Raw genomic sequence first — 123222 nt, forward strand, 5'->3', positions numbered from 1 at the left:
TTTCAGTCCTAATTTTTTTTCTTTTAGGTTTGGGTATTCCAACCTTTGCTAGGCAACCCCAAACTTTTAGGTAGTTTAGACTAGATTTGCTGTTATGCCAAAGTTCAAAGGGAATCTATCATTTTTTCTTAGGTGATATTCTATTATATAAGTGACAAGTCGTTAGGATTGCTTACCCCCACAAATTCAAAGGTGCACCTAAACTAATTAGCATTCTATTCATCATTTTTTTAGTGTTCTGATAAGTTTTTCTACAACTCCATTAGATTCAGGTTGATAGGGAGTTGTGGTTTTATGTATGATTCCATTTTTTTCAAAGAATTTTCTAATGGTTTGTCTATCATAATCAGTTCCTCTATCTATTCTAAATCTTTTTATTTTTCTGTCCTAACTGATTTTCTACGTCAATTTTGTAGTTTATGAAAGCTTAATCAATCTCATCTTTTGATCTAAGTAGAACTATTCTTGCATATCTAGATAAGTCATCTGTAAAAGTTATATAATATCTTTTTCCTCCTCTATCTTCATGACATTTAAGGTCTCGTAGATCATTGTGTATAAGTTGTAATAGTTTAGTTTCTCTTTGTACACTTTTATGAGGTTTCTTAGTAAATTTTACTTCTACACATATTTGGCATTTTTCATTTGTAAAAGTAATAGGAACATTCAAAACTCTTAAAAAAGCACTACAATGTCCAAATATCAAAAGATTAAACAATATAAGCAGAAGAAGAAGCAGTTTTATTCATAACAATATCATAAATATTTAGTACAAGCAATCCTCCTACATTGTATCATTTTCCAATAAATACATTATTCTTAGTTAACATAGCATTGTTTACTTCAAATATGAGTTTCAGTCCCACTCGAGTTGTACTTCTCCACCAGAGAAAGGAGTCCTGAAGAGGCAGCAACCAACAATAGCCACCGCCCAGATCGAGCAGAGGGCTCCGATGAACAAGAGAACATCACCCCGATAGCAGCAGTCGTACCCAAATACAGTCGTCTAGAGTTCCCCTCATACAGTGGCAATGGTGACCCACTGGGATGGCTGTACCGCTGTGAGCAATTCTTCCGTAATCAGCGCACAGAGGAGAAGGACAAGGTCAGCCTGGCCGCATTCCACCTGACTGATGAAGCGCAGCTCTGATTCTACCGAGTGGAGCAGGAAGAACCAGGCCTTAGTTGGGACCAGTTCAAGTCATACTGCTTCCTCCGGTTCAGACCCCCATTAACAAGCAACCCCTTGGGGGAGCTCATTAACCTCAAACAGACCGGGACTGTAGCAGAGTATCAGTGGCAGTTTCAGACCCTTCTCGCTAGAGCCACTTCAGTTCGCCTAGACCAGCAGGTAGATATGTTCACAGCCGGCCTATCTGAACCTCTAAGAGTTGATGTAGAGATGCAGAGCCCCCCTAACCTGGTCACAATGATGAATCTAGCCCGAGCCTTTGAGCGCAAGCTGCAGATTAGCCGAGGGCCATCCAACATGGAGCGCCCAACAACGACTTGGACAAAACCAAGGTCTACGGCAGGAGGGCCTTCGATGGCTGCCAACAGAGAACAACAACCTTACCCCAGTAACACTGCCCGATTTGCAACCAGCATGGGAAGCAGCACGACAACACCTCCCATCAGACGCCTATCCAGAGCCGAGATGGCAGAACGCCGAGCCAAGGGCCAATGATTCAACTGTGATGAATTGTACTCAGTTGGCCACCGTTGCAAGCGGTTATTCTACCTCCTGGTAGACGAGCTGGAGGAAGAAGAAGAGGAACAAGCAGCACTAGAACCCGAGATCTCCCTCCATGCCATCATTGGGATACAAAACTCCCAAACCATGCAGCTGCAGGCCTAGGTGGCAGGGAAACAGGTACGGATTTTGGTTGACTCAGGGAGCACCCATAACTTCATCACCAAGCAAGCGGCGCTCCAACTGAAACTACCAATGGAAGACAAATCACGGCTTTAGGTAGCTGTAGCAAATGGGGAGAGGGTTCACAGCCCAGGGATATGCCGAAACATCCAAACCCAGGTGGATTTTGAACCATTCCTCGTCGATCTATTTGTATTGCCCCTAGATGAATTCAACATAGTGTTGGGAATTAAGTGGCTCATCACCCTCGGCCCTATCCTATGGGATTTCAGTGCCTTGACCATGACGTTTGACCTACATGGGAAACATGTCACCTGGAAAGGGACCAAGATGAAAGCAAAAAAACCACAAGTGCATACTCTCCATGGCGACGCCTTGCACACTGCAGAGATGGAGAGGCTTCTTGCCAATTTTCCAGACGTGTTCACAGAGCCCAGGGGGTTTTCACGTACCCGGTCGTGTGACCATCGGATCCCCTTAGTGCCAGGGTCCAGATCCGTTGTCGCGCGGTCATACCGCTACCCACACCTACAGAAGGACGAGATAGAGAGACAGTGTACAGAGATGCTGAAACAGGGAATTATACGGCCCAGCCGCTCCCCATTCTCTTCACCAGTCCTGTTGGTGCCAAAACAAGATAGCACATGGAGGTTCTGTGTGAACTACAGGGAACTCAACAATGGTACCGTCAAGGACAAGTTACCAATTCCGGTGGTCGACGAACTGCTAGATGAGCTCCATGGGTCTCAGTATTTTTCTAAGCTGGATCTCAGGTCAGACTACTTCTAGGTCCGAATGGCCCCCAAGGATATAGAGAAAACAACCTTCCGAACGCATCACGACCACTTTGAATTCCTGGTCATGCCTTTCGGTCTCACCAACGCCCCATCTACATTTCATGCCTTGATGAATGAGGTATTTCGGTCCCACCTCCGCAAGTTCGTCCTAGTATTTTTTGACGACATTTTAATTTACAATAGTTCATGGGTGGAGCACGCTTGTCACCTATGGACGGTTCTGGAGCTGCTACGACAGCACAAGCTCTTCCTAAAACGAACCAAATGTTCTTTCAGAGAGCCTCAAGTCCTTTACCTAAGACATACAGTCAGTAGGGAAGGAGTCTCGGTAGATGATTCCAAGATTCAAGCCATTCGAGAATGGCCCAAGCCTCAGACATAAGGGCTCTCCGCGGGTTCTTGGGGTTCACGGGATACTACCGCAAGTTTGTAAGGGACTATGGACACTTGGCTGCCCTATTAACCAAGATGCTGAAGAAGAATGCGTTTCAGTGGGATGAAGCAGCTAACACCGCCTTCACAAACCTAAGGGACGCACTCTCCTCGACCCCCCGTGCTGCAGTTACTGAACTTTAACCAAGAATTTACGGTGGAGTGCGATGCTTCTAGTGTAGGCATCGGCGTAGTACTACAACAGCAAGAGCACCCCATAGCCTTCTTCAGCCGCAAGCTAGCAGATTGGCACCTAAAGCTACCAGCCTACGAGTGTGAATTGATCGGACTTGCCAAGGCCGTCCAGCACTGGAGACCGTATTTGTGGGGTAGGCCCTTCGTTGTCAAGACAGATCATTACAGCCTCAAGTACCTTCTAGAGCAGGGGCTTACTACTCCACCCCAACAACACTGGGCAAGCAAACTGCTAGGGTTTGACTTCCGCGTATACCACAAGGCAAGGGCTGCTAACCGGGCCGCTGATGCACTATCCAGGCGTGATGAAGACACGACACACCTTTGCACGATCTCCCAGCCTTGCGTGGCTCTACTAGAGGACCTCAGGAGCATATTGCACCAATCACCAACATGGAAGGACCTGGTGCAAGACTTACAGTCAGGCATGACCAAACCAAACTGGTCCATCCATGAGGGACTTGTGCTGTACAAAGGAAGGGTATATCTCCCAACAGATTGTCCATTGATTCCAGCCATCATCGCCAGCATCCATAACGCCACCCATGAAGGGGTTCAGAAGATGTTACACCGCATCCGTGTCAATTTTTATTGGCACGACATGCGAGGCTCGGTTAGGGATTTCATCCAGAACTGCTCCATATGTCAGCAACAGAAGTGGGAGAATTTACACTCGGCAGGCCTCCTGCAACCTTTTTCACTCCCAATAGAGATCTGGGCCAATATCTCTTTGGACTTTGTTGAAGGCTTGCCTAAAGGAGTTCTGAAGAGGCAGCCACCAACAACAGCCGCCACCCAGATCGGGCAGAGGGCTCCGGTGAACGAGAGAACATCTACCGAGTGGAGCAGGAAGAACCAGGCCTTAGTTGGGACCAGTTCAAGTCATACTGCCTCCTCCGAGTGGAGCAGGAAGAACCCAACGGCTGTGAAAATTCTAAACTAACATGAGTCTCATAAGTGTCCAGTTTAAGGGTATTACATAGAAACAGACCACAGAAACATGAATCAAATAAGTACTTTATTCATATACAATAAATTCATAATGTACATCATTCTGATTGGAGCTAAGGGCATACAATTGTCTAACAAAAACAGCCCACAAACCACTAATAGGCGTGCACTTGCTTATTAGACCTCCGCGAACAACAGAAGATTGATGCTCTGATTTCTCAGAGAAAACAAGAATGTCAAAAAGGGTGTTTGTAGACTGGGACGACCAACACTCTATTTACAGAGTGCTCTCAGACCTGAATGGACACGGATGTGTCCTTTCAGATAGGAGACTCTTCAGAACAGCGCACCTGTTCGAAGAGACACAAGGAGGAAGACGAGACACAAAAAGAAAACAGTTTAATTTGAAATTAAATTCAAAACTGAAAAAGACTTAATTTAAAAAGAAAAGGTATAATTCGGTTAAAACAAAATGATCTAATGCATCGCGCGTACACGCAGCCACACCCTTGCCCACACCCTGACCCGGCTCGGCTCAGCAAACACATGTGAAAGGCATCCCCACCCCCTTCACATGAATGGAATTTCTATAGTGCTATCCTCCCATGGGTCTCTACCCATAGAGAGAGCAAAGCTACAAATATACTCAACTTCACTCCTTTACGAAACAATGTGGGACAAGAACTCTTCCTATGCACTCAAGGGTGTGAAGAGGAAAAGACAAAAAACAAGAGAGGCAGGAGAGAGATTCTTGTAAATTTGAATCTCCCTCCAACCATTGGGAACATACGAAGGAGACTGAGAAGAAAGATACATGATTGAATACTGAAGAGTTGTGCAATTTTAGCTAGCCCTTACATGAAACATAAGCAAAAAGGTGGGCCATTTGGTTATATTGGATATAGCTTGTGTTTCATACTAATATTTATTTGGGAGTGGGAAGAGAAATTTTGTTTGTAAGAAAATACTAAAATGGAAACTCAATATCTTTATTTTTCCTCAGCATTTGGTCCTTGGGGAAGTTTCCTCCTTTATCACGATAGTATAATTTGCTGTGATGATATGGCAAGTTAAGAATCAGATGATGTTATAAAATGGGAGGCATAAATAGGAGGAAGGGAAAAAGGGAGAGAGAGTCAACGAAAGAACTACGATGAAGACCTTATCAGTTGAGCCAGATGGCACCTCCACGTATCTGAATTTGGATTTGAATTTGGCAATACTTAATAAATTATTGTCACGATAATATTTATGGGATGAGCGTTGATGTAATTTTCCCACATGTAAACCAACTTCAATATAAATTATAAAGGTTTGATATTTTGGTATGTCTAGGACCCATGAAAAGAGATACAAGACAACTGTAAAGCACGTTGTTTGTAAGAGGAAGAATCGAAGAGTTTCATAGTTGATCATGACTCTAATAATGTTGTATTTTGATGCCTTAAGGGCATCATATTAAGGGTATTTTAGACTTTAGACTAACTAATTTGTACCATTTTTTTGGTTAAATTCAATGTTGTGACCTCTGAGGGTCCCTATGCAAATTATAGGTAAAAATTGGGAAATTTACAGAGTTTTCTACAGATTTTGGGAAGTTGATGAGAATTCTAGTTGAGAGAGGGGGCGTTTATGGGACAAACTAAGCACAGGAGGGCGCCTCCTATCTACTAAACCTAGAAAGGTGCCCCTCCTACTATATTAGCATACTCCCCTCTCCTTAACAAAACTTAGGGCACCATCTCTTTAGCATTCTAACCCTAGGACGCCACCTAACTCATAATCCCCACCATTCAGTCTTTAGCCACAAGATCTCAGCCCCCTATTTCACTCTCTATCTCAGCCAATCACCCTAGGGCGCCACCCACTCCTTTTTATCTCCACCTTTCAGCCTTATGCACCTAAATCTCAACCATTCAATCCTAAGAGCTTAAATCACAACCCTCCAATACTTATAGGTGCCCTTTCCTTTTCACTCTACCCATAGGATCCCTCTAGTTTAATCCTAAGCCTCCATTCCTAAACCCTAAGGGCGCCCATTTTCTGCATAAACCCACTAGTCGCTCCTCTCTTTCTCTCTAATCCCAATTTTGTCCACCTTCTCTTTACAAAGGACCCCAAGGGCCCTGGAGAAGGGATTGGTTAGCCCAGTTCATAAGGCCAAGGCTTCTTGAGGGGTTCAAGGGTTAAAGGAAGGAGGACGCCCAGTTCTTGTCAAGAGGGGTTCCTTTAAGCAGTTCGTCCAACCTGCAACTACCACCATTGGAGTTGATCCACCATTTTTATTTTGTTTTATTTTATTTCTTGTTATTATTCAGTTTTTCTGTAATTTTTTGTAATTTTTTATTTTGATTTTATTTAATTTATGTTTTTCTTTGTCTTTTGCAGATTTGGATTCGCCCAATTCAAAGCTATGGTGTCTCGAGGGGTTAGAGGGCTGAACGGAGGAGTAACAACTTGCAGTTTGTCTTCCTGGAAAACTACCACCACTAGATCCGAAATTTAGCATATTTTTATTTATTTTCTTGTTAATTTTAGTTTTATTTAATTTCTAAATTTAACTTCTTGTCTTTTTCAATTCTAAATATTTAATTTCAGCTTTAATAAATTTTATTTTCATATTCTCCGCAAATCCCAATTTTGTTTTCTTTTTCTTATTTGTCCAAAATAAAATAATAATTTTTAACCTTGCTTCCCTGAGGATTCGACCCCTTCTTCACCACTAAACTACGTTCTTTATTTAGCTTTGAGGATTGAAAAAATATAAATTATTAAACTGGTGTCCTAGGTGTTTAACGGCGCATCCTGGGCACACCAGACTCCCTGAGTCTTCTTCCTAGAACCAAAGTTTGGATTCATTAACATTGATTCATTTCATGGACCCAATTGGAATCTTTACATGAACTTGTATTTTTTATCCTTGGGCTACAATTGGGTTGGTTTGATTGTGCTTGACCTAAAATTAAATCCGGGTTGGGTCTTAAGCTTGGCTATCTGGATTCACATTAAATCCGACCAACCCAAGTTGTAGCCCTATTTAAGATTAAAAGTGTGTTTTCAGACTTGCTTGCCAACACCAAGCATGTAGTCCAAGCTCCCTCATGAGGCTCTAATCAAATGCTCATTTGGGAGATCAGCTGTCTGTTTGGCATCAATGCCATTGCTCCAAAAAAATGGTGATACATCAGCGCTACATTGGAAAAAATAATTTTCCAAGAAATATCAATATGTTGGAACCATTTTTTCATAAAAACGGTTCTCCAAGCCATGTCTTGGAAATCGAGAAGAAGGCGTGTTTTGGAGCAAGGTCGAATTCAACATTTTTTCATATTGGCACTTATTGTTGCCAATAAGGATATGATGTGGTAGTGACGTGGACTTCCTATAATGGGTACCAATGCTGAAAAAAGATATGGGGCACTATCAGCAAACGTTGCTGCATCGATGCCAAAAATATACCAAATTAACTGAATGCAATAGTTATGCCAGCTATAAATGCTAAGCAAGAGGTTGAATGGTTGTATACCCAATGAATTCATGACAAGCAATTTTTTACTTTTTAAAGGTGAGCCCCACAAAGACTGCGCTATGTTTGGTGAAATTAAAAAAACAATCCACAGAGCCCAAATTTGCTATCAACCAGTGATTTACCTTTTTTTTTTTTTAATAGCTCATCCCCGAGCGCTCCAAAACAGACTGTAAGTGATGTATCGTGGATACTTCCTACTTCAGGTCAACTGGAAAGTCAATAGCGACCATAAAAGCTGCAAGTAATCTTCCCTTTTTTTATATATTTTTTTGGTGTTATATATCTTTAAGCCATTCGTTTGATTTGTAATGAATGTTATTCTTCGACGCTCTCTGAGTCTGATCCAGATGAATACTGAGACTCAGAGAAATCTATCACAGCGCCTCTCCGCTCGGCTTTCCCACCGCATACGGCGGCAGCCCCACCAAACAAGCCGCCCTCCGGCAAAGCAGAGGAAGAATTAATGGCGTTTCTGTTGAGGTGATTCTTACATGCCTGCGGCCAGACGATGATGGTTCCTAGTTTTTCTGCCATGGGAAAGTGAGAAATTCAACAATCGAAAGTAGACTGCAGCATATACACTTGAGATAGAGTAAGGTGAGATTTGTCTCTTTTCCCTAAAGAAATTCAGAACTTCAGAATTTCCTCCCACAAAGAAACAATACCAACTAGTAGACTTTTTGTCATCAACTAATCCGGCCCAGTCAACATCAGTATACACCTCAACCTTCAAGTGACCATTCTTCTGGAAAAGTAAACCAACCCCTGGGAACTTCTTTAGGTACTTGAGGATTCTATCGACTACCTCTAAATGTGTAGTCTTAGGAACATGCATGAATTGGTTAAGAACACCCACAACCCCTGGGAACTTCAGAACTTCAGTCATTTTTTCATTGACTAACTTTCTCCTTCTAATTTATCCCCACTTCATGGCCTTGGAAATTAAACCAGAAACCCTGAAACTGAAGGTTTCCTAATTTTGCAATTCTAAATACTGGGACAATTTTGGAAGGGGCCGTCTGTCTTTTAGACTGTTTGGTACTATTGCAGTTGATCACAAAATTGCTTCTAAATCAGTGCCAAATAAGCATTTACTGCCATGGTGTCTCAATTTTTGTTTGATTGAACTGTTTATCAAAGAAATATTTGTCTTAGATTATGTGAAAAACGTTTATTATGAAACATTAAAATGATATTTCTTTGTAATGATAAAATGTTCTCTCACTTTCTTTTTGACGTATATAGAGCCTAATGGCACCTAGCTGTTATAAAGTGAGAAAAAAGAGTTGTTTCGTTTTTCAAGGCGAATTATCTATAAAAAGTTTTCTCAAGGCAATGAAACCAAACGGGCCCTAAGTGAATAAGATTTAAGGATGACCACAAATTATGTTTGATAGATTACTTTATCTTGAATATTTTATTTATTTAATTATTTTATCCATTAAAAAGCAAAGTAGTAATACCCAAAATTGCAAAAATTGTAAATAAATGCAAAAAATAGTAGAAATTTGCTGAAAATGTAAAAAATTACACAAAAATTGTACAAAAAGTAAAAAAATATTAAAAATACAAAAAATTAAGAACTTTCGTAGAAAAATAGAAAATATGGAAAAAATACTAGAAAATTATAGAGAATGTAGAAAAATACCAAAAATTGCAAAAAAAATAAAGAAAATATCAAAAACAATTACAGAAAATGAAAAAAATGCATAACTTTTATAAATGTGTTTTCGCAAAAGTAATTTTATGACAATACTTCTGTAAAAGTTCTTTCATAAAACTACTTTCGTAAAAGCACTAAAAGTGCTTTTATGCTTCCGTAAAAGTATTGTTATATAAGTGCTTTTGTGTAGAAGTACTTTTGTAAAAGTACTTTCGTAAAAGTGATTTTATGATTTCATAAGTGTTTTTATAAAAGTTCTTTCATAAAAGTACTTTTATAAAAGTGCTTTTGTAAAAATGCTTTTGTATAAAATTGCATGTAAACCCAACACACCCTGACCCTAATGGGTTACTCGACCCATATTAAGCCACCAATAGATTAGGTGGATATGGGTGGGTTCCAAAGTGGGTGGGTTGGGTGGGTCAAAATTGCTAGCCCTACTTGTATGTATTTAAACCATATATATTTACATACAAAAATTAAGAATAACAAAATTATTAATTATTATACATATAAAAAATGTTTTTATTTTACATCAAAAAATAAAAATTATAAAAATTATAAAAATTATTTATTATATATATTTATATATTTATTTTTATATGTATATGTATATGTATGTATGTATCTATTATACTAGACTCACGAGCCGATCTTCACTGGCTCGAGCTCGACTCAATTAACAAACAAACCTATATATATCAGGGTCGAGCTCAATTTAAACTGAGTCAAGCTGAGCCGAGCTTTTGACAAGCCAATCGGCTCATGGCCACCCCTAGGGGCCGATTAAATTGCCATCTCTAGGTCACATTTGTCAGACCAGAGTAGGAGTGAAGTAATGCTTATCAAATTTGAGAAGATGGATAACCTAAAAGCCTTGTTTAGATTGTATAAATGTTCCCATAGTTCCCTCATCATTATTATTACAATATTAGGTAATGACCACCCTCTACTATGTACAAGGCGAATAGGGTGATCATTTTCAACATGGCCCAAGAAAGCAATGTAGCCTCGATTGAAAATTCTGGGCTGGAATTAGGTTTTTTGTTTAGGTCCACATTCGTTTGTTATTTTATGTTATATTTTATATGTATGCATACTACTATTAAGTGGGAATAAGAGTGTCAAAGTTTTGTTTAACTAAAATACCTCAATTTTTGAATTTGGTCACTCTCTAAGTGTGAAGTAACAAAATTTAATTTGAATTACTACATTTCTCTTCATTCAATTCATTTTCATTAAGTTTTATATATAGGGTATTAACTACCATTACTTCATTTAATTAAAAGAAAAATAAGTGTGACGATAAATAATTATTTTAGTTGATGATAGAAATAAAATACAGATTGAAAACTAACCCAAAAATGTAATTATTTTCCTGTATGGTGGCAAGTCAATAATTCAATCTTTTATTAAATTGTAGTAGTAGTAGTAATAATAATAATAATAATAATAATAATAATAATAATTTAAAAATATTAAAATGCAGAAAATTATAAAAATATAAAAAATCATAGAAAATATTAGGCACGTCTCTAATATTGTATATTCATCATATTAAAAAAAAATAAGTGTGACAAATAAGACTAATTTTTAAATATAGAAATATAAAAAATTATAAAAATCCTCAGAAACATATTATTTACTATCATAAATAATTGCCACATAACACGTGCACACTTACTAAATTTATATATAAATGTTATAATTTGACACATATAGTACAAATTCAGCCATGACACCAGGAAAAAAAAAAAAAACTTATAACATATAAACAGGCTTTGTACAAGTGATGACCGATCTGGTAGGACCTATCAAAATTCCGGGGGGTATGATTTCTTTCTGGCGGCCTAGTTTTTTCCTATTTTATATTATATGTTGTATAAAATAAATTTTTATGCACATATTATAAAACATATAATATCATATATATCATGTTTTATATAATTAATATATTTTATAAATAAGTCATAAGGCGGTAGGTCTGGAACTCAGGCTGGACTGGACCCGGGCCCAGGCTATAACCTTTTGTCGCAGGTGATAATTCTGGTCCAGGCCTAACCAGGGCCACCCCTACAACCATGCCTATTATTTTGTTTGAGATTAATCTGATTTTAGATATATATTAACATTTTCTTTCCTTCCATGGGGCATATCCTCTTAGAACCGAAGTGGAAATTTTTAGCCCACAATAAACCTACAAGCATTTTTTGGTCAACAGATGAACTGATTAATTATTATTCTCATAGTTCATTAAGGTTTCTCTGATTTTTCTGCATTCATCATCTCCTTCTTCTGATGAAGAATGCCTTGTAATGAGTACACAACACTAGCAGAAGGTAGTTCAATTGCATATAAGGCCTTGGTTTAATTTTTATATCATTGAAAAGGAAAATCGCAAATTATATCCTTCTTTAAAATGTTTTCATGTTTGCAGGATGAATATGATTAAGAAAATATTTGTCGAAAGTAGGCAAGGAAGTCATCAACGATGAAGCTGATTTCGCTAAAGGGCAACTTTCTCCGGTTAAAATTGGAGAAGATGGAGAGAGAGTAGAGCATGAACCTGATAGCAAAGGTCAAACCATTGAAGACTACTGTACTGATTCTTCTGAGAATGTACGAAGTAGAAGAGCTTCACCGATAGCTAGAAAGGATTGGACAGGTAATAAATATAGAAATGGAAATGGAGAAGCGAACTCTGAAAATGAATGAAAGATGCCATTGGCTTCTTACAGAGGGGAGAGCAGCCTTGGGTCTCTAAGTAATGTTCGAGATGTTGAGAGTAGTGTGATTGTAGAAAATGGACTAAGTGAACAGACTTCCACTGAAATTGAAGAAGAGGGATCTAGCAGACGAAAGCGTTCGGCTAGAATGGATGGCAGTACTAATTTTGAAGTTGCAGACAATGTTTTGCTAGCTGCTATCAAGAACAAGGTCAAGCTCAGCTCTGCAAGGTTCACTGACTGTTGTATATACAGGGTTCCTGAGACACTTCGCAAAACCAATGAGAAGGCCTACGTGCCTGAGATAATCTCCATTGGCCCATTTCATCGATGCAAGGAAAACCTGGGAGCCATGGAAGAGCATAAACAGTGGTATCTGAAAGCACTTCTCTCCCGTACAACAGAACCGGATAAAATCTTGGACGACTGCATCAAAGCCATGAGAGCATTAGAAGCAAATGCTCGGAAGTACTACTCTGAACCCATTGACTACCTCAGCAGTGATGAATTTGTGGAAATGATGTTGGTAGACGGTTGTTTCATGATCGAGCTGTTTTCCAGATATTCAGAGCAGCATTTGGAAGAGCAGGAGTACTTGATGAAAAAGACTGAAGAAAAATTGGACGAGAAGGACCAAATATTCAGTTCTGAAAGGATGCTCCCTACAATACTCAGAGACATGTTATTACTTAAAAATCAACTTCCCTTCTTTGTTCTTGAGCGGTTATACGACATAATCAATGCTCTTGTTAAACAAAAATCAGTCTCATCCCTTGACAAACTTGTATTCAATTTCTTTGATAATATGCTGCCAATGGGCGGAATGACGTCCAAAGATAGGACCCATCTAAAAGTTGAGCATCTGCTCCACTTATTACGCAGAGGTATTCTGGCCTCAATAGTGTTGAGAAAGCCAAGGGACATTCAGGAACCAGAGATAACTCATTGTGTAACAGAACTCAGAGAAGCTGGAGTCAAGTTCAAGAAGAAGGACAAGGCTGATAGCTTCATGGACATAACCTTTAGTAATGGAGTAGTAGAAATTCCTAATTTGAACGTTCAGGACTACACAAATTGCCTTTTCAGAAACTTGATTGCATTCGAGCAGTGTTACCATAGCTGCACCAGTCGGATCACTTCTTATGCGTATCTCATGGATAGCCTCATAGACACTCCTGAGGATGTTCAGTATCTAAAACGAAGAAGAATCATCACGCATCTCATGGGCAACCATGAAGAAGTATCCTTTCTCTTCAACAATCTCTCCAATGGCGTTTACCTCAACCACTTCTACTATGTAGATCTCTGTGAACAAGTTAATGCCCATTTCAGAAGCCGATGGCATACATCCCTGATGCGTGACTACTTTAAAAATCCTTGGGCGGTTCTTTCATTCACTGCTGCAATTCTGCTGCTTTCTCTTACTTTTATAGCTGCTTTGTTCTCTACCCTTTCTTTCTATCTCCATCACTCATGATGTGTAATGTCATTGGTTTCTGATGATGGAAGATTTGGCCCGACCTCGCAAATCACGCCACGTGGCAAAAAAAAGTAGCTCGGCACTTAAAACAGCGTACCGAGGATACAAACACCAAAGGGAGGAGACCAGCGGTCCGAACTCCCTATTTGGAGTTCAAACTCCCTACAAGGTGCCCGAACTCCCCACTTAGAGCTCGAACTCCCTACGAGGAGCCCGAACTCCCTACAAGGTGCCCGAACTCCCTACTTAGAGTTCAAACTCCCTACAAGGAGCCCGAACTCTCCCTTTGGCCCCAAGTCACACAAAGCAGAGACCCGAACTGGCCCATCTTATGACAGTTCGGGACCCCCCCCCTTTTTATCCGAACTCAAGACCGCCTCACGCACCGCTCCAGGCACTTCGCTTCCAGATCATTGAACTAAACGAACCACACCGTACCTGACACCGAAGGAGTCCGTATCCAGGGGCGCCGCACCTGACTGACTTGGGATCTGACGCTTGACGGTCGCGCTTCTAACGGCCACCTGCCACCGTCACCTGTCACCACTACCTCCAGTTATAGAGACGGCTCCGACAAAAGGAGCAATGACGGTTCTACCTCAGCAGAGGCGATGACGCCCGAACTGGCAGAAGCACGGAAATACTCATTCCAGACCTGACAGGAGTCTAGGAGTGAGTGCGCGAGGTGGTTATAAAAGGCTCTCCACTCCCCCAAAGAGGAGGTATGCAAACTTTGCACTATCTGGTTTATCTTGCCTTTGAAGGATTCTAACTTAAGTTTCGGAGCCTTTACACCGGGTTCTCCTCGGAGCTTCCTCATCTCCTCTGTTTCAGGTTCCCCGCTACTCAGTTCAGAGGCACGGTCGTTGACAGCTAGGACCGGCCGGATTGCGCATCATCAATTGGCGTCGTCTGTGGGAAACGCTTCAAAAAGCCTCCCTTTAAACTCTCATAACCCCCCTTCCTTCTTCAAAAAAAAAACCAACACTCATGGCCTCTTCCAGCAACGCCGAATGTGGTACGGAGACAAACACCACCGGGGAACAACTTCAAGTTCCCGTGGTGTGCGTTGAACAGTTCACCATCCCCCTTTCGGTGGATGGAATCCCCAGCTTGAATGCGCCCCAAGCAGTGGCGCCCGTAAACCTTCCAGCCACAAGCATCCCCTTTCCTCCCCCTATTGATACAACATTTACTGAACTGACTGCCGCCCCCGTGGCAGCCAGCCAAAACCGGTTGGACGACCTGATGCAGTGCATGCGGGCAATGCAAGCCCAAATGCAACAGTTCCAGCAACACCGGCTTCACCAGCACCAAGTGCTGCACAACATCTCCCAGTATCACTATCAACAGCAGTTCCCCCAACTGCCACTGAACCAACCACTACTTCCACCTTGCCACCCTGCTCCGATGCCGGTCAAGGCCTCCCTGCAGGATGGGCGCCCCCACCAAGCAAAGGCCTCCAGGCCCCAGAACCCCCTAACAGCTAGGCCTCGTCCCCAGGCCGAAGAGAGAAAAAAAATCATCCCCGCCTCGCAGCTCGTAGGCGGGTCGGGAACCTCACCCGCGAGATCGGCACCTCGGCGCTCCAAGCCCGAGTTCCCACTCACGGAAAACCAATTCGACGCCCTGGCAGCAGCAAACTACCAGCATTTCGGGCCCATCGAACTCAGCAACACGGAGGCCAGCAGTGCCAGTAACGCCCACTCAATAGTGAAGTCGTCGAACCACCACCCGTGTCCTGTCAGAGCTCAGGGCAAAGAAGAGACGAGCTCGGACGAGGTAGAAGCTGCCCCGATTCTCTCAGTTCCTTCCCCCCTCGCATCAGGACTCCTGGCGGTCCCCTTGCCCAGGGATTTCAAGCTCCCACCTCTGGACAAGTATGACGGGTCCTTCGACCCCAACGACCACGTTGACGCTTTCCAGTACCAAATGCACCTCGCCAGGGCCAGCGAATCGTGCATGTGCGTGGCCTTCACCACCACCTTCAGGGGGTAGCCCGCACTTGGTACAGGAACCTGGCCCTCGGGTCAATAAAGTGTTGGGCTCAGTTCGTGCAGGTCTTCACCGCACACTTTGTCACCAGCAAACAGTGCCCCAGAACAGAGGAAAGCATCTTCGGAGTAGTCCAAAGGGAAGGAGAATCCATACGTGGCTACATCAAGCGATTCAATGAAGCATGATTGCAGATACTGCGGTTGGACCCCACGGTGCAGCTCGCGGCGGCCAAAAGAGGGGTAACGCACAAAGAATTCAAATGGCACATGGTAGCTAACCAGCCCGCAACCGTAGCCGAATTCCTCAAGCTCGCGGACAAGTTCATGAGGACAGAGGAAGAAATCAACCAACGAACCGAAGGCGGGAACGAGAAAAGAAAGAGGGAAGGCGAGCCCTCCAACCCAGTCAACAGGAAAAACCCGGCCCGGGAGCCGAAGCCGAACCAGTCGTTCCAAGCTCCCCTAGCAGTTCGGACGGATTACACGCCGTAAACACAAGGCGGACCGAGATCTTAATGACGATCAAGGATGCCCCATACATGAAGTGGCCACCTCGCCTAAAGGGAAATCCAAACGAAAGAAATAAGAATTTGTATTTGTAGTTTCCATAGAGACCATGGTCATAGTACCGAGCAGTGTAATAATCTCCGGGATGAGATAGAGGGGCTCATCCGTTGCAGATACTTGAGAAACTTTGTACAGCACAACAATAATAACAATAAGGCAGGTCGGCAAGGGGAGCATGAAAAGGATGCCCCCGAATCTAGCAGCAAACCTGCCGAACCGTTGCAGCGACAGCCTCCAGAAGAGAGGCCAATTCGTGGAACCATCCATGTAATTGTGGGAGGTTCGGTGGTAGTAGGGTGTACCTCGGCAACAGCCCGGATTTCAGTTCGCGAAGCGGCCCTCGAGGAATGGAACCCCCCAAAGAGACCAAAGACCGAAGAACCAATCCTCTTCATGGAGGACAACGCGCGAGGGGTCCACTACCTCCACAATGACGCACTTGTCATTAAACTAAGGATCAGCGACTTCGAGGTTAGACGCGTACTCGTAGATTCAGGCAGCTCGGCGGACATCCTCTTTAAATCAGAATTTGACCAGCTACAATTACAGAGGAGCGAACTGAAGCCCGCGAACACTCCCCTGGTGGGTTTCAGCAGAGAGGAAGTCAGGCCCCTCGAAAAAATAACAGTACCTGTGGAAGTCGGCACATGGCCTTGTGCGGTCAGACTCAACCATGATTTCTGAGTGGTCGCGACCCCCTCCCCATACAATGCCATAATAGGGCGGCCGGTCACACATATCCTACGGGCGGTGGTCTCCACCTACTATTTGGCCATGAAGTTCCCTACGGACTTCAGTGAGGGGGTAGCATGGGGCGACCAGCTCGAGTTCCGCAAGTGTTATGTTGCCGCCCTGAAGGGAAAAACCAAGGTAGCCGACGACCTCGAACTGGAGCGGCCTGCGGAGCAAGGCGATGAACGAACTTCGCCCACAGAGGAAACAGTCGCAATCCCGACTTCGGCTATGGACCCAGCTCACACACTCCAGATCGGTGCTTCTGTCGAGGAACCGAACTGGTGAGTTTTTTACTTCAAAATTTAGATATTTTTGCATGGTCCGCGGCCGATATGCTCGGTATTGACCCTGGCCTTATAACTCACAAACTTAACACTGACTCTGTAGTCAGACCCGTTAGACAGAAGAAACGCAACTTAGCCCCAAAACGCTGGAGGGCGGTCGACGAGGAGGTCGAGAAGCTCCTCGCAGCAGACTTCATAAGGGAAGTCCATTACTCGAGCTGGGTGGCCAACCTTGGGCTGGTAAAAAAGGCGAATGGCAAGTGGCGCATGTGCGTCGACTACACCGACCTGAACCGAGCTTGCCCGAAAGATTGCTTCCCCCTCCCCAGAATTGACCACCTAGTGGACGCGACCTCGGGACATGAGTTGCTAAGCTTCCTGGACGCCTACTCAGGCTACAACCAAATCTGGATGGACCAGTCCAATGAGGAAAAAAACAGCTTCATAACCGAGTTCAGCCTGTACTGTTACAAGGTCATGCCCTTCGGATTAAAAAATGACGGGGCGACCTTCCAAAGACTTGTAAATAGGCTGTTTCGGCCCCTGATTGGCACGAAGATAGAGTGTTATGTAGACGACATGGTCGTCAAGACGTAGTTTTCACAAGAACTAATACAAGACTTAGATTCTGTCTTCCAAATCCTGCGTTAGTTTAGCATGAAATTGAACCCCAACAAATGTGTCTTTGGCGTCACCTCGGGCAAATTCCTAGGCTACATTGTCAATCGGCACGGTATTGAGGCCAACTCGGACAAAGATAAAAGCCATCCTAGATATGAGACCACCTCGGAAAGTAAAAGAAGTTCAGAGGCTAAACGGCCGCATAGCCGCTCTAAGCCGCTTCATGTCCAAATCAGCAGATCGCTGCCTACCTTTCTTTAAAGCAATCAACGGCAAAGGGTTCAAGTGGACCCAAGACTGTCAGCTCGCGTTTGACGAGCTAAAAGGTTACCTCGCTAGTGTGCCAACCTTAGCCCGGCCCGAGGAGGGCGAGGTCTTAGAACTGTACCTCTTAGCAAGCGACGAGGTGGTCAGTTCGGTACTAATAAAAGAAACAGACCGGGTCCAGCGACCCATATATTATGTTAGTAAAATTTTGCAGGGAGCAGAGACAAGGTACCCGCAGATAGAAAAGATAGCATACGCACTGGTGATAGCAGCTCGGAAACTCCGCCCGTACTTCTAGGCTCACACCATCATCATCCTGACCGACAAACCTCTGAGACAAGTTTTACTCAAACCCGAGGTTTCCGGTCGACTAACGAAATGGGCCATCGAACTCAACGAGTACGACCTCCAATACAAGCCAAGAACTGCTATTAAGGCCCAAGCCTTGGCAGATTTTATCGCCGAATGCATGTTTAGCCTCGAAGCCCCTGAGTTGGTTGAGCCCGAGATCCCCAGTTCGGGCGAGCTCCAAGCTCCCAAGCCAATTGAGTCTGAACCCCGTGAAGTAGCAACCAGTGTAGCATCTCTCCTGGTTAGACCAAGCGCAAACTAGGATGAGGAGCCCTGGATCCTTCACGTAGATGGCTCATCGAACCAGCAGGGCAGCGGGGCTGGAACAGTGCTACGTGGCCCGAGCGGAACAAAGTTGGAATACGCACTACACTTTGAGTTCGCGGCATCCAACAACGAGGTGGAGTACGAGGCACTGATAGCCGGGATGAACCTAGCGCACAAGGTCGGAGCAAAGCACGTAGTTATTTGCAGTGATTCCCAGCTCGTGGTCAACCAAGTTACAGGCGAATACGAAGCACACAAGCTCGCTATGATTGCATACTTGGCAAAAATAAAGGAGGCTCTGCTCAACTTCCAATCACACTTCATCAAGCAAATCCCGAGGTTAGAGAACACTGAGGTCGACGCCCTGTCCCGACTAGCCAGCACGAGTCACAACGCCATGAGAACCGTCTACATAGAGGACTTACCTCAGCCCAGTATTCTCGATGGAGCAGAAGAGGTCGCTCCCGTCTCTGAAGCAGAGCCGAGCTGGATCGACCCACTTGCGAGCTTCCTGCTAGACGGAACCCTCTCTGTGGACCGCAATGCAGCCAAGAGGGTGTAGTGCCAGGCAGCCAAATACGTCATAATAGACGAACGGTTGTACCGACGATCCTACACGCTCCCCTACCTGCGATGCTTGCGATCGGCTGAAGCCGAGCTCGTACTCCACGACACTCATGAATGCTTGTGCGGCGGACACCTAGGGGGCAGAGCTCTCGCTCAAAAAGGCACTTCGACAAGGATACTACTGGCCAACGATGAAGACAGAGGCCGTCGAGCTCGTCAGAAAATGCGACAAGTGTCAAAAGCATGCCAATATCCACCATCAGCCTGCTGCCATCCTCAAGTACCTCACCAGTCCATGGCCCTTTGCGCAATGGGGCATTGACCTTCTGGGGCCATTCCCACCAACGACAAGTGGGAGAAAATTCCTAGTGGTGGCAGTATATTACTTCACAAAGTGGATAGAAGCTGAACCTCTGGCAACGGTAACAGCCCGAAACATACAGAACTTCTTTTGGAAGAACATAGTATGTCGCTTCGGGCTACCTCGGGTACTGATCTCCGACAACGGCAAACAGTTTGAGGATATCAAGTTCCAAGAATGGTGCCAAAGCATGGGAATTAGTCAAAACTTCACGTCGGTCGCACACTCGCAGGCAAAAGGCCAAACAGAAGTAATGAACAGAGCCATCCTCCGTGGACTGAAAGCACGACTAGACCGAGCTAAAGGGTTGTGAGCGGACGAGCTACCAAGTGTTCTATAGGCTCACCGAACCACGGAAAAAACCGCCACAGTGGAGACCCCCTTTAACCTCACCTACGGCACCGAAGCGGTAATCCCGGCGGAAATCGAAGTACCTACGTTGCGACTAGAAGCATAGGACGAGCAAACAAACGAAGACGAGTTACACACCAACCTCGACCCACTAGACGAGGTGAGAGACCTCGCACACATCCGAACTGCGGCCTACCAACAAAAGGTAGCTCGGTACTATAACACCAGAGTAAAGAAGAGGAACTTTCGCGTCGGCGACCTGGTTCTCCATAAGGTCATGGTACCCGAACCCGGCATAGGAAAAAACAGACCAAATTGGGAAGGACCCTATAGAATAAAGAAAGCACTCGGGGGGGCATACGAGCTCGAAACCCTAGATGGAAAACAAGTACCCCGAGCATGGAACATTGTCAACCTAAAGCGATACTACCTATAGACCGCCAAGCAAAATGGATAAAATCACCACCAAAGCCTACGGGCTAGGATGTCGAACTAACGAAGGAACCTCGGCACAGGCAAGCAAAGAAAAGAGCCAAAGGCGAAATGGAGACAACGAACTAATGGGGACATCGGCATCTCAAAGAAACAGGTCGCGCGAGTGCGGTAACACGGGTAGAAAACAGACCAGACGTATAGTCAGTTCGGCAAATACGTTTAGTTCGGCAAATATGCTCAGTTCGGGAGAAAGAATAACCAGCACTTAAACAAAAGTCATTCCATTTCAAAAGTAAGGTAGTATATAAAAAAAAAAATTTACAAGCCCGGAACTATTTCTTCATCACCAGAAGGCACTTCAACAAAACTTGAAGGCCCCGCCTCGCCCTCGGAGTCTGGCTCAGCGTCAGCAGCATTAGCCATCTCCTGAGTTATGCGTGAAGTGGATATGGCGCTAACATCGAGCTTGGGGTACGTATTCCAAATCATCCACCGGCTTAGTTTAAAACCCCTCCTATATGAATTCACCATCAGATCATCAAAGCCCGGCGAAGCAATGTACTCATCGACGGCCTTCTTCTTGGCATCTTCGATACCTTGAGAAAAGATTCCTAATATCCTCCTGAAGATACTCGACCTGCTGCTGAAGATCCAGCCTCAAGTCCGCCATGTGCTTCACCACCACTCCCATGGCCTCGGCATCTCTCTGAGACCTCGCCTACCTGATCCGTGAAAAACGAGCAGTCTCTTCGGTAGCACGAGCAGCCTCCTCAGCAGCACGAGCAGCCTCCTCGGCAGCGCGACGAGCCTCTTTGGCAGCTCGCGCCTGCCTCGAGCTCCTCTCCACCTGAGCCGCCAAGGCGTGAATAGAAGAATTCACCTACCGAAAGAGACCGAATGATCAAAAGAACCAACAAAACAAAAGCCAAAGAGCTCTAAAAAAGGAGAACATTTACCACCATGGCATGGGTAATGGCACGGCAGGCCACTTGATGCAGAGGGAGATCAGTCCACGCCGCGACCTCCTCGGGGAAGATAGCCTCTTTACTCTTTTGAAGAGCATGGGTCGGCGTCAACACACTCCTGAAATCCCCCGGGACCCCCGAGCCCGAGGGCCCAGCTCGCGTATGAGCAGACCCGGAGTAAGCAGGAGCACCGGAGTATGTAGGAGCCCCTGTGTATGTAGTCTCAGCATAAGGGCCCCCTGTCGGCTCCTGCATCAGAGGGACCATCTCGGGCTCCCTAGGCGGATCTTCTGGCTGATAGCCCGGCACCTCGGGCTCCGCATCTTGGGCATCTCGGCGCGAGTTTGCTTGGCAACCCGCTTTCTCCTCTTCATACCTTGAAACAAGTGCCCACCCCAGGTCCCTCGCGAATCCATCACACCTGTGAAAAGAAGTTCGCCATCAGTAAAAAGCTAGAAAGACGGCAAGATAAGAGTCTCTAAGTGAAGAACCAACCCGAGCTCAGGCCGGCCGCAATGAGCTTGGCCTCCGTCAGATACTGTTGACACTTCAGCCCAAGTCGCGCCCATTGCCAGAGGCCCTTCGCCGTCTCCTTGTCAAGCGTGACCCCGGAGTCAGGAGCAGCCATCCCCCACCCAGTCTGAAAAGGCCACCCCAGCACACTTCACACCCCGAAATAATCCCGCTTCCATGCTGGGACCTTGTTGGGGAGCTCGTGTAAAAGATTAAAGCCCGGGCGAGGAGACAGGTAGTAAGCCCGCCTACGCCCGAGGAGGGGACCCGCTTCCTTCTTAAGCATCAAGACTGAAGAAAAAATCTCCAAGTCCAACGGAAAGCTCTCGTCGCAGAATAAGGAGATTGTCCCCACCAAGTTTCGAATGGAATTCGGGTGAAGCTGGCCGACCGTCATGCCGAAGTGGTTCAAGACTTCGACAAAGAGGAATTGGAAAGGCAATCGCAGCCCCGCGGCGAGCTGCTCCCGGAATATCACGATCTCATCAGGACCGTGTTCCCAAGGAAAGCTACCCGAATGTATGAAATAAGCATACTCCCCGGGCAAGTTATAGTAAGTAATGAGGGATTGGAGCCCCTCGGGCGTCATGGTTGAAGGGTCGAACTTGTCTAACATCCGACCCCGACGAGAGGTGGACACCAAACTACCCGAAGCGCCACGGCCTACAAGCTCGAACTCTTCCTCGAGCTCTACCTCTGGCTCGCTAGGGCTATCGAGGGATGCAACTTGGTTCGTAGAACCTACATCAGACCCGTTGAAAGGACTATCTGAGCCATCCGAGCTAGACATCGGGAGTGATGAGATCCAGGAAAGTACTCACCCGGACAAAAGCTGTAGAACACAAGAGCTCGGACGAGCGGAAGACCTTGAGCGCTAACTGAAAAAACCTGGATGCGAACTGGATGCGAGCTGAAACTCAGACGCAAGCTCGAGAGAAATACAGAAGTGACAACAACTGGGGTTCCCCCCCCCCCACTATTTATGCTCACAGTGACCAAAAGGCAACGGCTTAGATCAAAGCCAATCTGACGGCCTACAGCCGCACTGAGTGCACGTCCCCCGAGACCGAGACGTGATTGGCGCACATCCTTTCGAAACTGACTGAGCGCCGGCGCACGTCTCCTCAGAAAAAAGGCAGTGGCACGTCTTTTTCAAATCTAAAAAGACGCCCACTATTGCGCCCCCCAAGTGGCACGCTTTTTTTGAAATTTTGAAATAACGCGCGCGCCACCACATCTATCAGCGTTTAGACAGGCCGGCGCGCTTCCCGCCTAAATGGATGCTCGAAGAGGCCCAAGAAACCCTGACAACGCACCTCACGCCAGCAGAACCAAGATTCAAAGTGCAGAACAAATCTACCTGACACCTTGCGAACTCCCCGCGCCAGGGCAAGACCCTTAGCACGAGGAGTGGGGGGCAATTGATGAAGGAAGATTTGGCCCGACCTCGCAAATCACGCCACGTGGCAAAAAACAAGTAGCTCGGCACTTAAAACAGCGTACCGAGGATACAAACACCAAAGGGAGGAGACCAGTGGTCCAAACTCCCTACAAGGTGCCCAAACTCCCTACTTGGAGTTCGAACTCCCTACAAGGTGCCCGAACTCCCCACTTGGAGCTCGAACTCCCACGAGGAGCCCAAACTCCCTACAAGGTGCCCGAATTCCCTACTTAGAGTTCAAACTCCCTACGAGGAGCCCAAACTCTCCCTTTGGCCACAAGTCACACAAAGCAGAGACCCGAACTGGCTCATCTTATGACAGTTCGGGACCCCCCCTTTTTTATCCGAACTCAAGACCGTCTCACGCACCGCTCCAGGCACTTCACTTCCAGAGCATTGAACTGAATGAACCACACCGTACCTGACACTGAATGAGTCCGTATCCAGGGGCGGCGCACCTGACTGACTTGGGATCTGACGCTTGATGGTCGCGCTTCTAATGGCCACCTGCCACCGTCACCTGTCACCGCTACCTCCAGTTACAGAGACGGCTCCGACAAAAGGAGCAGTGACGGTTCTGCCCCAGCAGAGGCGATGACGCCCGAACTGGCAGAAGCACGGAAATACTCATTCCCGACCTGACAGGAGTCTAGGAGTGAGTGCGCGAGGTGGTTATAAAAGGCTCTCCACTCCCCCAAAGAGGAGGTATGCAAACTTTGCGTTATCTGGTTTATCTTGCCTTTGAAGGATTCTAACTTAAGCTTCGGAGCCTTTACACCGGGTTCTCCCCGGAGCTTCCTCATCTCCTCCGTTTCAGGTTCCCCGCTACTCAGTTCAGAGGCAATGTCGTTGACAGATAGGACCGGCCGGATTGCGCATCATCAGTTTCCTTAATTTCCTCTCCTTTATTTTTATTTATTTATTTTTTTTTTTTGCTCTTCCTTTGATTTTTATTTTATTTGGGGAGAGGGGATGATCGATGTATCACATTCATTTATATATCATGGTTAGCTCTTTCTTAAAATGTTAAATGTTATGTTAGAGTTCCATAACCAGTAGCAAATACTAGTGAAGGCACCATACTTGGACTCTAAATTTTATGTCATAAGGGAATGGAAACATGAGTAACATGGTTGTGATCTTTGATCGCCTCGATGCAGCCTAGGCTTACCGGATGGGTGACCAAAGTGAGTCACACAACAAGGTTTTGCAAGAAAAGAATAGATAATCCAACAAGGATAGACAAAGGTAAGGAGGGAATGCTTCTTTTCATAATGGATACTAGAAAAAAATAAATAAATGATAAGAATTCAAACAAAAAATAAAGGTGTGGCTCTTTTATCCGAGAAGGAGCGTTTTTTTATAGCAAATTTTTATCATATTTATATATTCCTTTGGTTATTCTTAATCTCTATTTTTATATTCATACGAACGTTTCAGGATTAAAGTATAAAAACCTATTCAGGGACTTCACCTAACAGTTTGAGCTTTTAAATTGAACAAGTTTCTTTACAATATTGTACCGAAATTTATTTGACCAAGTGGCTTAGTGTTGGATCCTCCTCGCCTCCATAATTATCTGAAATTATAATACATAATTTTCAATATCTTTAACTGAAATTTTCAAAATTACTAATAATAATTTATCGATAAATATTAAAATGAATTTGTTAATAAATTAGTAATCTATAGTTATAGTGAATATTTTTCTAATTTTCAATAATCATTAATGATTAGTAATGATAAATAATAAATTTATTAATAGTGACAATGATTTAATAACAATAATTACTTGATTTTTAGTAATTAAGAGATAATAAATGATTAACAATGATTTACTAATCTATTATCAGTATTTAAAAGTTAATAAATATATAGTAAATATCATATATTATTAATCTAGTTCTACTGGACCGGTTCTAAAAATGAACCAGAGCGGTGTGATAATAATTATAGTAATAATTGATGAATGGATAGTGACAATTAATTAACAATAAATAACAAAATTAATGTAATTAATCAATTTTCCATAATTATCAATTTACTGAAATAAAAGATAATGAATAAAAATTAATTTTAACAAAAATTATTGAATAACGAAAGTGATTTTAATAATTACTATCATTATTCTTTAATTATAAATTATTTAAATTATCAATAATTTCTATGGGACAACAATAATTGTAATTATTACGTAACAATTGCAGCAGTATGGGATAGGAAAGTAAGTTTTAGAAGCGGGGATTTTTTGTTTGGTTTCCTATTATATCACCACTCAGAAGTCAGAATTCGTTAATGATTAAGACTTTGGTTGCCTTATTGAAGTGCTAGAATTGGTCGGTCGGGGTAATGGAGCAAGGACGTGACCTGCCTTATTTTAGTATATAGTATATATATATAGACCATGCAAGAACAAGAAAGAGATCGCAATACTGAGAGCCACACGTTTAAATTAGTAATAATAACTATACCAATCACAGATTAATCCTCAGAAGTCGGATTTCTTTCTGGGTTTTCTTCTTTCGTTCCTCTGCTGTTATTCTTGTTCTAATTCCAAGTTGCAATCTGTAAAGAGAAGGTAGAACGGTTCAACTATGGAGTCTCTTCCAGACGATTTGGTGGTGGAGATTCTTGGCCACGTTGCATCGTCATCGCTAAGTGATCTGTTCAATGCAAAATTATCGTAAGAACGTCTCTTTATTGAATTCTACTTCAAATGGGTCTAATAATGAATTTGCACAGAATTGCAGAGGATCTTGATTGCCCAAGTATTTTTCTTTGTTGTGCGCTTTAGGTGTTCATCATTTAAAGAACTCGCAGAAGAGAAGTTGATTCTGAGGAGTGTTTCACTTGACACAAAAGCTAGTTGGAAGAACCCCAAGAAGTATGCTAGCTACTTTAGCGATTGTCTCATGGCTGAAAATCCCCATGCTTGCTATCTCCAAGGCTTGGTCTCTCTCTCTCTCTCTCCCTCCCTCCCTCCCTCCCTCCAACAAATTTGCTAACCATATATATCTTTTTGATTGATGAATTCTTAGGGTGACTACTTCAGTGAGAATCGGATTGATTCGGGTCTTGAGCTATTACAGAAGGCTGTGAGTTTGGGACATCAAGAGGCGACATATTTGTTAGGACTTATATGGTTCAGTTGTGAAGCAACAGAGCTCCAAGGAATACAACTTCTCAACAGATTAGATAATGCAAAGTTCAAGGATGCAAATTTTGAAGAATGTCAACGAAGATTGAAGAAGAATCTGAGGGAAGTGTTTCTGAACAAGAGGTTATGTCGTAGAGTGATTCCATGCACAAAACTTAACTGTAGGAACAATGGAACAAGTGGAGTCTTGAGAAGGGGAGAGTGGACATGGGAAGACAGAAGGGACAACAATAATAGCTTCTGCTGTCAAAGCTGTAAATGGGTTATTGAATTAAATAGGTTCTGTGATGAATTTTTTTAATTACTTATATATATTTGAAGTATACTATGTATTTCAATTACTAGACATTTGCATCTATTTGTTTGTAATTGTGGTAGCGTTTGTTTGCAATGCAAAGGCAAATATATACACTACCTATTTACCTATTTTTCAGTTCATGAATGTAAATACTGTTCACATTTTAAATCATTTTTGCATTCATCTTATTTGTTTGAAATTGGTGCAAAGGTGTGAGTCCATCATTAAATGCTCCAAATATCATATGCTTTAATGTGGTCAAAAAGTTAATTATCAAGAGAACATAAAATTCTTTTCAAAAAATAGGTACAATAATGTTTTCTTTTCAGAGTATAAAAGTATCAAAAAATGCATTTTTACTCTAATAATTATTATTTTTGTATGCATCAAATAAACGCTCGTAAACATGAACTAGAGTACATAAATACCCCAATTTAGTTTTTGTATCGCAAACAAATGGAGCCTATGATTTACACTCTTACTTAATACAAAATTTATGTATTTTACTTTATTTGCATCATTACTGGTAGTGCAAATTTTGCATATCCAAAAAATTAATGCAAATTTGCACCACCTTTCTTCTTAACTCTCTCATATAAAGTGGGGATAAAATCATTCACCGTGTCTAGTGCAGCTGTGCATTGGGAACATCTCCCTTGTCATTCAAGTGAAGATGTTCCCAATGTGTGACATCTACGGTGGCTAATTGGGACATGTTGGGAGCAGATCCGATGATCATGGAGACTCATTGCTGAAGAAGCTTTGGGTGTAGTTTGTATATATATAATTAAGATTATATTTGGTACCCATATTAGATTTATAAAAGCTTATAGATCCGGTATAGACTTGATTGAATCCATCTTGAACCAAATGAAATCATTCCGGTACAATCCGGGTCATAAGTTAATAAACTGAGCCAAACCTTGATTAAACAAGTGGTAAGCAGTTAGCCAGTGATAAATAAAGGAAGGAATCTGCTACCAATAAAATGTTTTCAACTCTGTCTCAACAAATCATCGCAATTTAGGAATGGCAATGGGGCAGTGTGGGGCCAGGTTTTGCCTGCCCCATCTTCGACTCGGAACTCAAATGCTAGTCAATGCGGGTTTGAGGTGGGATGGACAAATGCCATATTTACCCATCCCCAGTCATCGCTAGAGTTTTGGATTTTTCCAAACCCCAATCAGGGGTCAAAAGACCTGCCCCCACCAGGGTGGGCCTCATGCCAATGGGTCAAATTGTCATATCTATTGCTGTATTGTAGTTGTATTTTGGAAACATCTCTCTTGTTATTCATGAAAAGTATTTAAGGGATATATATAGAAAGGGTTACCCATTTCCAAATAAGGGAACGTAAGACTTAAATCATCTTTCTCTCTTTCACCCCACACTCCAGCTGAACTATTACCATTTTCCTTAGACCTTCACGAGTTCAAATCAGCCCCCCACGAGATTGTCCCTTACAATGACCCACAGCACATCCCCGCTGTGTATTGAGAATATCTTCTGATGATAATATCATTATTTCTGGGATTATCATCGGAAGATATTTCTAATACACGACGAAAATGTATTGTGGGGGGTAATCTTGTGGGGGGGCTGATTTGGTCTCAACCTTCACGGTCTGACCGCTGCCTTTGTGGAGTAAACCTTCTAACAATAAGGTTGTTTATTATTGAGACAGCCATGCATACCTTAAAAAATGCATGGGTGGAGAGGGTGTTTGTAGAAACATCAAATTGATATTTCTTGTTTCAGGGGGCTGAAGCCTAATCATTCTACTTGAAGTGACTCTCAAATTTGATGTTACAACACACATCTCTTATCACTCTGTATTGATGGATCAACCCAAAACGTTTAGCTATGGTAGCAAACACAACCTAAGGTGTGACGATCTTGCCGTTTTGAGATTTAAAAGGCCCACGTCTACGAAAGCCAGGACCCAAGCCCAGCTGGGTCAAGTTCGTTTGAAGTTTCAGGTTGCAAGTATATATCTTTTGTCATCTAACTCCTCCTAGAAAGGCCCAAACTCATGCACATTCTTTTTTTCTGTTGGATTGAGAAATAAATAGATGAGAGCTACATAAAACAGCAACGTTTTTCAAAACGACTCAAAAACGAAATCATTCTGGTCACTGGTTTTTGGATCAATGGTCCGACTATCTGCTTCGACTGAACCATTCTTTTCTGACAGCAAAATTAAAAATAAAAAAATGGCCAAAACCGTTGAATGGATCGACAAGTCGACAGTTCGATCGTCCAAGTCAACGGTTTATTGATTTTTTCATTAGTTTTTAACTAGATTCCAAATTTAGAATAAAACAGAATCGATTGCCTGAACGATTCCCGAACCGAATGGTCCGACCGTCCGAATCAACGACAGTTCGAAAACATTGCAAAACAGTATACACCAAACTCAACTCATGACCTTAGATTTATAGCGCCAAACACTCTTTAGGTCCCAATGTATTTCTTAACTTCATTGTAGCCAGCGTTAGCACTGCCTAAAAATCTGATAAGCCCGATATCTTTAGTAATTATATTCGCAATATAACATGTACACGTGTCTTGCCCATGTTGCCAAACATAGAATGGACATAAAACTGTTTTAGTCATTCGACCATAGGTTGAATAGTCCAATTGTCCGGTTCAGGTGCTCAATTCATCTATATCTATACTAGTACTAGTATAAAAAGTGTAAATAGCTCCCCATAGTTATTAGAATTTTTCTGATTAAAATACCCCTCTTGTTGAATTCGGCCTTTCTATATGTGAGGGTAGAAATTGTAGTTTGAATATTGCTTTGTAGTACATTTTATTCTCTCATTAAGTCCCATATTTAAGGCATTAACTCCCATTATATCTCATTAAATCTTATATTTAAAATATTTTTGTTTATCATTATTAAATTCTGCTAATCAAAAGGAAACTGGTTTTTCTAGGTGGTAAATAAGTAGTTATAATGTTTAGGTCAAACAGATGAATCATGATACTATAATTAAATACTAAAAATTTAAAAATAGGCAAAAATACATAATAAAAATTAGATTATTTTATGCACATCTTCAATAGTATACATTTGTCATCTTAAACAAAAACATAAGACGTAAAATGAGACCATTTTCCTCTTTGAGTGGTGGGTCAATGGTTAAACCATCCAGATCAATGGATCAACCTACAATGTCATAGTAAAATAATATATCTTTTCTAAAAATAGAAAAAATACAAAAAGTTATAAAAATACACACAAACAAAAAAATTTAGACATATCTCTAACATTGTATATTAATTCATATTAAAAAAGATAAGTGTGATATGGGTCAATTGTCCAAGTCAAATGGGTCAATCCATAATGTTACAATTGAATAATTATAAATTTTAAAAAAATATATAAACACAAAAAAAAAAATTGTAGAAATTTTGGCCATCTCAAATATTATATAGCCATCATATTAATGAAAATAAGTGTGATAAATAAGAATTATTTTTTATTGATGGTGAAATGGAATACAGAAAGTAAAATTGTCTTGAAAGGAAAATGTTTTCCATTCAAAGAATGGTTTAGGGATTCAGTAGTCTAGGTTAACCCATAATCTCATAATTAAATAATAAAAAATTAAAAAACAATAAAAATACTAAAAGCAATAAAAACAGAAAAGGTTTATAGAAAAATTAAGAGGCATCTTTAATATTATACATTCAACACATTATATAAAAAAGAATTGTTTTATTGATGATGAAAACGGAAAAAAATAAAAAATTAGATAAAAATATAAAAGATTAAAGAATAAATTAAGAAAATATAGACATCTCTTTGATACTATTGTTATTATTACAATTATTATTATCTAAAATTTCCACAGACAACGCACGTGCACATATGTGTGTGTATAAGTATATATAGGTATAAACACATATTTTATCAATAATTTATGTATAATTATATTCTACATGTAATATATGCATTATTTTGTATTTAATTTATATTTTTTAATTTGGTTTTTAACTTTTTTTTGTTTGTAAAAAATGCTAAAAATTGAAATATGGGGACAAAAAAAATGGATTTTCTACCCAAAGTAAAAAAAAAAATTCACCACCATCAAACATCTAAGTTTAAAGTTATGGCCTCCTGAAGTTTGCACATGCATTGAGTGTGCAACTCGTGACCTAGTGACTAGGTCAAACAAGCCAATGGTTAAACTGAACCTAGAATCGTGGTGGAGTGATGGTTCAAACAATTCAATCATTTGGGTCAATGACAAGGTGAGAATACAAGGTAAAAGGATTTCCAAAGAGAGTGGAAATATAGAGGTGGATTAGTTTTCAAACACAGTATTGAAGTTTTTATCTCTAAGTTATTTTAACAAAAAAATATTTTCACAAAATATATTCATTCAGTTGGTTGCATGTTTGGTCTATATAGTTGGTTGGACTTGAAGGGAAAATCCCTTTGAGCCTAAAGTTACTAGATTCATAATGGTTTTTGTAGGTGTTAATATTAAAATTACACTCTTGTCCACATAAAGATATTAAGTGGCATACCTGCCTTCCAATTGAATTGTTTTGATCTTTCAAAAAAATCTTCATTCTTCTATCAAATAAAATGCAAATACATTCCTTCTATTAAGTTATTTCATAAGAAATGCTTACCTAATGATTTTAAACTTTTTACAATCCCAATTTCACCAATGAGAAGTTTTATTGATGAAAATTTGCCGATTTACACCAAAAAAGATCATGCATTTAAGATTGTACCTTACTGATTCTTTATTAATGAATTTGATATTGAAACACGCTTTGCTTCTCATCCCCACTTTCATCTTCCCTAGCAAAACCCTAAATCTCAACACCTCTTTTATAGTTACATCCACCACAGAGCTATATCTATCTATCCTACTACTAAAAGTGTGAATGAGAATGTGAAAATTTTATTTGACTAAAATATCCCAATTTTTGAATTTGGTCCCTCTCTAATTGTAAAGACAAAAATCTAATTTAAATAATCATTTTTTGCTTCATTAAAATCCCTCTCATTAAGCCTTATGTTTAAGGTATCAAAATCCATTAACAATCATTAAGTCCTCTTCTTGACTAGATGTTTACATACATTTCTCTTTATCAATTCCCTTGGTCTTTTAGTAAATCCTATACTAATTAACCATTTAAAAAAAAAATAAGTGGCACAAAGAAAATTGCTTCTATTGACGATATATATAAAATACAAATTCAAAACCAACCCAAAAGAGATACTTTACTATTTCATGGCAAATCAACAATTCGACCAACCTTTTGGTTAAATGTGTTAAGCCTTGATGTCATAATCAAATAATAATAATAATTAAAAAAGATAAAATACACAAAAGTATAAAATATATAAAAAAAAATTGTAAAAAACATTTTGGTCACATCTTTAATATCGTATATTCAACAAAAATAAGTGTGACAAATAAGAATAATTTTTATAGAGATAGAAATATAAAAAAAAAAATTGTAGAAACTTTTGGAAACACATTATCTACTATCATAATCATCATCCTCATCATCAAAAATTGCCATGTATAAGGCACATGCACACTTACTAATTCAAATAAAAAATATAAAAGAACCCAAAAATTAAAAAAATTAGTAAATGGTTTTCATAGAACAATTACATTTTACATCTAAATAAAGTAAATAATAAATATTACAAATTATAACACCTATTACACAAATATATTCACTTTATGATAACTTTGACTTATCGACATTTGTGAAAACATCACTTCCAAGTTTTATATCTATATTTTGTTTGATATATTTATCTAAAATCAATTCATATGTCATAAGAACCAATTGCCAAAAAGCATTCATATTTCACACGAATGAGGAAGCATTCAAGTAACTTTTACAGGTAAGGCTTTTATGTCCCCCTCCCCCTTATGATGTTCTCCCTCAATAAAATTTCTTGGTGGAATAATATTTAGGGTAATTAAAATATCTTAACATACACTGAGTTTTTAAAATACTTATAATATATACCCTGAAGTTTTAAAATAAATTTAAATATACCTTGTAAGTTTATCCAACTAGACTTAAACACACCCTTCCTTGGTGAACCATTACATGCTAATTCATAAAAAGAAATTAAAATCCTATTTTGCACTCCTATGCTATTTAATAGATGAGACTTTGTTTTAAAAATCTAAAATGGTAGTTGCCTACAATTGAAAAGTCACACTCAATAGGCCATTTACCCTCACTTAGTCTGAAAAATGATTGTTTTGTTACCTAATACAACTACCGTTTAGATTGAAATAGTCAATGTAATGTTACCTAATTCTTAATAGTCACACCTATTTGAGAATGGATTTTGGGTACTATCACTATGGAATCTATTGGGGAAGATATATTGTAGTAGTAGTAGTAGTAGATACCAACAAAACACAACCCCATGACAACAAAAAAAAAATCTTTCTTCAAACGTTGTGGATGAAATTGGGTTCAACTAATAACAACAGTAATAGTTAAATAATTTAGCTAAGCAACAAGAAATTAAATAGCAAGCACCACAAAGCAACATGCCATATTTTTTTACATTAACCCCAAAATTTGGGAAAAAAATCACAACACCTATGGTCCCACTAATGTCTTCCACTAATTTAGAAATTAATAGGTTACAATAAACTTCTCTAGTTGAAGCTATAAGTTTTACATACATTTAAGGAAATAATTCTTATCTCACAACTACAACATCAGCATTGCAATAAAAAGATGAGTTTCAACAAAACAACAAAGTAAATTCAAATCCCCCCCCCCGCTACCTTGGCTTCCTAGACACAAATCTCTTTGGTGGCATAAAAAGTGGGGCAGGCCACTCATATGGATTGGACCAACACCTAATAAAATCCAGTTCTATGGGGAAACCTAGCAAAACCACCTACATACATCACCAAAGCTATTAGGATTTGGATTTTTGGTATTGGTTGGGTATATCCTTATCATTTAACCATATCCATATCTTAAAGTTCTTTGTGACACCAAGAATTTAAACCTTTGTTGAAATTGAATTGTTTTGCATGTGAAGGCATAAAAGAGTTTTTGACATCTGTTTTGTTGAAATTAAATTGTTTTTGTTGTGCATTGATGAGAGTTGTCAAAATTGTAAAGCTTGTATACACATATAGAACTTACACACAAGGGTTGGACACCACCTTTAACTCAAAAGGCTAAGCCATTACATTGTGGGCCAATCTTTAATTTGTATATAAGACTATTGTACCTCCATTTTTTTCTAATGTGGGACTTTATATTCCATACACTCACATTTGCATTCCAACAATCTTCCCCTCGTATGTGATTCTCTTCTAGATTGGGTATTCCATACTCCCCCTCTAACAGAAGTTGTTATCATATTGTTGATCTTGACGAATACCACACTATTTGAACATGAGGAAGCCAGTAAAGCCAAGGAAGTCACCATATGCATCTACCAATAATGCTTATTCCCCAAAGCTTGACTATATTATTGTGCATTAAGGAGAGTCACTAAAACCAGGGAGATCGTATATACATGTAGACTTACACACAAGAGTTGGACGCCACCTTTAACTCAAAAGCTTAAGTCATTAAGCTGTAGGCCAATCTTGTATATAAGTCCATTGGACTTCTTATTTATTTCAAATGTGGAACTCTATAGTCCATACAATCATACGTACATCCCAAAAGTTTTTCATGTTTTGAATTGTTTTGACTTTGCCCTTGAACTTTCTTTCTTGTATTATAATTTAAATTGTCAAACATTTAAATATACATCTTATCTTTCCATTGAATTCTGATATTAGAGATGGACCAAAGTTGGATGATAATTTTCCAAAGACTAGTAGGGTGGGTGGTTGGACTAGGGCCTAGGGTAGTGAGTAGAGTTGTTCTTTACTTTGTTGTTCCCTAATTCACTGACGTAAAGGGCACTTTCATGCTTAGATCATTCTTAGGGGGGTGCCCTTTTTTTGGTTTTTGAGAGGGGGAAAGTTGGTCAATAGGATTTTGGTTCCCATTGACCAAGAATCCCATGTTATATTTTCATATTTATGTGGGGACCATGGAAAGTTTATTTTCCTAGGTAACACTTTTAAGTGATACCCATCTCCTAGGTGGGTAAAAAACTTTCTCACTAGGGGGAAAAGTTTCCAACACTTGAATGGAACAAAAATGCCCCTTTTAATCATGGATTTTTATGGTTAAAATGGTCATTTCCTTTTTTACTTGAGAAATAAAAGAACATGGGTAAATACACTTACCTGGGTAAGTGTTTCCCAGGAAAAACTTACCTAGGTAATTGCATTTACCCAGGTAAATAACTTGCCAAAAAGCGAACATGGCCTTAAATTAATGATTTAAGGGTAAAAGGTATGCAAAAAGAATGCACTATTTGTCTCTTATGTAGTTCAAATCATATAACTTACTTGATTTATGGCTCTCTGTAACCACCTCTGCAAGGTTGTTGCCATAAAGAGGAAGATATAACACAAGTAAGGAATGCATTAAGATTCATAACAATAAAAAAAAAAAAAAAAAACTATTATCATGAATTTGTCATCTCTTTGGTTCTTTTTGAAAATTTTGAAAGAAAATGAAGGAGAATATGTTTAAGTTCATTATGAAACCAAAAGGTATCTTAAAGTCAATTTTTGGAATCACATGGTATATTTAAGTCTTTTCCCTAGGTTGTGGTTACTAGACCTGTTCATGGGTCAGGCTCGGGCCGGGCTTTCACTCTGTATTAACAGATTTTCCTAAGGCCCAAGCCCGAGCCTGGCCCCCATAAAAAGCCCAAAGCCCGGGCCTGGGCCCGAGCATGAAATTTAACCCATGTTGTTACTACTACTGAAGTGACTGAATAGAGAGAGAGAGAGAGAGAAATTAATGTGTTAGGTCAGAGGTCAGGCCCGCGGGCCTAATTACATGACGAAGCCCGACAGGGGTGTAGGCCAGGCTGGGCCATCGGGCTACCCGGCCCATGAACAGGTCTAGTGGTTACTAAAGAACTTGTACCTTCCACTCGCTATACTAGACCCCCTTTGGAAATAGTAAAATTTAATTTTTGGTGGTGTCATACTGTTCATACTATCATGTCATCAAAAAAGTGGGGGGTTTGCCTTGTGATTCAGAATGAACAAGCATCCTTTGTATATGCCTATGCTATTGCTATTGAACCTTAACCAACATTGATTGTTGTTTTTTTTTATGTATATTGATGAGGGGTGATTTGGCACAACCTAGTAAGGGTCATGTGGACGCGACTTGCCCGAAGGATGACAACTCAGTAAAAGGAGCCCAGTCAGCAATTTTCAGATCTCGGGAGTTCGGTCACCTCGGCATAAAGGCACCTTGGTACCTAACCCAGTTTGGGCCCATGAACCGAAGTGACACGTAATCAACTCCAGAAGCTTTCCAATGGACTCCGAACCTTTTGGGATCACATCGTGTAACAGCAGGCCTTATCCTCTCCACGCCCGGATCGGGTGGGGACGATAGAATTCATTAACTGATACGCTACTCCCTGACTAAAGCGGAAATGGATCTCATCCACTCAGGCCAAAGATCCCGGAACCATTTCGTAAGACCCACAATAGCTCAACTATATAAGGACATCAACCCCTCCAGGGCCCAGGTACGTGTGATTATTTGCTCACTAGAACACTTATCATTCAACTTTCAGTTCATAATACTAACTTAAGCATCGGAGCGACCTCGTCGGTTTAACCACCCTAGGTTCTTTGAGCTTCACTGTTTTGCAGACCGAACTAGCTCACCGCGTAGCCAAGTTTCAGATCATCCACCAGCTAGGAGCATCCAGATCGTGTTCCATCATTTGGTACCGTCTTTGGGAAATGATCAAAAGGTCATTCCAACCTCTATCTTACTCTCAATTGGCTCCTCCAGCAACACCGAGAAAGGTATCGACATGAACGTCACCGAGGGGCAAGATCAGTAATCAATTCTCCCTCAAAGTCCCACAGTGTGTATCGGTCAGTTCACCATTCCCCTCATAGCTTCAGGGGTCCCATCACTATCTGTACCACAAATCACCCCACAAGTGAGTGTTCTGCTCCCCGAGGTGGGCACCGCCTTCTTAGAGCCATATGCGATTTCCCCCGGGGTCGAGTACTCTCAGTTTGATGACTTGGTTCAATGTGTTCGGACGATGCAGATCCAGATGCAACAAGTCCAGTAGTTCCAGCAATACTTCCTCTACCAACAGCAATTTCCACCCTTGCACCAAAGCCTGCATAGATCTACGCAGGATGTCCATCGATCCCCCCATCAAGGTGAGGGGACATCGCAGGTACCAGTACTTCCCAAGAACCAGACTCCATCACGAGGCAGGATGGACAAGCAACAACACCAATGTCGAGTCGACAGAGAAGCAATAGCGAAAGTGTAACAAGACTCATCGCTCTTCAGCCAGAAACAATCATCCAGCAAAGCCCAGCCAGCCAATGGAGCAGACCAAAGAAATAGCAGAGGTGAGCCCGGTAGCCACGAAGACTTCTCCTACTCTGCTGAGCCAGCCATCCCCCCTGTCACCCGAGCTCCTAGCAGCCCCGATGCCAAAGGACTTCAAGGTCCCCCTCTCTAGATAAGAATGGTGGGTCGTTCAACCCTAGTGATCACGTAGATGCCTTCTAGTCTCAAATGCATCTCGTTGGGGCTGACGAAGCCTGCATGTGTGTGGCCTTCTCTACCACATTCAGAGGAGTAGTTCAGACCTGGAATAGAAACCTCACACCAAGCTCCATCAAGAGCTGGGCTCAGTTTTCTGACCTATTCACAGCACACTTCATCACTAGTAAGAAGTGCTCGAAATCACAGGAGAGCCTTCTGAATGTGGTGCAGAAGGAAGGAGAGTCTATTAGAAGCTACATCAAGCGCTTCAATGAGACGTGTCTGCAGATACCAAACCTTGATCCGGCGGTGCACCTCACTACAGCAAAAAAGGGAATCACCCATAGAGAGTTCAAGTGGCACATGGTAGCAAAAAAACCAAAGAACATCACCGAGTTCCTCAAGCTAGCTGATCAGTACATCGGCACCGAAGAGGAAATCAACTAGAAGATTGGCAATCCGTCGAGTGAAAAGAGGAAGAGAAAAGACGAAGGGACAAGCAACATTAAGCAAAAAAGAAAGAAAAGTAAGTCCCCAAGTAGGGAAAGAAGCAAATCTACACGCTCAAGAAGTCCCCATCGTGCGGCTATAAGTCAGGTCGGCATTCCAGGACCCTCCAGTAGAGTGAACTAATTACACCCCCCTAACACAAAGAGAGGAGAGATGCTCATGGCTATCACAGACTCCTCCATCGTCAAATGGCCACCTAGGCTAAGGGGAGATCCAACAACAAGGAACCCGAACATCTACTGCCACTTCCACAGGGATCACAATCATAGCACAGAGAACTGTAGGAATCTTTGCAACGCGATCGAGGAGCTCATCCATCATGGGTGCCTGAAGAATTATAGCCTGCAGGAAGAAAGAGGACAGATGTGGTCTCCTCAGGCATGCGGGGTGGAGTGGCCTTGCTTGGGTCCTCCTCAACCAAGTTGATCACGGGAGGATGTTCGGCGATGGGTGGGTGTTCGGGGGCAAAGGCGGTGACGTCAGATGTGGTGGTCTCAGTGTGGAGACGAGCCTTCTTGGAGGCCCTCTTCTTCTTCTTTCCCTTTTGCATGCTCCCAAAGAGCGACCTCCTCGGCAAACACCGCATCCTTGCTCTTTAGTAGGCCAAAGATTGGAGTCAAAATGCTCTGGACTAAGGTATCTCTACTCGAAGAAGTGGCAGTCGTTGGCACAGGCTGAGGATTTGAAGACGTGGTCTCCTCAGGTAGGCAGGGTGGAATGGCCTAGCTTGGGTCCTCCTCAACCAAGTTGATCACGGGAGGATGTTCGGCAATGGGTGCGTGTTCAAGGGCAAAGGTGGTGACGTCAGAGGTTGTGGTCTCGGTGTGGAGGCGAGCCTTCTTGGAGGCCCTCTTCTTCTTCTTTCCCTTCTGCATTCTCCCAAAGAGCTCGTCGGCAGAGATGTCATCCATGGAAACTGCAACAAGTGATGAACTAAGTTAGGTACGACACCGAAGTAAAACAAACAGGAAAAAGGTACAACAGTTAGTGACCTACCAGGAGGGCATAGACCCGCTTGCACGAGCTTCTCCTTAGTCATGAAGTTTTCGAACTTCAGGCCGAGCTTCGCCCAAGATCGGACCTCCTCCCTTGTCTCGGGTCCAATCTGATGTCGGGGTCTTGGATGGATTCCCTCCAATGAGTTGGGAAATGTCACCCCTCAGTGTTACGGACCACAAAGTAGCATCTCTTCCAGGTCGGGACCTTGTTAGGGAGCTCGTGCAACAGCTTGTACCCGGGGTGAGGAGACATATAGTAACTTCGCCTATGCTCAGGTAGAACACAGGACGAGTTCTTTTTTATGGAGAGGATAGAAGAGAAGATGTCAAGGTCTAGAGGTCGGTTGTAATCCTGGAAAAGGGCAATGGTACCTACGATGTTACGGATGGAGTTTGAATGTAGCTAGTCTATGTCGATGTCAAAAAACTCAATGACTTCGGTTATGAAAGGATGGAGTGGAAGGCGCAACCCGACAACAAGTTGCTCTTCGATGTCCACGATCTCGTCATGACTGTGATCCTAGGAAAGTTGCCTAAGGGAATACTATATACAAGATCATTGGGAAGTCTATACTGAGTTACTACGGATAGGAGCCTGTCCGTTGTCATTATAGACAGAACGAAGCTATTCGGCAGGCGACCTCGATGTGAGGTGGAGGCCGACTTGCCAGAAGCTTCTTACTCTCGCCAAGGTGAGTCCACCTCGAATTGATCGGAGTCCACATCCTATGCCGAAGTGCCCACCTCGACAGGATGAGGCTCCGTGGTATGTGCCAAGGTCCCCACCTCGGCCCCAGTGGACTCACCACTCGCATCTAGAAGGCTATCTAAGCTAAGACTAGACATTCTAATGGAAAGGACAATGGAATCAAAAGCAAAAGAAAACGAACTCACCAAAAGAAGACCAAAGAGAGAAAGACGACCTCGGACCTAGGAATAGTTGACACCGAGCTGGGATACTTGAATGCAACCTCAAGGACTTTGGATTCACGGTTTTGTGGCAAAGAAAATGGGCCCTTTGGCCCCTGTTTATAACCAGTATATCCGGAAATCAACAGTAGAGATTTACACGATCCAATGGCTCCTAAGAAAGCTGGTTGCATGCTTCCCAAGGTTGAAATCAGTTGAGCACACGTTTTGACATCAGTGGAGACTATAATCAGCTTCACGTCCGTGCATACCTGATACACGATCTGGGTTAGTTCCTGGTTGAGCGAAACGGTCGAACAGGTCCAACCAATGGTCTGCCCTCCATGTCACCTAGACTTCGTGCCAAATCTACCTAGGCTCATCATGAACTCCCCGCACCGGGTCAGGACCCTTAGCATGAGGAGTGGGGGGCAATTAATGAGGGGTGATTTGGCATTACCTAGTAAGTAAAGGTCACGTGGACACGATCTGCCCGAAGGATGACAACTCAACAAAAGGAACTTAGTCAGCAATTTTCAGAGCTCAGGAGTTCGGTCACCTTGGCACAAAGCCACCTTGGCATAAAGTCACCTCGGCGTAAAGGCACCTCGATACCTAACCAGTTCGGGCCCAAGAACCGAAGTGACACGTAGTCAACTCCAGAATCTTCCCAGTGGACTCCAAACCTTTTGAGATCATGTTGTGTGACGGTAGGCCTTATCCTCTCCACGCCCAGATCAGGTGGGGACAATAGACTTCATTAACTGATATGTTACTCCCCGACTAAAGCGGAAACGGATCTCATCTACTCCGGTCAAAGTTCCCGGAACCATTTTGTGAGACCCACGACAGCTCAACTATATAAGGACATCAACCCCTCCAGGGCCCAGGTACGCGCAATTATTTGCTCACTAGAACACTTATCATTCAACTTTCAATTCATAATACTAACTTAAGCATTGGAGCGACCTCGCTGAATTAGCCAACCCGGATTCTCTAAACTTCACTATTTTGCAGACGGAACTAGCTCGCAACACAACCAAGATCCAAATCATCCACCAGTTAGGAGCATCAGATCGTGCTCCATCATATATGATTCAAAAGTTTTGTGGGTGTATTTTTGTCTTTTACTTTTCACGTGCTTATAAATTCTAACACGCGTTTAATTTATTTAAAATTCTTTTAAATAATTTTTAATTTTAATTGACATTTCATCACTAAGTGACTTTCTAAATGACTATTCAATTCAAAGTGCCAATTTCTTTAATTATGTCTTTTGATTTAAATTAGTGACCTTTCATTGAATTGCCTCTTCATTTAAAAGTGTCTTTTAAACACGTGTTTTATTAGTGACCTAACATTTGTTCCCCGTCATTGTAATGGTTGCTCACAAATTAGTTAGGTTTGCTAGTTCTTTCATGTTAAGTCCTTGTCTGGTCCGTCCACAATCCCTGATTTTCTTCTTCCTTAATTGGAGCTAATGTAACTGAGAAATTGTGATGAATGGATTTGCATTAGGGCGTTTCAGATAAATAAATCAATTGGTTCTCATGATCATACAATTTAACGGTCCAACAAATTTCTCTCATCTATAGATTGGCGGCATACTATTCATTAATGGAATAGAAGCGTAATTTTCATGAATGATGGATAGATTTTCTTTTTCAGTTTACCATTTGATGGAATATCTCATTAGGGCTCTCTAGCAGTGTCATAAAATTGGGGGAACCTGTATAGAGGGGAGGTTTTAATTTAGATAATTTTCCAAGAGAGAATTTTCGGAAAGAAAAAATAAAGAAATTCTAAGTGAAAAAGAAATAGTAGGAATTTCAGGAATTAGGGTATGTTTGGTTTGTAATCGGAATCGGAATGGTATCCCCTACTTGTTTGGTTTAGACAGGAATCGGAATCGGATTCCGACTGATGTTGTTTAGTTCATTAAGAGGCTGGAATCGGTTTGTGTGTCAAATACAATGCATACATGTTAGATGGTGATACAGGTGTAAAGCGGGTTGTGTCGGGTCGGCACAACATGGCCTATGGGCGGCCCACGCAAAGTGCGGGCCATGCCACCCTCTCCGATGAAAAAATTGGGGTCGGCACGATACGACCCAGGCCCGCATGGGCCCACGCTGTGCCGCGGGCCAGGCTGACCCATGGGCTGAGCCTTGGGCCAAGTCAGGCCATGCATTAGGCCAAAGCTATTTATTTAAAAATAAAATTGAAAAAAAAAACTTAAATTTTTAATTTTATATGAATTTTGTGTATACAATGTTTTATATATACAATAATTAAATAAATTAGTATAATAAAGTTCTAAAAAGTATTTATTTTATTAATATTATTATATACTATATATTAAAATATAATTATAATTATATAATATTATATAAATATATATAATATATAAATAATATATGGCTTGTGCCAAGCCGTGCTGCCCGCGGGCCCGCTCGATTGTGTCATGTTATGATGGCCTGCAGGCCGTGCTAGGCCTAGCACGACCCATGGACCATTGTGCTGAGTTGCGAGCAGCACGGCCCGATTTATACCTCTAGGTGGTGAGCAAGCACATTAAAAAAAAAACAAAACCGCATTGACATAAGCAACAATTTTGGCGTTGATGGCATTGATGACATAAGCAACAGAACCACATTCCCAAAAATAACGTTGATGGTGTCCATAGCTAGAGAATGTGAATCCCATTCCGGGGGAGGGGGTCGGGAATGGCCATTCCCCCATTCCACCTTCTCATTCCCATTCTAGTCCACCAAGCATCTAGAAACGGAATGATTCATTCTGATTCCGATTCTAGGGTTCTATTCTCTCTAACCAAACAGACCCTTAGATGTAAATGGTAGGAACTTCAGGAATGTATTGGTTCCACGTTTCTGGAATGAGAATCTAGACTGTAAGATTGAAAACCGGATTCAATCAATGCAAAGCCCATTCGAACACCCATTATAACCCATTATAGCAGTGTCATAAAATTGGGGGAACCTGTATAAAGGGGAAGTTTTAATTTAGATAATTTCCGAAGAAAGAATTTTCGGAAAGAAAAAATAAAGAAATTCTAAGTGAAAATGAAATAGGAAGAATTTCAGGAATTAGGGTCTGGTTGGTTTGTAATCGGAATCGGAATGGTCTATTCCCCCTATTTGTTTGGTTCAGACAAGAATCAAAATCGGATTACGATTGATGTTGTTAGAGGCTGGAATTGGTTTGTGTGTCAAATACAATGCATACACGTTAGATGGTGATGCAGGTGTAAAGCGGGTCATGTCGGACCGGCACGGCACGGCACGGCCCATGGGCGGGCCATGCCACCCTCTCTGGTGAAAATTTTGTGGTCAGCATAGCACGGCCCATGGCCTAGGCCCGCACGGGCCCATGATGTACTGTGGGCCAAGTCGGGCCATGCAACAAGCCAAAGCTATTTATTTAAAAAATTTGAAAAAAAAAAACTTAAAATTTTAATTTTATATGAATTTTGTGTATACAATTGCTTATATATACAATAATTAAATAAATTAGTATAATAAAATTTAAAAATTTATTTATTTTATTAATATATTATATACTATATATTATTATATAATTATAATTTATATAATATTATATAAATATATAATATATATGGGTTGTGTCGAGCCGTGCCGCTCGTGGGCCGGCTCAATTGTGTCATGCTGTGACAGCCCGCAGGCCATGCTGGGCCTAGCATGGCCCATGGGCCATCGTGCCAAGCTGCGGGCTGCACGGCCCTATTTACACCTCTAGGTGGTGAGCAAGCACATTAAAAAAAACCAAAACCACATTGACATAAGCAACAATTTTGGCATTGATGGCATTGATGACATAAGCAACAGAACCACATTCTCAAAAATAGCATTGATGGCGTCCATAACTATAGAATGTGAATCCCATTCCGAGGGAGGGGGTCGGGAATGGCCATTCCTCCATTCCGCCTTCTCATTCCCATTCTGGTCCACCAAACATCCGGAAATGGAATGACTCATTTCGATTCCGATTCTAGGGTTCTATTCAGACCCTTAGATGTAAACACTAGGAACTTCAGAAATGTATTGATTCCACATTTCTGAAATGAGAGTCTAGACTGTAAGATTGAAAACCGGATTCAGTCAATGCAAAGCCCATTCAAACACCCATTATAACCTTGCATTAGGATTATCTCCTCATAAAATAAAGCACAGAAGTGTGGAGATATTCCCCACCGATGCAAAGCTGTAAAGGCTGTTTTGAAGATTGGTTGCTAGTTTGGTTCTGGTCTAATATGCAGTTCCAAGGGCAGTTTTGAGTTTTACCCATGTAAAAAAATACAATAATATATGTTGCTATCAAAACTTTGACCTTGGATAATAAGCTATTGTAAACATTTAATGTTTCAAATCCATATAGTCATTCCATCTCAAAAAAATAAAACATAATCCATATTTCCCTTCCTTTCCCTATTTATTTTCAAGCCAAATACATATGCAATTAATACATAATTCATCATTCAAACCCATATGGTAATCGGGCTCATTCCACCAAGGCCAATTCTTCGGTTCGATTCAGATAGGTTAAATCCCAAGACCTTTCGAGGTCGGTTCCAAGAATTTGAAACTGAACCCTATCTAAGAACTGATGGGAGGTTCGAGGTTGATTTCAACCAGTCATGGATAGAATCGATTCATTTGTCACCCCCTAACTTTCAACTCAAACCGGAAAACTCACCGGCTCATGGTTTTAGCAGAGCAGTTAATCATTCAGTTTGGTCATTCAGCTCATGAAGAACCATAATTTTTTAATCGTTATTAACTCGGACGGTTGGACCATTCAGCCTGGAAACCATCCAAGTAATCGATTTCGTTTTACCCCAAACCTATTTCTTAGCAAAAAAATTGTTGAATTAATCAATAATCCGTTGATCCATTTGATACGTTCAATTATCTTTTGCTATTTTCTATTTTAGTTTTTTTTTTTAATTTTTAAACTTTTTTACCAGAATAGGCCATCCATTCAAACCAAACGATCAGACCATCAACCCAGAAACCGGTGGCCAAAACGATTCCGGTTCCGGGTCGTTTTTTTAAACATTGTGAAGAACATCTCATAACCACGATCCAGAAAGATCACTAGGACATCAGTGACCGGTTCAATCATCTGGTCCGGTCTGAATCTGACAACACCGATTCCAAATGTTCCAAGTGCAACCAAACCAATTGGCCCCACTTGAATCCCCTATAGGCGTCATCACTGTCGTTCTCTACTGCAGTGTCACTCATACCACATTATGAATGCTGTCAAGATACACGTGTACACCTGCAACCAATGGAACTTTTACAGACCTGATTCTGATTCACTCGTGTTGTAATTAATCAACAAAAGAGGACTTTTTTTTGAAGCTACATTGGTGGGATCCCTTGCCCATGAGTGGACAAAATGATATCCATGGGCCTCCATGATGAAAAAGGAAAAGTTATCTGAAAACCCTAATTTCTTTCCCTGTGATTCTTTGACCACTGTATCTGCTAGCTTTCTCCTTGCCACGTATGCATTGGTTATAATTTCAATTCCTCTCTAGTCTCTCCTCTTATTGTATGAATTGGGCTTGGGTTTTTGGCCCTTATATCGGTCTAGGCCCAAAATTTGAGCTTTTTGTTTTTAGGCTGGGCCTTGAGCCTAAACGATTAGCCCTTAGGTAACCTGAGCTCAGCCTGACCTTAGCCCAATCCAAGCCTGGTCTGATTATACACGTATATATGTACATATGTACATAGTAAGTACGTTCATGCAACATTTTAATAAATTGGGCCTAATAGGCCTTGCTAAGCCCAATTGACCAAACCACTCGTAGATCAGGCCTGGACCCAGCCCGAACAAGTTCCATTTCAAGTTGGACAGATCGGGCTTAACCTCAGGCTTGATCTAGGCTCAGGTCTCGAGCTCAATTCTTAAGGTTGGGCCTGAGTTGGGTTTAAACCTTGCCCAGCCCACACAACTTGCACCCCTTACTTGAAGTGAATTCCTCATGTTCAAGATAATGAACATGGTTTCATGTTGTATCGAGCATGTCGAGTTGGTTTGGATCTGCGTTGGGCCACTCAAATCATTATCTTAAGCCCATGGATCTTACACGTAACATGTTTTGGCCCAGAAGCCCTGGGTATGTGCTGAAAGAAGACCTTGAAGTCTTTCCCTTTTTTTTTTTTTTTTGTCCTTTTCTTTTTTCAATCAAAACTTAGAATTTAATTGTCTTTACTTGGAAAAAGTCCAAGCAGTAGCTGCTTGTGTGGGTTCTCACATGGATACATACAAAGGTATCAAAAGCCACATTTATGAGTCCTCTAGGCCCAAACCCGACGAGTGAATCCACATTGGCTCCCCACCGCATACACACCACATGCCCCACAGAAAATCCCAACCGTGCATTAGGAATATCTCCCCATGACAAGTACGGAAGATGTTCCCAATGCACGATTAGATGTGCTGTGGGGAGAGAATCTTTGCTCCCAACTACTTCCCTGCTTTGGAAGTGTTTCTTTCAAACAAATCTTCAAAAAGAGAAATGGACAAAGACTCCACCGACCTGGTGTTTGGTCAGACCCACTTCACCAGTTGAGATTGAGATATCATCTTTTCACATCTGGTTTCATTATTTTGGATTCAGACGACCATCATCATCTAAGCCTTGTCCCAACTAAATGGGGCCAAGCTACATGTTTTATTAGGGGGTTCGGGACTGGTGGTCTAAGATAAACTCATACTAAGATTTATTTCAGATTTAAATGATTCATTTACATAATTGGATCAGATTCAGATTTTATAATTAAGATTTGATTTTCGGTTATATTTCATAATATTTACAATAATGAATTTTAATATTTTTTTATTTATATAATTTTATTATACATGCATATATAAGCTAGAGAGTAGTTGATCCTTTTAATTTTTATTAACAAATATAAAATAAACTCGAATCAGATCCGATGCCTAAATCTGATTGGGTTCGGGCTTCGGTGTTCAATAATCAGATCGGGTTTGGACGGGTAGAAATGGACCAGACTATTATGCAGTGTATGAAATATTGGGCTGGTTCAATTCCTTCAGCCTGCGGGCCAGAAGTAAAGGCCCACTCCAGCCCTAAATCTGGTCACAGCCCTGCAGACTCTGGGCCGTGATCATATGTTGTTCACAAAGTATTGTGCATGTTAATTATATGACTATTGAATGTGTCGGACTGTACTGGGGCCTTGACATGCCTTATCCAGCCTGGCTAGGCATTTGGTGGGGCATGGCATAAATAAAACCCTGGCCCCAGGTCCCAGGCCCACGGCCCACCCTTTCCTGGCCCCAGATGCTAGTCTAGTACTGATATTAGCCTCAAATCCAGATGAAAAAGAGGAGGACATTATGACCTCCACATGAAGTAAAATAAGATTTGAAGCAGAATAAAGTAAAACCTAAAACAAAATTGAACCAAAATTTGCATTCTTTTTATTTGTACTTCCATATATTTGCACTAGTATAAATAAAAGTGCATTGCAACCAAACACAGCCTAAGGTTTTGACATTATGACCTCCACATAAAGTAAAATAAGGTTTTTTTAATCATTTGCTGTTTCTACCTGCATTGTTTTGAGTTTATTAATATAAGGTAAGGTTCAAAATATTGATACGCACAATACCAAAAAATTGGGGAGTGCGTACCTATCGGTCAATATTCTTTTTTTTTATGTATTTTTTTTTCCAGTTTATTATTTAAAAATGATACAATATTTTGTGTTTCAATGAGCTTTGACAGTGATACGATACATAATACAATGAGATACGTAATGATACTTTAAATCTTTATCGATAAGCATCAATTGTCAATTATTACTCTATATGCATTGTAACTGTCATATGCAATGTGACAAAACACAGATTTCAAACTAATTTGTGTTGATTAGTCCAGAATATATCAGGTGGAAACAGCAATGATAATAAATGCAACCTTAATGCTTATCTTCTGATTTTTATTTTGTTTAAACACAAGAAAAATGCATTTTCTTTCGCAAATTTTATTTTATTTTATTTTTCTAAATACTAGAACCCTCAACCTGCATGGAGGGCTTCATAATCCTTAATTATATTTTTGAAAGTTTAAACACGACATTATAGTTATGGATAATGAAAAATAGGTGGGTACCCGAATTGAGAATCTATATGTGGAATATTATAAATAAGAGTATTAAGGGTAGAATACAAAAACCTCCCCTAAAGTTTCTGACAATCATAAAAACCTCTCATATAGTTTCATTTTAACAAATACTTCCCCTGAACTTTTGAGAAACTCAACAAAAACCTTCCTTCTGTAATCATCCCAGACGGAAAACGTTAGACTGATGCGTCGGTTTTTTCCAAATACCCATTCTACCCTTTTATAAATTGTTTTACATACAGAATTATTGTAATAATCCCATTTTAACTCAACAAAAGCCTCATTTAACAATCATCTCATTAATTTTACATACAAAATTACTGAAACATGTATTTCTGTTGTGTTAAAATGGGATTATTTCAGTAATTTTGTATATAAAATAATTTATAGAATGGTAGAATGGATATTTGGAAAAAAAACTGGTGCATCAGTCTAACGTTTTCCGTCTGGGACGGTGATAAAATGGAGGTTTTTGTCAAGTTTCTGAAAAGTTCAAGGGAGGTATTTATTAAAATGAAACTATATGGGAGGTTTTTATGATTGTCAGAAACTTCAGGGGAGGCTTTTGTATTTTACCCTAGTATTAAATATATGATATTGACTTTACGCTTCCCTTGTTTGCAAAGCAATTTCATTTGCTCTAATACAAATAGATGGAGTGTGAATTAGAAGAGTTTAAATTCTGGTTAACTTTTGCCTCAAGTTCTATTTGACCTCATTTACACTACAAACAAACAAAACTTGATTTTTATTATTTGCACTTCCATACTTTTGCACCAGTACAAAGGAAATTGCTCCAAATTAAGGGTAAGACTATAATAAAAAAAAACTTTTGAAAAAGAATTAATTATCATACAGATAAATAAGGTAATATTCAATGTATTATTTTCTTAAGGTTGAGTTTGAGAAGAGTACAAAAACAAATATGTACAAAGCATGCAAAACCTTGTATTTTAATTTGTATTATTTTGTATTGTTAAACCTTGTATTTGTACCATATATATTTGTATTTGTATTCTTTCCAAACCAAAGTTAAGGCTAAATTTGAAAAGAGTACAACTACAAATATGTACTGTACAAATACATAAAAAATAATACAATTTGCACTTGTACTCCTTCCAAACTGTTAATCTGCCTCTTATTTCTTTCTGTAGATGATAATTAGATATAGATTGTGTTTGGCACTATATGAGAGCCCCTTAAGCGCCTAGAATGGTTAGGCTTCAACCCCTTAGAGCAAGAAAAATCAATGAGGTTTCAACTAAAAACTTCAGTGATCATTCCCACACATGCATTTTTAAGGTACATTTGTTTAATTATAAATTGCCTCAAATAATATTTGTATGCCAATTTATATTCATCAATCAAAACACTTTAGAAACAGCAACTGTACCAAACAAAACCTTACTCCACATAAGGGGCTGTTCTATTTTCATAATTTTTCTTTTCAAATTGCAAGAAATCATTTATTTTTCAAATTGTCAAATGTAACTCTCTGTACAAACAAAAAAGATGATATCCATTATTTTAGCCCAAATACAAAACAAGAATCAGGTCATACCAACAAGCTATTTTTCAAGTTTCTTGTGACAGACCCTTAGGCTATGTTTGATTTGGAGGAAAAGGTAGGGAAAGGAAGGGAAAGTCAGAGAAACCTTAACAGCCCTAGTATAGATTTTTCTACTTTTCCCTTCCTTTCTACTTTTTCTATCAAACCAAACACAGCCTTAGGGTTCTAATTCTCATTAATTTATGCAGTCCTCTAACCCCCCCCCCATCTCTAACCATCATGGCTTTTTATACTTCCACCTGCTTTTGAGCTTGTTGACATTACACCACCCACGGAGGAACCATGATGCCATCCATACACAAATATGTACATACAAGCATAAATATACTCACAACATGCTTTTCACCATCTTTTATATCCCCCCCCCCCGGTAAAATAAAGAGATTTTGACTTAATTGGTAAATGACATTGACACATCATTATCCCCTTTGAAGTAATATCTTTGAAGAATTTCTCTCTCTGAAACTATTATAAGTTCACAATATTGCTTTATTGACAATCAATTGATGACTGCTGCTTTCTGGGCCATAAATAATGAACCAAAGAAGAAAAAGTAATTTAAATGATGCCTTGGTTTGTGTGTTAAATAGGGTTTGATAGAAACAAAAGCAGATCAATTCAAAAGGGCTTCTCCACTACACACACCATTGGATTACTCCACCTAACAGGACTTGAGCTTGTTATATATATATAACAAAGTTGCATGAGTTGAATATATATATATATATAGCAAAATTGCATCAGTTGAAACCCTTACTGAATCATGACTTGAAACAAAATTGCATCAGTTGCAAAAGACAGATCATGATCCGAGGTCTCAAGTAGGTAAATTCTAGAAAGATATATAGACTAAATAATGTCTGAGGATTAGTAACTGTAACTTTCAAACAAGGGTGTAACAACTCTTTTTAATCTTCTTTTGTAGTTTACCTATGCTTTGGCTTACAGAAGTTGTTACAAGGATAAGCTGAAGTTGATGATCCAGTCCTTCATTCCATGTTCATGCTCATAAAGGTTCATGATTACAAGACAGTAGAATGTTTATTATATTAAGAAGTAGTGTATTCTTTATCAACAAAAAAAATAAATAATAAAAGTCTATTGAATGAGGGTACTTTTGTAACAGCACAAAAAGCAACAGTTTTGCTTTTTCATTCAAATTCAATTTTCAATGTGGACTCTCTCTCTCTCTCTCTCTCTCTCTCTGCATCCTGCCTGCCAAAGCAAAAGGAAGCCGTATTAAAGAAAAGGAAAAAGAAAAGAAGCACCTTCATCTCATCAAATCTTACACAAATTCAAGCAAAAGAATCGTCCCTCTCTCTACAGATGAACTTCCTCCCTCCCATTTTCCAGCTTTCACATACTTCCATTTTTCTGCTTGTTCATGCCAGATTCAAAGAACTCAAACACAAGGTATGAGAAGTCTCTCTCTCTCTCTCTCTCTCTCTCTCTCTCTCTCTCTTTTCTCTCTCTCTCTCTCTCATTTCATTTTTAATTGGGTAAGCACATAAAATGTCAAAGAATAAAACCCACTGTTATGCATGACTGATATATAATGCATCAATATGAACTGATCAACCAGTATGAACAATTTCACTTTCTTGTTGAGTCAGTCTTTCTTTTACCAACTTATACATTGTGCCTTCTATATTAGATTTATGTAACTTTGACCTTCCACATTATTTATCATAATTTGCAGACACACAGAATATTTTCAGGCATATAGCTCATGATCCTTGGCTTGGATAAGATCGTATATAATTAAGCCGAGTTATTCATACTCATGCTTGACATTCTTTCTTGTGCTATAGGAAGCCCTGGTATCAGAGAGCAATGGAGGCAGTGAACTTATGGAAATCCATAGAGAAACCCACTCAGATTTCTTCTACCAATTCAAACAGATCAAAGCTAAGGAAGAGTTCTTCTCTAAAGCTCGCAATTTCGTTCACTCGGGTGTGTCTCTGCGCACCGATGTCATCTTACACAGAGGTTTTTCGAGCCGATCTTCCACCAAGAAGGAGCAACAGTTATCCAAGATCAAAACCATTGGTCATGGCACCTCCGGAAACATTTACTAGTCATAGAATTAGTACAGAAGGCAGGAGGATTTTCCGGGGGAAATCATTAACTGATGATGTTCTAATGAGAAGATTTGTTGTGGAAGAGGAAGCAATGATGCAAATTAGGAGAAGGAATGAAATGGAAGTTATAAGGAGGAGGAGTTCCATGAGAAGGAAGAAGTTGGGTCCTAGTCCACTTAGGAGAATGGTTATGGCCGGGGATGATAATTAAATTTAATTGAACATAGATCAATAACTTTTTTTTCTATTATTTTTTTTCTTGTCTAAATGGTTTTTTCAGGGTGGAATATCTTTTGGGGTTTTGATCTCTTGTTCATTTTATCAATGGAATGTTTCATACATTAATTCTATGACTGCAGTAATATTATTTCAGCCTTTTTTTTCATTATAAGTAGTATTTGGGTGTTTTCTAATAAAGATAATAGTTACAAAGACATTAAGATCGGGTGGATTTTTATTACCATTCAAGACTCTTATATGCTTTCATTTCTTTAGGGATGGCAAAGGTCTATCATTATGTGATAGGATTTCATGAAAGAAAAAAAATAAAAATGGTATAAACACCCTAAGAGCACAAATGAACATAATGCAACATGCAAGTGCTGTTAGGTTGTTAATACACTTTTTGCTGACAGCACAACCAGTCGAAATATACTAGAAACTCTAAGGCTGTGTTTGGTTTGAAGGGAAAAGTAGGAAAATGAAAGGTATGGAAACTTTTACAAACCTTGTATGGGTTTCGCTACCTTTCCCTTCCTTTCCCTACCTTTTCCTTCAAACCAAACATAGCCTAAATGTTACAATATGAACTCTATATTGTTGCTCTGTTTACAAAATTAGTTTTGTAATGTTGCATCCTTTGACAGGGTGCAACATTAAGGCTCAGTTTGGAAAGAGTACAAATACAAAAATGTAGAGTGTAAGCCCTTGTATTTTGTATGTATTTGCACGGGACATATTTGTATTTGTAGTTTTGTACTCATTCCAAACTGAGCCTAAATTGCTAATGATGCAATATTTGCAGCTGAAGGTGCATTTTGTGTACTGAAAATGTGTTTAGAACTGATCATCTTAGAGAAATTAAGATGAGAAATTCATCAGACAGAAGAAAGCTTCGGGTTGGATTGCCAATGGTTAGACCGTAACTCTAAATACTCAAATTAGGGTGGACCCATGGGTCAAATAGATCAACAGTTCAACCATCCAGATCAATGTCGATTTGAAAAGAGGCAACACAGCAGTGATCTGTGACCTGACCTGAAAAGATTACGTGTCAGGTTGCCTTCTGGTTCAGGTTATTAGATAGGGGACCCTAACCCGTTTTTTGGGTCAGGTTCGGTTGGCAGGTTGGATTGATTTTTTGCCAGGTCTAAATGTTAAGCCTATGGGTTTAGGGGTGCAACTTGGGCCGGTTTGGGTTCAATAAATGAAGGGGTTTGGCCTGGATTTGCACCTTCATATGGGTTGATAATAAACGCCCCACTGAATGCAACTCGAAATGCTAAAAGAGGATCATATACAATGCATAGATATAAACAATGCACAAGTACTTAAAGCATAATTCATCTACCCATGGAGTTTTTGTAAGGAAGGTCTTGAACCGGGTTCTTGTGTGCTACAAGCCTGCAATCCTGCAACAGAAAGCCAACTAACCCGGTTCAAACCTGCTCCAATGTTGGTGGGCCAAGGTAGGTTACTGGCTTAATGCATCCCATTTCTCTCCATATCTGTTCTCTCAGTTTTCTGAATTAATTATTCCAACCATGGAGAAAATAACTTTAAACGACAAGACTTAATCCAAGGCAAGCATCCATTTAGTATAAATACGTTAATTTTGTAAGTTTATACGTAGGGAAAATTTATGATAACGTAAACATATGGTATCCGAAGAGCTTTAACCAATCAAAACACCCCGTGAATTTTGATTAATACCACCTAATTGGTCATCTCTCTTATTCACTGTGAATTTTTTAGATATCATGTCTTTCTGGTATCATAGTCAAACCCTTAGGCTATGTTTGGTTTGAAGAAAAAGGTAAGGAAACTTACACAAGATTTGTAAAGGTTTCCTTACCTTTTCCTACTTTTTCCTTCAAACCAAACATAGCCTTATATATTACTTGAGCGGGATTGTATAGGGGTAGATTCTTCTTCTTCTTCCTTCGGTGGGAGACACTAAACAACTCAAAAGGAGAGCAACCCTAAGCTTCCTCAATAATTCAGGGCTTATGAACTGTTGTCTAAAAGTGGTCTCTTCAAAGTGTGGCCCATATTGATTTAAAGGTTATCTGCCTTATTGCCTTCTCTGCAAATACGCACAAACTTAAATTCTTTGTTATCTATCTTCATAGAAGCTTTGTCCAATGTCAATAGTCATACTTTCAACTAGGGCTGTCAATGGATTGGATGCTGCTCCAATTAGAGGTACAACTTGGGCAGGCCCAATCTGAGCCCAAACCAACCCAGTCCATGATTTGGATTTTCAGTCCTTAAGCTAATCCTGGGCTTAGAACGCCAGGCTTTTTTTTATTTTTCTAGTTGGGCCCAGGCCAACACAGTGGTAGCATGAGCCTGGCCCACCCAAGCTTGAACCGACTACACACATACATCATGCATCATATAAACCAAAACACTCAAGATTCCTACTTAATGGTTAAAATTATTGATGCTAAAAAATAGGTTTAGTGTAACTTTTCAATACATTAGGACTAATATAGGTGGTCCACTTAGATCCTGATTGACAAACCCTAGCCCATCCTAGGCCTGAACCCAATTTGATTATGTCAACTTTCAGTTCGATCTTGACCTCAAATTTGGTTCAGACTTTAGCTTTGGGCCCAATTTATAGGATTGTGTTTGGATGGACCATAAACCCAGCCCAATCTGCCCAAATTGCATCCCTAAGCTAATTGGATCGGATTCCAACGGATCAATTTGGATTAATCCAATAACAGTCCATTATTACCTTTTATTATTGCAATGTGGAGTATATTTCCTGATGAAAAAAAAAAAACTGTATGGAGAGAGAGAGAGAGACCAACCAATCAATAAATGATGACTGGATCATGGCCACTTGAATTAATTCCCAGCTTGCATTGGATTGGATTTGAACATGTTGGATTGGATCGCTATAGGATTCAGATTGGATTGAACCAAATCCGGTCCATTAACATGCTTGTTTTCAACAATCAACAGGCGGCCCAATATTCAAAAACATTTATTGAGCAACTCCATTTACAACTATCTGTAGGGATTCAAACGGTATCCAATTGTCCGAATTCAACTTTGAATATGACCCCATTAAGGGAGATCTGAATTCCATCTATACATAACTGGACCGAAAATGGATCCATCCAATCTGATCCTATATAATATGATTCATATGTACGTAAAATCTATATTGTATATATTAGTAAAATTGATTTGATGTTGTGTTTTTACTAAATTTCATAGCTTTATTTTGATATAACTAATTTTCAATTAATTTTCTTCATAAAATAAAAGAATAAAATCATTTTTAATTTATTTTATATTAATAATATATAACATTTTGATCATTTTTAGTTTAATTTATTTATTACTATCAATATCCAACTACATTCCGAATTTGATACAAATCCAACATAAATCCAATGGATAAAATCTGATTTAAATTTAAATATAAATAAATCAAATTTGGATCTACCAATATCTGGTCCAATCCATTCGCAACCATTGAATGACTAGTAATTAAGCACATACATTGTATGTGAGAATTTTTTTTCATATTAATTATTTGAATTTTAGATATATCATAATTGACTCCAGAATCTTACCCACATCTACCCACAACACACTACCCCTATGCATTAGGAACATTTCATGCATAATACTATATAGGAGTATGAGATGTTCTCCATGTGTGGTTGCGATGTTATGTGTGTAAACATGGATAGAGTTCTTGTGGGTACGAGATCCGGACTCATCATAGTTAATATAGAAAACGAAAATTAACAAAAGTAACAATATGATTAAAAATAAACTTAAATGCTTGTAGTAAATGTGCATGTGCATTGCATGTGAAAATTTTAAATTACGATAACAATTATTATTATTATTATTATTATTATTATTATTATTATTATTATTATTATTATTATTATTATTATTATTATTATTATTATTATAGAATGGGGGTTTTTGACATTTTGAATGTTTATAGGTCAGTAGTGGAATTCAGAAATCTGCATTGGGTCTGTCCATACTTTTCCGAATATTTTATCTATATAAAGTATATAAATATATAAATTATTTATATAATTTAATTTTATATATATATATATATATATAAATTAAATAAAACATTTAAATATTATATATATTATATAAATTAACTAATCGATCAAATTCAGATATTTATCAAATCGAATCAGGTCATATCCAAATTTAATCATTAGATATTTGAATTATCCGAATTTGATTCGATTATGTCAAATCTCAAATTCGAAATTGGATTTTCTAATACCGTTGACACCCCTAAGAGCATACACTTACTCTCAAAGGTTCATTTGTCTCAATGTAAAATTGATGAAATATTTGAGCAATGTTTTCACCTTTTCTACAATTAAAAAAAAAAAACTTTGTTTTCCTTGTCATTAACATCAAAACAGCTAAAATGGAAGAAAACAAACTTTTTCTATAAAAGGGGGAGAAATAGTAGCTGAAATATTTGTCTGAAAATTAGTACATCTATTCTATGGAGAAACAATTAGAAAATTGACAAAACACTAAATAACTAATCTCACATCATTGTTGGAGCTGTCAATGGAATTAGGTCTACCCAACAGACCAAACCAACTGGATAAATTATGTTGTTCTGGTTCTGTTTTGTGTTAGCATTAATAATTGGGTCGGTACCAGTTCTTGCTGTTATAAATTAATTACATAGTAAATAACATAAAAGTCTTCTGATTTCTTGTAATTTTTGACATATTTTATATTTAAAAAGTAAATTCTATAAACTGTATATAATATAATTATGGTTAAAAGCACTTGTGTTTATTAACATATAAACAACTTAAATGAAGTTTTAGGGCCTAATCGGGTCATACCCGATTGTCCGAATTAATAATGGGCTTGGATCACCTTAATCTATTTTATAGCACCAAGATTCAATTATGATACTTGAAATATATCATATCCGATAAACTTGTGACTAATCAACCGATATCATAAGCAGATTAATCAATCAGATTGTATTTATCAAAATTCATGGATGGACTTTAATTGGCCAAAGCTCTTTTATTACCATGTCTTTCCAGTATCATAGATTTTCTCTTAAGAAAATGGATCGAGACTGGTCCACCCTATCATTGAACCAGACCCAATTCATTGACAGCTCTAATCATTGTGGAATTAAACCTTAAAAGTTGTGTTTAATGGAGGGTTTAGGTGATCTAATTCTTCTTAAATGAGTTCAGTTTTTGGTGAGAACCTGGGTTGTGTGTGTATATATATTTGATATGGTATGGTATAATGAGCTTGTTTATACACCACTCAAAAACAAAAGGGAGCTTAAGCACCAAGAAATGCAGTTAAGTGATCTATATCAACTTACTTAGGTCGTTTCATAACTACTTACTATCACCTACATGTCTTTCATTTTTGTCAACAACCATCTTAATCAACTCAACAATATTGTTCTCATGTCTTAATCCTTCAATCCACACTTAGTCTTCATCCCTTTTATGGATCAAACTATCTTCTATCAAACGCCAACCTATTGGAGTTGTTGGACCTGCTTTTTGGGCTTGGGTTGCCATAACTAGGCCCGTAAGTCTGATTCAGGTTGGAGTATTTGTCCGTGACCAGGCAGCCTGACCAAAAGGCAAAAGTCAGTCCTTTTGAAGGAGTCCAAATCTGTTCTTCACAGAGCGTTCCTCACAGCAGGTTCCACACACATCAAGAACATCTTTTCATACTTGTATATTATTATTCATGGGGGATGTTCCCAATACATGGTGGGATGTGGCTATTAGGTCGGTATGAGGAGATCCCAATTTTTTTTTGAAGACCCAAATTGAATGAAATACTTATAATATTATCATATTATGATGTCCAAATGTATCAATTTAACAAATAAGTAGGGTTTATTTTCAAAGTACAGATTAAAAGTATAGCCGTCATAATCAGGTCTTAGCAAGTCCCGTTTGGAACTGGTCCTGCATACATACTTAATGGGTCGGGTTGGAGCAGGCCCAAACTATAGACAAGGGATAGATTTGGTGGCTGTTTGGTAGTGTTGCACCTTTCAGTATTAACATCACAACATCAGCACCACAAAGGCGTTTTGGGTGGTGTTTGGCATCAATGCCGTTGCTCCATAAAATGGTGACACATCAATGCCACACTGGAAAAATTGGTGCTCTAGAAAACAGTATCATATTTGGAACCGTTTTTCCATAAAAAAACAGTGCTTCAAACCACGCCTTTGAAATCGAGAAGGTGTGGTATGGGAAAATGCTGAATTCGATGTTTTCTCAATTTGAAGCTCGTTGCTGTCAATGAGGATATGATGTGGCAGTGACATGCACTTCCTATAATGGGTATCAGTGCTGAAAATAGATATAGACTACTAGTACCAAATAGAAGGTGTTGTTATTACCCCAGGAAAAATCCTACATGGCAGTAACGTTTTCAAACAAAAAAAAAAAAAGACAATTTTCTCATAAAACAGTGCTTCCAACCCACACATATACAAAAAACAGTGATGTATATGCAGGATCGATGCCAAACATATACTTAGAGTTTAATGATCAATTTTCTGTCTGGTTGAAAACTGTTTCGAATTAAAACAGTCATACATGAAAATCCTTGCTCTGGAAAGCAAAGTCTCAACACCCTGACTGATGTGGTTCTGACATGAAAAACACACATTTCTTTCAAATACAAATAATGGTGTTTGTGTTTCAAGTATAAACAGTGTTTCAACTCAAAATATTGCAGGTTGAAAAACCAATGTAGTTGAAATTCTTCTTGGCAGCTTAGATTTGCATCCCTAGTTTACTAGTGTATATATACATATAATAGTGTATATATTACAACTTCAGAACTTTATTGCGATATAGTCATTGTTGAGATGTCCTAATCGTTGATACAACTAACAAAGAAAATGAATGCATACCTTGCATCAACCTTTGGTCTAATATAGCCAATAGGATGGCTGTATGGCAGATCGGGACTGCTGACCTGAAGGATTAGGCCTCAAATTATTCCGGTCGACGTCTAACACTGACAATTGGTTCAGTTGATAAGGTCTCATGAAAAAAAATTAAAGAAAGAAAAAACAAACAAACTCTTAGCCATGTCTTCCAAAACAATTCATGTCTTACAAATTTACAAATTTTTGCAAAAACAGAGCTATCAAGTTTTAGATAATGTTCCAACCTCCATTTGGGTCCAAATTTCATACATGAACTCTGAGAAAAAATATGTATACCCCACCATCAGACCATGGGTAAGTCACCTGAGGGAGACCCTATAATTGCTCAACTAGCAAAGTTGATTGATATCTAGTGAAATGGAGAACTATTGTCATAACTTGTTTCATGAATGTCAATTTAAGTGTTCCTTTCTGAATGTTTTCCATTACAAAATCAGCCTGTTTGATATTCAGTTTTTCCTGCTTTTTGACAAGTAGGTAGTGTTTCATTGATGATAGAAGAAACCTATGATACCCAGACTTTTTTTAACCTGAACAAGCAAAATTCATTCATAAAGTGCTCTGAATACAAACCCAAGTAATACCATCAATCACAATAAAACAACAAAAGACAACAACAGAGATCAAATCAAACATATTGAGTTATAATGAAGTAATACTGAGCACCGGGAGAGAACAACTGGTGAAACCTCTACCAAATGCAGTAAAAGTCATGAAACTCCAAGGACGAACATTTTTTTTTTTTTTTGACAATTGAACTAAACATATTAACAACTAAAATATAGAATAAACAACAAGTTCAATAGGTTTTTCCTTAGTTGTATTTTCATGGTTAATGTGTTTAATTCAAAGGAAAATCTATGATGTCGAAAATACATGATACTGGAAGAGTTTTGACCAATCAAAATTCACCTATGGATTTTGATAAATACCACCCCATTGATTAACTTATTTATAATACTGGTTAATTGATTATAAACTTTTCTGATATAATGTCTTTCCGGTTATGACCCTTAGCATATGGTTAACTTTGAACTATATTTCAACCAAAAAGGTTGTGTAGTATACAAAATTTCTATCTAAAAAAACACATGAATAATGATTTTGGCATGGATCACCCACATCATTGGTAACTCTTTTCTAGTTTAGAACACTGAGAGCAGACAAAAATAGAAAAGTATGTGGTGCCAAAACCATGGGAAGAAACTGTGCCCAAAGAACAACTGAATGCAGTTTTGTGTTTCAGAAGCAAAAATTCTTCATGAAATGAACCACGAAAGGAACATGCTGTGAAGTGTAACAGCAACATTGATGAAGGGGGTAAAGTCTATTTCCATCAAGGGATTGGATCACCCAATCATTTTGTCTTATAATTGGGTTGAATCGTTGAGAGTTGGACACTAGAGTCCGGATTGATTCGAGACAAAATCATGTACATGGGGACATGAGAGAATATGTTAGTGTTTCGAGAGGTGTGGATCCCATATATGCATAATTTTGTCTTCAGCCAATCTGGTTCCATTAGACATAGGGCCCACGGTATCTTGTATCCTGGATGGTGTCCATGTGGACCCCTCACCCTATGCTTAGTGACTGTTCAGCCTCTAGCATGGAAGAAGGGGTGTTTTTTAAGTCATGATTGAATTCCACGTCCCAATAAAAAAAATCCGAACCCTATAGATCAGAGTCCAATCTACCATTACATTGTACATATAACATGGATGCTCTATCCAGGATTTAAAACCCAAAATAGCAAGAAGGGCCCCAGTGAGAAAGTATGGCTGCAAATGGATCCGATTTTAATTAATTCTATTCAGATTTGAATCCGATTCACTTAAAGCCGGATTTGGATATCCGTTTAATTTTTAATCGGATCGGATTAAATAACATGATCAGAACAAATTTCAAATTGCTTGATTAAAAAAATTCCATGCGAATTTGATTAAAGAAAAGGGATAAATTGACTGTATTCTACTTCAGAATTTCTGAATTTCACTGTAGATCTATAATAATTCAAAATTTTAAATACCTCCAATTAAACGTCAATACCCGCCCATGTATTGGCATCAATTCCAAGCCAGCAGCACCCCACAAACTAAGATTTGTGAGATGAACTGAACAGTAAAAAAACCCTTAAAAAATCAGTGTTTTAAAATCTGATCTAAATGGTTCAACCTTTCAGGTCAATAGGTCAACCTGTGAGATCATCGTCACAAAAAAACACCAGAAACAATAAAGTAGTATAACAACCTAGTAACCCGTTGAATGGGTCATATGGTCAATGGTTCAACAGCCTGGACCAACCCATGATGTAATTATCATAAAAAATTCGAAAACAATAAAATAATACATAGATGGGTCAATGGTTCAATTGCATGGTGAATGGTGATGGGCTGAGAAAACAGATATATACATATATAAAATATTAAAATATATATAACATTATTTTTATTTCTTTTTTATTTTTTGTTATTGATAAAAAACCATTATTTTTATTATTAAAAACTTTATAATTAAATTGGCTTTCAAATTCAGACAATATATTTCATTTAGAATATATGTTTTTTATATTTAACCTTAGAAATTATGACAATTTGATATTTCAATCGAATCAGATATCATGTAAACAAATTGAGTTCGAGTCTATTCACATATCCGTCCAATATCTGATAGAATTTGGAGTTTATTTGTCTTTTGTGGTCAGAATTTGAATTAAAATCCTTTGAAATCAAAATCAGAATGGCTTATTTTCATGCCAGAGAATCAGATTTCATAATAAATTCTTAAAAAAAATTGGTGTCTATTAAAAAAATAGGTTTTAAGGGGTTTTAAGTCATTTGTCTCTTTTTTTTATGTATCAAATGCCTTAGGCTCAGTTTGAAAAGAGTATAAATACAAATATGTATAATATGAATGCATATAAAATACAGGATTTTACACTTTACATATTTATATTTGTACTCCATCCAAACTGAGCCTTATTCTCAAGGAGAAAAGGCTGAAGTGGTCATTACCTCAAATAAGAGAATGCTATATCTCTAGGAATGAGAATCAAAATCTCATTCTGCTCAACCAAACAGCTGGAATGGAATTGGAGTGGGACATTCCGATTCCGATGCCAAATCCTATTTTAACGTTTCAAATTCTGATCGGGTCGATTCAAATATATCCAAATCACTATCCGATCCATATGCCCAACAAAGTCGTCCTTGTAAGAAGAATTGATAGAATAAATTGCAATTCACGCTAAGAAATGTGGATCATGGTAATAAATCTCATGGATCCAAACTTTCAAAGTCTGTCTAACTCCCTCCGTGCGTGTGCACAGAATAGCTTGATGCAGCAATCTCTTTTCACGTGCATGCACATGTGATACTATGATGTTGCAACAATAAATATACACCCGACCTGCAACCACAATCATGCCAAATATACTATAGAATCTTTAGGACAACTATGATCCAATGGCTGAGATCACATGGTTCTACTTTAGTGTTGTGGTCCCACAGGCACACAATCATTAATTAGGATCAACATAGGGTGCCGGTTTTTTCAACGTAGTGGTTGCCCAAAGTACCTAACAATGGCTTATCCTCCTAACACTAAAATGATATTTTAATCAGAAAGAGAGAAACCCGACTGTTCTCTGAAATGGAATTGCTGTCTCAGTAGGCTTTCTATTCAAGTAAAGTTGGTTGAGGGTCATGGAGTGAGAAAGTGGCCACCACCCCATCATCAAACCAGGGAAAATTTTATAAATTCATCCTCACACAAAAAAAAAGAAAAGTTAAAAGGGTGGAAGAAAAGTGAATCCAGTCCTTGCAAGGAAGAACCGGATTCAAAGTTTGAAGAGAGAGACAGAGAGAGAAGGAAAAGAAAGACAATGAAGGAAAAAAGTAGTTGGTATACCAGGGGAGAGGAGGGAGAGAGAGAAGACTAATTCCTTCTCTCCTTCTTCTCCTTTTTGCACAGAAACAGCTTTGTGAAGGTGCTGGAAGGTGAGATGGTTGGCCAAGGTATTCATTCTCCCATTTAATTCCATCTTTTCCTTGTAAATTTTAGTTTTTTTCTCTCTTTTCAAATCCCTTTTTAATTTTCTGCTGCTGTTTTGGTAGAGAAAAGAAGGCAGACTTTCACTTGAACAATTTATTGTATTGAGATGGAATATGTTGAGAGTTCTCCCATAATATTTCTCTCTTTTTCTTTTTCCCTTTTATTTTCTGGGTTTCTTCTTCTGTACTGAAACACATGATTCTTTTTAAATTAATTGGACAAAACTAACTCTCAACTGCTACAACTTAGACTCTGGAGAAGAATTTTCCATTTTTAACTTCAAATGAAAATTTTTGGAGAAATAACAAGCTTCTTTCCTTGCTTCGCCTTTACCTTTTACTAGTATCGTTGTTGCAAACTTGCTGGTATTTCTAATAGAACTCTTCTTTAGTCTTTTCTCTTATCCTGTTCAAAGCTTCATATACTCTTCATATGTGTGCTTGTTAAGGCTACGAAAATTCACTCATCCTCTTCCTCTTCTATCAGGAAGTAGCTTGTGAAAGAGTAAAGACTCAAGAGTCAAGACCCATCACTTTTCTTTCCGGTTGAAGAAGCTTCACTGATGAAGGTTCTGAAGCCTCTTTAGTGAAGGTACTAAATTTTCTCTGCTTTTCTAAACTGTGGTTATTTAAAGCTTTGCTTTGTGTAGAAACTGATTATTGGTCTTCAAAACAATGAAATATAACTAAAATTATAAAGTTTTTAAACCCCCAAATGAAAACCCATAATAGCAAATTATAAGAGTTCAAACTTAAAACTTAACCATGTATCAAATACCAAAAAAAAAAAAAAAGAACTTAACCATGTATCTATGTGAATTGTTTACTGCATACCTCTGCCTAACCTGGAGGGTTCTCTATAATTCAATAAACAGGGAAGCTCAAGTTAGAAAGATGATTTTTTGTGGTGCCGCCTTTGTAATAGAGTTTGTATCCATGTGGGTTTAGACCTTGATCTAGAAATTTGTAAGTCTTCAACTATTTTCCAGAGGCTAAAGATAGAAGCAGCTCATAACCCTCCATCTCATGGTTCTGCTGTAGGTCAATATATGTTTGATCAAAAGTTGTGTAATTGCATTCAAAATTTTGTAAAGTTATGCCAAATTTTTCTGTTGAATGTATGTCAATTTTACGTAAACTAGTATCATTTGGTGTTTTTTATCTACAGGGTGATATAGTGATGCTTGGAGCATGGGAAAGAAAGGGAGTTGGTTTTCTGCAATCAAGAGAGTTCTTGTACCCAACTCTAAAGAGAAGATAGCCAATGTAAGTAGATATTTCACTTCAGTACTAGGTGAAGCATGAGAGTGGTTCACCCCTAGTTCAGTTGTGGCCTATTAGTCAGCTTTCTTATGAAACAAAGCAAAAGTAGCATGAATCCCTGCATTTCACTTGGAAACTTAGGCTGTTCTCTATGATGCTTGAGCACAGGGACCAGAGAAAAGAACTGTGAAGGAAAAGAAGAAGTGGGGGCTAGGGAAGTTAAGGCATGGAGATGGCAATTCATTCATCCCTCTCTATAGAGAGCCAAGCAGCATCGAGAAAATATTGGGAGATGTCGAAAGAGAACAGCAAAAGATTCATCAAATGTCTTCTGATCAACAGCAAAAGTTTCAGCCCTCCATACCTTCCATTCATCCAATTTCTGCAGATCCACAACAAAAGGTTCATGTTTCCATTCCTTCCCTGCCACCTATTGCCGTTGATCAACAACAGAAAGCTCAAACTTCCACACCTTTCTCGCAATCAAAGTCTACCGATCAACAACAAAAGGTTCCTCCTTCCACAGCTACCATGCCTTCCAGGGTTGTTAATCAACATAAAGAAATTCAATACAATGCAACACACCCTCCTAAGAATATCAATACTTCAGCTATAAAGATCCAAACAGCCTATAGAGGTTACATGGTAAGTTAAGCCCCCATATTTCATTAGGATTTGAATAAATTCAAATAACTGAAGATGAGAAGAGATGAATTCCAAATAATTTGTGTATCATTTGTACATGCAAATATGCAAGTGCAGAGGTCCACTGGCCAATGAAACCCAATCAGATAATTTCAGCAATCCAAGCCTGAATACATGGGTCACACCTACACCTGTTCATGGCCCGGGTGGCCCGACGGGCCAGTCCGGCTCGGCCCGACCCCCGGACGGGCTTGAACATACTTATAGGCCCGCGGGCTTAAATTCGGGCCAAAAAGCCCGGCCCGCAATAAATTTGAGTCAGGCTCGGATTTTGTCAAAATAGCCCGGCCTGGCCTGACCTAATATTAAACTTAAAATTAGTTATGTGATTATGTCCATTTGAATACATTTTTTTATTTAAGAATGTAAAATTGTGTTTTAAAATATAAAAGAAAGGAAAAAATACCATCTTGTAGGCCCATTGTTCATTTAAATAGAAAAAAAAATAGCATTTGAATTTTTAATTCTAATTTGAATAGGGAAATTTGTTTTTTTCCAATTAGGTCGGGCTTCGGGCTCGGGCCGAAGTTATAGGCCCATTGGTCGGGCTGGGCTCGGGGCTCGAGCTCGGGCCTAGTATATTTTCATTGGTGACAAGTGAAAGCCCGGCCGGCCCAAGCCCGGCCCGGCCCGGCCCATGAACAGGTCTAGTCACACCATACAATCTTTTCCCTCAATGTCCAGTGGTGATGATCACATAACCAGATTGATCTCTGAAGGGGATCAAAGATTTCAATTGCTTGAAGGCTTGGATGGTGGATGTTGATCCATCTTTGTGCCTTGAAATTGTGCTCAAAGACAGTATTCCATTTGCCTATAATAGCTTATGAGAAGAAAGATGTATAGATAGAAATAGAATTTGAAACATGGAAATGTTCCAACCATATGAAGAGTCATGAACCTAGTATAACAATTTCAAATTGAACTTGGAAGAGAACATTTGCTTAATGTGATGCAGGCTAGGAGGAGCTACCGAGCTCTCAAGGGTCTAGTAAGGCTACAGGGAGTGATGCGAGGACAGAGTGTGAGACGACAGACCATCAATGCAATGAGGTGCATGCAACTCCTAGTTAGAGTCCAAACACAAATACAATCTCGGAGGATCCAGATGCTGGAAATCCAGGCTCTCCAAAGGCAGAATCTACATAGGAGCGAAAAGGATGTAGAGAGTAGCTTAGGAAGGTGGACTCTAACAGTAAGTTCTCAAGATTTGACTTGCTTTGTATCTAGAATCATGCATGTATGATGTATGAATAGGGGTACACATGACGTAGAATGAGCATCCAAACCTAGCCCACTTTATTCCTGCAATTTATGTACAATTGAAGCTCAATCTGTTAAGGATATAGTTTTGGGCCTTTTCTCTGTTTTAAACAATGAGTTTTTTCATAGACCAAGTATCATGGTTCATGGCCCCACAAAAAATCCAATTACCTGTTGTTAAGCTGGGAGTAGGTCTTGTTTTTCAAAAATCTTTGTTTGCACTTGCACCTAGCTATTTATGTTCCAGGCCTGAACTTGCCTCGTCCTGGTCTCAGGCTCCCACAACATAGAATATTCTAATGGAAAGACTCTGAGCCTATGATCCTTGTTTGAATGTTATGGCCATGCAAGCAAAACTCTATGTTATTGGTTAGAAGGATCAGAAGGGGATTATTTTAAGCTATAGGAATCAGAATAATTGCTAATTCATTCTGACAATTTAATTTGTATTTTATTTTTCTGTTGTGTAGCTGAATTTAATTATTAAAATTCTACTTTATCATGTAGTCTGAGACAGGTCAACAAGACTGGGATGATAGCTTACTTCCAAAAGAGGAAATAGATGCAAGGTTTCGAAGAAAGGTGGAAGCTGTCATGAAGAGAGAGAGGGCACAGGCCTATGCATATTCACACCGGGTATTATTATGTCCCATGCACATAGATTTCTGTTTTCTGTTGTCAGACTTGAACTGGATGAATAACTGGAAAGCTCACTGAGTCATGGCTTTACTGGTTTATCTACCTGTTACAACATTCATCCCATAAAAACCATCAAATAGCCAGAACAGAAGGCTTACTGGGATGCCAGTTCAACCACCCATTCAGGTTCAGGTCCTACCTTCCAAAAGAAAATCAGGTTCAGGTTCAGTTTTGTCAACACTTGTTTTACCATGAATTGGTAGCAGGGAGACTAAGATGCTAGGATGCAACTTTAGGTTATAGTGTGTCAACACTGGTTTTACTATATTGAAGTCTTGTAGCCTTGTTCTAGTCTCAAATACTGCTTAAGGACTTGTGGACTTACGGAGTTTAATATGCCTGTTTTGCTTTCAACCAGTTATGGAAGGCCCCTCTTAAATCAGCTCATACAGCCCTTATGGATATCAGATCAGGAGGACTCCCCTGGTGGTGGAACTGGATGGAACGACAACTTCCAGGATATCAGATCTCTGAAAGCCAAACAATTCCTGCAAAGAATGGTCTAACACCATCCAAGCCCATTTCAGAGCACAGTCCACTACCACAATCAAGTAACTACAGGCAAGGAAGGTTTGGCTTTGAGAACCTTGAGGCCCTTACACCAAAATCTTCAAAATCATCCATGCCCACAAGAACGAAACTTAGAGCAACTCTATCAAGCCAAGCGCCACAAACAAGTAGCTCCACCCCAGTGAAGCATCTGAAGCGAAGAACAAGTGCATCTGAAGTTTATACATTGAGAGATGATGAGAGCCTTACAAGCTGCCCACCATTTTCCATGCCCAATTACATGGCACCAACAATTTCTGCTAAAGCAAAAGTGAGAACTCTTAGCAATCTCAAAGAAGGATCACCAACTCCAAGTCAAGAAGCAAAGAGACGACTATCCTTTCCTTTAACCCAAAGCATTGGATCTCTGAGGTGGAACAAGGGCTCTCTGTTCTCAAGCAAGGATTCCATGTCTCAAAGGATATCAGGGAAGCATAAGTCTACCCCTTCAATAGGTAATTTGAGTGTGGATTCCACCATATCTTTGCCTGTTGGAGTAGGAAGGAAGCCATTCAAGTGAATTGTGTGATTTTTCTATCTTTAGTCTTATATTTCTTTTTCTATTTTATTCTTTTTTCCTTCTTTGATGGGTGTTTTTCTTGAGATGTTTAAACTAAAGTCTTGTATAATTAGTGCTTGTATCAGAAATAATAAAGCAACATTAGGGAGTGATAAATTGAATACAGAGATCCTCACAATTAAATTGTACTGATGTTTTTTTATCAATATTGTACTGATGTTTTTCCTGTCTTATTGCTTGTATAGCTTGAAATTCCATCTCCTTACTTTCATGTAACTCTCATATTTTCACTATTGAAATGAACATGGGACTAAGGGAGCAAAACACTGATTCCGTGAAGTTTCTTTAGGCTGCATTTATTTGCAATGCAGATCAGAACAACATACAAATTTTGCACCCAGTTCAATTTTTTTGTTTGTGACTATAATTCACACTTTTGCCTGACGCAAAACTTGCACTTTTTGTCTCATTTTCATTCATTAACAGTGCAAATTTTGCATATGAAAACTGATGCAAATTTTGCACCATTTCCTCCAACCTTAATTCTCTCATGTAAAGTGGGGACCTCATCAATTTGCTTCAAATCTTACTTCCCCTAATATGGTGCAAATACAAGGGTTAGAAATACCATATACGAGGTTTTGCATTGTACATATTTGTATTTGCACTCTTCCCAAACTGGTCTAAATAAATTTCTCCCCACCTCCAACCACATCATTTCACTTTTTACAAACAAACAAAACAAAATCAAATCAAAAGCAAAAATAAATAAGGATTTTATAGTCGATCCATTTATAGTCCTATCAGTCCTAGATATTTAAACCAGTTAAAATGAAATTCGCAGCAACCAAATGGAACCTTAAGTATCATAACACTACTTCACAATGACATTCGTACTATAATAAAGTATAAATCACTGAAGAAAACTTACACCGTCATAAGGCTCAGTTTCGTAAGAGTGCAAATACAAATATATACAGTGCAAAAATAAAAGGTTTAGAAATACCATATACAAGGTTTTGTGCTGTTTGTATTTGTATTTGCACTCTTCCCAAACTGAGCCTAAAAGTTATGGATGTTATGAAAATAGTAGCAATCTGAAATTATTAGTACCCACTGATGCAACAAAATGAACCAAATGATGTAAAAGGAACAATAATACCTAATTTTCCATGGCAAATGAAATCTAGACCAACCCTGAGCCAAAAAAAAAAAAAGCAACGAATTTGTATGATTCTATAATCATGTAATAGAACAGCCAAATTGTCAAATGGATTGTACCAAATACCAATACTATGTTGGAGATCAAATTTTACTCCACTCTGGTGCAATTTTGTTACTGGCAAATAAAAGACAATCCTCCTAAAATGCACTTCCAAGGAGGGCTGTGAGTTGAGTTGTTTGAGTTGAACATCAATTACATTGAGTTTAGGTTTTCAGTTTGGGTCCATTTAAAATTTGATCCAACCCAACCCCAAGTTGCACATTAGAACTAGGGCTGCAATTTTGGTGGGCTCAAGTTGAGAATTTTGCCAAAATTTGAATGGGCGTGGGCCAAATATTATTTAATTTCTTCAAGTTAGATACCAAACTTGCACTCCTACCTAAGAGTTCGGATCTGCTGCTCACAGGGCTGTATACTATTTAACTAATCATAAGTGAACATCTAGTGTTCCATAGATCTGGATGTGAGTCCCCTGTGTGTGTAACACTGAGCGTGTTCATTCATGATTAGATATGTAGCCCATTAGACCAACAATCTTGGGAGAAAAAGATCCAGAGTTGTTGGAGTTACATGACTTGTTACTTTGCCTTTTAGTGCATAAATTCTTAAATAGCTTGTAAACTGTCTAATGACCAAATGACATGTTGAGTTGATTATTATACCCCTAAATATTTTATTGTATAAACATGGTTCAGACTTTAGAGTATCGATGTGCATGAATCACGATGCACAAAAATTGCATATTTTGTCTTTTTAATGGGTGATACGATTAGATATAAGGTAATTAGGCTTTAGGAATTAAACTAGGACATCTCCAGAAAGGGTATTAACCTTTAAAAGTGGCCATCTGTCCTAACTCCATGTATTCAGAATATTAGAAATTGGCTTGACAGTAAAAAGGTAAGGCTCAAATTGAGGCTTGAGCTTTGATTTGAGCTAGAAATATTAGTTTGAATTCATTTCGACTCAAAAGCTCCAATGTTTGAGATCAGTCCAGCTCAAGCTCGATAGTGAGTCAGGCTCATAAAAAATAAAATAAAAATTATATATATAAAAAATCATTTCTTATATATATATATATGTATGTGTATAATTAAAAAAAAAATGTATAAATTCAATTAGTCTCATGAACTGAATTTTATACTATTTGCACTCAGCTCGATTAATAAATAAGTCTATATATTAAGCTCGAACTCAATTGGATCAAGTTTAATTGAGCTTTTTATAAACCAAAGATCGAATGAGTCACAATAGCTTGATTTGAATCCACCCCTTATCCTAGGATACTATGCAATATCATATTGATACTTTGAACTTTGTGAATAACCATTTTATTCTTTTTTTTTAATTAAGATCTCAATTAAAACTCCCAAAAACAGGGGATGAGAGAAAACCCACACCCCGGGTCAGGGATGCGGCCAACTTATGGGCCAGAACATTACAATTTCTCTTAACATGAACAAATGAACAGTGGTGCCTGAAACTAGGGACAAAATATCAGACCATAATGCCCCTAAAGGAGAAAAAGGGATAGAGGCAGCATTGTTTAGAGCCGAAATTGCCTGGCTAGAGTCAGATTCTACGATGACTTGTGGGAAATTTGCCAAGGCAGTTTCTACACAAGCTATCTGAATAACCATTTTATTCAATAAAATGTGTTTGGTTTGTGTAGATTTCCCTACCTTTTCCTTCATACCAAACACAGCGGTTATGAAAGGGATGGTCAATAATAAACTGGTAGGTTAGAGCCATTTATTGGTTTCCATTCTAGAATGCAAGCATCATTTGCTTTCTCATAAGGCTATGTTTGGTTTGAAGGAAAAAGTAGGGAAAGAAAGGAAAATGCAGGAAAACATATACAGAATTTGTAAAGGTTTCCCTTCCTTTCTTTTCCTTTCCCTACATTTTCCTTCAAACCAAATATAGCATAATTGTTTCGACAAATGTGGGAACTTCCCATTTTTAAAACCATATGGCATTTAATTGACATCATGTTTTGACAAATGTTTGGTTGGATTGTTGGAAGCCTCTCAGCTTGTCAATGTTGTAACCCGGCTTCAACCTAACCATTAACATTATACCATCAATAGGTCCAAAGCGGGTCAAGCCAAAGAGAGGTCCTGTTTGGAGTTGGTTGCTTTTAGCCGTCTACTCAAACTCACATCGACTTCTATTGCTTGGGTATCATGCGATTTTGGAAGCCTTGTCAACGAATAGGAGTGTTAATGGATCGGGTTTGGGTTGGACCCAGTCCATATCAAAATCAATTTAAACGAGTTGGACAGACCAAAAAGATATTTTGAATTAGACCATTCAGACTCTATGGTCCAAATATTTATTGGACTGGACCTTGTCCATATGTAATGGAATTATATTGGAATGGGTTGGGTTGAACCAATATCCCGTCCATTAATAGAAGATAAAAGTACAAGTGTCAATGGATTAGGTTTGTGTTGGATCCAATCTAAATTGAAACCAATTTGAATAGATTGGACAGCCCAGACATTGAACTGGACTAATCCAAAATAGTCCAAAGTATTCATGAGATTGGATTGAACTTGGTCCATTTGTAATTAACTCATATTGAATTGGGTCACATTGGACCAATATCAAGTCCATTGACAGTCCAATTAACGAGTTTTAAATGTTGATATTGTCCGATCCGAGGTGTTCCAAATCGAAGACATAATCAGAATCCTACCAGCTAGATGAGAGTGAGGTAGAAGGACGAAGCCACACATTGAGATCTACAACCAAGAGAAAGGTCAAAGGCCCGATAAATTATCCCCCGAGTAGGTATTCCGATGCTCAAGTTAGTTGGGTAGAGAAAGAGGTGGCCAGGCCGAACAGGCTAAAACAATGCTAATCCCAACTAAAGAGATATTCAAAGAGTATTCTTCCAAAAATCCCTTACCTTGAGTGGGGTAATGGGAATACTTATTTATAGTTGGGTATCCGTGTCCTAGGTGGATAAAGCTTCTAGGGTTATTAGGATGAGGGCACCCACCGAAGTCTTCGGGAGATTTTCTCTTCCTCAGTAGAGTACATTTGCTTATCTATGCAGGACACTCCTTAGTCGTCGTTGGTGTCAAGTGACAAATTCAACCATCACTCAAATGGTTATAATGGCTTAAAACTAAATGTACTACTTGATGGCATTTAATAACTTTGAAGTCTAATGTCTTAAAAGTCAAAAGGCTATTACTCTAGAGTCTAAATTGTATAACTGTTGGAGAGGCTCTAAAAAGATAAAATTGTTTGAGTTGAAGTAATTCTCCATAGGCCTAAACTATTAAATTTATCCTTACCCCTAAAAATAGGAGTTCAGATATATTACCCACAAAGCACTCCTCACATTGACCACATAATATGTCCTGCTACACATTGGAAACATCTCCCATATTTATATTTATTATTCATGGGGAGATGTTTCTAATACATGGTGGAATGTGACTGTGAGGTCATGTGACGAGCATATCTTAATTCTAGAAATAGACTATTTGATAAATCTAAGTTTAATACTTAGCACTATTTTGTATGTTTCATCCAAATTGTCAATAAAATAATTAATTGAAGATTTATTAACATAAGATCAATAAACCAAAAGTTTATTAAATCACTCTGCCTCTAAACAGATGAAGAATTACCATTATTCAGTAAATTCAGAAAATTTATGATAATTAAATGCAATTAATTAATAGTAACTTTAACGATTGGTAATTTAATGCAGTAAGTTAACAGTAAAACTCAGAAATACAATGATTTTAAATGCCTAATTTTTTATTAACAGTAAATCCAATAATTAAATACGGTAAATTAGTAAAATTGGAAATAAAATGATTGGTAACTTAATTATTTACTGTTAATCTATACTATAATTAACATTAATTTAGGAATTTTATGATAATTAAATGCAGTAAATTGAAATTAAAATTACTGCTAAGTTAAATTCTGTTATTTAATAATTAAAATACTATTAAATTTCAATAGTTACTATTAAATTAAATTCATTATTAGTGTTAATAGAAAACATTAATTCAATAAATTTCTGTTAAACTAACATTAGATAATTCAATGTTAAGTAAAACCAGATAATCAAATGTTGGGAATATGGGTTTCATGACCCAACCCGCCGACCCAAGACCCGACCCACAAATTAAAAAGCTGGCGGTAATCTGGGGCTGTCAATGGGTCGGTTCTACCATACGAACCCATTATTGAGTTAATAATATATAAATCTTTCACAGTTTTCTTGTTGTTTTTATTATATTTTGTCTAAAATGATAAATTTAATATATAAAATATAAGATTTTGGTAAAAAAAAAGTTTGATTTATTAACTTATAAACAATTGACTATTTTTTTGTCATTTTTAAGGCTATATTATCAAAAATGCAGTTTTAAGTTGTTTTTTAAGCCTGAAAGGCAATAATTGGCTTAGATCCAACTATACCAATTAATAATTGGTCGGGTTTAGGCCAAGTTTTCGTTGCCCAGCTAGAGATGACAATAGGGGTTCATTCATATGTGATAGTCAATAGATATGTTGCCCTCATTGCTTGTGGTTGTAACATCATTTGTTTTATGCTATGGGTTTAATTAATAATTGTTTTACTAGTTTTGAAGCTCATTAAGTTGAATAGGTATCAAACCATGGAGCCTGAGTTCAGTTGATGATTGCATTAGGGTTTATTTGTTGTTTTGAAGTACATAATAGGCACTACTATATTTTGCATGGCAATGTACTTATTATTCTTCAAAGCCATATTGGTGAATGAAGAAATAGCAACTATTTTTCATTTTCATAATATTTCTAACGAATTGTATGGATGATTTTATATTGACCAAATTGAAGGTTTGATCCCAAGCACATTTGGTATGTATTTATTATAGCTTTTAATTATTAAATAAATGTTTGTACTATATTTATTTTTAAAATCGGAAAAAAAAGGTTGATAAACATTTTTTCTAGTGTTTGTTGATGGTTAAACACCACTAGACATCATTAGGTGCCACATAAGCAGAACAGTAAATAAATACTTAATATTGAGAGAAATGTTAAAATGAAATTTTCCCATCAATTGGCTTGCACATAAACCAAGACTTGTCATTAAGACTGCAAGACTTACACTGCCTTATCATTAGGATGATAAGACAATTGTCCATATGACGATAATATGAATAAACAGAAGTCATACTAAACACTGCCTTAAGTTTATGGATTCACTACGACTACAGGATATATGGATTTTTTCTAAACAATCAAGCCTAGAAAACACCCCACACGGCCAACTCCTCAACACATTGACCATGCAAGATATAACACACTTTTGGTGAACCCCAATTTAATATGAAATATGCACGACGAAGTTGGTAGGATGTTGGAACTTGTTTTGTATACAATACATGCTCCCCTCTTTGAAATGCATACAAACACCTAAATTTTACATCTGATAATTATTTATAATTAATAAGGGTAATTACGTAATTTAACACAGCATTCGGGAAGAAGGTATATTCTGCCTATGTGATCGTTGTTAAATAGCTATGCTCTTTGATTGTGTGCTCCCTCACTCCCTCTCGTCCCCTTTCTCGTGTGGAGGAAAGCGAAGCAATGGCTTTGAAGCTCGATCCATTTTCCGTTCAGTCCCAAAAATTTACTTCTTTTGGTCTTCCTTCTGTGGCCAATCTCAGATCTCCGAGGGTTTACATGGCTTCCACCCTTCGTTCCAGCACCAAGTAAGTCATTCTTCGTTGTGCACTCCAACTAAGAGTTGGGCTGCTCTTTTTTTCTGTCTTTTCTTTTTCCAGATAAAAATAGGATGGATCTTATAATTAAGAAATTCTCTCTCTTGTGCTATTTTTTGATCTGGCTTGGTGTTTATTGCTGTTAATTGTCCTGAAGCTTGGTTTTGTCTTGTGGACTTCTTTGATCTTATAGTTATTTTGTTGTTGAAATGCTGTCATGTGATTCAAGCCTTTGTTTTTCTTTCCTTGTTTATTCAATAATTCTTTGGAAATTGCTTTAACATTGCAGCATTTGTCTTTGTTGAGTATACGATGATTCAATTTCTTGTTCTTTTCCGTTTTACTGGATTTGGTTGAAGCATGCTGTGAAACATGTATCGTGGGATTTTGTTATTCTGGCCGATAGTTTTCTTTCTTCTTAAAGAGAGGGTTAGTGTTGCTCTCTCTCTCTCTCTCTCTGGATTAGCTATATTTTATTTATTTGTTGAACTTAATGCATGTATCGTTTTCTGGTCGTCCATCTTGTTGGGTGGGTCCCCCAGAGGTTAGAATTATCGGATCTTCTAGAGGATGATCACCAACTTGTTGTTGAAAATTAAGTTGATTTTGGTCGTTTGTTTTGAAATGGGTTGTTGGCCTTTCTTTTTTCCCTTCCTTTTTTTGTCATAATTTCTTAAATGTCCACTCGCTAATATGACAATAGCTTAAATCTATAAATCTCTCCTCTGTCCAACATACTGAGGGAAACGGAGGGGCGACTTTAGAATAACTTTAAAATCCCAGTATGCCCTTAATTTACCTTGTGAAATTCCGCTTGGATTAGCATACCCTTTCTGTAGGATTGGAATGCCATTAGAGATTGAAACTGATGAAATTTGAAGGGCTGAAGTGTATAAACCAGAGGTGGTTTCAGATAGCAAACCTTGTAGGGTTGAACCCGACCTTGGCTCCAATTTTCCGTAATCTTTCTACAATACCCAAACTTGATCTAAGAGATTGAAGACTTTCATTCAATGGGACCAACCCATGATTTCATCTTGTTCTATTTGTAAAAATAATAATAATGATAATAAAATAAAAAATAAACATCCACTTGGTTAATGACTTCAGCTGTAAAATTATACAGAACAATAGAATGTGGTCATGACATTGATAAAAGGTGGGAAATTACAGAGTTTTAGATTTAAGTTTTTTCCTATGAGAAAACTATTTTGTTATACTGGCCTAGAAAGGTAGTACAGTCAGTTCCTATTAACTATACTCACTTAAAGCATGTTCTAGTTTAATTTCTCCATATCCGGTCTTCCTTTTCATCATTCGGAAAGTTCATTTGAGTTTGTGTTGTGGTTGATCCATGTTCATTTATTTTCCATTTCTGATTATCTAAAGGTAAGCAGCAAACTGAGCTAGAATTTCTGGGTATTTGTTGTTGAATGTAGGTTGGTTGGTACATGATGATCACTTACTTGCTCATGGTGTAAAACATATGTTTCCCATCATATTTATAACAAATTGGAGCTTGTCCATTTTTGTTGGAACTTGTAGACTAGATTTCCTAACATGGGATTGTACTTTGGTTTAAACTTTTTCCTCAAAATTGATGAATGGATTATTGTCCTAGTAATTTAAATTAATTGATGCATTGTACAACATTTTTTCCAGTAATATAAATCGGAAGAATATTTTAGTTTCTTCTCGCAGGATAGTTGATGATCTATTGTGTGAAACTTGATTTTGAAGTTATAATATTGAATTTCTTTTTCTCCATGGTAGTCTTGTTTGATATTTCAAACTTGGTAGGCAGATTTTTGACTTTTTATTACTTGTAGCTTTCGGTCATGTTTATATAGAGATATTTTGTTTCCTTTGGGTGAATTAGAAATATATTGACTTGCATGTTTAGCTAGCATTTCTAGAGGTACCACTAATTATCCTTAGAATTTGGATTGTTTTTTCCATTAATTTTTCCTTCTTTACCCCTTCATGTTTATTATGCTTGTTTTTATGAAAATTTAAGCATATATGTGCTTAAGCATAGCCACTCAAGTTCATTTTAGAGTTCAGTCTATTTGTGTGTTTTCTGAGTTGGCAAATGTACTTCCCGGGTTGGACCTGATGTCTATAGTTGTACCATTGGCTTAGTGTTAGATTATGGTTAGTGGTGAGGGTAGATTTGGCCCTCCATTGACATCATGACACATGGCATCTCGGAACAACTAGGTGACACCCCAAAACCACCTAGGTGACAACTTGCCTTAGCCAAAATGATGGAGTTACAATTGGCAACCTGGTGACCTTGCGACTTGGTGACCTGGCGACCTGCCTCTGTTGTCGACCTGGTGACCTGCCTCCGCCGCCGACTTGGCGACATGCCTCCGCCGCCGACTTGGCGACATGCCTCCTCCACCGGCTTGGTGGAAACCTAGCTAGCGACCTCGTCCACAACAGGGCGACTAGCAGCACCTCATCCAGTGCCGACCTATGGTACCTCATCAGTACCAGCTAAAGCGACCTCGACGTGAGGAGCGACCTCCCTCGAGGGCTTGCCGACTTGATTGAGGTCCAGGTGGCAACTTGTGAGACGTGCTCGTCGACGAATTTTGCATGCATTCCATCACTCCTGGGTTTTTTGGAAGTCAGCTCTCACATCGAATGTTTTGGAGGAAACTGAGTAAGGCGCAAAGATCGGCCTACGTGCACGATTACCTCCGAGGACTTCGGAGCAGTTAGGCACGTCTTCCCGGAGATCCCGAACACGTTGCGTGATGCCCGCGCCAAACAATGCCTATATAAAGGCCTTAACTCCAACCTCAGAAGGTATGCGCGATTTAGTGCATTCTAGCTTTCCTTGTTCTCAAACTTTCAGCTCGCGTATACTATTACTGACTTAAGCATCGGAGCGACCTCGTCGGGTTAGCCACCCCAAGTTCTTTGATACCTCCCTTTCCCTACAATTCGAGTGATCGACTTAACGATAGGCGTTCGAGCTGCCCTACAACTAGGAACATCCAGATTGCACACCAATAAGTGGCGCTGTCTGTGGGAAACGCTACAAAATGCTATGTTCTCACCCGATTCTCCAAGCCTCAAGTAATAACATCTTTAAGCAGCAACAACAATGCTTGATCGATAGAACCCCCTAGAGGGGCAGAAGCAAAATGATTAGTCCAAACGAGTTCTTGCAGTCTTGCCCGGACATAATCTCCCTAACTGTGAGGCCACCCCCATATGTCGAGCCTTACGTACTCTCTGCGAGAGTTGACGGCCAATATAATGTGAGGCCACCCCAAGGTCGAACCCTCCGTGGTTCCGTGGGAGTTGATAGCCAACAAATTGTAAGGTCGCGCCACAGGTCGAGCCCTTCGTGGTTCTCGTGGGAGTTGATAGCCAACAAACTGTGAGGTTGCGCTGTAGATCAAGCCCTCCATGCTTTACGTGGGAGTTGATGGCCAGTAGGTTGTGGAGCCGCCGTTGCAGGTCAGTCCTGCTGAGGTGACGAGGTGTTTGTAGGCCGAGGTGCTGAGATCAAAACTAGATTGGCAAAATTCTGCCGACCTGGCGACCTAGAGACTTGCCTCCGCCGACTTGGCGACCTACTTCCATCGACCTAGCGATCTGCCTCTGCCGCCGAGATGGCGACCTACCTCTGCCGACCTGGCGACACACATAATCAGCCTGAACGAGCCTTGTTAGCCTTGTTCGCGAGGTCGCCCCTACAGGTTGAGCCCTCCGTGTCTTCTGTAGGAGCTAGTGACCAAAGGACTGCAATTGCCCTTGCGGGTTTAGCCTTTCAAGGTTCCCATGTGAGCTGGCAACCTGTAGTTAATAAAGTTGCCCCCACAGGTTGAGCTCCTTGTGGCTTATCGTAGGAATAGACGACCAACACCTTAGAGGACTGACACAGTGCAGCTGTGACATCAACCTGCTATTTAAATTCCAACATCGACACACATATCACAAGGGGAAGCCAAACCGCTTTCAGCATCAAGGACCCCTTTGTCGACCTCGAAATATGTTGGTAACAAGGTAAAGGACCTACAACGAAGCACAAATCTACTCCCTTCGCTGAGCTGATCTCAGCTCGGGAGTGGGGGGCAATTGATGAGGGCAGATTTGGCCCTCCACTGACATCATGACACATGGCATCTTGGAACAACTGGGTGACACCCTAGAATCACCTAGGTGACAACTTGCCTTAGCCAAAATGATGGAGTCACAGCTAGTGACCTGGTGACCTGGCGACCTGCCCCCGCCGTCGACCTGGTGACTTGGCGACTTGCCTTTGTTGTCGACCTGGCGACCTGCCTCCGCTGCCGACTTGGCACCTGCCTCTATTGCCGGCCTGGCGACCTGCCTCCACCCCCGACCTGACAACTTGCCTCTGCCGCCGAACTGACAACTTGCCTTCGCCGCCGAACTGGTGACCTGCCTCCTCCACCAGCTTGGTGGAAACCTATCTAGCGACCTCGTCCACAACTCAGGGCAGCTAGCATCACCTCGTCCAGGGCCGACCTGTGGTACCTCGTCAGTACCGGCTGAAGCGACCTCGACGTGCGGAGCAACCTCCCTCGAGGGCTGGCCGACTTGATTGAGGTCATGGTGGCGACCTGCAAGACGTGCTCATCGATGAATTCTGCATGCATCCCATCACTCCCGGGTCTCTTGGAAGTCAGCTCTCACATCGAATGTTTTGGAGGAAACCGAGTAAGGCGCAAAGATTGGCCTACGTGCACAACTACCTCCGAGGACTTCGGAGCAATTAGGCACGTCTTCCCGGAGATCCCGGACGTGTTGCGTGATGCCCACGCCAAACAATGTTTATATAAAGGCCTTACCTCCAACCTCAAAAGGTACGCACGATTTAGTGCATTCCAGCTCTCCTTGTTCTCAAACTCTCAGCTCGCATATACTATTACTGGCTTAAGCATCGGAGCGACCTCGCCGGGTTAGCCACCCTGAGTTCTCTGATACCTCCCCTTGTAGTTCGAGCGACCTACTTGGTGACAGGCGTCCAAGCTGCCCTACAGCTAGGATCATCTAGATCGTGCACCATCAGTTAGTATTGAATGTTTAGCAAATAACAAGGTCAATTGTCCTCTTGATCAACATGAAGAGGTAAAACTATGCCACTTAGAGGGACAATACCCCAAAATCGGAGCAAGAAGCTACAAGAACTGTTCTACTTGGTCAATGTTGCCTGCTATAGCAATTGACAATGTAGTTACTCAATTCTCCAAATTGCGTTGACTGTGAAACAATGTTTTAAAAATCAACCCGGAGGCTGAATTGTTTTTGCCTCCAAATCACGGGTCATCGGTTTGACCATCCGAGTCAGGTAGGTCAGATTGTGACAATAATATATATATATATATATATATATATATATATATATATATACATATACATATACATATACATATACATACATATATATGTATGCATATATGTATAAATATATATTTATATAATCTGAATAATGTATAATAACATTCTATATGTAATATATGTATGTATATTTATTATTTTATCTCTAACTTGTGTTTTTTATTTCAAATTTTAATTTTTTTATTTATAAAAAAGTGCTTTTTTTCAAAAATAGCATGGAATTACTAATAAAAAATAGTAGGGAAAGGCGCCTTCGGTCCTCGGGATGTTTAGATCTCGAAATGATACCCAAAATTGATATAAAGATCACCCCAATTGGACAATCAAGCACAAAGTTATAGGCTTTGGAAGTTGAGAATACATTTTGGTGTCTAACATGTGACCCAGTGGCAGTGATTGGGTCAAATGGGTCAACAATTCAATCACCTGGGTCGAATGGTCTTTGACCAAGTGAACAGATTTTTGGTCAAACCTCGGGTTTTAGGAATGCCAGACACAAAGTTGTTTTCGGGTGATGATTCAAATTGTTTGACTGCCCAGGTCAATGGCTGGTTGAAAACATTGCTATGAAAGCAATTAGTTTAATTTTGAGGACATGACTTTAAGGCTAAGTTTGGGAGTGCTTAAAAATAAGCACTTTTTTTGGGCTGGGACCACACCAATAAGTGCTTATTTTCGTTTGGGAAATAAGCCCGAATAAGTGATTATTCTTGGTAATAAACACTTACCAAGAGGAATATAAGAATGCAATATTCTTGGTAATAAGCACTTAGCAATAAGTGCTTATTGGTAATAAGCACTTATTTGTGAAGCCCAAATTTCGGGCTTATTTTTAAGTGCTTATTCAATAAGTTCTTTTTTTCCTTTCTGGCCTGTCTTGGCCCACCACATCATTTTGAAAATATATATAGTGCCCCTATTTGAAATAAGTTCTTTTTCACCAAATACTCATGAGCACTTATTAGAATAAGCACTCCCAAACTCTGCCTAAGAAATCACCAACCTATTGGATGGCAGATTAATGGTTCATTTCATGTATCCATTTCATGGATACCGGTTGTGTGTAATATTTAGTAAGTGGTACAGGGGTCACTTGATGTTCACTTCTGTATGGTATCTAATACTGATTCATATTCCTATTGGAGATGTCACAAGGATCTGTACTCATTGGCTAATAGTACAAGGGTATTTTTCCTCTTATTTGTTAGGAGATTGAACTGATTCATTATTTATTTTCTTCATATAGTTATTTCCTCTTTTCAAATTTTAAGGTGTCTCAATTTCTTGCTGCTGAAATCTCAGTTCATCTTTCACTTTGGTTCTTCATCTCCAATTTCTCTCTACTTAATATTGCATTCTTATATTTCTCTTTGTAAAATTGGTTTACCATCGTCACATCTTTCTCTTGTGTTTTCATGTTAGATTCTCCTTCCTCATGTCCTCACTTTCCTAGTGAAAGAGATTTGGTGTAGACCAGTGTTACCCAAGGCAAGGGTCTTCTTTTTGGAAGTTTTAGTTTGAAAATTGATACATTTGAGCATCTTTAGAGGAAAAGACCATGTTGCTTCTTATCTCCTTATACATGCCAATGCTTTAAAACGTGGAGGCGTGATGCGAGGTGTTCCACTACCTATAGGCATGAGGCATAGTTCAAAACATAAGAGGCATAAGCCTCCTTAAGAGGAGGGGGGTTAGGAGGAGGATGAAGAGGAAGGGGGGATCTCATTTTTTACTTATACATGCCAATGTTTCTTTCGTATGCTTAATGGGCCTGGGCCTTTATTGTACTAATATGTTATTTTCTGCATACTAATCAGGGCAGATTTGTCTTTTGCACTCTTGACTTAAAACCCTACTATAAATAATAAGATTAGGAGCTGGTTAGTAGTGTTGCCGCCCCATTTCTCTCAACCCTCTTCTTCTTCTCTCTTTTCTAATCTGAAAACTAACATGGTATTAGAGCACTAATACTAGTTTGTTTTTTGGTTCAACCTCAAGTCAGGTGCTGTTTTTTCCCTTTTTTTCTTCTTTCTTTTCTTTTTCTATGTTGTTTAAATCCCTAGTATTAGGTCTTGGCTTACTGAGTTTCTCCTAGGGTTTTTTCCTTGGGAGAAGGTCCAAGGAGACCCAAAACAGATTCGGGTATGCTCTGCTAGAGCAAGACAGAGCTGGAGTAGTCCTTGGACTAGTAGAGTGACCTGTAGAAGACAGGTCAAGCTGATGGACTGCAAGTAGGCGCAGTTCAGAGGATTTCTTAGACCACACAAGTGGAAGTTTTTTGGGTTTTAGCATAGAAGGCTCTACTGAACCAAAGCTGGGAGGTTACTGTTATTGTTCCTATGCTAGCTACAACAGAGCCAAGTTGAAACTCTTATTAAAATCATTTCTTTGATTTTGGTGAAGAATAATGCTGGTTTCTTTTAAAATTGAGGTTTTGGAAGGTCAAATGTCATCCTCAAACTCAAGTGCAGTAACCTTAAAAGAAGATCAAGTGAGGGTTTCTTGAACATGGAAAACCCTAGTTTCCCTAGCCTTCAAATTACTAATGTGAAATTGGATGAATACAACTTCAAGAAGTGGTCCATTTCTGTAAAACTCCATATTACATGTCATGGTTTTCTAGGATACAATTTTTTTTTGATGAATGATAATAAATTTATTAATTCAGAAGCAGATTTAGAGTGAGTTCATACAACATCCTAGGAGGATACATATTTTTTTTGATAAGTAAATTAATTCATTATATTAAATTAATGAGCAAATACCAATACAAGTATTCTTGGAGAGGCACAAGCTGCATACTCTACAAGGGAACAACAAACTACAAGTATGCCCAGTACAAATGATCCTTGGCTTTTTACCTTGATTGTTGAAGCATTAAGTTAATTGATTTCAAGAGCAAATGGTGTGCAGTTATTCAGGGGATGGTCAGTTGGGAGGGACAACGTTTTAGTAAGTCATTTACAGTTTGCAGATGACATTCTTATTTTTTGTGATGAAGTAGGGAGGGAGTGGAAAATTTGAGGGTGGTTGTGAATCTCTTTGAGAAGATGTCTAATTTGAGGATTAATTGGTCAAAGAGTTTACTGGTTGGAGTCAATATTGAAGAAGATGAAGTGAGATTTCTGGAAAGTTCCCTAGGTCGTGAGAAAGGTGAGTGGCCAATGAAATACTTGGGTTTACCCCTTGGAAATAATCCTAAATCTGCTAGTTTTTGGTCTCCGGTGGTGGAAAGGGTGGAGAAACGATTGGCGGCGTGGAAAAGAAATTGTATTTCATTGGGGAGGGGAATAACCGTAATTAAATCCACTTTAGCAAATCTCCCAGTGTACTATATGGCAGTGTTTAGGATGCCACAAAGGATAGTGAGGAAAGTTGAAAAAATCATATGGGATTTTCTATGGGAGCTAGGGGAGAAAAGAAGGATCATTTGGTTAGATGGGAGAAGGTGAGTAAATTGAAAGAGGAAGGGGGTTTGGGAACTGGTAATGTTAGAATGAAGAATCAGGCTTTGTTGGGCAAATGACTCTGGAGGTTTCCAAATGAAAATGAGAAATTATGGCACAAAGTGGTTGCAAGCATTCATGGCATGCCGTGCAATGGATGGGATGTTGGATGTCTATGTAGGGCTAACTTGGCTGCTCCTTGGAAGGCCATCCATGATGTCCTCCCTATGTTCCTTAATTTTATCAAGTATGATTTGTATTCTGGTAGTAAAATCAGATTCTGGTGGGATTTGTGGATTGGGGATATTCCCTTAGGGGAGAAATTTCCTTCTCTTTGTGATTTGTCTAGGTTCAAGGGTAAGCCTATTTCTGATTTCCTAAACCATCATTCTCACCTTCCAGGATTGAATTGGAACTTTGGTTTTAATAGGAATTTTAGAGAGTCTGAACTGCTTGCAGTCTCTGAGTTGTTAGGATTGCTGAATTCAGTTTTCTTGGGGGAAGGTGGGTCAGATTCTAGAATTTGGGGTCCTAATTCTGATGGATCTTTTTCTTGTAAATCCTTTCTTCATTTGATGGTTGCCACACAGTTTTCTCTTCAGTTTCCAGTCAAAGAAATTTGGTGCCATCCTATTCCCCCTAAAATCAGTGCTTTTTGTTGGGAAGTCTTCCATTGTTGTATTAATACCTTTGATGTACTTCAAAGGAAAAGGCCAAATTGGTGCTTATCCCCTAACTGGTGTGTCCTATATAAGTTGAATGTGAGACTGCTATCCACCTTCTTTTATCATGCCCTTTTGTCAGTTTTATTTGGAATTGGTTTACTTCCCTTTTTGGGTGCAGGTGGTCTTCTCCTAACCGGTTAGGAGATTTATTCAACCCAAATGGTTGTAGTGGTAAGACAAGGAGGGGAAGGATTCTTTGGAGGTGCACTAGAGCAGCAATACTTTGGACCATTTGGGAGGAAAGAAATGATAGAATATTTGAAAGTAAAGAAAAATGCAAGGAGGCTTTATGGAAACAATAACATTAAGGGTGGCACATTGGCTAAAATGTTTAAAGCAGTTTTCAGATTTTAAAATTGAAGACTTCTTCAGGGTTTGGCGACCTGTTGCTGCTTCATCAACTATGAGGCAACAGGTTTTGGAGACCTGGTCCCCTCCAACAGAGGGTTGGATGAAGCTGAATTTCGATGGGAGTTGTGTGGGTAACCCAGGCCCTTCGGGTATTGGGGGGGGCATTAGAAATGAAAATGGTTCCATTATTGCTTTGTTCTCCGGTCCAGTGGAGGAGGTGATGTAGTTAGGGCTGAGTTTCTAGCTACAGTATATGGGGTTGAGAAGGCCAAAGAGCTGGGGATTAATAGACTGATCATTGAGGGAGACTCAAAAACTGTGATAAAATGGTTGCAAAAAGGGGAAGGAGTGACCTGGCAGCTGAAGAATGATTTCAAAAGGTTCAAATGGATGTCATGAAATATATCTATCAGGTGGGTTGGGTTAGGAGATCAGCCAACAGCTTGGCTGATAGCTTAGCAAAGCAAGGGGTTCAAAGAACAGATATGTTTTGGGCACATTTGTAATTCTGTTCTGGGTCAGCTTCTATGCTGATTTCTTTGTAACTTCTTGTTGTATATTAAAGCATCTTAATTAATGAAAATTTTCAGAGTTATTGATAAAAAAAAAATCCCTGGCTTCCCCTTGCTTGGCTAGACAATCAGCTAAAGCATTGGCTGATTGCCCAACCCATTGCACTCTTACACCCAAACCCCTTGTTAACCACTTGAACGTCTTGGTTTCATTCTTATAACACCACACTGCAAACTCCGGATTTTGTAGCCATCCCATTGCCGCCTTGGAATCTCATTACCACCTACCAAAAACTCAGTTGTAGCTAACAATTTCACCATAGTGGAATCCTTCCCCAACTCCTAGGGGACCTGAGTAGAGAAGTGCCACATTTCCAGCCTTATCCCTTATGACCCCTCCCAATCCAGAAGGACCTGGATTACCTTGGTTACTTCCATTGAAATTCAACTTTAAGACACCTACAGTAGGATGTACCCAACTTACACTTATTCTAGCCTTTAGGGAGTATAGCTACCTTCCACTAAAGGCCAATTCCTCCAAAAATCATTAAAGGAGAAATGGTAGAAGAGCTATGAGGATTTCAACCACTGGATAACCATATTCAAAATGCAGTCTTTTAGTTCTTGTAGATTTCTCTCCTCTTGAAACACTCTAGTGTTCCTTTCTTCCTAAACAATCCAAATCAACACTGCTCTTGCACATCTCCACATTAATCTCCCTCTTCTTTGGCGCCAGGCAAAAGTAGAAGGATCAAAAAGCAAGCTTACTTTAGCTGCCCTGTTCCACCTGCATCTAAACAACAAAAAGATCCAATCCCACAACTTTGCAGTAAAAGAACAGGAGATAGTAAATGGTAGAAGTCTTCACCATGGGACTTGCAAATGATACACCAGTTAGGAGAGAGACAAAGGAACAGTCTCTCTTTTGTTAATTATCCAAGGTATTTATTTTTCCATACAACACTTCCCAACCAAAAACGATAACTTAGGGGGGGAATAAGCCTATACCAAATTTTCTTAAGAGGAAAAGATTGTTGAGAGGGAGACTGACAAAGAGATCTAAAGAATGAAGCACAAGAAAAGGGCCCTTTAGGCTGTGGTGACCAAAACCGTTTATCTGGTTCAGAGGGATCTAAACATATTTTAGAGAGAAGATTCAACAGCCTCAACAGCTTAGTGAGACATTCAATCTCCTTGTCCCTTGAACCTCTACGAAAACCGAAATCCTAGTTTGGTGCCAAGGGGTTTTGCTAAAGAGGAGAAAAAATTTGATCTCAATGCGGGGAATAAAGTAAGGTTTTGGGAAGATCTTTGGGTGGGTGAAAATCCCTTGAAGACCTCTTTTCCCTCGTTGTATTGTTTGCTTTATCTTCTTTCAAAGGTAACCTGTTATTGATTTTTTACTCCCTTCTCCCTCGCTCTCGGGGTTTGGGTGGAATTTGGGATTCTGGAGAAACGTTGGAGATTCAGATTTGAGTCATGTTTCCAATCTCCTTCACTTGCTGGATGGGGTGCACCATGACACTAGTAGAGGAGAAACTTGGGTTTGGACTGGTCATTCTTCAGGGGTTTTCAATATCTCTTCTTTTTTCAATGCCTTGTTTGTTCCACAATCCCCTTCAGCCTCTTTCCCAGTTAAAGAAGTCTGGAGTCGTCCAACCCCCCCCCCCCCAAAGTGGCAGCTTTTTGCTGGGAAACTTTCCATGGGGCAATTAACACTTGCGATTGCAAAGGAAGAGACCTGATTGGTGCCTCTCTCCAAACAGGTGTATTTTGTGTAATTTAGATGGTGAAACTGCTTATCATCTGTTCATTTCTTGTCCATTTGCAGGTTTTATTTGGGATAGGATCTTTGTGCCTTTTGGATGCAGGTGGACCACCACGAGTAGTTTGGATAGGCTCTTTACTCATCTACCTTTAGGTGGCCAAGAAAAGGGGGAGGATGCTTTGGAGATGCACAAAAGCTGCAGTATTATGGTGATCTGGGAAGAAACCTACGGATATTCAAAGAGAAATTCAGAAGTGTAGAAGTTGTGTATGAAGGCATTATGGTGAAAGTAGTGCATTGGGTAAAAACAATGGATTTGTTCTCTGATTTTACTGTTGATGATGTACTCAGAAATTGGGAGGTGGTTGCAGGTTCCTCTTCTTCCAAGAAAAAACTTATACAACAGTGTACCCCACCATCAGCTGCCTTCCTTAAGCTGAATGTCGAATGGCAGCAGTTTTGGTAATCCAGGCCCTTCTAGAATAGGAGTCATAAGAAATGTCAGGGGAGAAATTTTGGGGATGTCCTCAGGGCCAATTGGGGAGGGGGATTCCACTAGAGCTGAGTTGGAGGCAGCCTTGTATGGCTTAGAAAAAGCTGTGGAGTTAGGCATTAATAATTTGATAATTGAAGGGGATTCAAAAGTGATTCTGAGCTGGTTGAGAAAAGAGGAAAAGTGTCCTTGGTGGTTCAGAAATGAGATTGAAAAGTTCAGAAGACTGTCAAAAGATATGCAAATCTTAGTACAATGGGTTCCAAGGTCGGCTAAGTCTAGCAGATCAACTAGTAAAACAGGGGGTTAGAAGAGAACATGCTTTCTGGGCATGAATGTAAATTTAAAATCTAAATCCTGGGGCTTTTACTATTTATTTCTTTGATTGTTAAATGGGTAGCTGAGGCTACTCAACGCTGTAAATTCTCTTTTCTCTATCAATAAAAGCTTTTTCTTTTTACTGATAAAAAAACATTTTTTTGCACTGGGAGACAATTTAAGGAGCTGAAGATGGAAGACCCTACATATGGGAGTTGGATTGAGAAAAATGCCTTGGTTATGTCATGGCTGTTGTCTTCCATGACATGAAACATTGCTAGGGCAGTTCAGCACCATCCTATAACCCATAAAATTTAGGAGCAACCATCTAATACCTATGGGCAACAAAAAAACAATGCAAGGGTTTAAAAGTTGGCACAAAATATTGCAGTTTTGAATTAAGGAAACTTGCCATTTGCTACTTTTCTACCCTTGGAGGGCTCTATGAACTTGACTATCATCTCGTCATTGATTGGAAAAATTTTGAAGATAAGGAAATATATCAAAAACAAATTGAAGAAGGAAAGGTGTTCAAATTTTTTGCTGGATTAGATTCTTCATATGATGCTATTTGGTCTCAAATTTTGGGACGAGGTGAACTCCCTAGCCTACAACATGTGTTCTACCCAATCAGAAATGAGGAATTTAGGAGGAAAGGGATGAATGTGGAGGTTCCCACGCAACAAGTTGAGCACTCAACTCTTGCTTCAACTACTCAAAAAGAGTGGGAAGGGGGGAGACAAGAAAAGTTTAAACTGTTCTCATTGTGGTGGGGGGAAATACACCAAAGATACCTGTTGGATTCTGCACCCCCATCTAAAATCTACAGTTATAAGAAAGGAAGAATAGACATTTGCTTGAAACCACTCACTCATGTTCGACTATTTCAAAGCAAGGGTCCAAAGAAGTTTTGGTCTCGTGTAGTACTCACAACCATCCAGGTTTTGAGGATGAGAACTCCTTTCTTTGTCCTCTATCCAGAGCAACTTGTGTTTTCTCTTTGCCACCTAAGGTCTTTGGTTCTGCGTGTTTCATCCATGTTAAGGATTCTAAAAGGACAAAATTGAATCCTAAGACAATCCATGGGGTGTTCTTGGGTTATTCTCCTACACAAAAGAGTGTCTTGATCCAACTACTGGAAGGAAGCCCATCTCCAAAGGTGTTACCTCTCGTGAGTCACAGTCTTTCATTGAACCTCCCTCGAATCCTCTTTAGGGGGAGAATAGTGGACTGGAAGAGACTTCTTCTAAGTCTAATTGTTTTGTCTCTGCTCCTGCTTCTTCTCTTCCAACATCTGCCTCTAATTCTCTCTCCCTAGACTCTCCTCCTATTGGGTCTACTTGTCCAACCAAGACTACTAGTGATGAAAATCCTCTTAGTATTGCTCCTTGCACCGAGGCAATTGCTCCTGATTTTGATGGTGAAAGGAAATTAAGTGTTTGTAGAAGGAAGAAAGAGGGCCTACTAGTTAATGACTGCAACCAATTGGGAGCTTCAAATTCTGACCAAGGTATTGCTTCTACTACCTCCACTAGTCCTAGTTCATATCTTCCTATTGCCTTGCAAAAACCTGTTTGTTCATGCACTTTTTTTTGATAGATAAAATTCAATTGATTTCATTAGAAGCAAATGATAAAATGTTCGTTACAAGCATCCTAATATTAGGCATAAGGTGCAGCCTCACTCATTGATAATCATAAAGTTACAATTGGGCCCAGTACAACTGTTCCCTAGTTACCCCTTGTTTAGCTAGAGAATCAGCAAAAGCATTTGCCTCCCTCCCCACCCACTGTATAGTTACCTCCATCTGCTGAGTTAACCATTTGGATTTCTTCAATTCATTTCTGTAAGCCCAGACCATTGAATCTGGGTTTTTTAGCCAACCCACCACCACCACCTTGGAGTCCCCTTCTATCACCAAAATTTCCAATCCTGACTCTCTTGCAATCTGTACACCTTGTAGGGCTGCATACAATTCTTTCTTTAAGGAGTCTCCATTCCCCACTGGTCCTGAGAAGAGTGCTCTTAAGTTTCTTCCTTGTCTCTGATGACCCCTCCTATTCCAGCTGGGCTTGAGTTGCCTTGACTACTCCCATCGAAGTTTAATTTCAGAAATCCTTCAATGGGAGGAGCCCAAGCCAACCTTGCCTTAACCTTCTGCATTGAGGTAGAAGCCACTAAAGGCCAATTCCTCCAAATATCATCAAATGTAAAATTTCAGAAGTTTGTTCATGCACTTTTCATCCTATAAATGAATTTGTTTCATATTGTCATTTGTCTCTTACCTGTCACTCTTTTTGTCTTTGCCTTGTTCTTTGCTTCTATGGGTGAGGAAATGGAAGCCTTGTTACACTTGGGAGAAAGTGGATCCACCAGTTGGGAAGAGCATTATGGGGTGCAAGTGGGTGTATACAATCAAACACAAGACTAATGGTTCTATTGGGAAGTATAAAGCAGCAGATTAATTGCAAAGGGGTTCACCCAAAAAGAAGATATTGATTATGGGTGTTACTCTCTCTTGTAGCCGATTTTTCATAGGAACTGCATCAATTGTATGTCAACAATGCTTTCCTAAATGGAAGAGAAAAGAAAATATTGATTATGGGTGTTACTCTCTCTTGTAGCCGATTTTTCATAGGGACTGCATCAATTGTATGTCAACAATGTTTTCTTAAATGGAAGAGCAATCTGTGGATCTTTGTCATCCAAGTGGTACAATCCTCCAAGTTCAAAACTCCCACCAATTATCTTCCCATCATGAGATCATGAAAGACGTAGTAAAAAGGATAAAATATCACTGAACAATTAAGAGATTGTGTAAACTTACTCATAGATAAGAGCTTTAGGGAAACTTGGGGACATAAAAATTGAATTTAAAGTAATGTTGGAACTAAGAGACACATTACTACCACCCATAATGGATGAGGAAGTACCATCAGCTAATGCAACTGTCTGAGATGTGGAGGATGGAGATATAGACATGAATAAATCTAAAGACTTGGTCATATGATCTGAAGCTCCAGAGTTAATTATTGAAGGCTTAGACAGAGAAGTGGAAACAAGACAAATTGTACTTGATTTGGAAAGTGTGGCAATAGTATTGGAAGGCAAGTGGTGAAGTTTCTCATACTCCTCATGAGTGATGGAAATGAATTCCCATCATCAAGCTCCTCTCCAACTATGACATGATTAGCCCAAGTGGAGGGAGGTCCATACAAGTTATAGCAAAATTGTCCATATGCCTTTCACGACCATAATGAGAGCACTAGCAAACTTGTATATGGCCACCACTACCACTCCTGCCACTGCCTCTCATTGCCACCATCTCTATGACCACCTCTATTTCCTCTAAACCCACGACTAGCACCTTTGGGATCACCTCTGCCACATATGCTTATACCTCCACCTCCTCCACAGGCTACAGCTAAGGCAGATCTTTCTGACATGGGTGCACTTGCAAGATGAAAGCTCATTTCTACTCAAAATCTGGGCTCAAACTCATTTGAATTTTCACCTCAAGCCAGATAAATGCTCCCTTTGTTCCTGTTGCGTCTTCAAATCAGTTGCAGGTGGTTGATATACATTTAATTCATATCTCAAACTTTTCAAGGTTGAATGATATTCCTCCACATTTTATCACCTTGTTGGAGGGAAAAATAGTCTTAATTCAATTGATAGATTCGAGTTACATTATTGTGCCCAATTCAATTGCCTAGCATGCTCCCAAATATATCCTTTGCAGTGTTTAGGAGCATAAGATTGCCATTAATGTTATTTTTCATGCTATGCCACAGAGAGGTCATAATTTGTGCATTCTCTTGCACCCATTCACTATACCCTTCAGACCCTACTTTTGGCTTATCCTCAGTGATGTACTTCAACTTTCCTCTCCCAATCAAGGTAAATTCAACAGATTTGGCTCATGGTACATAGTGCCACGGAGTTCAAACAGTGGTCAACTGAACACATTAATTGGATTGTATCACTACAGTCAACTTGGAACTACTTGCAGAGGCAGCCATGAGACAAAAGGCTTCTTCAGTTACCAAGTAGGACCAATTATTAGGTAGATAGGATTATTCCAACCAAACAATCATCACTGAATATTTTCTACACCGATCTCCAGTTTGAAAAAGAACAAGGAATTCAGCTTTCTACTCACCTGAATCAAGTCAATCGATCACCACTATCACCAGCCTCCGACTAAGTTATAGCCACACTACACACATCAACTAAACAGCACAACACTAAAAAAAAAGGAAAAAAAAAAACTGCAACACTTAACATGATGAAATTGACTTCTCTTCAAACTGCTGATTAGAGGGCATTTAGAAAACCACCAACACCACAAACTGGAACAACTTCAGGCATTAAAGCCTCCTTCCCTAAGAAATGATCAGTCCTTTTATGTCTCTTTTCTTTTCTTCAACATATAGAATGAGTTAGAAATGAAAAACAATAGAACAAAGCATCTAGGATGAACTAGTTGACTTCTGGTGCTATGATACCATGCACTTTGACTCAAAACTCTTAGATTGATGAAGAAAATAAGAAGAAAAACATGAAAAGAAGCTTTGGTCAGAAGAATAAAAGAAGAAGAGAAGATGGAGGGAATAATATAGGGTTCAAACAGCAAACACTATCGACCTCTCAACCTGTTGAGCCATCTTTTATGTATTAACTTTGAGGAGAAAGGAGAAATAAGAAGGCTAAAGGAAAGAAATAAAGAGAAGACAAGGACTATTCTGCCCTTTTACAAGATGCACTTTAACGCAAGCAAAAACTGGTAATTGCCAACATGATGTTCTGGATATCATAGTTGTATCTTAAATCATATGGGAAAAGGTTGAATTGAATCAAATCATGAATCATTATCATAAATTGTAAGGTTATCTCTGTTTTTTATAAATTTGTCAAAAAAAAACATATCTACTTTTTTATTGAGAAAGAATAAAAACATAACATGAATATACATAGAAAGTGGTTTTACCCTATTCTTAGTTCTTATCTACCATATTTGTGTACTTGATACAACAGAATTTGCCACTTAAGGGAAGAAGAGCAAGATAATAAATCAAGTAGGACTTGAAAGTCAATTAACTTGGTTATAAATTGGCTCTTTAACCTACAAAAAGTATAAAATAAACTCAATAATATTTTAAATAGGTTTAGATGACCTAAATATATCTTATTCAAGTAAGAGTTTTAAAACAATAGTCCCTTAAAATTAAAAGAAACAAGGGAATGACAAAGTAGAGAGCTAGGACTTAATTTAATTGTTTCAAATCACATGGATTGTATAAATCATAAAATTCATGCATGGAATCATAAGATTGAAATAAAAATGTGAAGCCATTTAGATTCACTGTTCAAATTGCTAAGCATATTGTAAATCTTATGACTTCAACAATTTTCAATATGTTGTAGATTTCTCATGCAGGAAATCATGTTCTATTTTTGTGGATTTTCCCCTGATGTTGGGCTTCTTTGTTGTTTGTATTGCTTCTGCTTTTTGAGGGTGATCATAGTTTCCATGATCAAATGTTCATCCTTCTCATGTGCAGTGTAGGTGCCTTCTGGTAGCATATTATAATAATGAGATAAGTGAAGTAGGCAGTTTCCTGGTAAAAAAGTGTATCCAAGGTCAAAAAAAGGTGATCTGTCATAAGTTACCTGTTGACCCATTGTGAGTACCTAGGACATATAGATGCCTAAAAGACTGCCTTTGTAACCCTGAAATCTATCATAAAAATTTAAGTTAAAAATCACAGGTTGCCCAACTAATCGGCCATCTTGGTGACTTCCTGGCTTCTTTTCCATTTATTTAATGAGCCATATAATCATGCAAGTAAAATTATTTTCTGGTACATATCTGTGATCATTTAAATGGATGCAATTGTTTGGGTGGATAAAATTATTAGGTCATTTGCTTTAGCATTTACAGCACCTATCAACCAAGTAGTTAGATTAATGATATTGCATTCCTTGATACTGCAAATACTGTAGGTACTACATAGTGTTTCTTGATCATTGCTATCTGAGTATATAGTTTTATAAAAGCAGGTTTTCTTGTTATTAAAAAGATTTAATTGATCTAGGTAGGTTCAAATTTAAGAACCAAAGTGCAATGTCAATACATGAAGGATAAAGCAAAAGGTGAGGAAAATCGAAAAATTTCTCAAGAGTAGTGAGGTTATTGCTTTAGCCTCTAAGAAGCTGAAGAATATGTAATCTCTGAAGTGGTGTTATGGTGTGTCCTGAGTTTCATTTCTTGGGAGATGTAGTGGATTGTTGGGGGTGGGTGTGGGAGGGTGATGATGGGGTGATTTGGTTGTTTAGTTGAGCTGTTAACTTGGTTTGGCTATATTTTCAGATGGTGGATTTTTGGATCTTGTTGTTTTTTTATCCATGATCAGTTTATTTTGGTCTTTCTTTTGGTTGTTGAGGGGGTTGTGTTTAGAGGTTTAAATGTTTTGAGGTGTGGAGAGTTGAAGTTTAATTTCTTGGATTAAAGTGTCGTAAAGTCCTATTCAATAAAAACCTATAAAGCCAAAAAAGGCTAACATGGGCCCAAAAATTGACCTTCCGTTGAAGCTATCATAGCTTGTAGGTAGCTTCTCGGAAGAGACTCTATCAATGCAGCTCAATCTCTGCAGAAGATCTCCCAAATGGGCTCTTTATTTACGTAGTCTAAAAGTCAGTTAGTCTAAAGTCCAAATAAAATGCCTAGATTAACCCCCCACTCTTATGTTTTCATTTAACTTTATTGGGGTCAATATGAGAAAGTGGGCTGAAAAGCCTGAAATAGTACATATACTTTTGTACTTCAGTAGCGCCATTTGACCCCACTCAAATACATGTAGCTCTGCCCCTGTACATGCTAGAAAAATGGCTATTACCCCTAAACAAACCTTGCAATAGGATAAGCTTGTATGATTGGCATTACACTGTGTATATGCATGCGCGCGCGTGTGGTCAGACATTGTTCTTCATACCAGTTCCCTCTTCTAATATTATAAGCTTCTGAATCAACTTTTTTCTGTTCAATTTAGGGAAGTTGAAAATTTGAGAAAGCCTTTCAGCCCTCCCCGTGAAGTACATGTTCAGGTAACCCACTCCATGCCACCACAAAATATTGAGATATTCAAATCTATGGAGGATTGGGCAGAGCAGAATGTCTTGGTACACTTGAAGCCTGTTGAGAAATGCTGGCAACCACAGGATTTTCTGCCAGACCCTTCCTCAGAGGGATTCTATGAACAAGTCAAGGAACTAAGGGAGCGATCAAAGGAGATTCCTGATGACTACTTTGTTGTCTTGGTTGGAGATATGATTACAGAAGAAGCCCTTCCTACTTACCAAACAATGCTTAATACCCTAGATGGGGTTCGTGATGAAACAGGTGCAAGCCTCACTTCTTGGGCAGTGTGGACAAGGGCATGGACTGCCGAAGAAAATAGGCATGGGGACCTTCTCAACAAGTACCTGTATTTGACTGGACGAGTTGATATGAAGCAAATTGAGAAGACAATTCAATATCTGATTGGATCAGGAATGGTAAGATCATTTCCAGGAATTACATCTTTTGATTGGGTAGCTAGAATTAGTAGTTGAACTTTCAATGACTATTCTGTTAGAAAACTGTATATATCTAAATGGAAGATGGATTCTAGTTGTCCTCAGAAACCTCAAACTGCAGATTATTCTCTATGTATTTACCTTTGAAGTTTTATTTTGTATGTGGAGGTCTAAGGTACTGTTGATGTACTGTTGGAGTGTAAAGATGATCAATAGAACTTATATCCGTAGATATGGGCATACATGCAAGGATTGGTGCCCACCAATCAAAAGCATCCACTTGGGAGATTTTTTAGGGTAAAAAGCATGCTATTTGTTTTTCTTGAAGTGTCAGGAAAAATTTTCATTACTAGTCTCTTCAAGGAGTCTAATAGATTTGGGTGTCTGAATTTCCAGTTTTGACCAGTTTTTGGTTGGGGATATCTGCCTGCTATTGATGTAGGAATGCTGCTGGGTTTTCTAGATTTCTACTGGTTTTGTTGCATTGCTTTTGCCTTTGAATGGCATCTATTGCCATTCAAATAATTCTCTTCACCCGGTGGTATTTCTCTTTAGCACAGTGCACGGATTTGTCTATTCTACTCCTTACAAATACACCATAGACTGCACATCTGGAAGGTTACGTCATTTCAAGTGATCCCAATCTGTACGGGTTGGCTCAACAAACAATATTCCAGATGTGGAGTAAAGATGCATCTGTAAGGGGTACAGGAAAAAATTTTATTCTTGTAACTTGTATTTTGTTCTATCTGTGGCATTGGGATGACTTTCTTAAGATGATGCTGTTCTTTTCCACAATTCTTTTTTAGGATCCAAGGACAGAGAACAACCCCTATCTTGGGTTTATCTACACCTCATTCCAGGAAAGAGCTACCTTTATCTCGCATGGGAACACAGCCAGGCTTGCCAAGGAACATGGAGACTTAAAGCTGGCACAAATATGCGGAACTATTGCTGCTGATGAGAAGCGCCATGAAACTGCATATACCAAGATTGTGGAAAAGCTTTTTGAGATTGACCCAGACGGTACCGTCTTGGCTTTCACAGATATGATGAAGAAGAAAATCTCAATGCCAGCTCACCTAATGTATGATGGTCGGGATGACGACCTTTTTGAACACTTCTCAGCCGTTGCACAGAGGCTAGGGGTCTACACAGCAAAGGACTATGCTGATATATTGGAATTTTTGGTCAATAGATGGAATGTGGAGAAGTTAACAGGTCTTTCTAGTGAGGGGATAAAAGCTCAAGATTATGTGTGTGGGTTGGCTCCACGAATCAGAAGATTGGAGGAGAGAGCTCAAGAACGGGCCAAGCAAGCACCCATAATTCCTTTTAGCTGGATTTTTAATCGGGAGGTGAAACTATAAGTGCTGCTTGAAAACTTTCAATTGAATTATCTTGCCACTCAGTCGTAGCTACATACAGGAATTTTCTAATTGCATTTTCACTTTGATTCCATTGATTTCTTCCTTTTGTTTGAGATGAGGAGGGCTTTGTTGTGGGTGCAGATTGTATATACTCTTTGGTTTCCTTGTCCAATCTCATGAAATCATGCAAGAGAATAGATAGGTTGCATTGGCTTTTCCCCTGGGAAGCTTATGTGTTTATCAAAGGGTCTCTGTATGAGTTTGTGTTTATATTTTTGATTTAATATAATGATAATTCTACTGATTAAAAGTAATTATGATAATTACAGCTTTTAATTCCCTTAAGCAGACTTGGACCAAACTCAGCCATCTTCTGTACCATCTATTTACAATTATAATGACCGAAGTTTTCTAAACTCGTTTAATTAAGCAGTAAGTAAATGACTTCAGCAACATCAGCCGTTATCCTCTCAGTCTTGTTCTCCACATTCCCAGTGAATCCAAGAACCAACGGCTCAAGCTCCTCTGCATTCAAAGAGAGTGAGATCATAGCCTCACAGGAGAGGGAACTAGGAAGAACCTGATATGCTGGCAGGGGTGTATTGATACTTTTTATCCCACGTTTTTGTTTTTTTTTTTTATAGTTTTTTTTTCCAAAATTTCTATTTTACAATTTTTTTTATATTGTTAATCAATAAAAACATTGGTTTTCTGAAAATACCTTTAAATAGGTGTATCGGAAACCCAAAGATATGATACGCCTGTTATATCGTAGTCAACTGTATCGTCCGGTATCCGATACACAATGTACAGGCCTTTTGACCCATTTCAGGGGATAGGCAGGCCTAAGATTTATCCCCTGACCTATTTTTGAAAAAAAAAAAGCTTATATTAAGTACGAATCATCGTACATCCCTTCCAGTGTATTGATATTTTAAACCCTGGACGAAGCCAACCATTTCTATGAAAGAAACAACACGAAAAACTTGCATGGACAACAAATCCGAAACCAAATCCATCATTCCAAAAGTAAACCATATCGGTGTGGATGCTCAACGACAACCATCACTGCAACCACTAACATGAGAAGAGAAGAGCACATCTGTACAATAGCTTAAAAAGCATAATCCGCTGCTAAGATGGAAGAGATAGGAACTATACATTTTTGGAGTATTTCAGATATTAGGCTTCAGTACAACAAGCTTTCACTAAGAACTCTGCTGTTGTTTCCATATGCATTTGCTCCATTGCAAGCAAAATAGGAAAATTTGAAAGAAAATAGCAAACGAAACACTAAGGGGTGTTTGATAACATGGTTTTGTGTTTGAAACCAAAAGCAGCTGCTACAACAAAATTATATTGTTTTCATTGATGTGGCAGTTGTTTTTGTTTTTTGAAAACAAAACCAACCATGTATTGTCAAAAAACCCTTAGACTTGCCATCAATATAAACACATAAAATCCTAGAGTGATTCCTACAAAACTAGACCCTTTGGTGCCCCAAAAAAGCATAGGCAAATGGTGCATGCATCGATCTCCAGGGTGGGACCCATCGGACTCTTGGACTCGGCCTAACAGACTACTAAAAATCATGTGGCAAATGTATTGCACGAATCAGAGAGAGAGAGAGAGAGAGAGAGTGAGTGACACTCTCTTTTATATAAGGTAATAGAAGTATGCATCATACATTGTATTGGGGATTTTACCCTCTTATTTTAGTAGCCTCTTGATTCAACGAAAACAATCTTGCAATATCACATCACTTCTGAACAAGAGATTATCCATTATATATCATAAAGGATATTGTAGAAAGGGGAAATGAGTAATAACTTGAAAATACTCTTCTAACACAAATAATGGTTATGGGTACGTCCAATGGTTCCTTCCAGATACAATTCAAATTAAAAAAAAATGAAGCACAAAACCAGACATCTCTTGATATGGGCCAAAAGTCCAAGTTAAATCTGGAGCATTTCCCTGATGTCTAATTAACAAAATTTTGCTGCATCAAACTTCAATTTGACCTTCTCTTTTAACCCCTAACCCCAATTAAGGGTTAAGATGATGCTTGTTGCAAATCTTGAACTTCATATTCTATAGCTCCTGTTGGGAATAAAGCCAACAGAAAGGGAAGGAGGGGCTAGTGTCCTGAACAATTAAACTCCCTTCACTTAATGACGAAACCCCAAGTCATACCCAATTGACATCAATTCCTCTTCCTTGATCTTCACATCTCCTCTTAAGCACTTGAACAACTCTATTGCTGTAGGAGTGATTAGCCGACACCGATGCATGTACAAGACGGATAGCTGTTTGCAGCCATCCCGCAAAGCCTGGAATCCACGGTCACATAAATTTCGACACTTGTTCACATGAAGTACCTCCAAGTTATGGCAGTTCGTCCCTATAGCCTCCCATCCAGGCAATTTGACTTCATGACACAATGATAGATTCCATTCCTGAAGTGCTGGGCACCCCTTAGCTATGACCATGATAGAAGTATCACTCACACTTCGACACATTCGGAGGTTAAGGACCCGGAGCCTCATGGCAAATCCAGCCCCAATCCCGGCCAAACCATCACCATGAATGCACCAACTCAGACAAGAAACATTCAGATATTCAAGTCCCCCACCACTAACGATTCCTAATATGCCATTAGGGTCAAACTTGCATGAATCAGCCTCCAAATAAGTTAGAGTCTGTGAACAACCTCTAAATCCAATACCAGTAATACCTCGGCAGGATGATATCGTTACAGCTGTGAGTTGGCGGCATTCTCGTGATAGAGATCCTATCCCACAATCAGTAATGAGTGAACAATGTGAAAGATTCATATCTTTCAAAGATGAGCAGAATTTAGCCAGGGATTCCAACCCAGCGTCAGTGATGTTGCAGCGGTAAAGACTTACAGAAGTCAAAGAAGGACATCCATTAGCCACCGCAGATAGTCCACCATCTGTAATTCTAAAACAACAATCCAGATATAGAGATTGTAAGTTGGAGCCATAGCGTTGCAACAGTGTTAACCCTGAATCTGACAACTCGGTGCATCCAGATAAAGACAGAGAGCTAAGTTGTTGGAAACGTGTAAGTAGCTTATAAAGATGGAAGGACTCGATATTGGGGCCAACGTGAGAAAATGATGAGAGATTGGTCCTGGTCAAAGAACAATGGAACTGTAATGATCTACGACCTATGTTTTGAATCTGAAGCCAACGTCGACATGTTAAGCCAAAAGAATCTCGATCTGTGCTTCCTTGCAGCCACCGGAAAATAGCAAGAAGACAGTCATCAGGAAGGTCCATAATGGAGGTCACACTATCCTTACAATGATCCCCCATTTGTGTTTTCTTCTGATGGCTGTAAAGCTCGTATCCTTATGGTGAACTTATAAGCAGAGGCAGATGATGTGGGAGAGTCAAAACCACAGAGAGCAGGTGAGTCTCCATATCCATAGCCAATAAGAACTCCACATTTACGACAAAGAAGTTTGGTTTTTGAACGGTAGCGGCCCCAAGAGACGGGAAAACAATTTACCTCGTCAACTTGTGTGAATCTGCTAATATCAATGGAAAGGAAAGAGATAAAACCCTTCTTAATGGATTTACGGTAATCAGAACCTATGCCAGAAGTGATACGGTTAGAAGAATTCAAGTTCAAAGGGTAACCACAAGACCCACAGCTGCAGCAGGAAAAGATCGTAATGCGTTAGTTTCTACGTCATATGTGTAAGCAAAGATTATTATTGCCCTTAAAAACAATTAATACAAAAGTAAAAAAATAAAGAAAAAAATATTGGCTTTGAGAGTCTCAGTTTCGTAATCTATATAAGTTAATATTTTATTGAAGAAATATAGATGCATTTTTTATATATCCACTAGACACTATTCAAGTTCGATGTTCATATTCTGTCAGTCTCACAGATACACTACATCCACACACAAGAACATACTTTCCCTGAAAATAACTCTCAGACCACAATGGAAAGAACACTCAAGGGTCATCACCACTTGTGGTTTACTAAAATCGTAGAAAGAATACCTACCCTATAGTTTGTACGTCATATGTGTAAGCAAAGATTATTATTGCCCTTAAAAACAATTAATACAAAAGTAAAAAAATAAAGAAAAAAATATTGGCTTTGAGAGTCTCAGTTTCGTAATCCATATAAGTTAATATTTTATTGAAGAAATATAGATGCATTTTTTATATATCCACTAGACACTATTCAAGTTCGATGTTCATATTCTGTCAGTCTCACAGATACACTACATCCACACACAAGAACATACTTTCCCTGAAAATAACTCTCAGACCACAATGGAAAGAACACTCAAGGGTCATCACCACTTGTGGTTTACTAAAATCGTAGAAAGAATACCTACCCTATAGTTTGTATTTTACTCAATGTTCTGAAAATCGTAGTCGTATCGTAAATCGTAAAGGGGTTTGAATTGAATCGTATCGTGAATCATATTGTAAATCGTAAGATTTTTTCTTATTTTTTCAAAAACTGTTAAAAACTCTAAAATATACCTAAATCTCTCAAAAAGATAGAAAAAATGACTTTGCACAAGCTTTCTAACCCATAAACATCTTATTAGTAATGACAGACTTATAGTTACACTAGTGTCAATAAAAAGCAATATCTTTAATTGATATGAAATATAAATGAACCATAATTTTTTAGAAGGAACCATAATGTTTTCTAGAGTCTACAAGTATAGAGTCTTGTTTCTATTGCTTTAAATTTTAACTTTCAACTTTCAAGTGTTAAACAAAGTAACAAGCTACACACATCAAGTCATCATTTAATAATTATCCATACAATTTATACGATAGTGAGACCTACAAATGAAAGTTTAATTTCTCTGAAATTAATGAATATAAAGAGATATAATGTGTATAGAACTATGGATGAATTTTAATTCCATTCTAAAAAATCAAATTTTAAAGTCTATAAGTGCTTCATAAATCATAATCTAATTTCAAGGAGGAAGGAAAATATAAACAAGGGAAAAATGAAGACAAGAAAGAATGGGGCAAAGTCACTGTTTTAATATGAATAATGAAAGAAAGAAAACAAATGAACCCTGTTTTCATGTTAGAAAAGAGTGAGAAAATAGAATATATCCCTGTTTTTTCATAAAAAAAATGAGGGTGAAAATAATAGAATGGAACATGTTTAAAAATTAGCAAAAAGAAAATAAAGGAAGCTATTTTGGCACAATAGAAAGCAACCTGTTTTAACCTACAAAGTGCAAATACAACTCTGCTTTTGCATAATACAATTTTATTTTGTGTAAAAAGGAATGAAAAATGGGGATGAACCCCTGTTTTGTGATTTAAAAAGGGTGAGGGGAATATATCAGGGCTAAAGCCCTATTTTCATGCAAGAAAACAAGTAAAAATATTGGGGAGAAGCCCCTGTTTTTATGCAAAAAAAAAAAAATCAAGATAAGATATTATGAAACAAGGGGAAATGTAATAGGGCGGAGCCCCTGTTTTTATTCAAAAAGAAAGAATGAAACTAGGTACCCCTAGCTTTCATGCAAAAATGAATGAAAAACATGGGACAGAGGCCCTGTTTTCATGCCAAAAAACGATTGAAACAAATGGGGCAAAGCCCCTGTTTTTATGCCAAAACACCAACTGAAATAAATAGGGCGGAGCCCTTGTTTTCATGCCAAAAAACTGACTGAAATAAAGAAGAAAGAAGAAGAAGAAGAAGGAGGAGGAGGAGGAGGTTTGGAGCTTCACCGAAACAATGGAGAGTTTCTTCTCTTCCAGTCTCCCCCCAAGTCTTTTCCTTCAATGGTAAGTCATGTTTGATGATCGACCAAAGTGGATATTCTATGTTTTATAACTAAAGTGACGATTCAGCCCCTCTATGTAAAAGAAAAACTTAAAAAAGGAAGAGGGTTAAATGGTCATTTAATCTTAAGCTTTCAAATTCTAATCATATGAATTGTCCAAGAATTGCGATTTATGATTTACACTAGCGATTTGCTTACAAATTGTACCATTTATTCAAAATACGATTTGTATCGTTTTAGCCCCGATTTGATTTGAATCATATGATTCAAATTGTGAATCGCATGATTTTGAGTGAAACGAGTGAAAGTGGAAAATAGAAGAGGATGAAAGAATGCAAGGCATATGGAAGGCTTGGGGGATTAAAAGAATCAAGATTATAGATAGAGTACAAAATACAAATATGTGAATTGAGACGCGAAGCTAATATCCAAGTATTAAACAGATGTTCCTCCACAACTCTTTCCTTATCCACCAATTCACCAGTCCTTCTCTTTTCTGAAGAAGAAAAATTGGTGGTCAAAAATAAAATTTTGTTAGGAAAATGGCTGTCAAGACTACCCTTAGACGAGCAAATGACACAAGGTGGTTTTAAGCATTCATGGACTTTTGGCAAATGGTTGGGATGCCTGGCTACATTGTTATCCCCTTGGAAAGCAATTTCCAAGTCCTACCAGATTTCCTAAGATTTGTCAAGTGTGATGTGTGTATAGGGAAGAAAATAAACTTTTGGGAGGATCTATGGGTGGGTAACTGTTCCCTAAGGGATTATTTTCCTAACCTCTATTCTGTCTCGTCCTTAAAAAAAAAAAAAAGACTATTGATCAGGATGCACCTGTCTCCTCTACGAGGATAATTTGGGATTTTGCATTCAAAAAGGGCCTCAGGGATTTTGAAACCCCTGTTGTGATCATGTTGATTAAGTCTTTGGAGAATTTTTTGACGACCCTTCATTGGACCTCCATAGTTGGATTGCTTGCCACTCCAGCATTTCTCTTGTGCCTCCTTCTAAGCAATCCTCCTTTTCTAGCTCTCTACATCCTTTTCCAGTGAAAAAATTTGGAGCAAATTAATATGATAGGATCACTTTGAATTCTGAGAATCTGAGCTGGTTTGAGGGAGCTCACCCTCCTGAAATGGACGAGAGAGAGGAAGAGAGGAAGAAGGGAGAGACAGTAGAAGACTAAAGGATTATTTCATTTCATGCCTCGAATAGATGGGGGCTTACAATTATTTATACTCTCTCTTCAGTCTCTCCTGCACATGGACTAGACTGTGACTGCTAACTGGAGGGACGTGGCCTCCTCACGTAAACGAACCTCAGTGGAGGTTGCACATGGGTGATCAGGTGTTTCTCTTGTCTTGGGCCTGGTTGATGTGTGTCTTGGCCTGGGTCTCATGTTGTGGGCCCGAATGGATAGTTGGGGCCTATCAGTCCCACCCTCTTCAAGAAACACCTTGTCCTCAAGGTTGACATGGGGATACTGATCTTGTAGTTTGTGTGACAAGTTTTTCCACATGACTAAGGCCTGCTTGTGTAAGTTTTTGCCTATCTTGACCCCTCTTACATTCCTGATTTGTCGTGGTTCAACCAGTATATCCCCGTCTTCTGTGAATTGCAGAAGGGTCGGGCTGACGTTAGTTGTAGGGCTTAGGTAAGGCTTCAGCATACCAACATGGAAAGTCGGGTGTAATTTCGAGCAAGTAGGAAGGTCCAATTTGTAAGCCACCTGTCCCACTTGTTCAATCACCATGAATGGGCCAAAATACTTAGGAGCTAGCTTATGTCAAACTCGTCGGGCTACTGAAGCTTGCCGGTAAGGCTGGAGCTTCAAATAGACCCAATCCCCAACTGCCAATTCAAGCTCCCGGTGATTGCAGTCGTAGGCCAACTCCCGGTGATTGCTAGAATGGACAAGGTGAACAACGACTACATTAAAGATGCTTGGATTCTCACCACCACCTATCATTTCCCCCTTTCGTTGTTGACCTGTGTCTAGAGGTCTTGTTGGAACCAAAACCCAAATCATTGAGTCTGCCTTAGCTATTTTGGCATCATTGTCAATGATCAAAAGAATCTGCCAACATCGTAACAACTTGGTGGATACAAGCACGCATCCAATGCAATCTTCGTGGTCGAAGGTTCTGTGATCACCGGGCCTAACTCCAACAATGAACCAGAACTCATGGTTGTCACTAGGGAGCCATGGAAGAAGAGAAAGAACAGGGATCTGTAAAACTGGAGGGTGGACAGAGACGGGTTTCAGGTGGCATGGTGAGATAGGTCAGGTTATGGTTGCCGCCAATGAAAATGATGACCAGAGGTTGAACAACTGAGACGGACCTGGGCTGGGTATGGACAGGCTCGATTTAAGTGAGAGAGTGAGAGGGAAGAGAACAGGGACCAGGGATCGGGCTACATGGATAATGATGGATAGGGATATAGTCTTCACACCGCCCTTCTGTACCACCTCCCCTATTTTGTCACCTAACATCGCTGAGCTCATTGCTAGGGTTGAAGTCTCAACTCCTGATGATGATCTCGTTGTTGTTATTGGCTTTCCAATGCTCTCTATCAGCTTCGATCCTCCATTTTCTCCGAAATGAGTGTTGACGGAAGGAGCTCGGCGACTACGCTCTTCTAGAGAACTGACCATTGTGCCAAGCCTGTCTAAAATCATCTTCAGCTTGGCCAGAATTCCTTTCTGATTCCTCAGACTTCCCTCAAGACGACTGAGACTGCCTTCAAGCCTTGTCATCTGCGCATCAATGGATCAACCTGGCTCTGATACTGATTGATAGGACCACTTTGAATTCTGAGAATCTGAGCTGGTTCGAGGGAGCTCACCCTCCTGAAATGGACGAGAGAGAGGAAGAGAGGAAGAAGGGAGAGACGGCAGAAGACTATAGGGTTATTTCATTTCATGCCTCGAATAGATGGGGGGTTACAATTATTTATACTCTCTCTTCAGTCTCTCCTGCACATGGACTAGACTGTCACTGCTAACTAACTGGAGGGACGTGGCCTCCTCACGTAAATGAACCTCAGTGGAGGTTGCACATGGGTGATCAGGTGTTTCTCTTGTGTTGGGCCTGGTTGATGTGTGTCTTGGCCTGGGTCTCATGTTGTGGGCCCAAATGGATAGTTGGGGCCTATCCCAAAGATTAGAACTTTTTGTTGAGAGGTTTACCATTCAAAAATTAATAGCTGCCTTATTTTTTTTTTGTTTTTTGGTGTGTGTGTGTGTGGGTGGAGGGGCTAGGAGAGAGTCAACTCACCATTTACTAATCTTTAGTGGTTTTGTGGCAAGCATTTGAGAATGGTCTTTCTTTTTTGGGATGCAGATGGACTCCTCCAACTAATATTGCAGGACTGTTCGGTTCCATTATTTATATCATGCCCAAGAAAGTATTTTGTGGAGATGCACTATTGCAGCCATTCTATGATCAATATGGAAATAAAGAAATGAAAGGATTTTTAAAGGAAAATCAAGGTCAAAAGAGGTGATTGGGGAAATCATAAACAAAACACCATGGAATTTTTTAATATGAAAATAGATGACACCATAAGAGGACGGAATTTGGCAGATAGCTCATCTAGAGCCTCAAGGACTTTGGTGCAACAGAATCCACCAACATCCATAGTTGTCAAGGCATTGCACCTAGGCACCCACCTCTGATTGAATGCCTCGACTTACAGCAACAAGGCACCTGCCTAGGCGACAAAAATGACAAGGCCAGAGCCTTACTAAGTATCATTCATATTGCTACATCAGTACGTCTTGCTAATAAGTGTGCATTACTACATTCTGTTATATATCCTGTATGTCACTTGTACTTCTTTACTATTGAAATTTAAAAGATTGAAGGTTTTTTTGCTAGTTTCTTTTTTTGTTTTTACATTAAATGAATAGAGGCTCTGCCCTCGATCCTTTTCTCTTTTACTTACTCTATTTTTAATTTCATCATGGAAAAAAATCATAACCTTCATTAGTTGCTAATTTGATATGAAATTGCACTAGCAAATACTTATTATATTAGTATTATTTTGAATGTATTAAAATTAATATATTTGAAATTTTATTGTCCTAGATATGATGATTTACTATGTTTTGAGAAGAAATTTAATGTTTTTATTTAATAAAAAAAATCTATTTTTTCAATTAATATAGATTTTGAATGATGAAAAAACTAGGGAACTAGATAAATTTTAGTTTTTTTTATTTTATGTAATTCTTATTGCCTAGGTGCCCCACTGTCACCCAGAATCACTTAGATGCCTTGACAACCATGCCAACACCAAATCAGCAGATCAGCTAAAAATGAATTTTGATTGTTGCAAGGTGAAATTAATAGTCATACAGCAAGGACTAAGATTGGGGAGAAATCTAGGGTTTATGAAGGCAAAAGTGGAAAGAGATTCTAATATAGTGGTGGGCTGGATGAATAGAAACAGTCAAGACTTATGGCAGTACAAGCACATAATGAAAGAAATCAGATTTTGAACTCATGGCTATATTGGATCGACAGTCTGCAAATAGCTTGGTGGATTCTTTAGCCAAACAAGGGGCAATGCGGGACAATTTGTTTTGAGCTCAGATGTAATGTAAGAAGAAATAAGGTGCAAAAACTTAAGATATATTAAAACTAGAGATGGGATGCTAGGCACTATATACATATTTATCTTTTAATTAATAAAGTTTTAAGTCTAACCTATCATAGAGAAAAAAAAAAAAACAGTTATTGAAGACTTATAGATCAAATGATACCCACCAATGATATGGATTCTAGAACTGGTGGGTTTCTGGAATCTCAAGTATCAGACATAGAAGGAAATTTTGCTCATTTGTTCGTTTTGATGATCGCAACAAAGGGAAGGGTTAGTTGAAAAATAAACTAGAAGAAGAGGGATTGCTACAGGCATCAAATTGTTCTGACTTCTGAGATTATGATCAGTCAATTGGGGGTGAAATTGAAAAGAAATAAAGGCAACATTCTGGAGTTAAAGGCCCAATGGTGTAGCATTTTTGGGGATTCTTAAGTGGGCACCCTTTGTTTAAAGGCTAGAGTGTGTAGGACTAGAAGATGAAAGAATTCCAAGAGTTTATGATTTGTACATATTATAGAAGTTTTTTCTTGTCTGCAGAGTAGTCTTTGTGGGCCTAGTTCTAGTAGAAAATTTAAAGGGGGTGTATAAGAAGTAATGTTTTAAAACGCGGAGGCGTGACGCAAGGTGTTCCACTACCTAGAGGCGTGAGGCATATTTCAGAACGCAAGAGGCGAAAGCCTCCTTAAGAGGGGAGGGGGGGAGGTAAGATGAGGATGAAGAGAAAGGGGGGGTCTTGTCGAAGCGGAGCAAGACCCCCCTAACTCAAAAAAAAAAAAAAAAATTGGGCTGCATCAAAAAGGAGGCGGGGGGGTCTGGGGGGCAAAGTGGCAAACCACTTTCTTTCCCCTTATCTTTTCTTCCCTTCCCTTTCCTTTTCCTTTCTTTCTTTTTTCTCTTTTTTTCTTCTCTTTCTTATTCTTTCCCTTCCCTTTATTTTCCTTTCCTTTCCCTTCCTTTCCTTCCCTTTCCCTTCCTTTCCTTTCCTTCCCTTCCCTTTCCTTTCCTTTCCTTTCTCTTTTTCTTCCCTTCCCTTTCCTTTCCTTTCCCTTCCTTTTTTTTTCTTTTTTTTTCTATCATTTTTATATAAAATGTGCATGAGGCGCATGAGGCATACGCCTCTAGCACACCTCATGAAAAAAGCGCAAGAGGCATATGCCTCAGAGGTGTCAATGCCTCTGGTTTACGCCTCTGGGCGTTTTGCCTGGAGGCGCGCCTCTGGGTGTACGCCTCCCACGCCTTTAAAACACTGATAAGAACTAAGAAAAAAGGTGGAAGGGATAATGATCATGTTGTTTTCATGTCAAGTGTGCGTATATGTTCAAATCAATATGTATGTAGTCTTGGTGGGTCTTCAACAGGCATATTAGAAGAGTTCTTTCTTTCTTTCTTTTCTTTTTTTTTTTGTTGTAAAGAAAGGGAGTGATGTTTTCCATCCAGTTGAAAAGATTGATGTGATTTATGTTGAAAGGAAAGAATTAGAGAAAGAGAAAAAGAATAATAGTAACAATTTTATTTTGATGAATGAATAATAGTAACAATTGTCCAGGCAAATCCCACATATGCTCCATCTCCTGGATGCACTAGAATTAAAAATGGGAAGTGTTTTTTAGAATTACAGAACAAGGCCTATAAATGAGTTATTGGATGTGTTGGTTGGAAATTAAGTAGAGGAAGAAAATAGGATGGAAAAAGAGGTGGTGAAGTGGACTTTGGAGATGACACTGTAACTACCGACAAAAATGTAAGGTAGATAAGAAGGTCTAAAGTGAATCTAGACAGCATGACTGAAAGAAGAAACAGAGATGGGTAGTAAGTTGAGGTTGTTATTCCTAAGAGGTGAAGACTTTGCCAGAAAATAGTACTTAGAGTTATAAGAAAATCCTAGACATAGAGGGTAATTGATTTACTTCTTTAAAAGGCGAGTTATCATTTGGTTTTTCAAGAAGTTATCTAGTAGGGGTGAAGGCCTGAGATATCTTATCCTAATCCTTGTTTAATGGATTTTTATTTACTATAAAGAAACATTAGAAGGTTCCAAGTTCTCACCTAAAAATGGGTCTACACCAAAATAAACATTTATTTTATAAGTGAACTAAAAACCAGTATAATTAGATTACCTTCAGCCATCTATTTCTGCATAAATTTCAAGGCATTAAAGAGCTTCCATAATAACTTATCTCCACTATTCAAATGTAACATATACAACCACACAGTTGCAACCAATTTTGGAGACAATCTTTTGCTCAGTTAGGTTTCCCATGTGCAAACTCCCCCTCCCCCCCCCCCCCCCCATTAGATGATAGAATGTAAACAGGCCTCTGCTGGAGGTTAATACCTCCTTCATGTATTATTTTGATAAATTCAGTTTCCTGTGTTTTCTGTTTGCACTGTTGTTTCTTGTTCTTTGTAAGTATTGTTTCTTGTTCTTTGCTTATATAGAAGAAAATATGAAACACCTAAATACATAAATTACTGCAAACCAATAAAGTTACATACTTGCAGGAACAAAAAAAAAAACACTGGTCTGCCCTGTTTTTGTTCATTTGGGGGATAGGTGAAAAGCCTCTTTTTCAGTTCAAAGTTCAAACTAACTGAAAGAGATAGATGTTCTGACGCATTCAACCCCCAAAAAAAAGAAACTTATTAATACCAGATTGATAATGATGATGAGTCATATCAGATTGATGACGAGAGAAGGATGTATTTATTTCTTTTACAGGGGTGGCAGGGTCCAGCTCCAAACCCTTAAGTTTTATGATAGAAGGATTGTGCAATATAGAAAATCATACGAAAACTCAAACATAATGCAAGGAAAAAAATAAGCACCTTTTTTTATTTTTAAGTGATCACATTTGAAATTATGCCCTATAGTATTAGATAGGACCTCAACATGAAAAGAGATAATGGAAACCATTATTGTGTTGAGGGTTTAAGCATGGTGAATCATCAAAGATCTTTCTTCTTTTTGTTTCAATTAGATCAAGGATCAGAAGTCAGAACCTCATTCACAATAAGATTTTTTTTTTTTTGATAATCACATCATTCATAATGAGATTCTTTCATAACCAAAATTGTCTTTCATACCTGCCAATTAGATATTGTGGCCTAGCCTACTAGGGGACTGTGGTTTGGTCCTTATAATCTCAGACATCAAATATGATGATATGAGATAATTCAAATTTCCCTACCTTTCCAATAGCTTATCTAGCTATAAATAAAGTAGGAAGAATGAATGAGTCTGGGGATTCAATTCCACACTAGGCCTTTCTGTAATAGAAAGGGGCAAAGGGGTACTCGCCCCCCACCGTATTTGTATCTTTCTCTTTTTCTCATTTTAATTAAAATTCTCTTTGATATGGTTACTGATAAAAAAATAGACAAAAATAGACTTCCAATACCTTCCCATCTGCTTAGTATCAGCTAAAATCTTCACTTTTTAATCAAATAATTCATGCCTATTTGCATGAGTGGAATAAAATTTACAATTCTCAACTTCTTTAATAGAGTTAAAGGAGTGTAATTGTCAAACATACTAACAAAAACACTGGTTAGGGCCTATTTGTTTGAATATATGGTAAAGTATGGCTTACAAAAACATGGATAATAAATCATCTCAGGAAGGTAAAAACCTGTTTCAAAAAAGGTGCTTATCATGTGATTGTTTTGGCATAAAATGACTAGAAAATATAAAAATTAACTAATGGGACAAAGGTCATTTCCCTTATTTCCAGCAGGCCACGTTCTACTATTTCATATGCAAACAAATTGTCAGCACGATCTCAAAAGCCATAAAACCATAAGAAAGGAAAGGAAAAAAAAGGAATGAGGGGGGGGGGGGGGGGGGTAAGAACATATTACATAGAAAAACAAGTGCATATAAATAGGATATTAATAAGATGAACAATGAGCTTAAACATAGGTTGAAGCAACAGCAGCATTTAATATTGTGAAAAAAAACCTATAATATGTGTCTTTCATGAGCATTTTCGATTACATGTCAGCATCCAAAGTATGACAAACAGGATTCCAAAACTAAATAACTGGTACAAAATCGAATAATATGAGTAATACCTTCAATGACCACTAAAGATATCAAAAATAAAAAAAGAGAAGTAATTTTCACTATCGGAATTCATCCATATCATCTAAAGAACACTGTATTCAACAAAATTGCAAGAAACAAGCCAACAATTAAATCCAACAGAATGGTTAGTGGATATGTAACAAGCTTCATTCATAACGGAGTAAACTTGTTCTATTAAATCCTAACCGACTAAGTACAAGGATTGATTAAACAAAGACCCAGTATATAAAAAGGAAAGGAACCAGTAAATTTTCGCCAAATAAGGAAGAATTATAGTACCCACTAATTCTAGTGTTTATCTTCAATCACCATTTAAAAGGAAATCGAAAAACAGGACGACTTTGGCCATCAGAATCCACTAACAGAATCAAGACCCTACGTTCGACGAGTTTAAACAAAATCACAACCATTTAAATTAAATTAAGCAGCAAAATTCAGCATAAAACAATTGCTAATTAGATTGGAGACTTGAAGTTTCCCGTAAACCTGAACCCACTATTCTAACAGAAAGGAAAACGAATCAAAACTGTAAGTCACATAATCAAATGCAAATAGATAGATAGATATAATATATATATATATATATATATATATATATATATATATATAGAGAGAGAGAGAGAGAGAGAGAGAGAGAGAGAGAGAGAGAGAGAGAGAGTACCTGTAAGAGACATCTGCTTGGGACATCCTCGAGGATCAAAGATCAAAATTTTTGTAGAAACTCGAACCTAACAAAAGATTAAGAATCCATTTGAGGGAGAAAGAACGAGTTCCCCTTACCGATTTATCGATCGGTGGAAGCATCGCAGAGGGAAGAAAAGTTAATAGAGAACAACAGAGTCAGAGAGGGAGAGAGAGAACCCCGTTTTCTCAGCTTTGGATTTTGGACAGGCAGTTGAGACTTCGGAAATCGGAAGAGAATTGAAAAGCGCTCGGAGAGAAAACGATTCTTTGTGCTTTTATAGAAAGAAGGTCACCGTCGAAACTTTCGCTGTGCGTTCCATAGCCTGGGCTGTCAACTGGGCTATCCTTTGATAAGCAGGCTGTCGAATTTGAACAGCCAAACTTCTCCAACTCGTAACAAATCGCTTATTTTTCATTTTATCATTTATTACCTTTTTACTTTTTTTTCACTCATCCATTTCAATCCCACATTTTTCTCATTATCATTTTTTGGACAAATTGTTTTGTGTGCCATTAATAAATTAAACTAAAAACAATTATATTTTTAATAAAAAATAAAAACTTGTTATTATATATCATGATTGAGATTGCTCGAGAATAACTTTTATTAATGAATTTAGCTTATTGGCTTTCTCAACAATAGGGGTGCTAACAAAACACCAAAAACCAAATTCAGTTTCATTTGGCATTTTAAAAAAATTGAAAGACTAAATCAGTTTTCGATTAACCTAAAAAAATGGGCGATTTAATTAAGAGAAAGTTTTCTATTAGTATCCTATACTTTGGGCCTAGTGCCATTTTGGTTCATGGACTTTAAAATGCAATAATTTAATATTCAAATTTTCAAAACGTGACAACCAAGTATTTGTCGTTAATCAGATGTTAACCTATGGTTAAGTGACATTTGAAAAAGACACAAATGCCCTTTAAGTGTCATTTAATTTCTTTATCAACCATTTAAACATTGACAAAAAATTAATAGTCCCGAATTCTTGCATCTTCCATTTAAGGAAGTTGGGGTCATGTTTGAATAGAAGATGCAATGATTTGAGACTATTAATTATTTGTCAATGTTTGAATAGTTGATAAAGAAAATTAGGTGACACTCAAAGGACATTTGTGTCTTTTTCAAATGCCACTTAAGAGTTGATTAACAACTAGTTAACAACAGGTGCTACATTGTCATGTTTTGAAAGTTCAAGTACTGAATCGCCTCATTTTAAAGTTTGGGGACCAAAATGGCATTAGACCCAAATTACAAAGTACTAATTGGGAATTTTCCCTTTAATTAAACTGATGAATCGATTAACCAATTGATTGAGTTCGAAACTGACCAATCAATTAACCAATTGATTCAGTTCGATTTTGCTTGGGAGATTTTCAAAAACTAATATTACCAATTCGGTTTCAAAAAATACCCCCCACTTTTGAATTCTGATAACCAAACCATAATCACCCCTACTCAACAACAACTTACTAGATTTAGAACATCTTTGTTACTTAAAAAAAAAATGTAAGTATACAAATGAAATGAACCGCAAAGATACAAGTTAATATCATATAATAAAAAATAAGAAACATCACATACATTGACATAATCCCCTGTAGACCTAGCAATTGGGTTGGGTGTATCGGGTTCGGGTTGGGTCAAAGTACTTTGGGGTGATTCGGGTCGGTTGTCAAATGCTAGACCCTAACCCTAAATATTCGGGTTAGGGTTGACCCATGGGTCAATTCGGGTCATCCCAAAAAATAATTGAAATTAAAAAAAATAAAAACAATTTAAAGAATAAACAATAAAAAGTAAAGACTAAATAGAAAAAAATTAAAAAGTGGAAACTTCTAACAATGCATAAATAATCAGTGCAATTAAACTTGACAATCAGGTCAGTGAGTTGACCCATGACCCAACGCAATCCGGTTTTTTTTTTCGGTTTGGTCGGGTCGGATCATTTTCACATTCGAATAACAAATATGAAACTGTAACCCTATTTTTTTGGGTTGGGTTGGGTTGGATTCGCGGGTTGGGTCAACTTTTTGCCAGGTCTATTCCCCCGGAATTATGTCCGTGTTACCTGAACCATAAAAGTTTCAAATGCTCTCCAAACTTTCACAAATTAAATGTCGTTAGTGGTGAGATGAAAAGACAATATTACCCTTATTGATTTGGTACGTGTGATGGAGTTTTGTTCTCAAACCCTAAGAAAGAACTAAAACCTACAAATGGACGATGCAGCATAGATCTCTGTGTATGTGCACGAGGAACAAGAAGCTATTGTGGATAGAGACCAATCGAGAGTATAAATATAAAAGTTTGGAATGATAGAAGGCATTCCTCGTCTAATGTTGACAAAATACAAAAATAAAAAAAGGTATGTATCGATCTTATCATATGCATCTATATCGACTTGTTGGTAACTTGTTATCGGATGTATATTGATATTTTGATCTTCGGTTATGTTGATAAATTGATCAATTATATCTTTTTGAGTAAGGTTTTAAAATTGAACTGGACAATGAATCAGTTAGAATCCAGTCCCTGAGTCGAATGGTCTAATTATTTTAATTGAATGGATGGCCTATTTCATAATAATTTAAAAAAATTAAAATGGCCAAAATTGTTAGATGATTCGAACAGTTCAAATGCCCAAATTAGCGATTTACTGATTAAATCAATAGTTTTTGGCAAAATAACGGTTATGGGGTAAAACAAAACTAGTTATTTGACTAATTTTTGGTTTTTTCAGTCCGACCATTTGGTATCGTTAATGTCCGGCACGAGATACATATTGCATTGTATTGGCCAATACATATCGATACGGACTAATACACTACCCGCGAAACGCGAATGTGCATACGCATACTTGTGTACTAAAAAGGAAATGTGCAAGATTCAAACCCACATCCAAAGCTGATGGAGAACTTAATGTCCACACCCTACAAGCTACTACACCACTCCATCTTTTGTGTTTATGAGTAAATGATTACAAACCTTATTTCTTTATTACTTAAATGCAGTTCAAATAAATAATACATATTATGGTTAACTCCAACTAAAACTTAAAAAAGTAATGCTTAAAATCAGAATTTTATAAAGTAATAGAAATAAATAATATATCAAATCCATATTTATATCAAAATATTATTTGAATCTCAAAAAAATTTATAATACAATATTAATAAGAGAATAATTATTTTAGTACTTAAATTTTATAAATTTGCACATGATATATATATATAAATATATAAATTTACATTACATAAAATCATATTTCTTATTTAGAAAATAAAAACATTGTTTACAAAATATTCAAGAATATAATCTTAAATTGAATCTATCAAATCTACTAATCTACATTTATACCCAAAAAATATTTTTAATTAGAAAATTATAGGAATAAAAATATAATAATGGAATAATCATTTTAAAAGTTAAAAATTATGAAATTGCATATGATATGTACCTTAGAAATTTTAATAGATTTGATATATTTTAAGTTGAGATTATACATTATATAAATTATTAATGGATATTTTAATTTACATAGATAATTTAATATTTAGTTGACCTCTTTGTTAATGTAAAAAAGTAAAAATAGTAAAATAGAAAATAATTGATATAATAATTAAAATATAATAGGAAAATATGTTTTGCATTTTGGACTCTTGATTGATACATTATCCATAAAATTGTATGATATTTATGTATCATATTATATTAATTGTAATATAATATTTTTCATATGTACCATTAAAAAATATATTTTATATATATTTATACATTATTTATAGTTATTTGACCTTAAATTTAATATTATTAATATATTATGAAATTTTTATGTGTTCTCCTAGTGTATTCATTTTTTTCGTTTGTATTCATGCGTTTCTAAAGTGTATCCGTATCCATATCTATATCCAAGTTGTTCGATACGATACTCAATAACGATACTTCAATTTTTGAGCATGATACCATTTAGGGGTGAGTATGGGTATGTTAGGTTTGGTTCCAAGGCATAACCTAGAATTTACCATGTAGACAAGGTTCAAAAAATCGATACGATACACCCTGTATCAGGCGTATCGTATCGTATCGTATCTTTTGGGTCTCAAAACACTTGTTTTCGTATTGTATCATATTGCATCGTATCGTATCGTATCGTATCATATCATACCCTTTTTAATAAAAGGGTATGATATCGTAACCATGTAGATAAGGGTATGGTATCATACCCTTTTTTAATAAAAAAAACCCATTTTTAGTTCCCAAAAACCAAAATTTGAAAAAAAAACTAAAAAATTTCTAAATATCGATACGCCTTTACCAATACGCAAAGACATATCGATACTTTGAACCATGCGTGTAGAGATTGATTTCAAGTTTTTGGAATCAAAACCTACCCTTTCCAAGATCAGTTTGGCCTTAGCAGTTCTAAGGTTTATCCATGAAATCTATTGTTTAATAATGATAATAATAATAATATGCTATCTTTTAATTTATATTTTTCCCTTTCAAATCTTTGACTTTGAATAACTATTTAGTATCTATCATAAATATTCCAATTTAAAATCCATATAGTCAATTTCAAAAAATATAAAAAAAAACATTATCCATAAACAGCCTAAATATCACATAATAATTAATAGAGAAAATTTTAAAGAGGTAATATTGAATCCAGCGTTAGTAAGCCGTTAAGTGCATATAAAAAGACAAAGATACCCTTCAAATGTAGACTACCAAAATGAATCATAATATTGAATAAGGGGCAAAGAGAGCCCGGTATCAAGTCTCAGCCACCTGAAGTGGGAGAGAAAGAGAGAGGTAGAAGAAACGACGGAGAAATCACCACTGGTTCAGATCTGTCACCGGAAGTTGCAGCAGCGGATAGAAGTTAGGAATACAGAACTGGTTCAGATCTGCCGCCGCTCTGCTTCTCTGTGAAGAAGATGAACAGTGTTTGAAAATGATGTCGTGAGCCTCAGTGCAGAACCGCAGCAATTGCCAACGCTGCGACATGCCTCAGTGCAGCCATGGCGGCACAGCTTGTTTGCATCCGATGATATCGTGAGCCAAAGACTCATGGTTCAAAGCAGCAGTAGCGGGGAAACGGCGTCTGGGAGGCGATTGGGGGCAACGCAGGAGAGAGAAGAAGAAGAAGAAGAAGAAGAAGAAGAAGAAGAAGAAAAAGAAAGTGAGGGGAAAGAAATGAATAAAGAAAAGAATGTCGCCGTTGCTAGGAGTTGCAGCGGCGGTTCGGCTGAAGTGACTGTGACAGGGGAAGGGGCGGTAATCTGTGGAAAGGAGAAAAAAACGAATGAGGAAGAGGATGAGAGAAGAGAAGCTGAGAGAAAGAGAGGAAATAAGAGAATGCGAGGGAGTCGGATAAGGTTGTCGCCGCTACTCTGTGTTGGGAGCTCTGTCACTGCCGCTGTCTCAAGGAAGAAGATGAACAGTAAAATGGGAGATTCTCGTTGGGGAGAGAGAAATCCAGGAGCAGTTCAGTCATAAAAAGCTTTTGAGAATAAACATTAACGGTCCTGAGAGGGGTGCCGTCGCCGCTGCAACTCTGTTCGAACAAAGGGGAAGAGGAATATCGAAAGAGAAAAGATTCTGATAGTTGCAGCTACACGTTCCGGTGGCGGTGAGGAGATTGTGTGAAGGTGGAGGACAGAGTTGCAGCGGTTGGTGGATGGAGGCTTCACCTCCATCACCGGACATGACCGGTTCCAATAGAATTGTAGAAATTCCTTCAGTTCTGGTTAGTAATCAGCTTAAAATTCAGAATAGATTCATGCAAGAAGAAGGATGTACCCGATTGTTGTTCATTCAGTTCATTATTTCTAGACTTTGCAGAATAAAGTCATGCAAATGAACCACTACCAAGTATGATAAGAAAATTCAAGAGCTGACTACACAGTGTGAGCACGAGACAGATAATGCTATGAGGCTTGGATGTCCCTGACAGCAGCAAATGAGCAGCTACAGAAGGTCAGGATGGAACTTGATGATAAGACGTTCCAAACTCAGTCTCTGGGTAAGATGAAATCAAATAATGCAAGCCTGATCTTCGGTGGCGATGTTGGGGTGGAACCGGGCATGGCCGGAGCCATTGTTGCAAGCATCTGTGTGGCGAAGAATGGCTGGCTGATGGTGGATGGAAGAGATTTGAGTTTCGAGAACTTTATTTTTATTTTCTTTGAGAAAAAAGATGATTTGGGTTCTGTTTCATTTTCTTGAAAAAGAAAATGATGAATAATATTTAAGGATAATTTTGACATTTTGAAAAGCACATTATAACACTAAATTGGTAATCAACCTATACAGGGTACTTAAAGGAAATTTTCCCTTATTAATATAACACAATCAAATTTCACACATGCCACAAATTTTGTTAAATCCAATCAACACTACACACATTCCCCGAGGTTAGTTCTCCGAGTTGACTTGGCTCTAAAACCGGTTTGGGCGGGGTTGGTACCAAGATTTTAAAACCGAACCCTATTCAAGAACCAATTGTTACTAGCCTTACATAGTAGAACCAACGTACATGGAACCCTAGAACCAACCCATTTGCTCACCCCCGAGTACCATTGTCGGTTGTATCAGTGCAATTCGGGCATTTAAAATTTTAGAATAAATTAATTGATGCACACATGCCTATTTTTCATCTATTTTAAGGGTCCGTTTGGTTTGCAAGAATAGGGGTTTGGAATCGGAATTAGAATGGACTATTCTGATTCAAACTGTTTGATTGGGCACCCATTCCTGCTAGAATGACATTCCCCCATTTGAGGTAATGGCCATTCCTTGTCCCTCCCTTAGGAACAAAATCTCATTCCTGCTAATTTTAATTCCCATTTCCTTTATTGTCTGATCAAACAGACTATAAGAATGGACCATTTCAATTCCGATTTTGGAGAATTTCGATTCGAATTCCGACAATTACGAACCAAACGGACTCTAAGTGTATTTTGCAACTTTTCATATTTAGGTAGTAAACTGACACATACCCAAAATTTGATGGGTCTTTTTAGAGTTTACCCTATTAAAGTACTATATATATATATATATATATATATATAAACAAATTGGATTGGAATGCATCCATATTTTTTTCTTTGGTATTAGACAAAGAGAAGCAAACAGACACGTCACAAACATTCAAACAAACAAAATTACCGCCCTACAACAACAAACAATAAGAAGATAGAAAAAACAACAAAACCATATAAAGCATAAGGATAACCACAACGATCTTTTTACTTAAAAACTCCGATATTCAGGACTTTCCACCCATTTCCACCTCATTCCCATTCGTTTCATATAATGTAAACTAAGGTTTTAAAAACTGACCCGGAATCATAACCGTTCTGGCCATTTGAATGGTTTGGTTGTCCAATCTGAATGAACAGTCCATCTAATTTAAAAAATAGCTAAAACCGTTGAATGGATAGTGGATAGACAGTTTGACTATCTAAGTCAATAGATTGTTATTCAAATCAACGGTTTTTGGCTAAAAACCAAGTTAAGGGTGGAATGAAATGGGTTATTTAGACGATTCTCCGGACAAACAGTCCAACTGCCTGAGTCAACGACAATTAAAAAACACTGATGAAAGCAACATTTACATCCATATGCCTGAGTCAACGACAATTGAAAAACACTGATGAAAACAACATTTACATCCAAATGATGAATGCTTGCCTCTACACTAATATCGTGTATAACAATCTTTAGGCCATATAAGTGGTCACTTTTAGAGTGTATATTTGGGAGGGCTTCAGTTTTGAATCATAGTTTTCAAAATCGGATCGGACCAGATGGTTAGATTGGAAAAACTGGGAACCAGTCAGGTGGATGGTTCCGTTTTTCCCAAAAACCGGATTTCTTCCCAAAACCGTTGATTTTGGTCAGTGAATTGCTGAACTGGGTGGTTAACCGTTCAAACCGTTCGAATGATTTTGACCGTTTTTTTATTTTTTTATTTTTTTTGTCATAATGGACTGAGTATTCGGTTCGAATAGTCTAACCATTCGACCTGGTAATTGAACCCCTGACCAATTGGGTTTTAAAAACCATGGTTTTGATTGAGACACATTGAAGAAACTACTAAAACCATTATAAAGCTACTAAATATAGTTTCTAGGCTTTTTATGAGGAGCCACCTAACAAATCCAGAAGTCTCTGTGTAATCCCTTCCAAACGGGCACTCAATAACCACCATTGCAGGGTTGCTTCATCAAACAACTTTCAGCATCAAAAAAGCTCTTCGGGGTCAAAACTTAAAATTAAAAATAACTTTGCTACTTGACCCTATTGCCACCAAAAATAACTAACCCCGACTTAAAACTTAGGGTCATTTACTAACACCCCCTATTGTTTCACGGATTTATTTAAGCCTATCTAGAATTCTCATTTTACTAAAACACCCCTATAATTTGTAACCTATTAACGTAATTGACCTTTCACTAATAAGTATTTGTTTTTCCATATGAAAATAGTAACTGAACACCTAAACTGAATGGAAAATGTTTAAAGGGCATGGGCCTATGATTGTTTATTGCAAAATTACCCCTAATACATCTTCATACAAAAAATAAAATTAACCAAATAGAGACAAATAAAATGGTTCCTTGTGTTTTACCAAGGGAAAATGGTATTTTATTATAATTAAATTTATTTAAATGGAGATTAGGGTCAAAACTGTCATTTCCGCTGTTATATAGTGCAAAGTCAATTAAGTAAATCAATTGCAAAATATAAGAGACATTTTAGTAAAACGCAAACTATAAGGTAGTTTTTAGTAATTCCATAAAAATATTGGAGTGTTTTAGTAAATGACCCTAAAACTAATTATATCTTTCATCAACATTTATATTAACTAATCCCAATTCCCAAACATGTGTGCCTCTTAAAAAGAGTTCATTTTATACTTGTTAGCAATATTTTCAAAATGTCATTGACCTTAGTACTTGAACCATATAAATAATATAAAAAAAAAACATCAACTTGATAACAAACTACTAACCCGAATGACCTAACCATTGGATCGATCATTCAACCAATGTTTTTCGAACCGCCGTTGACCCGAATGGTCAGATCGTTCGGCTCGGGAGCCATCCAAGCAACTGGCTCCATTTTATCCAAAACCCAGAATCTGATAAAAAACCATTGAAAAAGTCAACAAACCATTGATCCGGGCAGTCGAACTGTCGACCCGTTCAACGATTTTTGACTGCTTTTTTATTTTTTAATTATTTTTAATTTTGCTGTCTGAACGAGCTATCCATTCGAACTAGACAATCAAACCGTTGACCCAAAAACCAGGGACCAGAACGATTCTATTTCCGAATCGTTTTTTAAAACGTTACATTCAACCCGAACAAAAGTTCGCAAGCTAATAGCTAATTTTTATATTCTAATTTATTATGTTAGTTATGACATCACAAGTCAACCTATTCGAATTTGACGATTGAACTATTGACCTAGAACCTAGAGGCAAATGCAGTTTCATTTTTTGGGTTGATTTTTATAGGTGTAATTTAGGCCATGCTAGCTTGGTACATTTTTTTTTTTCGTTCTGCCCACACTATAACGAACCATACTAGCACAACATGCCAGTGTAGGGAGAGGGCCTGACATGAGCCCAGGCCCATATGCTGACACACTTCTTTTTATTAAAAATTTTTTAAAAAATAATGAAAGAATAACTTAACAAGGTAAACAATAGATTTAAAAAATCTTAAAATTTTATTTCATATGAACTTTAACGTATATGAAATAATAAAATGAAAATGAAAAAATACAAAGGAATTGTATAATAAAATTGAAAATAAAAATATACAATGGAATTGAAAAAAAAATCACAAATGACTTATAAGTACAATTATTGAATATTGGGTCTTTACTCTTCACTCTTGTCTTCAAGTTGCACCTCCTTGATCTTGATATTCTAGTGATGCATTAGCTGAAGTGTATCTTCCTTGATTTTGTAGTCTATCATTCACATCTAACCAATCTTTGAAAAATATACACATCTCTAGAGTTTCATACGTCATATGGCTTCTCTTGTCATCTAGGGCTGTCAATGGGTCGGGATATGACTCGATGGACCCAAACTGATTGAGTTGGTTCTGGTTCCTAAAACTAGAAACCAATGGGTCAATTTCAGTTCCTAATATATTGTCTCTATTATTATCGTTTTGGAACTGGTTCTACCCAATCTTGAATTGACTCAAATCGACCTGAGCTATATATATTATTTTCAGCATGTTTATTACAATGGGGTCCATTGGGTCAAACCCAATTGTCTCAAGAATCAAAAAATCTGCTTCTGGGTCTAAAATTAGGTCCTTGATATTTTTTATTGGGTCAGTTCAATTTCTACCTAGACCCAACTCAAACCCAACCCCCCCATTGATAACAGTATTCTCATCTAATACCCTATTACCTACATCAAAACAAGATTCTGATGTAACTGTGAACACTAGAGGAGTTGATAGATCATGTGCCATGATAGCAAAAACATGATAACTTTGTTCATGTGCTTTCCACTAGGATAAAATATAAAAAGTATCTAATTCCTTAGGTGTGAAAAAAGTTTGCAATTACTTTACAAGTAAAAATTAAATTCACTAAGTGAACTTGATGAAGAGCCATCAACTGATTGTTGCCTGTTTTTACTTAATAATGACCAAATTTATTTGATCTACTACCATTGATAGTTTTAGATGGTAACATTGTACAACTTTTTATTTCACAATTAAGATTCATATAAACTATACATATGAAAAAATAAAGAACTAATTTCTTCTTTTTTCTTCTAACATCAATTTTCATATTCTCATGGTAAGAATCAAGTAAAATATTTATCACTTTATTTAATCATAAGATCTAATATTGTAGATAAACAATATAAAGGATAAATACTTTTCTAATATTTTTTAAAATTATTTTTCCTTATTCTAACAATATTTTTGAAAATATTCTTTATTTCTCTATTTTGCAAAGAAATCAGTGATTATATATAATTGATTGAGTAATATACATGAAGTTGGGTAATAAACACCCAAAAAATGTTAGTAGCATCGTAAAAATGTTGTAAAAATTCTTTTATACA

At 38.6% G+C, this 123222-nt stretch overlaps 5 protein-coding genes and 1 pseudogene across 9 annotated transcripts; 5 read left to right on the forward strand and 1 right to left on the reverse strand.

Moving 5' to 3' along the window:
- The first annotated feature begins 11881 nt into the window (after positions 1-11881).
- LOC148873386 (UPF0481 protein At3g47200-like) lies at positions 11882-13646 on the forward strand (annotated as a pseudogene).
- Positions 13647-25797: 12151 nt separating this feature from the next.
- LOC148873387 (putative F-box protein At1g67623) lies at positions 25798-26994 on the forward strand. Its single transcript, XM_088964923.1, has 3 exons — positions 25798-26054; positions 26166-26322; positions 26410-26994. The coding sequence occupies exons 1-3, from the start codon at positions 25966-25968 to the stop codon at positions 26827-26829; spliced, it is 666 nt and encodes a 221-aa protein (XP_088821049.1). The 5' UTR covers positions 25798-25965; the 3' UTR covers positions 26830-26994.
- A 23921-nt stretch (positions 26995-50915) lies between these two features.
- On the forward strand, positions 50916-52123 carry LOC148873388 (Serine/Threonine-kinase). Its single transcript, XM_088964861.1, has 2 exons — positions 50916-51073; positions 51472-52123. Exons 1-2 carry the CDS (start codon positions 51045-51047, stop codon positions 51950-51952), a joined length of 510 nt encoding a protein of 169 aa, XP_088820987.1. The 5' UTR covers positions 50916-51044; the 3' UTR covers positions 51953-52123.
- A 10385-nt stretch (positions 52124-62508) lies between these two features.
- Positions 62509-68224, forward strand: LOC148873389 (protein IQ-DOMAIN 13-like). Of its 4 annotated transcripts, none has more exons than XM_088963970.1 (7): positions 62509-62958; positions 63482-63586; positions 64163-64260; positions 64426-64902; positions 65921-66157; positions 66733-66861; positions 67283-68224. In XM_088963970.1, exons 3-7 carry the CDS (start codon positions 64186-64188, stop codon positions 67991-67993), a joined length of 1629 nt encoding a protein of 542 aa, XP_088820096.1. In that variant the 5' UTR covers positions 62509-62958; positions 63482-63586; positions 64163-64185; the 3' UTR covers positions 67994-68224. The 4 variants fall into 4 exon arrangements, with proteins under 4 accessions (XP_088820096.1, XP_088820098.1, XP_088820097.1 ...); XM_088963972.1 differs by having other exon boundaries at positions 62580-62958; positions 64426-64767; XM_088963971.1 differs by having other exon boundaries at positions 62580-62940.
- A 6541-nt stretch (positions 68225-74765) lies between these two features.
- Positions 74766-97225, forward strand: LOC148873390 (stearoyl-[acyl-carrier-protein] 9-desaturase, chloroplastic-like). Of its 2 annotated transcripts, XM_088964846.1 has the most exons (4): positions 74786-74956; positions 75255-75394; positions 95016-95520; positions 96351-97225. In XM_088964846.1, exons 3-4 carry the CDS (start codon positions 95083-95085, stop codon positions 96909-96911), a joined length of 999 nt encoding a protein of 332 aa, XP_088820972.1. In that variant the 5' UTR covers positions 74786-74956; positions 75255-75394; positions 95016-95082; the 3' UTR covers positions 96912-97225. The 2 variants fall into 2 exon arrangements, with proteins under 2 accessions (XP_088820971.1, XP_088820972.1); XM_088964845.1 differs by lacking the exon at positions 75255-75394 and having other exon boundaries at positions 74766-74956.
- A 1449-nt stretch (positions 97226-98674) lies between these two features.
- On the reverse strand, positions 98675-112355 carry LOC148873391 (RNI-like superfamily protein). Its single transcript, XM_088966484.1, has 2 exons — positions 112083-112355; positions 98675-100596 (listed from the first exon to the last, which is right to left on the reverse strand). The coding sequence occupies exon 2, from the start codon at positions 100253-100255 to the stop codon at positions 99083-99085; it is 1173 nt and encodes a 390-aa protein (XP_088822610.1). The 5' UTR covers positions 100256-100596; positions 112083-112355; the 3' UTR covers positions 98675-99082.
- Positions 112356-123222: the final 10867 nt, after the last annotated feature.

Source organism: Nelumbo lutea, chromosome 1 (assembly GCF_056320005.1).
Source record: "Nelumbo lutea isolate HS-2025 chromosome 1, American lotus-T2T, whole genome shotgun sequence".
NCBI classification, from domain to species: Eukaryota; Viridiplantae; Streptophyta; class Magnoliopsida; order Proteales; family Nelumbonaceae; genus Nelumbo; species Nelumbo lutea.

Bases quoted from the DNA above. Each gene is read 5' to 3' on its own strand.
- LOC148873387 (XM_088964923.1), top strand. From the start codon at position 25,966: ATGGAGTCTCTTCCAGACGATTTGGTGGTGGAGATTCTTGGCCACGTT. The intron at 26,055-26,165 runs GTAAGAACGTCT...TGTGCGCTTTAG, and splicing joins CTGTTCAATGCAAAATTATC to GTGTTCATCATTTAAAGAAC. The intron at 26,323-26,409 runs GTCTCTCTCTCT...ATGAATTCTTAG, and splicing joins CTTGCTATCTCCAAGGCTTG to GGTGACTACTTCAGTGAGAA.
- LOC148873388 (XM_088964861.1), top strand. From the start codon at position 51,045: ATGCCAGATTCAAAGAACTCAAACACAAG. The intron at 51,074-51,471 runs GTATGAGAAGTC...CTTGTGCTATAG, and splicing joins TCAAAGAACTCAAACACAAG to GAAGCCCTGGTATCAGAGAG.
- LOC148873389 (XM_088963970.1), top strand. From the start codon at position 64,186: ATGGGAAAGAAAGGGAGTTGGTTTTCTGCAATCAAGAGAGTTCTTGTA. The intron at 64,903-65,920 runs GTAAGTTAAGCC...AATGTGATGCAG, and splicing joins CAGCCTATAGAGGTTACATG to GCTAGGAGGAGCTACCGAGC. The intron at 66,158-66,732 runs GTAAGTTCTCAA...TTTATCATGTAG, and splicing joins TAGGAAGGTGGACTCTAACA to TCTGAGACAGGTCAACAAGA.
- LOC148873390 (XM_088964845.1), top strand. From the start codon at position 74,832: ATGGCTTTGAAGCTCGATCCATTTTCCGTTCAGTCCCAAAAATTTACT. The intron at 74,957-95,015 runs GTAAGTCATTCT...TGTTCAATTTAG, and splicing joins ACCCTTCGTTCCAGCACCAA to GGAAGTTGAAAATTTGAGAA. The intron at 95,521-96,350 runs GTAAGATCATTT...ATTCTTTTTTAG, and splicing joins ATCTGATTGGATCAGGAATG to GATCCAAGGACAGAGAACAA.
- LOC148873391 (XM_088966484.1), bottom strand. From the start codon at position 100,255: ATGGGGGATCATTGTAAGGATAGTGTGACCTCCATTATGGACCTTCCT.